General features: G+C 43.2%; 2 protein-coding genes across 3 annotated transcripts; both read right to left on the bottom strand.

Annotated features, from left to right (window-relative positions):
• Positions 1 to 37,038: 37,038 nt before the first annotated feature.
• map2k6 (mitogen-activated protein kinase kinase 6) lies at positions 37,039 to 93,298 on the bottom strand. 2 transcript variants are annotated; one of them, XM_021581080.2, is made up of 12 exons: positions 92,856 to 93,293; positions 61,437 to 61,497; positions 57,886 to 57,934; positions 56,767 to 56,880; positions 56,376 to 56,495; positions 44,581 to 44,697; positions 43,324 to 43,375; positions 42,329 to 42,456; positions 41,393 to 41,470; positions 39,908 to 40,047; positions 38,510 to 38,555; positions 37,039 to 38,195 (listed from the first exon to the last, which is right to left on the bottom strand). In XM_021581080.2, the coding sequence occupies exons 1-12, from the start codon at positions 92,944 to 92,946 to the stop codon at positions 38,118 to 38,120; spliced, it is 1,074 nt and encodes a 357-aa protein (XP_021436755.1). In that variant the 5' UTR covers positions 92,947 to 93,293; the 3' UTR covers positions 37,039 to 38,117. The 2 variants fall into 2 exon arrangements, with proteins under 2 accessions (XP_021436755.1, XP_036816394.1); XM_036960499.1 differs by lacking the exons at positions 37,039 to 38,195; positions 38,510 to 38,555 and adding an exon at positions 38,562 to 38,701 and having other exon boundaries at positions 92,856 to 93,298.
• A 9,315-nt stretch (positions 93,299 to 102,613) lies between these two features.
• Positions 102,614 to 125,168, bottom strand: LOC110502794 (BTB/POZ domain-containing protein 17). The gene is made up of 6 exons (XM_021581079.2): positions 124,829 to 125,168; positions 120,344 to 120,471; positions 119,971 to 120,128; positions 106,783 to 106,941; positions 106,267 to 106,426; positions 102,614 to 104,192 (listed from the first exon to the last, which is right to left on the bottom strand). The coding sequence occupies exons 1-6, from the start codon at positions 124,929 to 124,931 to the stop codon at positions 103,437 to 103,439; spliced, it is 1,464 nt and encodes a 487-aa protein (XP_021436754.1). The 5' UTR covers positions 124,932 to 125,168; the 3' UTR covers positions 102,614 to 103,436.
• Positions 125,169 to 144,179: the final 19,011 nt, after the last annotated feature.

The raw sequence follows: 144,179 nt of genomic DNA, 5'->3' as shown, positions 1-144,179 counted from the left end.
TCCAACTCCACCTCCACCCTCAACCAATTTGCCCACCCCCACCCCAAAAAGAGAGAGAGAGAGAGCCTGCGTTTCATTACAAATTATTATTTTTAAGTGCACTCAGAAAGAATAGTTTCCATGACATCATCAACTGTCAGTATGGGAAGTCAGTCGCTTATATTGTGAAATTCAAACCAGTGCACAGAGAAAGCAAGCTAGTACTCATGCAACCCAGGACCCTGCTGGGCCATACAGAAGCATTAATACTGGGACATTACCTAGAGTGAGTGGACATACAATATGCACGTGACAAACATAATTTTTTTCTTCAATAGAATGAGTCATCTAATTTTTACATTTAGGTTGGCGCAGATCTCAGAGTTATCATTCACCCAGATCTGATTATTGCATCAACAGGTGAGGCTGTTATTGTATTAAACCAAAGGTCAGGGGTCAAATATTGGGCAAAACAAGTATTGTACGAGACAATAACAAAGCGTTAAACCAACCCTCATGCCCAAAGCTAAAAGAAAGGCATCATTCCTAGATTGTCTATGAGTATATTGACCAAACTCTGAGGTGACAGAGGAAGCAAATGACGTCTGACTATGCCAAGGAGGAAAAACAGCTTTGTTGGCACACAGAAAATGTAAGGGCTGTTAAAAATACATTTCGGTTAGCTACTGTATATTCTCATTCCAATGAAAGTGGATATCCAAAAGGTTGGAGCTGGACATTGGGGACACGGTTAGACCTCAGCCTTCCAAGGTGGTGTGTCAATGACAGACTATTAGGGTCAGGTCAGAGGACACAGACTGACAGTCAGTCACTGCCTATGGGGTGCCATCAATAATGTCCTACCTCATTCTTCTCTTGTTCAAAACAATGAGCAAATCCATTTTTCTGAGCAGAAAACTGTAATTTATGTGGTAATTGTCGGTATCATCAATAGTAAAATACTCTGAAACATTTTACTGCATCAAACTGTAAATTATGGTGCATAGTGGGAAAATGTTGTGGATGGGGAAAGAGCTCCTGTATTTCCGAAATGATACTCTAATTCAACCCCACAGAATACAGTACCTAACTGTGTCTTTGGAGTGCCAAAACCCTTTTGACCACTAGTGGGTGCATGGTATTGTTGTTTCTGGCTCATTAACACATTTTGCCTTGTAAGAGACTATATTTGTTGCACTTGAGAGTGAGAATGCTGTACCAATTTAACTCCAAGTGGTTATGTGTGCCATCAATTTAAAATATAAAGAGGACAGTTTGGAGTGGCAGCTAGTCTTACACCTTAAATGATTGAGAATTTTGCCATGTCCTTTTGGCCAGTTTTGCCCTGTAGTCGCTGCCAGTTTGGAAGCCTTTGTTTAGGCCTCTAGAAGTTCAAGTGATATAACAAAATATTCATTACTATGCTGAAATGTGTAAACACAATACCTAGCGGCCAACCTCCTTGCAATAATGTGAAATACAAACCACTCCCCTCAATGAATTTCATTCATTCATTCATTCCAATTACGGTAGCGACTTTGACAGTGGTATGATCGTCAGTGCCAGGCGTGCCGGTTCCAGTATCTCAGAAACATCAGGCCTTCTGGGCTTCTCATGCATTAGAGATTACGTGCCCTCAAACGATTGTGTTTTTGTTTGTTTATTTGCATTGTTTGTAACTTTTTTTGAAATCTATTTTGTACATAATGTTGCCGCTCCCGTCTCTTATGACCGAAAAATAACTTCTAGACATCAGGACTGCAATTAATCATCACTGACTGGCAGAATCCTTTTATTCCTTTAACTAGTCCAACGTGAACGATATACTGGTTTCTCGGGAACAGGCCCAGGTCCCCGTGATTTGCGTGAAGAGGCGAAGAAAAAGGGTCCGGCTGCCTTCTGAGAATTTGTAGGCTATTGAATAAGCCCCCACTTCCTTCCATTCTGCTAGCAAACATGCATTCTTTGGACAATATTATAGATCTATATAGGTCTTTGTGGGCTATACTCAGCCTTGTCTCAGGATGGTAAGTTGGTGGTTGAAGATATCCCTCTAGTGGTGTGGGGGCTGTGCTTTGGCAAAGTGGGTGGGGTTATATCCTTCCTGTTTGGCCCTGTCCGGGGGTGTCCTCGGAGTGGGCCACAGTGTCTCCTGACCCCTCCTGTCTCAGCCTCCAGTATTTATGCTGCAGTAGTTTATGTGTCGGGGGGCTAGGGTCAGTTTGTTATATCTGGAGTACTTCTCCTGTCCTATTCGGTGTCCTGTGCGAATCTAAGTGTGCGTTTTCTAATTCTCTCCTTCTCTCTTTCTCTCTCTCGGAGGACCTGAGCCCTAGGACCATGCCCCAGGACTACCTGACATGATGACTCCTTGCTGTCCCCAGTCCACCTGGCTGTGCTGCTGCTCCAGTTTCAACTGTTCTGCCTTATTATTATTCGAGCATGCTGGTCATTTATGAACATTTGAACATCTTGGCCATGTTCTGTTATAATCTCCACCCGGCACAGCCAGAAGAGGACTGGCCATCCCACATATGCTCTCTCTAATTCACTCTTTCTTTCTCTCTCTCAGAGGACCTGAGCCCTAGGACCATGCCCCAGGACTACCTGACATGATGACTCCTTGCTGTCCCCAGTCCACCTGGCTGTGCTGCTGCTCCAGTTTCAACTGTTCTGCCTTATTATTATTCGACCATGCTGGTCATTTATGAACATTTGAACATCTTGACCATGTTTTGTTATAATCTCCACCCGGCACAGCCAGAAGAGGACTGGCCACCCCACATAGCCTGGTTCCTCTCTAGGTTTCTTCCTAGGTTTTGGCCTTTCTAGGGAGTTTTTCCTAGCCACCGTGCTTCTACACCTGCATTGCTTGCTGTTTGAGGTTTTAGGATGGGTTTCTGTACAGCACTATGAGATATCAGCTGATGTACGGAGGGCTATATAAATAAATTTGATTTGATTTGATGACCTACGCGGACACTACGACACTATCAAAATACAGCTGGCTGGTTATACGCTGCACCGGAAGGATAGAACAGCGGCATCTGGTAAGACAAGGGGCGGCAGACTATGTATTTTCGTAAATAACTGCTGGTGCACGATATCTAAGGAAGTCTCCAGCTATTGCTCGCCTGAGGTAGAGGATCTCATGATAAGCTGTAGACCACACTATCTACCTAGAGAGTTTTCATCTGTATTCTTCGTAGCTGTTTACATACCACCACAGGCAGAGGCTGGCACTAAGACAGCACTAAATGATCTGTATTCCGTCATAAGCAAACAGGAAAAACGCTCACCAGAGGCAGCGCTCCTAATAGCAAGGACTTTAATGCAGGGAAACTTAAATGCGTTTACCTCATTTCTATCAGCATGTTAAATGTGCAACCAGAGGCAAAACACCTCTGGACCACCTTTACTGCACACACACAGAGACTCATTCAAAGCTCTCCCTCACTCTCCATTTGTCAAATCTGACCTTAACTCAATCCTCCTGATTCCTGCTTACAAGCAAAAATTAAAGCAGGAAGCACCAGTGACTAGTGGTCAGATGAAGCTGATGCTAAGCTGCAGGACTGTTTTGCTAGCACAGACTGGAATATGTCACAGAGGTTCCTCTGATGGCATTGAGGAGTGCCCCACAACAGTTATAGGCTTTATCAATAACTGCATCGATGACGTCGTCTCCACAGTGACCATACGTACATACCACAACCAGAAGCCATGGATTACAGGCAACATCCGCACTGATGGCTAGAGCTGCCACTTTCAAGGAGTGGGACTCTAACCCGGAAGCTTATAAGAAATCCCACTATGCCCTCCGACAAACTATCAAACAGGCATTAAAGAGTCAAAGACTATCAAAGAGTCAATACAGGACTAAGATCGAATCATACTACACCAGCTCTGACGCTCGTTGGATGTGGCAGGGCTTGCAAACCATTACAGACTACAAAGGGAAGCACAACCAAGAGCTGCCCAGTGACAGGAGCCTACTAGACGAGCTAAACCACTTAGAGGCAAATAACACTGAAACATGCATGAGAGAAACAGCTGCTCCAGAAGACTGTGTGATCACGCTCTCCGAGGCCGATGTGAGTAAGACCTTTAACATTCACAAGGCCGCAGTGCCAGACGGATTACCAGGACGTGTACTGCAAGCATGCGCTGAGCAACTGGCAAGTGTCTTCACTGACATTTTCAACTTCTCCCTGTCCGACTCTGTAATACCAACATGTTTTAAGCAGACCACCATAGTGCCAGTGCCCAAGAACACAAAGGTAACCTGCCTAAATGACTACCGACCCGTAGCACTCACATCTGTAGCCATGAAGTGCTTTGAAAGGCTGGTCATGGCTTACATCAACACCACCCTGGGACTAAACACTTCCCTCTGCAACTGGATGCTGGACTTTCTGATGGGCCGCCCCCAGGTGGTAAGGGTAGGTAACAACATATCCGCCACGCTGATCCTCAACACAGGGGCCTTTCAGGGGTGCGTGCTCAGTCCCCTCATGTACTCCCTGTTCACTCAAGACTGCACAGCCAGGCATGACTCCAACAGCATCATTAAGTTTGTCAATGACACAAAGGTGGTAGGCCTGATCACGAACAACGACGAGAGCCTATAAGGGAGGAGGACAGAGACCTGCCAGGACAACAACCTCTCCCTCAACATGATCAAGACAAAGGAAATGATTGTGGACTACAGGAAAAAGAGAACCGAGCACACCCCCACTTTCATCAAACGGGCTGCAGTGGAGCAGGTTGAGAGCTTCAAGTTCCTTAGTGTCCACATCACCAACAAACTATCATGGTCCAAACACACCAAGACAGTCGTGAAGAGGGCACAACAAAACCTAAAGATTTGGCATGGGTCCTCAGATCCTCAAAAGGTTTTACAGCTGCACCATCGAGATAATCCTGACTGGTTGTATCACTGCCTGGTATGGCAACTGCTCGGCCTCCAACCGCAAGGCACTACAGAGGGTAGTGCGAACATCCCAGTACATCACTGGGGCCAAGCTTCCTGCCATCCAGAACCTCTATGCCAGGTGGTGTCAGAGGAAGGCCCAACACATTTTCAAAGATTCCAGCCACCCAAGCTATAGACTGTTCTCTCTGCTACTGCACGACATGCGGTCCAGTCTGGAACCAACAAGACCCTGAACAGCTTCTACCCCACCAAGCCATAAGACTCCTGAACAAGACTGCTAAAATGCTAATCAAGTGGCTTCCCGGACTATCTGTGTTGACCCTTTTTTGCACTAACTCTCTTGCATCGACTCTATGCACAAACACTGGACTCTACCACACACACATAGGTTTAATGGGATTGATGGCAGCATTCGCGTGAAAATGAAAGCGCGAACCACTGCTTTTAATCAGGGCAAGGTGACCGGAAACATGACCGAATACAAAACAGTGTAGCTATTCCCTCCGCAAGGCAATCAAACGAGCTAAGCGTCAGTATAGAGACAAAGTAGAATCTCAATTCAACGGCTCAGACACAAGAGATATGTGGCAGGGTCTACAGTCAATCACGGATTACAAAAAGAAAACCAGCCCCGTCACGGACCAGGATGTCTTGCTCCCAGGCAGACTAAATAACTTTTTTGCCCGCTTTGAGGACAATACAGTGCCACTGACACAGCCCGCAACCAAAACATGCGGACTCTCCTTCACTGCAGCCGACGTGAGGAAAACATTTAAACGTGTTAACCCTCGCAAGGCTGCAGGCCCAGACGGCATCCCCAGCCGCGCCCTCAGAGCATGCACAGACCAGCTGGCTGGTGTGTTTACGGACATATTCAATCAATCCCTATCCCAGTCTGTTGTTCCCACATGCTTCAAGAGGGCCACCATTGTTCCTGTTCCCAAGAAAGCTAAGGTAACTGAGCTAAACGACTAGCACTCACTTCCGTCATCATGAAGTGCTTTGAGAGACTAGTCAAGGACCATATCACCTCCACCCTACCTGACACCCTAGACCCACTCCAATTTGCTTACCGCCCAAATAGGTCCACAGACGATGCAATCTCAACCACACTGCACACTGCCCTAACCCATCTGGACAAGAGGAATGCCTATGTGAAAATGCTGTTCATCGACTACAGCTCGGCATTTAACACCATAGTGCCCTCCAGCTCGACCCCGCCCTGTGCAACTGGGTACTGGACTTCCTGACGGGCCGCCCCCAGGTGGTGAGTGTAGGCAACAACATCTCCACCCCGCTGATCCTCAACACTGGGGCCCCACAAGGGTGCGTTCTGAGCCCTCTCCTGTACTCCCTGTTCACCCACGACTGTGTGGCCACGCACGCCTCCAACTCAATCATCAAGTTTGCGGACGACACAACAGTGGTAGGCTTGATTACCAACAACGACGAGACGGCCTACAGGGAGGAGGTGAGGGCCCTCGGAGTGTGGTGTCAGGAAAATAACCTCACACTCAACGTCAACAAAATTAAGGAGATGATTGTGGACTTCAGGAAACAGCAGAGGGAACACCCCCCTATCCACATCGATGGAACAGTAGTGGAGAGGGTAGTAAGTTTTAAGTTCCTCGGCATACACATCACAGACAAACTGAATTGTTCCACCCACACAGACAGCATCGTGAAGAAGGCGCAGCAGCGCCTCTTCAACCTCAGGAGGCTGAAGAAATTTGGCTTGTCACCAAAAGCACTCACAAACTTCTACAGATGCACAATCGAGAGCATCCTGTCGGGCTGTATCACCGCCTGGTACGGCAACTGCTCCGCCCACAACCGTAAGGCTCTCCAGAGGGTAGTGAGGTCTGCACAACGCATCACCGGGGGCAAACTACCTACCCTCCAGGACACCTACACCACCCGATGTCACAGGAAGGCCATAAAGATCATCAAGGACAACAACCACCCGAGCCGCTGCCTGTTCACCCCGCTATCATCCAGAAGGCGAGGTCAGTACAGGTGCATCAAAGCTGGGACCGAGAGACTGAAAAACAGCTTCTATCTCAAGGCCATCAGACTGTTAAACAGCCACCACTAACATTGAGTGGCTGCTGCCAACACACTGACTCAACTCCAGCCACTTTAATAATGGGAATTGATGGGAAATGATGTAAAATATATCACTAGCCACTTTAAACAATGCTACTTAATATAATGTTTGCATACCCTACATTATTCATCTCATATGTACTCTATATCATCTACTGCATCTTTATGTAATACATGTATCACTAGCCACTTTAACTATGCCACTTTGTTTACATACTCATCTCATATGTATATACTGTACTCAATACCATCTACTGTATCTTGCCTATGCCGCTCTGTACCATCACTCATTCATATATCTTTCTGTACATATTCTTTATCCCCTTACACTTGTGTCTATAAGGTAGTAGATTTGGAATTGTTAGCTAGATTACTTGTTGGTTATTACTGCATTGTCGGAACTAGAAGCACAAGCATTTCGCTACACTCGCATTAACATCTGCTAACCATGTGTATGTGACAAATAAAGTTTAATTTGATTTGAGTACACTGACACCCCAAAGCATACAGTACAGACACCCACTGATGCCACAGGTAGCCTAGTGGTTAGAGCATTGGGCCAGTAAGTGAAATACATATATATCTTTTTTTACCTTTATTTAACTAGGCATTTCAGTTAATAACAAATTCATATTTACAATGACAGCCTAAAAACAATGGGTTAACTGACTTCTTCAGGGGCAGAACAACAGATTTATACCTTGTCAGCTCAGGGATTTGATCTAGCAACCTTTCAGTTACTGGCTCAATGCTCTAACCACTAGGCTACCTGCCACCACAGATTGCTAGATTGAATCCCCAAGCTGACAATATAAAGATCTGTCGACGTGCAGACTATGTTTATTCCCACACTCGGGACTCTGACTATCTATTGGTTACACAGACTTTTGGCCTCCCATCATATTCTAACCACCTCAAGCCGGCTTTGTATTCATGTTACATGATGAAATTACTGTACAATATGAGATTGTTGCCATGTGATGCACATTCAGATGTCATAAATCAGCACTGCAGAGCTCTCCTTGTACTATGCCGTGCCTTGATTGTATTACTGTTGACGATATCTGGAAATGTGCACGTACATCTACTGTTGCTAGCCCCAAATCTGACTTGTACTCTGATATCTGCTTCACTGATTTCTGCTCTCCTAAAAGCCTGGGTTTTCTGCACGTTAACACTAGAAGCGTATTACCTAAAATGGATCAATTGAAAGTGTTGGTTCACAGCTTCAATCCAGATGTGTTGGTCATTACTGAGACGTGGTTAAGGAATAGTGTTTTGAATATTGCCGTTAACCTTTCTGGTTATAACCTTTTTCAGCAAGACATCTTCCAACGGTTGGGGAGTGGCAATCTTTATCAAGGATCACCTTCAGTGGTTGTCTCCACCAAGTCTGTCCCCAAAATAATTGATTCGCTGGTTTTAAGCATTAAACTTTCAAATAGCTCTTTGTTGACTGTTGCTGGGTGCTATTGTCCTTCATCAGCACTGGCCGTACCCTACCTGCCCTAAGCGCTCTTCTGGCCCCTTACACTAAGTCTGAATTTGTGCCGATAAGTGACCTAAACTAGGACATACTTAAACCACCTGACCAAGTCCTAAAGCAATGGGACTCCCTAAATCTTTCTCAGATTATCACCAATCCCACAAACTATGACTCCAAACACCCAGAAAAGGCCACTCTCCATGATGTTATCCTCACAAATAATCCTAATAGGTATCCGTCTGGTATTTTCTGTAATGACCTTAGTGATCACTGTTTTACAGCCTGTGTTCGTAATGGCTGCTCAGTGAAACAATCTGTCCTGATTCTCCATATACACTTGTTAAAAAAATGAGCCTTCCAAGCCTTCCTTCATCAACTGGCCTCTGTAAAATGGTATAAAATCAGCTTGATCCTATCTGGCGAAGAAGGTTGGACCATCTTTTTTAATATTTTCAGTAGTATCGTTAACAAACATGCCCTATAAAGAAAATGAGAATTAAAAACAGTTTCAGCCCCTGGTTCAACCGTGATCTTGTAGAGTTACTCCACCTCAGGAATTACATTTGGCAAAAGGCTTGGCACAGGCATACTCAAGCTGACTGGTTATTGTTCAGGCAATAAGGAGCAGTTCTCTCTCTGTGGGTCTAACCCCAAGAAGTTCTGGAAAATAGATAAAGACCTGAAGAATAAACCCTCCTCCTCACAGCTGCCGATGTCTCTTAATGTTGATGATGTGGTTTTTACTGACAAGAAGCACATGGCTGAGCTCTTTAATCACCACTTCATTAAGTCAGGATTCCTATTTGTCTCAGCCATGCCTCCTTGCCTGTCCAACATTTCCTCATCTCCCACCCCTTCTAATGCGACTTTCCCCCAATGCATCTCCCTCTTTTTTCCCCCTGACTGCAACAAAGTTTCTCCCTGCAGGCAGTCACTGAGTCCGAGGTGCTAAAGGAGCTCCTTAAACTTGACCCCCAAAAAGTCAGATGGTTTAGACTCTTTTTTCTTTAAGGTTGCTGCTCCTATCATCGCCAAGCCTATCTCCAAACGTTTTATCCTGTCTCTCCTTTCCGGGGAGGTTCCCATTGCTTGGAAGGCAGCCACAGTTCGTCCTTAATTTAAAGGTGGAGATCAAGCTGATCTTAACAGTTATATGCCTATTTTTAATTTTTCCCTGTTTATCAAAAGTGTTGGAAAAACGTATCAATAATCTGACTTTCTTGATGTCTATAACATTCTCTCGGGTATGCAATCTGGTTTCCGTTCAGGTTATGAATGTGTCACTGCAACCTTAATAATTAAAGGTCCTCAATGATGTCACCATTGCCCTTGATTGTAAAGCAATATTGTGCTGCTATTTTTATTGACTTGGCCAAACCTTTTGATACTGTAGATCATTCCATTCTTGTAGGCCGGCTAAGGAGTATTGGTGCCTCTGAGGGGTCTTTGGCCTGGTTTACTAACTACCTCTCTCAGAGTGCAGTGTGTAAAGTCAGAAAATCTGCTGTCTCAGCCACTGCCTGTCACCAAGGGAGTACCCCAAGTCTCAATCATAGGCCCCACGCTATTCTCAATTTACATCAACAACATAGCTCAGGCAGTAGGAAGCTCTATCATCCATTTATATGCAGATGATACATGATACAGTCTTATACTCAGCTGGCTCCTCCCTGGATTTTGTGTTAAATGCTCTACAACAAAGCTTTCTTAGTGTCCAACAAGCTTTCTCTACCCTTAACCTTGTTCTGAACACCTCCAAAACAAAGATCATGTGGTTTGGTAAGAAGAACGCCCCTCTTCCCACAGGTGTTATTACTACCACTGATGGTTTAGAGCTTGAGGTAGTCAACTCATACAAGTACTTGGGAGTATGGCTAGATGGTGCATTGTCCTTTTCTCAACACATATCAAAGCTGCAGTTTAATCTGGACTTGGTTTCCTCGATCGTAATCACTCCTCTTTCACCCCGCTGCCAAACTAACCCTGATTCAGATGACCATCCTACCCATGCTAGGTTATGGAGACATTTACAGATCTGCAGGTAACAGGTGCTCTCGAGCGGCTAGATGTTCTTTCCAATTCGGCCATCAGATTTGCCACCAACGCTCCTTATGGGACACATCACTGCACTCTATACTCTTTTTTAAACTGGTCATCTCTATATACTGTACCTGTCACAAGACCCCCTGGTTGATGCTTATTAATAAAACCCTCTTTGCCCTCACTCCCCCCTATTTGAGATATCTACTGCAGCCCTCATCCTACACATACAACACCCGTTCTGCCAGTCACATTCTGTTAAAGGTCCCCAAAGCATACACATCCCTGGGTCGCTCCTCTTTTCAGTTCGCTGCAGCTAGCGATTGGAATGAGCTGCAACAAACACTCAAACTGGACCGTTTTATCTCAATCTCTTCATTCAAAGACTCAATCATGAACACTCTTACTGACAGTTGTGGCTGCTTTGTGTGATGTCTTGTTGTCACTACCTTCTTGACCTTTGTGCTGTTGACTGTGCCCATGTTTTGTGCTGCCACCATGTTGCTGTTGTTGTTATTTTGAGTTACTACCATGCTGTGTTGTCATGTGTTGCTGCCTTACTATGTTGTTGTATTAGGTCTCGCTTTATGTAGTGTTGTCTCTCTTGTTGTGATGTGTGTTTTGTTCTATGTTTATATTTATATTGTATTTATTTATTTTAATCCCGGGCCCCCGTCCCAACAGGAGGCCTTTTGGTAGGCCGTCATTGTAAATAAGAATGTGTTCTTAACTGACTTGCCTAGTTAAATAAAGGTTAAATAAAATAAAAAATAAATTATAGCCATGTTATTTTTACTCATTATTATTATTGCGTCACTATTTCATGTTTTTTATCTTTCTCTCTGCATTGTCGGAAAATCTAATCAAATTGTATTTGTCACATGCTGTCACGTCCTGACCTTAGTTCCTTTTTTATGTCTCTATTTTAGTTTGGTCAGGGCGTGAGTTGGGGTGGGCATTCTATGTTTTTGTATTTCTGCGTTTGGCCAGGTATGGTTCCCAATCAGAGGCAGCTGTTTTCGTTCGTTCTCTTGTTATTTTGTTTTGTGTTCAGTTTAAATAAATATTAACATGGACACTTACCACGCTGCATATTGGTCAGATCCTTCCTACTCCTCCTCAGAAGAGGAGGAAAACCGTTACACATGCGCTGAATAGTGAAATGCTTACTTACAAACCCTTAACCATCAATGCAATTTTAAGAAAAAAAAGTTACGAAGTATTTACTAAAATAAACTAAAGTAAAAAATAAAAATAATAAAAATAGAAAAATTTGAAATAATTAAGGAGCAACAATAAAATAACAGTAGCGAGGCTATTTACAGGGGGTACCGGTACAGAGTCAACGTGCGGTGGCACCGGTTAGTCAAGGAAATTGAGGTAATATGTACATGTAGGTTGAGGTAAAAGGACTATGCATGGATAATAAACAGAGAGTGGCATCAGCATAAAAATAAGGGGTGGGGTGGGGGCAATGCAAATAGTCCAGGTAGCCATTTGATTAGCTGTTCAGGAGTCTTATGGCTTGGTGGTAGAAGCTGTTAAGAAGCCTTTTGGACCTAGACTTGGCACTCCGGCATCGCTTGCCATGCTGTAGCAGAGAGAACAGTCTATGACTAGGGTGGCAAATTTTTAGGCCTTCCTCTTACACCGCCTGGTATAGAGGTCCTGGATGGCAGGAAGCTTGGCCCGTACGCACTACCCTCTGTAGTACTTTGCGGTCGGAGGCCGAGCAGTGGCCATACCAGGTGATGCAACCAGTCAGGATGCTCTCGATGGTGCAGCTGTAGAACTTTATGCGGATCTGAGGACTCATGCCAAATTTTTTCAGTCTCCTGAGGGGGAATATATGTTGTCGTGCCCTCTTCATGACTGTCTTGGTGTGTTTGGGCCATGATAGTTTGTTGGTGATGTGGACACCAAGGAACTTGAAGCTCTCAACCTCTTCCACTACAGCCCCGTTGTCCACAATCATCTCCTTTGTCTTGATCACTTTGAAGGACAGGTTGTTATCCTGGCACCACACTGCCAGGTATATGACCTCCTCCCTGTTGTGTCATCGGCAAATTTAATGATGGCGTCGTGCTTGGTCATGGGTGAACAGGGAGTACAGGAGGGGGACATAGCCAGCACCCCTAAGGGGCCCCTGTGTTGAGGATCAGCATGGCAGATGTGTTGTTACCTACCCTTACCACCTGGGGGCAGCCCGTCAGGAAGTCCAGGATCCAGTTGCAGAGGGAGGTGTTTAGCCCCAGGATCCTTAGTTTAGTGATGAGCTTTGAGTGCACTATGGTGATGAACGCTGAGCTGTAGTCAATGAATATAATTCTCATGTAGGTGTTCCTTTTGTCCAGGTAGGAAAGGGCAGTGTGGACTGCAATAGCGATTGCATCATATATGGATGTGTTGGGGCGGTATGCAAATTGGAGTGGGTCTAGCATTTCTGGGATAATGCTGTTGATGTGATCCATGACCAGCCTTTCAAAGAGCTTCATGTGTGCAGACGTGAGTGCTACGGGTCGATAGTCATTTAGGAAGGTTATCTTGGTGTTCTTGGGCACAGGGACTATGGTTGTCTGCTTGAAACATGTTGGTATTACAGACTCGGTCAGGGACAGGTTGAAAATGTAAGTGAAGACACTTGCCAGTTGGTCAGCACATGCACATTCCTTGCCTCGAAGCGAGCATAGAAGCTATTTAGCTCGTCAGGTTGGCTAGTTTCACTGGGCAGCTCGCGTCTGATCTTCCCTTTGTAGTCCGTAATAGTTTGCAAGCCCTGCCAAATCCGACGTGCATCAGAGCCGGTGTAGTACGAATCAATCTTAGTCCTGTATTGACGCTTTGCCTGTTGGATGGTTCGTTGGAGGGCATAGCGGGATTTCTTATAAGCATCCTGGTTGGGGTATGTAGGTGCGGTCACTGTGGGCACGATGTGATAGAAGAATTTGTATGTTTAAGATAATAACTAAAGTATTCCACCCTGAAACTGTGTGAAATGTGTTAGAATCATAAGAATATAATCTGATGATGTGTGTAGCTTGGTTAGAATTATAACTAGGGCATTGTATTATTTTGTAGCTATGCAAGCAGGGAGCAACTGTGAGACGAGAACTATGTATAGGGGTAGTGGGCAAAAATTATTGTGCCTGTCTAAGCAGGGAGTAGCCTATGATAAGAAATTGTGTGTGTATGTGTATAAAAAGACCTGCTCTGCATTTGAGGGGCATAGCGCTCTCTGAATAAAGTGTAAATCTATTTCAGATTTACACTTACACTTACACAATTAGACTTTGTCTAATTCTTCATTAACCAGAGTCTTACAACCTCTGGAAATTGGCCAAAGCCTGAGTGATAGTTGAGTTCATCCATTGAGATAACACAATTCTTGTGACACGATGTCATCGATGTACTTATTGATGAAGCCAGTGACTGATGTGGTGTACTCCTCAATGCCATCAGAGGAATCCCGGAACTTATTCCAGTCTGTGCTAGCAGACTGAAACAGTCCTGTAGCTTAGCATCTTCGTCATCTGACCACTTCCTTATTGAGCGAGTCACCTGCTTTCATTTTTGCTTGTAAGCAGGAATCAGGAGGATAGAGTTATGGTCAGATTTGACAAATGGAGGGCGAGGGAGAGCCTTGTACGCATCTCTGTGTGTGGAGTAAATAGTGGTCTAGTTTTTTTCCCCTCTGGTCGCGCATTTAACATGCTGGTAGAAATGAGGTAAAACGTATTTTAGTTTCCCTGCATTAAAGTCCCCGGCCACTAGGAGAGCAGTCTCTGGATGAGCATTTTCTTGTTTGCTTATGGATTTATACAGCTTGTTGATGTAGATGAAAACTCTCTTGGTAAATAGTGTGGTCTACAGCTTATCATGATATACTCTACCTCGAGACTTCCTTAGTATTAGATTTTGTGCACCAGCTGTTATTTACAAATAGACACATGCTGCCACGCCTTGTTTTACCGGAGGCATCTGTTGCCACGTTAACTCCTGCCCATCATGCAACAAAACAATCAAATATATGCCCCCTCCCCACTTCCTTACTTACAGTTGCATTTGCAACCATCTCTGCAAAATATATTTTCTGAGACCAGTCAGCATTGACAATAAGGACCCGTCCACCCACCCTTAGTCTCACTCTCACCAACACAATCTTGTGTCACACCCTGATCTGGTTCACCTGTCCTTGTGATTGTCTCCACCCACTCGAGGTGTCGCTTATTATCCCTGTTGTATATATCCCTGTGTTTCCTGTCCCTCTGTGCCAGTTCGTCTTGTTTGCCAAGTCAACCAGCGTTTTTCCTTGCACCTATTTTTCCCAGTCTCTGATTATTTATAGCCCTCCTGGTTTTGACCCTTGCCCTTCCTGACTCCAAACCCACCTGCCTGACCACTCTGCCTGTTCTAACTACCAGTCTGCCTATTCCCTTGTACTCTTTTGGACTCTGATCTGGTTTCTGACCCCTGCCTGGCCTGAACTCGAGACTACCTATCTTCTGGTACTGTTTGGACTGACCTGGTCAGTGAATCTGATGGCTACACAGCTCACCTTAACGCGGGACATTCAAGCAAAAGTTTTGTGCAATAATGTGTGAAAACAAAAGCATAGTATTCAAGCATCCGTTTCCATGAAATCACACACTTCTCAGACACACACGACCGATTTACACTTGATATAGTCTGGCAAATGCATAACAGAACATTACACCATGATGTTGCTCACGACTGATTTACAGCTTCTAAAGAAAGGGCTTTAAGTGTATAGAGAAGACAACAGCTTCTTCTCCTTGACAGATACATTATTTATTCCATAGAGACCAACATAAACAATGGGGGAAACTACAGACTGACGAAAGCATTTCATTTCCAGTTTGTGAATGGGATGTCATCATGTCACCGGTTTTATGAGGAGGAAGAGGGTGAGGAAGATGATGACAAATACTACTTCCTATGATTCTTAGTTTCTGACCATTCAGAACGACTCATCTCTACCTATCTGACCGGTGACCTCAACCCTTTTTCACTAATAACCAACCCTCCCAATCCCGTAAGGAGAATTCACATTTTACCAAACACAAAGTCCCAAAATATACAGCTGGAAAAAACTCTCAAAGTCAGAAACCAGGAAGAATCATCAGACAGTGGGAAATGATAACGAGGACATATAATCAAATGGACATATTTTCCACTGTGACATCCTGCCACAAGGACAAACACAGGGTGGCAATTTCAACGGCATGTGGGTACTACTAACCAGCACACAAATAGTATCACAGACGTGAACTGAGACACACACACACACACACAGATGTGAACACACACGCACGGACACTCCTGTGTGTGTGTGTGTGTGTGTGCGGGTGCGTGTGCGTGTGTGTGTGTGTGTGTGTCAGACATGTGACTGGTGATATCTTCCAGTAAAATACAGCTCAGTGCAGGAACAGTGGTGATAAAGATAGCACTACCCCTCCCCCCACACATATTCAGTCACAGCATACGTAGAGTACAACGCAATTGTCCGACAACGCAACTGTCCGACAAAAGCCAGAATTGATATAATAGAATCTATACGGTCAGAACAAAACGGAGCACTCTCCTCTCATCTGACAATCCACAAGACATTTAAATATGACAAAAAACTGTCCGCAACCTCTTACGCACATAAATAACATATGTAATTTCAAATCAACTTCAACAGTGCCACTTGAAACTATATAAATAGTAAATTCAAACAGTAACCACACAAACGGCCCCTAACATTGGCTTAGCTGAAACTTCCTTTCACCAAATGCAAGCTATATGATGCTAAAGATATTAAAGTTAAGTTAAGTTAAGTTAAAAGATAAACAGCATCAAGCATAGATTTCTTGACATAGAATGGTATTTGACGAGATATAACAAACAAATGCAACATGAGTGAAGAGTCCCATTTGTTTTCACGTGGTTGTCAACCAATCTCAGAAACCAGAACCAAATTTCAAGTGCACCGGCCAGCTAAAAGTGCAGTGATGACCAATCATTCAGACATAGTTCCACTTGCTTGGAGCCCCACCTGTTTAGCAAACAAAATAAAAAGAATAATTAAAACATAAAATATAAATATATATACCTGCAAAACACCCGTCTCAATGTCAACAGTGAAGAGGCGACTCTGGGAAGCTGGCCTTCTAGGCAGAGTTGCAAAGTTGCAAAGAAAAAGTCATTTTTAATTATTATTATTTTTTTTTTCACCTTTATTTAACCAGGTAGGCATTTACAACTGAGACCTGGCCAAGATAAAACAACACAGAGTTACACATGGGATAAACAAAAGTAAAGTCAATAACACAATAGAAAATCTATATACAGTGAATATCTCAGACTGGCCAATAAAAATAAAATATTAAGATGGGCAAAAGAACACAGAAACTGGACAGAGGAACTCTGCCTAGAAGGCCAGCATCCCGGAGTCGCCTCTTCACTGTTGACGTTGAGACTGGTGTTTTGTGGGTACTATTTAATGAAGCTGCCAGTTGAGGACTTGTGGGGCGTCTGTTTCTCAAACTAGACACTGTTCTCTGTAGGGAGTAGTACACAGCGTTGTACGACATCTTCAGTTTCTTGGCAATTTCTCACATTGGAATAGCCTTCATTTCTCAGAACAAGAATAGACTGATGAGTTTCAGAAGAAAGGTCTTTGTTTCTAGCCATTTTGAGCCTGTAATCGAAACCACAAATGCAGATGCTCCAGATACCCAACTAGTCTAAAGACCAATTTTATTGCTTCTTTAATCAGAACAACAGTTTTCAGATATGCTAACATAATTGCAAAATGGTTTTCTAATGAAATGATAAACTTGGATTAGCTAACACAACGTGCCATTGGAACACAGGAGTGATGGTTGCTGATAATGGGCCTCTGTACACCCATGTAGATATTAAAAAAATAAATAAAGCTACTTCCAGCTACAATAGTCATTTACAACATTAACAATGTCAACACTGTATTTCTGACCAATTTGATGTTATTTTAATGGACAAAAAAAATAGCTTTTCTTTGAAAAACAAGGACATTTCTAAGTGATCCCAAACTTTTGAACTGTAGTGTGTGTGTGTGTGTGTGTGTGTGTGTGTGTGTGTGTGTGTGTGTGTGTGTGTGACAAAACAGTTCACTGTTACAGTCTCAATATGGGGTATAAAGCAGACACTGGCCTCAATAGGTGAAACATCTCTCCACTAGGCACCTGTATTCCTTCTACTGTGTTTTCAGATGAGCGCAGACTGGAAGGAGAGGAGACAGGAAGTAATTTTAAAGTATTATGTAATGTTTATGGTAGTAATTTATTTAACTTTGTCTCCTCGGTAAGAAAAGCACCACTTATTTTTAAAATTAGGAATCCAATGTGCCATTTGTTTATTTCTGTGTTTACGTGACTAATGCTACTACTTTTTGGAAAATGTGTTGTATAATCAAATACTTGTTCTCCCCACTGTACATATATATATATATACATATGGGGAGAACAAGTATTTGATACACTGCCGATTTTGCAGGTTTTCCAACTAAAGAAGACCAGTTTTATTGCTTCTTTAATCAGAATAACAGTTTTCAGATATGCTAACATAATTGCAAAATCTATTGCTTGTACAGATGAACGTGGTACCTTCAGGCATTTGTAAATTGCTCCCAAGGGTGAAGCAGACTTGCGGAGGTCAACAATTGTTTGGGGCTGATATCTTTCGATTTTCCCATGATGTCTAGCAAAGAGACACTGAGTCAAGGTAGGCCTTATACATCCACAGGTAGACCTCCAATTGACTCAAATGATGTCAATTAGCCTATCAGAAGCTTCTAAAGCCATGACATCAACACAAAGTAGACGTCCTAACCGACTTGCCAAAACTATAGTTTGTTAACAATTAATTTGTGGAGTGGTTGAAAAACAAGTTTTAATGACTCCAACCTAAGTGTATGTAAACTTTGACTTGAAGTGTGTGTGTGTGTGTGTGTGTGTGTGTGTGTGTGTGTGTGTGTGTGTGTGTGTGTGTGTGTGTGTGTGTGTGTGTGTGTGTACACATGTACAGTGGGGAGAACAAGTACAGTGCCTTGCGAAAGTATTCGGCCCCCTTGAACCTTTTGCCACATTTCAGGCTTCAAACATAAAGATATAAAACTGTATTTTTTTGTGAAGAATCAAAAACAAGTGGGACACAATCATGAAGTGGAACGACATTTATTGGATATTTCAAACTTTTTTAACAAATCAAAAACTGAAAAATTGGGCGTGCAAAATTATTCAGCCCCTTTACTTTCAGTGCAGCAAACTCTCTCCAGAAGTTCAGTGAGGATCTCTGAATGATCCAATGTTGACCTAAATGACTAATGATGATAAATACAATCCACCTGTGTGTAATCAAGTCTCCGTATAAATGCACCTGCACTGTGATAGTCTCAGAGGTCCGTTAAAAGCGCAGAGAGCATCATGACGAACAAGGAACACACCAGGCAGGTCCGAGATACTGTTGTGAAGAAGTTTAAAGCCGGATTTGGATACAAAAAGATTTCCCAAGCTTTAAACATCCCAAGGAGCACTGTGCAAGCGATAATATTGAAATGGAAGGAGTATCAGACCACTGCAAATCTACCAAGACCTGGCCGTCCCTCTAAACTTTCAGCTCATACAAGGAGAAGACTGATCAGAGATGCAGCCAAGAGGCCCATGATCACTCTGGATGAACTGCAGAGATCTACAGCTGAGGTGGGAGACTCTGTCCATAGGACAACAATCAGTCGTATATTGCACAAATCTGGCCTTTATGGAAGAGTGGCAAGAAGAAAGCCATTTCTTAAAGATATCCATAAAAAGTGTCGTTTAAAGATTGCCATAAGCCACCTGGGAGACACACCAAACATGTGGAAGAAGGTGCTCTGGTCAGATGAAACCAAAATTGAACTTTTTGGCAACAATGCAAAACGTTATGTTTGGCGTAGAAGCAACACAGCTGAACACACCATCCCCACTGTCAAACATGGTGGTGGCAGCATCATGGTTTGGGCCTGCTTTTCTTCAGTAGGGACAGGGAAGATGGTTAAAATTGATGGGAAGATGGATGGAGCCAAATACAGGACCATTCTGGAAGAAAACCTGATGGAGTCTGCAAAAGACCTGAGACTGGGACGGAGATTTGTCTTCCAACAAGACAATGATCCAAAACATAAAGCAAAATCTACAATGGAATGGTTCAAAAATAAACATATCCAGGTGTTAGAATGGCCAAGTCAAAGTCCAGACCTGAATCCAATCGAGAATCTGTGGAAAGAACTGAAAACTGCTGTTCACAAATGCTCTCCATCCAACCTCACTGAGCTCGAGCTGTTTTGCAAGGAGGAATGGGAAAAAATTTGTCTCTCGATAAGCAAAACTGATAGAGACATACCCCAAGCGACTTACAGCTGTAATCGCAGCAAAAGGTGGTGCTACAAAGTATTAACTTAAGGGGGCTGAATAATTTTGCACGCCCAATTTTTCAGTTTTTGATTTGTTAGAAAAGTTTGAAATATCCAATAAATGTCGTTCCACTTCATGATTGTGTCCCACTTGTTGTTGATTCTTCACAAAAAAGACAGTTTTATATCTTTATGTTTGAAGCCTGAAATGTGGCAAAAGGTCGCAAAGTTCAAGGGGGCCGAATACTTTCGCAAGGCACTGTATTTGATACACTGCCGATTTTGCAGCTTTTCCTACTTACAAAGCATGTAGAGGTCTGTCATTTTTATCATAGGTAAACTTCAACTGTGAGAGACGGAATCTAAAACAAAAATCCAGAAAATCACATTGTATGATTTTTAAGTAATTAATTTGCATTTTATTGCATGACATAAGTATTTGATACATCCGAAAAGCAGAACTTAATATTTGGTACAGAAACCTTTGTTTGCAATTACAGAGATCATACGTTTCCTGTAGTTCTTGACCAGGTTTGCACACTCTGCAGCAGGGATTTTTGCCCACTCCTCCATACAGACCTTCTCCAGATCCTTCAGGTTTCAGGGCTGTCGCTGGGCAATACAGACTTTCAGCTCATTCCAAAGATTTTCTATTGGGTTCAGGTCTGGAGACTGGCAAGGCCACTCCAAGACCTTGAGACGCTTCTTACGGAGCCAGTCAGGAAATTAAAGCTTGGTCGCAAATGGGTCTTCCAAATGGACAATGACCCCAAGCATACTTCCAAAGTTGTGGCAAAATGGCTTAAGGACAACACAGTCAATGTATTTTAGTGGCCATCACAAAGCCTTGACCTCAATCCTATAGAAATTGTGTTGGCAGAACTGAAAAGGTGTGTGCAAACAGAGGCCTACAAACCTGACTCAGTTACACTAGCTCTGTCAGGAGGAATGGGCCAAAATTCACCCAAATTATTTTGGGAAGCTTGTGGAGGCCTACCCGAAATGTTTGATCTAAGTTTAAATTGTTTAAGGCAATGCTACCAAATACTAATTGGGTGTATGTACACTTCTGACCCACTGGGAATGTGATGAAAGAAATAAAAGCTGAAATAAATAATTCTCTCTACTATTATTCTGACATTTAACATTCTTAAAACTGACCTAAGACAGGGAGTGGATGGATTAAATGTCAGGAATTATTTGCCTAAGGTGTATTCAAACTTCAGATTTGTTGTTGTTATTGCCTGTTTCAAAATGTGTCAAAGGTAAAACATTTCTGTGGTGGTGGGGTAGCCAGCGGAAAATATGGAGCGTAGGTGTTGGTAGTTTCCGCCGTGATTGCCTGAGTGTTCTGTCACTCACGAGGACACTACATCACTGAAGAATCTATGGTGAGAGCTCAAAAATGTAAGCCCCCAAGGTGCTGCTATAGATGTACATGAGAAGTACCCATCCAAGACGTCTCAATGTCATTCTCCAAAGACAAAATTACATCAAATCACATTATATCTACCATAGCTTTGATTGGACTGATCAAGTCAACATCATACTTTCAAAATCTTAGCTAGCAAGCTTGAAAGCAGTCATCCTCATCGGCCATTGGACATAAACTTTACACAACACGTTGGAAATTGCAAATTCAACAATGAGAAGTTAGGAAGGAATCAGTAGCTTACTGCAAGCTTTGCAAAACATTCACTAGCCTGCTATTCAGTGGAGTGGGTGTGTGCTCCTAGTCTGGGTTTAAGGGTTTCTTTTCCAAGCTTAAAAAAGGATAAACATTTACTCGCAACACACCATGGGTCAGAAAAATGTGAATACATTGCCCACGCTGCCAATCCAGCATGACTTCTGCCCCGTTCAAAACAATTGGAAACTTGGAACTGGGAAATCTCAGACTTCAGTGAGTTCCTCCAGTATTTATGCTGCAGTAGTTTATGTGTCGGGGGGCTAGGGTCAGTTTGTTATATCTGGAGTACTTCTCCTGTCCTATCCGGTGTCCTGTGTGAATTTAAGTATGCTCTCTCTAATTCTCTCTTTCTCTCTTTCTTTCTTTCTCTCTCTCGGAGGACCTGAGCCCTAGGACCATGCCTCAGGACTACCTGACATGATGACTCCTTGCTGTCCCCAGTCCACCTGGCCGTGCTGCTGCTCCAGTTTCAACTGTTCTGCCTGTGATTATTATGATTTGACCATGCTGGTCATTTATGAACATTTGAACATCTTTGATGACAAATTCTGTCCACAAGAAGGACCGTCGCGCCAGGTCCAAACATGTATTGTATACTGCTGCATAAATTATTTAACATGCCAGGGAGATATGTATACTGTAGCTAAGAAAGTAATACGAAGTTTATGTTGTTTAGTAAGCTGTTAGTAGCCCATGTGCCTCACCCTAATTATTTGGTCCCTTTCCCCCTCATAGCTTAGCCTACTGTTCTTACTTGGTGGTGCTCATGGAGCCTATAGCTTGTTTTAGAGAAATGTAATCATAAAATATTTGAAGAGCTTTCATTGTCTGCTTATATGTCACCTTTAATTTATCTTATGGTTTTGACTTGGTGTACAGGGAAAATACTGTAAGAACAGCCCATGTTCTGAATTTTGTTGCTGTACATTTCAAAAGTGCTGAATTTTTTTTATATTGACTACATCCATCCTAGCTTGCTCATGAATGTGTTAATTGAAATTACTGATTGCCTCTTATCCGCTTGTTGTTCCCTTATGCAATAGTTTGTACATCTCAATTGTCAGTATAAACCACATTTGTTTAAGCAAGTCAGCCATATCAGTTCGTTTTTTAAAAAAGGGAGTAAATGAGGCTGAATGAACTGTTTCGCCACCAGACAAGGCTCCGTTGATAGCCAGGTGTAGCAGTGGTAAGGATTCATTCCATTGTCCATCTTCAGTCTAAGAAAGCTCTGCTGTTGGTATAGCTTTATGTAGGCCCTAACCGTTTGTGGGCACCATTTGTCACCGTTATAGTGCAATTAATGTATTCTTTAGTGTTGTGGCTTTGTTTGACTCACCAAGATTTACATGCTAAAATCGCCACTGTAAAAGAGACTAGCAGATGGGACGTAATTACTAACTGCCTGTGTTCTATTACAAGCCCTTAATCACAGAATCAGGACACTAATCTTGGAACAGAACCAAATATTCCCCATCCTGCGTGGGCGCTGGCCAGCTGTTTGATTTGATGTTAAGTGTCTATCCCAAAATAATAGGTGGCCACAGACAAAATGTCCCCGACTTAGATTTCCTGTCCTCAGCCTGAACTCACGTGTTCCCTGGCTTTACAAATCAGCTTTATGACCCACTGGTTAATTTAATCAGAGTGATAAAGAGTGTGTGTGTGATGAATAGAGAGGAGACTGGGCCTATTAAGCTGCGTTTAGACCGGCATCCCAATTCTGATATTTTTTTCCACTAATTGGTCTTTTGACCAATCAGATCAGCTCTAAAAAAGATCTGAAGTGAAAAGATCTGATGTGATTGGTCAAAAGACCAATTAGTGGAAAAAAAGATCAGAATTGGGTTGCCTGTCTAAATGCAACTAAAGGGACCCAGCCAGGACATCAGTGGGTGGTCACAAGACTCACAGTGGTCAGTGTGTGTGTATGAGAGAGATAAAGAGTGTGTGTGTGCATGCGTGCGTGCGTGTAGAGTTAAAAGCTATACTTAAAAAAATAGCAAGCTGGAATGATGGGACTATTTCAGAATTGGAGGAGATGGGTGGAGATTACTGGACACACCTAGGCTGCGTTTAGATCAGCAGCCCAATTCTGATATTTTTAACACTAATTCGTATTTGACCAATCACATCAGATCTTTTCACATCTAATCTTTTTCAGAGCCGATCTGATTGGTCAGAAGAGCAATTAGTGAAAAAATATCAGAATTGGACTGCCTGTCCATTACAAAATAAGTATTTTTGTCTGTGCTATATAAAAATGACATATATTTTGTGGTCCTATAATCCATCTTTAGTCTAATCTAATATAATAAAACATTGTCCGTTTTACAGTAACAGTTATGGAAGAGAATGGGCTTTAAGTTGCTAACAGTGGAACACCATTCAAAAGAGACATTCTTTTGAACAGTGCTGGGATAAAATCAGTGCCACATTGTGGGTGAGCAGACCCTAGCAATCATGTTTGTTGATGGCACAGCACCTGTCATGCCAAGAGGCGAAGGACAACAGGTCCACTACTCTGGGATGCAGGGGGTCTGGTAATGAAAGGTATGGAGTCTGTGATTGTAGTGAGACATTTACATTTTAGTCATTTAGCAGATGCTCTTATCCAGAGCGACCTCAATAAGCCTTAGTTAACACTTTAGTGCATTCATCTTAAAATAGCTAGGCGAGACAACCACATATCACAATCGTAGTAAGTACATTTTCCTCAATGAAGAAGTTATCGGCAAAGTTAGAGAGCTGAAAGAAAGGTGCTGCAACAGATATGAAGGACAGGAAAGGTTTTATAGCCCAGGGCTGACTGCCTCTACAGACAAGCGGAGGACATCAATGCATGGATGTTTGCATAGTTTATAGAAGAGAACATGCTACTTCACAATAAGACAAAGAGAAAAGTGGGACTAAACACCAAGGTGGCACAGAGAACACAGCTGCCCTAACACTTCATTAACACAGCTGCCTTTAACACTAATTTACAACATGCTCAAATCTGGGTCATTGAGACAGGAATACAGGTATGAATGTATGCAGTTGGTAATTCTGTATCTTTGTAATCTCGTTAAGCAATATTTAAATAATATAACTATTTTACTTAAAGGACTGTTGGAAGTTTCAAAAGCAAGGACATACTGCTTTTTTTCACCTAGATCATCACAGCTAGCTAGCTGCTATCCGAGTGGCCACTCCTGGCTAACGTCTCCGTCCCGGAGCAAGAACCAATAAGCCTGGAGCTAGTCTTGCTAGGCCAATCTGCTAGGCCCATCTCCCGGCTAGCCATAGAGGTCCATCAGCCACTCCTTGGGCTTCAATACCTATTTTGCCGACTGGCGTGGACCCCCACCGACCCATCACGACTGCACTACCGACATGATTCGCCCAAGGGGGTCTCTCAACTGGCTCCTCCGTCGCGACGTCCGCCGAATGCCCATCCGCTAGCCTGCTAGCTGCGGCCTGCTAGATGTCTAGAGCACATTGGACTGTTAGCTTATTAAGAGGCCCATCGGACAAATTCTTTGGCAACTATACCTATTTTGCCAATTGGCCTGGTTTACCACACGGAGCCCTGCTGATCCGTAGGGGTTGCCGACGTAACAGCACGAGGGGGCCACAACAGACTTTCTTCCGTCGCAACTTCCCTCAAAGGCCTTTCTGCTACCTTGTTAGCCCCGGCCTGCTAGCTGCCTGAAGCCACTCACTGGACTCCTATGATCACTCAGCTATGCATGCCTCTCCCTAACGTCAATATGCCTTGTCCATTGCTGTTATGGTTAGAAATGACTGCCTTATTTCACTCTTGAGCCTCTAGCCCTGCTCAATAAGCCTTAGTTAACACTTTAGTTCCACCTCCCACACATGTGATGACATCACCTGGTTTAAATTATATTTCTAGAGACAATATTTCTTTCATCGTCACTCTATGCACAGGTTTACCCCCACTGTATTAATATCCTACCATACCCTTATCTGTATATTATGCCTTGAATCTATTCCACCGTGCCCAGAAATCTGCTCCTTTTACTCTCTGTTCTGAACGTACTAGATGACCAGTTCTTTTAGCCTTTAGCCGTACCCTTATCCTACTCTGTTCCTCTGGTGATGTGGAGGTTAATCCAGGCCCTGCAGTGCCTAGCTCCACTCCCGTTCCCCAGGCGCTCTCATTTTGTTGACTTCTGTAACCTTAAAAGCCTTGGTTTCATGCATGTTAACATTAGAAGCCTCCTCCCTAAGTTTGTTTTATTCACTGCCATAGCACACTCTGCCAACCTGGATGTCCTAGCCGTGTCTGAATCCTGGCTTAGGAAAACCACCAAAAATCCTGAAACTTCCATCCCTAACTATAACATTTTCCGACAAGATAGAACTGCCAAAGACGGCAGAGTTGCAATCTACTGCAGGGATAGCTTGCAGAGTTATGTCATACTATCCAGGTCTGTGCCCAAACAATTTGAGCTTATACTCTCCAGAAACAAGTCTCTTACCGTTGCCACTTGCTATAGACCACCTTCCGCCCCCAGCTGTGCCCTAGACACTATATGCAAATTGATTGCCCCCCCAGGGGTTCGTGCTGCTAGGTGAACTAAACTGGGAAATGCTTAACACCCCGGCCATCCTACGATCTAAGATTGATGCTCTAAATCTCACACAAATTATCAATGAACCCACCAGGTACAACCCCAAATCCGTAAACACGTTCACCCTCATAGATATCATCCTAACCAACCTGCCCTCCAAATACATCTCTGCTGTCTTCAACCAGGATCTCAGCGATCACTGCCTCATTGCCTGCATCCGTAATGGGTCTGCGGCCAAGCGACCAGCCCTCATCACTGTCAAACTCTCCCTCAAACACTTCAGCGAGCAGGCCTTTCTAATCGACCTGGCCCGGGTATCCTGGAACGATATTGACCTCATTCTGTCAGTAGAGGACGCCTGGTTGTTCTTTAAAAGTGCTTTCCTCACCACCTTAAATAAGCATGCCCCTTCCAAAAAATGTAGAACCAGGAACAGATAAAGCCCTTGGTTCACTCCAGACGTGATTACCCTTGACCAGCATAAAAACATCCTGTGGCATTCTGCATTAGCATCGAATAGCCCCAGTGATATGCAACTTTTCAGGGAAGTTAGGAACCAATATACACAGGCAGTTAAGAAAGCAAAGGCTAGCTTTTTCAAACAGAAATATGCATCCTGTAGCACTAACTCCAAAATGTTCTGGGACACTAAAGTCCATGGAAAATGAGAACACCTCCTCCCAGCTGCCCACTGCACAGAGGCTAGGAAGCACTGTCACCACCGATAAATCCATGATAATTGAGAATTTCAAGAATCATTTTTCTACGGCTGGCCATGCTTTCCACCTGGCTACCCCGACCCTGGTCAACAGCCCTGCACCCCTCACTGCAACTCGCCCAAGCCTCCCCATTTCTCCTTCACCCAAATCCAGATAGCTGATGTTCTGAAAAAGCTGCAGAATCTGGACCCCTACAAATCAGCAGGGCTAGACAATCTAGACCCTCTCTTCCTAAAATGATCAGCCGAAATTGTTGCAACCCCTATTACTAGCTTGTTCAACCTCTCTTTTGTAACGTCTGAGATCCCCAAAGACTGGAAAGCTGCCGCAGTCATCCCCCTCTTCAAAGGGGGAGACACTCTAGACCCAAACCGCTACAGACCTATATCTATCCTACCCTGCCTTTCTAAAGTCTTCAAAAGCCAAGGTAACAAACAGATCACCGACCATTTCGAATCCCATCGTACCTTCTCCATTATGCAATCTGGTTTCAGAGCTGGTCATGGGTGCATCTCAGCCACGCTCAAGGTCCTAAACAATATCATATCCGCCATCGATAAGAGACAATACTGTGCAGCTGTATTCATCGACCTGGCCAAGGCTTTCGACTCTGTCAATCACCATATTCTTATCGGCAGACTCAACAACCTTGGTTTCTCAAATGACTGCCTCGCCTGGTTCACCAACAACTTCTCTGACAGAGTTCAGTTTGTCAAATCGGAGGGCCTGTTGTCCGGATCGCTGGCAGTCTCTATGGGGGTGCAATAGAGTTCAATCCTCGGGCCGACTCTTTTCTCTGTATACATCAATGATGTCGCTCTTGCTGCTGGTGATTCTCTGATCCACCTCTATGCAGACGACACCATTCTGTATACTTCTGGTCCTTCTTTGGACACTGTTTAACTAACCTCCAGACGAGCTTCAATGCCATACAACTCTCCTTCCATGGCCTCCAACTGCTCTTAAATGCAAGCAAAACTAAATGCATGCTCTTCAACCGATCACTGCCCAAACCTACCCACCCGTCCATCATCACTACTCTGGACAGTTCTGACTTAGAATATGTGGACAGCTGCAAATACCTAGGTATCTGGTTAGACTGTAAACTCTCCTTCCAGACTCACATTAAGCATCTCTAATCCAAAATTAAATGTAGAACCGGCTTCCTATTTTGCAAAGCAACAAAGCATCCTTCACTCATGCTGCCAAACATACCCTAGTAAAACTGACTATCCTACCGATCCTTGACTTCGGTGATGTCATTTACAAAATAGCCTCCAACACTCTACTCAGCAAATTGGATGCAGTCTATCACAGTGCAATCAGTTTTTTCACCAATGCCCCATATACTACCATCACTGCGACCTGTATGCTCTCGTTGGCTGGCCATCGCTTCATATCCGTCGCCAAACCCACTTGCTCCAGGTTATCTATAAGTCATTGCTAGGTAAATCCCCGCCTTATCTCAGCTCACTGGTCACCATAACAGCACTCACCCGCAGCACGCGCTCCAGCAGGTATATTTCACTGATCACCCCCAAAGCCAAATCCTCCTTCGGCCACCTTTCCTTCGAGTTCTCTGCTGCCAATGACTGGAACGAACTGCAAATATCACTGAAGCTGGAGACTCATATCTCCCTCACTAGCTTTAAGCACCAGCTAGCTGTCTGAGCATCTCACTGCACCTGTACATAGCCCATCTGTAAATAGCCCATCCAACTACCTCATCACCATATTGTTATTTACAGTGCCTTGCGAAAGTATTCGGCCCCCTTGAACTTTGCGACCTTTTGTCACATTTCAGGCTTCAAACATAAAGATATAAAACTGTATTTTTTTGTGAAGAATCAACAACAAGTGGGACACAATCATGAAGTGGAACGACATTTATTGGATATTTCAAACTTTTTTAACAAATCAAAAACTGAAGAATTGGGCGTGCAAAATTATTCAGCCCCTTTACTTTCAGTGCAGCAAACTCTCTCCAGAAGTTCAGTGAGGATCTCTAAATGATCCAATGTTGACCTAAATGACTAATGATGATAAATACAATGTGTGTAATCAAGTCTCCGAATAAATGCACCTGCACTGTGATAGTCTCAGAGGTCCGTCAAAAGCGCAGAGAGCATCATGAAGAACAAGGAACACACCAGGCAGGTCCGAGATACTGTTGTGAAGAAGTTTAAAGCCGGATTTGGATACAAAAATATTTCCCAAGCTTTAAACATCCCAAGGAGCACTGTGCAAGCGATAATATTGAAATGGAAGGAGTATCAGACCACTGCAAATCTACCAAGACCTGGCCGTCCCTCTAAACTTTCAGCTCATACAAGGAGAAGACTGATCAGAGATGCAGCCAAGAGGCCCATGATCACTCTGGATGAACTGCAGAGATCTACAGCTGAGGTGGGAGACTCTGTCCATAGGACAACAATCAGTCGTATATTTCACAAATCTGGCCTTTATGGAAGAGTGGCAAGAAGAAAGCCATTTCTTAAAGATATCCATAAAAAGTGTTGTTTAAAGTTTGCCACGAGCCACCTGGGAGACACACCAAACATGTGGAAGAAGGTGCTCTGGTCAGATGAAACCAAAATTGAACTTTTTGGCAACAATGCAAAACGTTATGTTTGGTGTAAAAGCAACACAGCTGAACGCACCATCCTCACTGTCAAACATGGTGGTGGCAGCATCATGGTTTGGGCCTGCTTTTCTTCAGCAGGGACAGGGAAGATGGTTAAAATTGATGGGAAGATGGATGGAGCCAAATACAGGACCATTCTGGAAGAAAACCTGATGGAGTCTGCAAAAGACCTGAGACTGGGACGGAGATTTGTCTTCCAACAAGACAATGATCCAAAACATAAAGCAAAATCTACAATGGAATGGTTCAATAATAAACATATCCAAGTGTTAGAATGGCCAAGTCAAAGTCCAGACCTGAATCCAATCGAGAATCTGTGGAAAGAACTGAAAACTGCTGTTCACAAATGCTCTCCATCCAACCTCACTGAGCTCGAGCTGTTTTGCAAGGAGGAATGGGAAAAAATTTCAGTCTCTCGATGTGCAAAACTGATAGAGACATACCCCAAGCGACTTACAGCTGTAATCGCAGCAAAAGGTGGCGCTACAAAGTATTAACTTAAGGGGGCTGAATAATTTTGCACGCCCAATTTTTCAGTTTTTGATTTGTTAAAAAAGTTTGAAATATCCAATAAATGTTGTTCCACTTCATGATTGTGTCCCACTTGTTGTTGATTCTACACAAAAAAATACAGTTTTATATCTTTATGTTTGAAGCCTGAAATGTGGCAAAAGGTCGCAAAGTTCAAGGGGGCCGAATACTTTCGCAAGGCACTGTATTTTGCTCCTTTGCACCCCAGTGCCACTACTTTCACACTCATCTTTTGCACATCTATCACCCCAGTGTTTAATTTGCCATACTGTAATAATTGTGTATTTCATTATTGAAATGCGATAATACCTAGGGCCGTTGCTGTCATGACAATTTGTCAGCCGATTACTGTCACGCAAATTACTGCCAGTCTCACTGCAATTGATCGTTAATTAACATACACAAGTTTAGTATCTCCAGGCCTCCACACATACAAGTTGCTGATGCACACCCTTGGAACATCTACATTTAAACAAGTCAAATAAATCTATTTCATTTACACCATCGCAATACATCCGTTATTTGTTTTAGGCATGTCGAAAGATGCATTATGTTATGAAGAAAATGTATTTCAGAAGAGTAGATTATGAGTTGGCCTACTGTATGTTATCTGGCTGTGCGCCATGCCATAGACTATAGGATAGTTAATTTAGCAGACAAGATATACTTATAAATCCTGTGCCTTTTTTTTATTCTATGATTTTATATGAGAGTGCGCATATGAAGTTGCTATGTTCAGCGTAATAGTGATCATTTTAAAGAGGTCATCATATGCTAGATTTAGAGTTATTTTGGAAACTTTAGAAATCAAAGTATATGTGGGCTGCATGACGCAACTATAGGCTATTGATGATTTGAGAAAGTCGCAAAAAAAAGCTTGTGCTCTGTTCCTTGCCTCAGGCTGCACACCCTGTTTTATCATCAAGTGATCATATTTTCACTTATCAGACTATCCTCAATTTAATCTTGTCTTTACTAAAATGTCATATTAGTTTAGAATGGCCCATTATCAAATGGGCAGGAACAGGGGCAGGGGAAAAAATACTTTTGCACTTAAGCTAGCTACTCCGGTTTTATAACGGAGTGGGAGGTTTGAATCTTAAAGTACCAGCTACAGTGCCTTGCGAAAGTATTCGGCCCCCTTGAACTTTGCGACCTTTTGCCACATTTCAGGCTTCAAACATAAAGATATAAAACTGTTTTTTTTTGTGAAGAATCAACAACAAGTGGGACACAATCATGAAGTGGAACGACATTTATTGGATATTTCAAACTTTTTTAACAAATCAAAAACTGAAAAATTGGGGGTGCAAAATTATTCAGCCCCTTTACTTTCAGTGCAGCAAACTCTCTCCAGAAGTTCAGTGAGGATCTCTGAATGATCCAATGTTGACCTAAATGACTAATGATGATAAATACAATCCACCTGTGTGTAATCAAGTCTCCGTATAAATGCACCTGCACTTTGATAGTCTCAGAGGTCCGTTAAAAGCGCAGAGAGCATCATGAAGAACAAGGAACACACCAGGCAGGTCCGAGATACTGTTGTGAAGAAGTTTAAAGCCGGATTTGGATACAAAAAGATTTCCCAAGCTTTAAACATCCCAAGGAGCACTGTGCAAGCGATAATATTGAAATGGAAGGAGTATCAGACCACTGCAAATCTACCAAGACCTGGCCGTCTCTCTAAACTTTCAGCTCATACAAGGAGAAGACTGATCAGAGATGCAGCCAAGAGGCCCATGATCACTCTGGATGAACTGCAGAGATCTACAGCTGAGGTGGGAGATTCTGTCCATAGGACAACAATCAGTCGTATATTGTACAAATCTGGCCTTTATGGAAGAGTGGCAAGAAGAAAGACATTTCTTAAAGACATCCATAAAAAGTGTTGTTTAAAGTTTGCCACAAGCCACCTGGGAGACACACCAAACATGTGGAAGATGGTGCTCTGGTCAGATGAAACCAAAATTGAACTTTTTGGCAACAATGCAAAACGTTATGTTTGGCGTAAAAGCAACACAGCTCATCACCCTGAACACACCATCCCCACTGTCAAACATGGTGGTGGCAGCATCATGGTTTGGGCCTGCTTTTCTTCAGCAGGGACAGGGAAGATGGTTAAAATTGATGGGAAGATGGATGGAGCCAAATACAGGACCATTCTGGAAGAAAACCTGATGGAGTCTGCAAAAGACCTGAGACTGGGATGGAGATTTGTCTTCCAACAAGACGATGATCCAAAACATAAAGCAAAATCTACAATGGAATGGTTCAAACATAAACATATCCAGGTGTTAGAATGGCCAAGTCAAAGTCCAGACCTGAATCCAATCGAGAATCTGTGGAAAGAACTGAAAACTGCTGTTCACAAATGCTCTCCATCCAACCTCACTGAGCTCGAGCTGTTTTGCAAGGAGGAATGGGAAAAAATGTCAGTCTCTCGATGTGCAAAACTGATAGAGACATACCCCAAGCGACTTACAGCTGTAATCGCAGCAAAAGGTGGCGCTACAAAGTATTAACTTAAGGGGGCTGAATAATTTTGCACGCCCAATTTGTTAAAAAAGTTTGAAATATCCAATAAATGTCGTTCCACTTCATGATTGTGTCCCACTTGTTGTTGATTCTTCACAAAAAAGACAGTTTTATATCTTTATGTTTGAAGCATGAAATGTGGCAAAAGGTCGCAAAGTTCAAGGGGGCCGAATACTTTCGCAAGGCACTGTATATGCACCAGGTCTCCAGTGCACCTTCACAGCCCAGTATGTCCTGTGCCAGCTCCTCGCACTTGCCGGCTATACGCACCAGGTCTCCAGTGCACCTTCACAGCCCAGTATGTCATGTGCCAGCTCCTCGCACTTGCCGGCTATACGCACCAGGCACCAGGTCTCCAGTACGTCCTGTGCCTGCTCCTCGCACTCTCCCTCAAGTGTGCTTTCCCAGTCAGGTGCGTCCTGTTCCTGCTCCTTGCACTTTCCCTGAAGTGTGTGTCCCCAGTCCAGTACGTCCTGTGCCTCCTCCCCGCACTCGCTCTGAAGTGCGTGTCACTAGTCCGGTGCCATCTCTACCAGCCTCACTCATCAGGCCTCCAGTGCGCCTCCCCAGTCCAGTACATCCTGTGCCTGCTCCTCACGCTCGCCCTGAGGTGCGTGTCACTAGCCCGGTACCACCAGTGCCGGCTCCAAGCACCAGGCTTCCTGCGAAGATCCCCAGTCCAGAGCTTCTGGTGACGGTTCCCGGTCCGGAGCTTCTGGCGACGGTTCCTGGTCCGGAGCCTCTGGCGACGGCCCCCGGTCCGGAACCTCCTGAGAGGTCCCACCGCCCGGAACCTCTTGCGACGGTAAACGGTCCGGAACTTCAAGGTCCATGGCTGGATGAGCGGGTACTTCGTCCCGCACCAGAGCCGCCCCCGATGCTGGCGGATGAGCGTGTACTTCGCCCCGCACCAGAGCCGACACTAGACACTCCCCCTAACCCTCCCTTTTTGTTTCAGGTTTTGCGGTCGGAGTCTGCACCTTTTTGGGGGGGGGATTTGTTTTTTTTTGTTCTAGTTTATATTTTCTATGTGGGGTTCTAGGTTTGATTTTCTATGTTGATGATTTGTATGATTCCCAATTAGAGGCAGCTGGTTATCGTTGTCTCTAATTGGGGATCATACTTAAGTAGCATTTTTTCCACCTGTGGGTTATGGGATATTGTTTAAGTTTAGTTGCCTGTTCGCACTGCATTGTCATCACGGTTAGTTTATTCTTTATTTTGTTTTGTATTAGCTTAAGTTTCACTTTCATTAAAATATGTGGAACTCGAAGTACTCTGCGCCTTGATCCGACCATCATTATTATAAACAACGTGACAGCTCGAGAGTAATGAAGACGAGAAAGGAGATGGAAACATACAGTAGGGAGATATTCTGCAGCTAAAGCAATGTATCAGCCTATTTATTATGAAAAGGCCACTCAAAATCAAATTCACTATAATTGTAGGCTAAATGTTAGCCGCCCTGCACAATCAATCAGTCCAATGAACCATTTTTTTTCTCACGGACTTCATATATAGGCCTATGCGTGTGCATAAGCTCCAATAATAGGGGTGTTTTCAATTAATCATCACCTTAGAAAGCGTTCTTCATTTCGTTGTGTTAGGTTTTGAAACAACATCCACAACGACCATGTTTTCCACTCAGTTTCAACCTGTTGTTGAACTTCTTTCTTCAAATGTATCGATCACAGTGAGGTGAGTTTTAAAAGCATGAAACTATTTTGATGTGTTTGATCTACCTACATGTACATAATTACATCAATTACCTCGACACCGGTGCCCCAGCACATACCAGTTCCCCTGTATATAGCCCCACTATTGTCATTTACTGCTGCTCTTTAATTATGTTATTCTTATCTCATACTTAAGAAAATAACTATACATTTTTTTGAAACTGCATTGTTGGTTAAAAGGGTTTGTAAGTAAGCATTTCACTGTTGTATTCGGCACATGACAAATAAGATGATTAGAACATTTGATTTGTTGAGATTTGATTGAATTTGCATTGATGTCAATGGTTAGAGCACCTGTCAAACTCATTCCATGGAGGGCCGAGTGACTGTCGGTTTTCACTCCTCCCTTGTACTTGATTGTTGAATTAAGGTCACTAATTAGTAAGGAATTCCCCTCATGTGGTTGTCTAGGTCTTAATTGAAAGGCCAAAAACCAGCAGATATTAGGCCCTCCATGGAATGAGTTTTACACCACTGGGTTAGAGGGACAACAGAGCGCTGAGTACCAGGCCATTAGCGTGGTTAGCGAATTGTGTACTACCAACGCATGTCCACAGATTACTGTGGCTCAATGGTGACATACAATTTCACTGCGGTCATGACTCATGACTGCCGGTGTGGCAGTAATACGGTTACCACAACAGCCATAGTAAGATCCTGCCTTCACATTCTGCTGGATCATAACAATTCAAGTTTTCATATTGATGACATGAGTACTTGCGTAATGGCAAAGAGACTCAAAAGCATCATCCATCCTGCCAGTCACTCTACGAAAGCAGCACAATAGTAATTGACAATGACCTACTTACTATACAATATCAGCCACAATAAACAAAATGCAACAACCAAGGATTCCATCAAACTAGTCTAGAGTTTCAGAAATGCTGTTGTTTTTGAAAACTCACGTAAATTAGTTGTATGGTTTTTGCCACAGCATCAAGCCACTAGTGAACGCCAGACTTAACTGCCTTGCTCAGAACAGATTTTTAACTCACTGTCCCCTGGGTGCTGTGGATGTTGATTATGGCAGACACATTTCAGTTGCATGCATTCAATTGACTAGGTATCCCCCTTTCCCAATCTAGTAGACTGGGCTTGAGAGGGTAAGTGCATTAACAGCTACATAAGCAATTTATGCAAGCAAGTGGCGAGTTAATGATACTGCAGTCCAAGTAGGTACAGTGCCTTCAGAAACTATTCATACCCCTTGACTTATTCCACAGTTTGTTGAACTTCTTTCTTCAAACTGATCAATCACAGTGAGGCGAGTTTTACTACTTGATGTGATTTTCGATTGCATTTGCATTGATGTAGGCTATTGATGTTACAGCCTGAATTAAAAATGGATTATTGCATTTTGTTCACATATACACAGTACCCCATAATGTACCTCACTATACACAGTACCCCATAATGTACCTCACTATACACAGTACCCCATAATGTACCTCACTATACACAGTACCCCATAATGTACCTCACTATACACAGTACCCCATAATGTACCTCATTATACACAGTACCCCATAATGTACCTCACTATACACAGTACCCCATAATGTACCTCACTATACACAGTACCCCATAATGTACCTCACTATACACAGTACCCCATAATGTACCTCACTATACACAGTACCCCATAATGTACCTCACTATACACAGTACCCCAAAATGACAAAGTGAAAACACATGTATACATTTTAGCAAATGTTTTGAAAATAAAATAAATATCTAATTTACATAGGGGTGTGAATACTTGAGTCAGCTGGAAGTCTTTCTGGGTAAGTCTAAGAGTTTTCAACACCTGGATTATGCAACATTTGCCCATTATTCTATTTAAAATGTTCTGTCAAATTGGTTGTTGATCATTGCTAGACAACCATTTTCAAGTCTTGCCATAAAATGTTCAAGTAGATTTCAGTCAAAACTGTAACTCAGCCACTCAGGAACATTCACTGTCTTCTTAGTAAGCAACTCCAGTGTAGATTTGGCTTTGTGTTTTAGGTCATTGTCGTGCTGAAAGCAGTGGAGGCTGCTGACTGACCTTACAGATAATTGTATGTGTGGGGTACAGAGATGAGTCATTAAAAAATGTTAAAAGCTACTATTGCACACAGAATGAGTAAAAACTAAATTAAGCACATTTTTACTCCTGAATTTATGCAGGCTTGCCATAACAAAGGTGTTGAAAACTTACCTCAAGACATTTTAGTTTTGAATTTGTATTAATTTGTACAAATTTGGGAAAACACAATTCGGTGGACCATTCTTGATACACACGGGAAACTGCTGCGCTTGATAAACCCAGCAGCATTGTAGTTGACACAAACCGGTGCGCCCCCGGGCACCTACTACCATAACCCGTTCAAAGGCACTTAACTTTTGTCTTGCCCATTCACCCTATGACAATCCATGTCTCAATTGTCTCATCTACACTGATTGAAGTGGATTTAACAAGTGGCATCAATAAGGGATCATAGCTTTCACCTGGTCAGTCTATGTAATGGAAAGAGCAGTTGTCCTTAATGTATAGTCAGTGTATAAGGCTTGCGTTATGAGTAACTGTTTCAGTACAGCATTACCTGTCAAGTGCGACACACAATAAATACACACACAGTAAAATAAGAAAGTTATCTATTGTTAATGTAGAGTTTTCAAAGGGAAAAAAACAGCAGTTAATAAATAAGCGCACTGGAATATACTGTCAGTATCTCATCAGTATAAATAAAAGCTAAATATCTTTAAAATAATAACTGTATAACTTATCTCCAGTTCTATTCGAGTTGAACAGAATAATATTCAGGAAGTGACTAGGAAGGATTAGATGCACCCCTCCCACAACAATGACATCGCCCACATATATCTCACAACACATGCATGGAAGGCTTCCACCCACCCACCCAAACACACAGCCCACAACATTAGAGAGCAGTTGAGAGCAAACTGCAGTAACATACTTTGAAGAACCCATTGCAGTTCTGACTGAGGCCTCCAGCCTGTCTAGCGGTCTACAGCTCAACCATTGGACAGTCATAGAATTTGAATCTCTCTGTTTATCTAAGGGGACTGAAACCCACTCATTATATAGTAGATATGTTCTGTACATGTGCAGTCTATTAGTAAACCAATGCAACTTTCTTTGAGTATAATACAAACATTTAGATTATACATATGTATATTTATCACTTTTAGTTGTTTTTAAAACTCTGTTTTATGTTTTCACACCAGGTTTAAAAATATATTAGAGATTGACCAATAGCACAGGGCATAATCCACACGTTCCTAAATTCACTAACATCCAAATCACTGTTTGAGCAGTGGGTCTAGTACAGTAACAAGGGTGGGACAAAATTAGAGTCGGCGGGAGTCGCATTTCATACAGTTAAATTAATCCAGATTACACATGGCCCGGCCCACCAATCATCAAAACAACAGTAAATTACACGTTGCCCCACTGCCTATATCTAATATGTGAGGGCCTTGAGGCTTTAAGGCTAACTCCTCATTCCTCCAACATGGTTGGGCATCATTCATCTCCTCGGAGTTCCTTTACTGTCCATTTGTATCTGTGCCAGAGGGAGGGGTCGGGAACTGGGGAGGCGTTGTGGAGTTCCGCAGGTAACAGGGTTTGCAATTGGTGCTTTTTTTTAAAGGCCCGCCTCCCCTTGTGGAAATTGGTCAGAGCGTTGTCTTAGATCAGTCCCCGAGGATGACCTTGACAAAGCAAGCCACGTCAGTCTTTTTGGATTCGTGGGAGATGAAAAAAGGATGTTGCTGGGATGAAGAGAAGAAAAGATAAATTGTCTCATTTATTTTCTTAAGTGATTCATGTAAAATCAAATAAAGTAGAAAAATAATATACTCAACAAAAGTTTGATATATAATCAATAGCATTGATTGGATATAAATTAAGTGGGGAGATTATTTCAAAACAAATTATTACTGGACTAAGTCTGCCATCTAGTGGTCAACTGTTAGTAATGGAAGAGGACATACTCACATTCACTTTGTATTGAACATTTCTTAGAGTTGAAAATAAAGTGTGTAACTAAATAATAAGACATCTCCAAAGTTCAAAACACACTCACCATGAGTTCTGGGTAGTTTGGCCGCTCTTTGGAATTTTTCTTTAAGCTGGGAATGAAAAGGGCAATGAGAGAAAGGATTACAACTGCAATGTCTATGATTCATATAGAGATACTGTTAGATGACTCATATCTGGTAATGTGTCTCCCACTCCACTCTACTCCAGATTGAATCAGCTGCAAGCGGACATGGACCTGTCAACGGAGTAAAAACCCAAAGATTGGTAAATTCATCTAGCCAGCTAACTAAACTTCTAGTAATCATGGTCAAATTACTGATCGGGGGGGGGTTGATTTTGTTAATCATTCTCACCCAGATTTCATATTCAAAACTGCAAACATTTATAGCAGTATGGCAAAATGAGTAGAATTGCAGGAAATTAGCTGTAAAACTGAAACAAATTATCATTGCCCCATTGCACGATGTGTAGAAACATATGAAATTAGTTATAAAAATCCAAAATCTTCTTTGCCCCTTGGCAAAAAGTGCAGAATTGCAGCAAACTTTCTTTAAAATGGCAACATTTTCTCTACGCCCCATGTCTAAATGCAGGAACTTAACTTTAAAGCTTACATTTTTTTTCTCTCCGCTGTCAAGAGGGAGGCTGCTAAAATCTTTTGCTCGCAAGGTGGGGGCTCCCAAAGGGCTAGTGTCGGCCCCTCATGATTAGTTCAGATTGTGTGGCCACCCAGAACAAAGTTGCTCATCCCTGCTGTAGGTAATACGTTCCCATTTCGGACAGCCATAAAACTGAAAAATTAGGGCCTACATTGAACAACACAACATACCAAGATGACCATTAGCAAGGTTTTATGGTGGGAAAAAATGTAATTTATCTTCTGTACTGTAGGCCTACATGTAAAACAAATGTAAAACCTTTTAGGGTTGTGTGAAGGGAAAAACGGCATGAGTAGATATTAAATAATTGGTGTGGAGGCCTAACAGTGCGCGGTAGACATAACAGGCTGGTGAGAATGCACATTTAGACACATTCCACAGAGGGTAGCCTAGTCTCTGGAACCCAGGCACATGCATCACATTCTGTCCTGGTCATAAAGTACTTGTGGCTATTACAACAACAACTGGAAAAATTGTCAAGAGAAATTCACTTGTGAGTCTCAATCCAGCAAGCGCTCAAGTAGGACTCATACAATAGCCAAAGACCTTGAGTGGAATTAGACGAGGCAAAGTACAGAAAGAAAATACTGACATAACTGACATTGACAACACTTTTGTAGGGCCTAAATTATGTACAGGTAAGCCTGGTCCCAGATCTGCTTCTGATGTCTTGCCAAATCCAATGGTCGCCGTCATGACAAATATAACAACGACCATAGACTTGGAAAGACAGCCCAAACAGATATGGGACCAGGCTAGCTTTACAGGAGAGGAGAACGTACCACAGGGAGGTGAAGTCAACAAACTCAGGGGAGAACTGGTCAGCAGGAAGATGGGGGGATGGTTCCTCCACCACCTGCTTCAGCTGCTGGAAAGGGGTGCCCCACGAGTCATAGGGAAAACGCAAGATGGCCAGCTCAATCTGAAGAGGGGGGCACAGGATATTACAGGGAATGAGATGACAGGGAACAGGATATCACAGGGCACTGCTAGAGAGCAGGCTAATCATGGGTTGCATGTTTCGTCACAATATTATTTTGAACATTTGTTTTATACTGATGAGCAACTGAGCATTCTACTCAATGCATCGTCAATGAGCGCTGATGAGCATTTCATCAAAAGTGCATTAGTGGCTTGGAAATACAATGCCATTCAAAGAGAGGCAAATCATTTGTGGTAAAACCTTTTGATGTCGCCAGATTGACTTTCGATGCAGTATAACGGTAGCTAGTTAGCTAAGATCGAGAGGTCACCTGATTTAAAATAGCTAACGTTAGCATTGCTAGCTATTTTTGAGGAACTTTGCTGGCTAATGACAATATTGCCGTATGTCGAAAGTAAATTTGACAACATGATAATGCTGGCAAAGTTGTTTCCTACTAAACATTTGACTACTTTAGCAATATAATCGTATTTCCAGGCACTGTAATGTAATTTACACTAAACAGTCGTTAGCCTCCGCCCAGAATGACTGGGATTATCACGACTTTAGGGCACCAGTATTGCGCCACCGGTAGAGGGTGGCTTTAGAACATTCAAAACAATGGCATGAAGCGACCTAGTAATGGAGGTGCAATGCAGGAATGCAGCATTGTATTGTTGTACATAAAATGCACTAAGCTAAAGATTCTGTCGTTAAACGCCAGAAATTGGGTGATTTGTGACATTAGACCCCTCAAATTCAACTCTGGACCTTGAATACAGTTCCACTGTGTTTTTTCATTGTTCTCCTCTAATCGGCACCGGTTTAGACCTTGGACACCAGGCGGGTGCAATTAATTATCAGGTAGAAGAGAAAACCAGCAGTCTCCGGAGGTTAGGAGTTGAATACCCCTGCCCTAGACAGTTACATTTCTGAAAACTACCATTGGCAGCTGGAGGATCATCACGTTCTTTTGACACCAAACTGATATTGGGTGTGATAGAATTTAGGATGTGCAAATGAGAGAGAGGAATATGTAACAGCTCTCCTGGAGCAGAGCAGTAGAGGGTCATCATGTCTCACTGAAAGACAAAAGCTTTTCTTGAACATGAAAAACATGTTCTATTAGCACAATAATTATTTTAAATTCAATAACTTTTTTTTCTCCACTTTTGACTATTACTAGCAATGTACAAAATGTCACCCAGGAAAACTAAAATAAAACATTTAATCTGTGGTTACTGTAGCATTAATAAAATAAAATAGGCCTACTAGTGTAATAATCACTTTTTTTATAATTATAAATGAATAATCTGCATAAGTACAAATTTGAATAGAGACTCACCATAGTGATTCCTAAACTCCAAATGTCAGACTTGACGTTGTAGCCTTTCTGATTAATCTCTGGGTTGATCCTCTCTGGCTGGGGGACAGAACAGAACCGCACACACACACACACACACACACGAGACCCGGATAATATCACTTTAGTATTGCAAACTAACATTAGTTGTCCTAGACGACCCAAACTCCCCCCATCATCTGTACCTCAAACACACACAACCCATTCTGTTCTCGGAGTGCTACCAGGCCTTAAATTGCTCAGCCAATCAAAGGCTCTGTGGACACACAGCAGTTAAAAGCTAACCGTGGTTATTAAAGGGCATGGCTAATGACATAACATAGAGACCTGTAGCACTGAAACATTCAGGCAGCAAGCAGTCAGCTCAGTCAAACTTGTACAATAATTAATTAACATCATGTATCATATCTATGTTCTGTAAACAGTTATTCACTGAGCCAGCATTTGGGCTCCCGAGTGACGCAGTGGTCTAAGGCATCACTAGACACCCTGGATCGATTCCAGGCTGTATCACAACCGTCCGTGATTGAGAGTCCCATAGGGTGGTGCACAATTGGCCCAGCGTCGTCCGGGTTTGACCGTGTAGGCCGTCATTGTAAATATTAATAATAAATAACTGACTTGCCTAGTTAAATAAAGGTTAAATGTATTAAAAAACATTTTTTTTTAAGTAACATTGTATGAATTGGAATTCGTAATAGGTCATGTGAATTGTAGGAAATGTAATTATTTTCATACTATTTTTGCAGGACATAACATAATTGGATGACGTACACAGCTGTCCAACAGTTTTGGGGACCCGCTTTGGCTCATGAGCATCTTTAAGCCTAAATCTTTATAGTTTGATTTTACTGAGTAGACATATATTTTGTATATCTTTTAAAACCCCTATACCTCTCCTACCACACACCCACTTACCGCCATGTAGGGCTTGCAGCCGGCGTCTATGGTCTTGGCCACGGAGTCCACCAGGTAACCACTGATCCCAAAGTCACACATCTTCACCTGGCCCTGTGTGTTGATCAATACATTTGATGGCTTCACATCTGAGGGAGACAGAGGGGAGAAAAAGAGGAGATGGATTGATAGAGAGAGAGAGAAAGAGAGAGGAGGAAAGAGATATGGAAGAGACAGAGGAGTGTGACGGAAGTGAAAGAGAAACAGGGTCATCACTGATTTAATCTGCCGAGTCAGTTAGCCACAGTGACAGAACTGGGAAGCAGATAACAGTCTCAAACACACAGCCCTCAAAACACATTTGCAGCAGGACTGTGGTTGCTGGCTAGGCACAGTTTTCACTTTATTTTAGTAACCTGCAATCATCTTAAATTACTACATGCAATGTTAATACAGAAACAGATGCATGGAACACAGGTTTTAGACACAAGAAATAGAGTCTTTGACCTTTGGTGAGACATGGTTTTAAAGGATGGACACTAGTCCAACTGTTTTAAGGTGTACCCCATAGATAAGCATAATACAGGTAACTGCCAAAATAAAGGAAACACCAACTTTGTGTCTTATTCGGGCATTGGGTCACCACAAGCCGCCAGAACAGCTTCAATGCACCTTGGCATAGATTCTGCAAGTGTCTGAAACTCTATTGGAGGGATGCGACACAATTTCTCCACGAGAAGTTCCATCATTTAGTGTTTTGATGATGGTGGAAAACATTTTCAAGCGCCGCTCCAGAATCTCCCATATGTGTTCAATTGGGTTGAGATCTGGGGACTGAGACGCATATACACATACCCTTTAACCGTGACCCTAAGCATGATGGGATGTTAATTGCTTAATTAACTCAGGAACCACAACATACTGTGTATCCATCATTTACTCAAGTCTTTCCTTTATTTCTGGCAGTAACATATACATATTTGAATATAAAACGTTTTATTTAACTCTGATGTTACCTCGGTGGATCACTGACAGGTTACTGTGCAGATGTTCCAGAGCCTTCACTACCTGTAACCAGGGAGATTAGAACATAAGAACAGAACACCAGCAGATAGAGGAGATTGGGGAATCCATATGGTTGCATCTATTATTTATTCATTCTTATTATATTAAGCACCTAGCATGAATTAACACATTTAGTCAACTACATGTATACCCACGTACAGTAATAGGCTATTCCTCTTTGTCTAGAGACTGACTGATCTGACAACAATACGTTCATAATATACTGTATATTCCTACACATAACCAACCCATGTATTATCCATCTTGGTCTCTAGGCTGACTGATAACTTTAGTCCTACTCATATGAATTAACCTCTACGGGACTGGTGTCCCTAAACCGGGACAGTTGTTGCTCAATATGCAATAATGTGACATTGTAAAAAACTGCCAACTTTCAGGGACATAGACATGTCTTATATGGGCAGAAAGCTTAAATTCTTGTTAATCTAACTGCAGTATCCAATTTACAGTAGCTATTACAGCAAACAAAATATTGTTTGAGGATAGAACACAACAAAACACTTCTCGCGGAAAATGGTTTGATACATTCAACTCTGAAGGTAAATAATGTACTTAAATTCAGTAATCTTGCTCTGATTTGTCATCCTGAGGATCCCAGAGATAACATGTAGCATAGTTTTGTATATTAAAATGTAGGAACTGGGTTCTACAGTTTGACCCCACTGTTGTCTCTGGCTCCACACCCACCCCGAGCAACCATCTAGATGTGTGAAGGTTAGTGTGTATTCTGTAGGGATACTAATGATCCATCATGTATGACATTCCTGGGAGTGTGTAATCTTCAATTGTTTATTACCATAGGATTTTTGTATGTTCTCTATAGTTATGTATTGTTGAACATTCATAAATTCACCGAATTTATATTGAAACAAAATATTGTGTAGGGATGTAATTCTTCACTGGATCAGTCTGAAACTTTGCACACACTGTTGCCATCTTGTGGACAACATCTAAATTACACAGAATCCTCTCTCAATGTATGGCCTCTCTTGCATTTCAAATATGGAACATACAGAAAACGCATGCTTTTACCAAATAATCCCAAATCATCACCTACACTCTATGCCCTATGCATTTGTGGAGATCTGAGAGGATTTGATTGGTATAAGCAATATGGTGAAACTTCTACCAGTATGATTGTACATGGGCCCAATCCAAATGGTCCCCTGCGCCCTAGTCCTACTCACCGAGACAGCCATCTTTCCCAGTATGTCCTCGGGGATGGTCATGCCTTTATCTATCACCTGCTTGTAGAATTTATCCAGAGAAGTGTCCATCAGCTCCATACAGATCCACACATCACCCTGATTACATAACAAGGGGCAATCTTTCATATAGTGGAGGATACAGTATGATGTACAGATGGAGAGATGGAGGGAGTCGAAAGGGGGAGATTGATAGAGGGGTAGAGAGATTGGCGATAGAGAGAAAAATAAATGGAAAGAGGGGAAGACAGAAAGATTGAGAAAGCGGTTGAGGGAGGGATTGGAAAAACACAACAGAGTCAGACCACATTCCTGACACACGGTTCAACTAACAGGAAAGAGCTTTTTCTAATGTGCTCTGCTGTGGAGGGATATCCTGTGGAATGCTCTTCTCTTCAGGAGGAAGGCAACTACATCCAGAAAAATCTGGAATTCTTATTTGTTTATGTTGACTACAACATAAAAAGCTATGCCCTCCCATATCTCTATGGTACCGGTCTGAATGGCAGCACATCATTGTACTCTGTCATTGTATAAATCAAGGCTGTAATGGCAGTGTAGGAAGCCTTATGTTCCATATAGTTAGGAAGAGGACTAAGATAGTAACTCGGTACCTGCCTCTATGCACATACAGATGGGGCCAAATATGTTGGCACCGATGCACGATTCACTGTTTCTCCTCAAATAAGTTTAAATAAAAAAATAAATACAAATTGTTTACACTTGTATTTGTTTAATTAACAACTGGCCACAAAGTCAAAAATGTTCTGGACAATTGTAATTTATCCTACTTGTGCTAAGTTGCAGGTGCCTACACACTAACAAAAAATGCTTCTACAGTATATAGTGACAAAACCATAGCAGATCCCTTTTTGGTGCTATATACAGTGACTTCAGAAAGCATTTACACGCCTTTACTTTTTCTATATATTTCTGTGTTACAGCCTGAATATCAAATGTATTAAATTGAGTTTGTCACTGATATACACACACATGGAATTGTGTTTGTAGAACATGTTAGAAATTAAAAATGAAAAGCTGAAATGTCTTGAGTCGATAAGTATGCAACCCCTTTGTTATGGCAAGCCTAAATAAGTTCAGGAGTAAAAATGTGCTTAACAAACCGCATAATAAGTTGCATGGACTCAATCCGTGTTCAATAATAGTGGTAAACAGGATTTTTGAATTATTACCCCATCTCTGTACCCCACACATGTAATAATCTGTAAGGTCCCTCAATCGAGCAGTGAATTTCAAGCAGAGATTCAACTTCAAAGACCGGCGAGGTTTTTCTGTCATGTATTGTCATGTTGTGTCTTTCTGTCCTTTCCTTTCACCCTGTCTCCCTCTGCTGGTCGTACTAGGTTACCGTTTCTGTCCCTCTTTCCCCCAGCTGTTCCTTGTCTTCTCTGACTACCTCATTCACCCCTTTTCCCACCTGTTCCCTTTTTCCCTCTGATTAGGTCCCTATATCTCTCTCTGTTTCTGCTCCTGTCTTTGTCGGATTCTTGTTTGTGTGTCTCATGCCTGAACCAGACTATCATCGTGTTTGCTGCAACCTTGTCCTGTCCTGTCGGAATCTACCTGTCCATCTGAGCCCACGTGTGTTCATCATTAAAGAAACTCTGTTTGTTAATTCGCTTTTGGGTCCTCATTCACGCACCTGACAGAAGAATCCGACCAAGAATGGACCCAGCGACTTCGGATCCTCTCCACTCAGCCGTCGAGATCCAGGGAGCGATGCTAGGCAGACACGAGCAGGAATTGTCTGCTGCTCGACATGCCGTTGAGACCCTGGCCACCCAAGTCTCCAACCTCACAGAACAGGTTCACCATCTCCGCCTCGATCCACCGGCCACTTCCAGGGCTTTCGAATCTCCGGAGCCCAGAATCAATAACCCGCCGTGTTACTCTGGGGAGCCCACTGAATGCCGCTCGTTCCTCACCCAGTGTGATATTGTGTTTTCTCTCCAGCCCAACACTTACGCCAGGAGCACTGCTCGTGTCGCCTACGTCATATCTCTCCTTACTGGACGGGCTCGTGAGTGGGGCACGGCAATCTGGGAGGCAAGGGCTGAGTGTACTAACCAGTATCAGGACTTTAAGGAGGAGATGATACGGGTTTTTGATCGATCTGTTTTTGGGGAGGAGGCTTCCAGGGCCCTGTCTTCCCTATGTCAAGGCAATCGATCCATAACAGACTACTCTATTGAGTTTCGCACTCTTGCTGCCTCCAGTGGCTGGAACGAGCCGGCTTTGCTCGCTCGTCTTCTGGAGGGTCTCCGCGCAGAGGTAAAGGATGAGATTCTCTCCCGGGAGGTTCCTTCCAGCGTGGATTCCTTGATTGAACTCGCTATTCGCATTGAGCGACGGGTTGATCTTCGTCACCGAGCTCGTGGAAAGGAGCTCGCGTTCTCCGTTGCCCCCCTCTCCGCATCACTACCATCTTCCTCTGCCGGCTCGGGAGCTGAGCCTATGCAGCTGGGAGGTATCCGCATCTCGACTAAGGAGAGGGAACGGAGAATCACCAACCGCCTCTGTCTCTATTGCGGTTCTGCTGGTCATTTTGTCACTTCATGTCCAGTAAAAGCCAGAGCTCATCAGTAAGCGGAGGGCTACTGGTGAGCGCTACTACTCCTGTCTCTCCTTCAAGATCCTGCACTACCTTGTCGGTCCATCTACGCTGGACCGGTTCGTCAGCTTCCTGCAGTGCCTTAATAGACTCTGGGGCGGAGGGCTGTTTTATGGACGAGACCTGGGCTCGGGAACATGACATTCCTCTCAGACAGTTAAGGGAGTCCACGGCCTTGTTCGCCCTGGATGGTAGTCCTCTCCCCAGGATTCAGCGTGAGACGCTACCTTTAACCCTCACTGTTTCTGGTAATCATAGCGAAACCATTTCTTTTTTAATTTTTCGTTCACCTTTTACACCTGTTGTTTTGGGCCATCCCTGGCTAGTTTGTCATAATCCTTCCATTAATTGGTCTAGTAATTCTATCCTCTCCTGGAACGTCTCTTGTCATGTGAAATGTTTAATGTCTGCTATCCCTCCTGTTTCCTCTGTCTCTTCTTCACAGGAGGAGCCTGGTGATTTGACAGGGGTGCCGGAGGAATATCACGATCTGCGCACGGTGTTCAGTCGGTCCAGGGCCACCTCTCTTCCTCCACACCGGTCGTATGATTGTAGTATTGATCTCCTTCCGGGAACCACTCCCCCCCGGGGTAGACTATACTCTCTGTCGGCTCCCGAACGTAAGGCTCTCGAGGATTATTTGTCTGTAGCTCTTGACGCCGGTACCATAGTCCCCTCCTCCTCTCCCGCCGGAGCGGGGTTTTTTTTTGTCAAGAAGAAGGACGGGTCTCTGCGCCCCTGCATAGATTATCGAGGGCTGAATGACATAACAGTGAAGAATCGTTATCCGCTTCCTCTTATGTCTTCAGCCTTCGAGATCCTGCAGGGAGCCAGGTTTTTCACTAAGTTGGACCTTCGTAACGCTTACCATCTCGTGCGCATCAGGGAGGGGGACGAGTGGAAGACGGCGTTTAACACTCCGTTAGGGCACTTTGAATACCGGGTTTTTCCTTTCGGCCTCGCTAACGCTCCAGCTGTCTTTCAGGCATTAGTCAATGATGTCCTGAGAGACATGCTGAACATCTTTGTTTTCGTTTACCTTGACGATATCCTGATTTTTTCACCGTCACTCCAGATTCATGTTCAGCACGTTCGACGTGTCCTCCAGCGCCTTTTAGAGAATTGTCTTTTTGTGAAGGCTGAGAAGTGCACTTTTCATGCCTCCTCCGTCACATTTCTCGGTTCTGTTATTTCCGCTGAAGGCATTAAGATGGATCCCGCTAAGGTCCAAGCTGTCATTGATTGGCCCGCCCCTAAGTCACGCGTCGAGCTGCAGCGCTTTCTCGGCTTCGCGAACTTCTATCGTCGTTTCATCCGTAATTTCGGTCAGGTGGCAGCTCCTCTCACAGCCCTTACTTCTGTCAAGACGTGCTTTAAGTGGTCCGTTTCCGCCCAGGGAGCTTTTGATCTCCTCAAGAATCGTTTTACATCCGCTCCTATCCTTGTTACACCTGACGTCTCTAGACAGTTCGTTGTCGAGGTTGACGCGTCAGAGGTGGGCGTGGGAGCCATTCTTTCTCAGCGCTCCCTCTCTGACGACAAGGTCCACCCATGCGCGTATTTTTCTCATCGCCTGTCGCCGTCGGAACGTAACTATGATGTGGGAAACCGCGAACTGCTCGCCATCCGGTTAGCCCTAGGCGAATGGCGACAGTGGTTGGAGGGGGCGACCGTTCCTTTTGTCGTTTGGACTGACCATAGGAACCTTGAGTACATCCGTTCTGCCAAACGACTTAATGCGCGTCAGGCGCGTTGGGCGCTGTTTTTCGCTCGTTTCGAGTTCGTGATTTCTTATCGTCCGGGCTCTAAGAACACCAAGCCTGATGCTTTATCTCGTCTCTTCAGTTCTTCAGTAGCCTCCACTGACCCCGAGGGGATTCTCCCTGAGGGGCGTGTTGTCGGGTTGACTGTCTGGGGAATTGAGAGGCAGGTAAAGCAAGCGCTCACTCACACTCCGTCGCCGCGCGCTTGTCCTAGGAACCTTCTTTTCGTTCCCGTTCCTACTCGTCTGGCCGTTCTTCAGTGGGCTCACTCTGCCAAGTTAGCCGGCCACCCTGGCGTTCGGGGTACGCTTGCTTCCATTCGCCAGCGTTTTTGGTGGCCCACCCGGGAGCATGACACGCGTCGTTTCGTGGCTGCTTGTTCGGTCTGCGCGCAGACTAAGTCCGGTAACTCCCCTCCTGCCGGCCGTCTCAGGCCGCTTCCCATTCCCTCTCGACCGTGGTCTCACATCGCCTTAGATTTTGTCACCGGACTGCCTTCGTCAGCGGGGAAGACTGTTATTCTTACGGTTGTCGATAGGTTCTCTAAGGCGGCTCATTTCATTCCCCTTGCTAAGCTTCCTTCTGCTAAAGAGACGGCACAAATCATCACCGAGAATGTTTTCAGAATTCATGGCCTTCCGTCAGACGTCGTTTCGGACAGAGGTCCGCAATTCACGTCTCAATTTTGGAGGGAGTTTTGCCGTTTGATTGGGGCTTCCGTCAGTCTCTCTTCCGGCTTTCACCCCCAGTCTAACGGTCAAGCAGAACGGGCCAATCAGACTATTGGTCGCATCTTACGCAGTCTTTCTTTTCGCAACCCTGCGTCTTGGTCAGAACAGCTCCCCTGGGCAGAATACGCCCACAACTCGCTTCCTTCGTCTGCGACCGGGCTATCTCCTTTTCAGAGTAGCCTCGGGTACCAGCCTCCGCTGTTCTCATCTCAGTTCGCCGAGTCCAGCGTCCCCTCCGCTCAGGCTTTTGTCCAACGTTGCGAGCGCACCTGGAAGAGGGTCAGGTCTGCACTTTGCCGTTATAGGACGCAGACTGTGAGGGCTGCTAATAAGCGTAGAACTAAGAGTCCTAGATATTGTCGCGGTCAGAGAGTTTGGCTCTCCACTCAGAACCTTCCCCTTAAGACGGCTTCTCGCAAGTTGACCCCGCGGTTCATTGGTCCGTTCCGTATTTCTCGGGTCATTAATCCTGTCGCAGTTCGACTTCTTCTTCCGCGATACCTTCGTCGCGTCCACCCGGTCTTCCATGTCTCCTGTATCAAGCCCGTTCTTCGCGCCCCCGCTCGTCTTCCCCCCCCCCCCCCCATCCTTGTCGAGGGCGCACCCATCTACAGGGTCCGTAGGATTTTGGACATGCGTCCTCGGGGCCGTGGTCACCAGTACCTCGTAGATTGGGAGGGGTACGGTCCTGAGGAGAGGAGTTGGGTTCCCTCTCGGGACGTGCTGGACCGTGCGCTGATCGAGGATTTCCTCCGTTGCCGCCAGGTTTCCTCCTCGAGTGCGCCAGGAGGCGCTCGGTGAGTGGGGGGGTACTGTCATGTATTGTCATGTTGTGTCTTTCTGTCCTTTCCTTTCACCCTGTCTCCCTCTGCTGGTCGTACTAGGTTACCGTTTCTGTCCCTCTTTCCCCCAGCTGTTCCTTGTCTTCTCTGACTACCTCATTCACCCCTTTTCCCACCTGTTCCCTTTTTCCCTCTGATTAGGTCCCTATATCTCTCTCTGTTTCTGCTCCTGTCTTTGTCGGATTCTTGTTTGTGTGTCTCATGCCTGAACCAGACTATCATCGTGTTTGCTGCAACCTTGTCCTGTCCTGTCGGAATCTACCTGTCCATCTGAGCCCACGTGTGTTCATCATTAAAGAAACTCTGTTTGTTAATTCGCTTTTGGGTCCTCATTCACGCACCTGACAGAAGAATCCGACCAAGAATGGACCCAGCGACTTCGGATCCTCTCCACTCAGCCGTCGAGATCCAGGGAGCGATGCTAGGCAGACACGAGCAGGAATTGTCTGCTGCTCGACATGCCGTTGAGACCCTGGCCACCCAAGTCTCCAACCTCACAGAACAGGTTCACCATCTCCGCCTCGATCCACCGGCCACTTCCAGGGCTTTCGAATCTCCGGAGCCCAGAATCAATAACCCGCCGTGTTACTCTGGGGAGCCCACTGAATGCCGCTCGTTCCTCACCCAGTGTGATATTGTGTTTTCTCTCCAGCCCAACACTTACGCCAGGAGCACTGCTCGTGTCGCCTACGTCATATCTCTCCTTACTGGACGGGCTCGTGAGTGGGGCACGGCAATCTGGGAGGCAAGGGCTGAGTGTACTAACCAGTATCAGGACTTTAAGGAGGAGATGATACGGGTTTTTGATCGATCTGTTTTTGGGGAGGAGGCTTCCAGGGCCCTGTCTTCCCTATGTCAAGGCAATCGATCCATAACAGACTACTCTATTGAGTTTCGCACTCTTGCTGCCTCCAGTGGCTGGAACGAGCCGGCTTTGCTCGCTCGTCTTCTGGAGGGTCTCCGCGCAGAGGTAAAGGATGAGATTCTCTCCCGGGAGGTTCCTTCCAGCGTGGATTCCTTGATTGAACTCGCTATTCGCATTGAGCGACGGGTTGATCTTCGTCACCGAGCTCGTGGAAAGGAGCTCGCGTTCTCCGTTGCCCCCCTCTCCGCATCACTACCATCTTCCTCTGCCGGCTCGGGAGCTGAGCCTATGCAGCTGGGAGGTATCCGCATCTCGACTAAGGAGAGGGAACGGAGAATCACCAACCGCCTCTGTCTCTATTGCGGTTCTGCTGGTCATTTTGTCACTTCATGTCCAGTAAAAGCCAGAGCTCATCAGTAAGCGGAGGGCTACTGGTGAGCGCTACTACTCCTGTCTCTCCTTCAAGATCCTGCACTACCTTGTCGGTCCATCTACGCTGGACCGGTTCGTCAGCTTCCTGCAGTGCCTTAATAGACTCTGGGGCGGAGGGCTGTTTTATGGACGAGACCTGGGCTCGGGAACATGACATTCCTCTCAGACAGTTAAGGGAGTCCACGGCCTTGTTCGCCCTGGATGGTAGTCCTCTCCCCAGGATTCAGCGTGAGACGCTACCTTTAACCCTCACTGTTTCTGGTAATCATAGCGAAACCATTTCTTTTTTAATTTTTCGTTCACCTTTTACACCTGTTGTTTTGGGCCATCCCTGGCTAGTTTGTCATAATCCTTCCATTAATTGGTCTAGTAATTCTATCCTCTCCTGGAACGTCTCTTGTCATGTGAAATGTTTAATGTCTGCTATCCCTCCTGTTTCCTCTGTCTCTTCTTCACAGGAGGAGCCTGGTGATTTGACAGGGGTGCCGGAGGAATATCACGATCTGCGCACGGTGTTCAGTCGGTCCAGGGCCACCTCTCTTCCTCCACACCGGTCGTATGATTGTAGTATTGATCTCCTTCCGGGAACCACTCCCCCCCGGGGTAGACTATACTCTCTGTCGGCTCCCGAACGTAAGGCTCTCGAGGATTATTTGTCTGTAGCTCTTGACGCCGGTACCATAGTCCCCTCCTCCTCTCCCGCCGGAGCGGGGTTTTTTTTTGTCAAGAAGAAGGACGGGTCTCTGCGCCCCTGCATAGATTATCGAGGGCTGAATGACATAACAGTGAAGAATCGTTATCCGCTTCCTCTTATGTCTTCAGCCTTCGAGATCCTGCAGGGAGCCAGGTTTTTCACTAAGTTGGACCTTCGTAACGCTTACCATCTCGTGCGCATCAGGGAGGGGGACGAGTGGAAGACGGCGTTTAACACTCCGTTAGGGCACTTTGAATACCGGGTTCTTCCTTTCGGCCTCGCTAACGCTCCAGCTGTCTTTCAGGCATTAGTCAATGATGTCCTGAGAGACATGCTGAACATCTTTGTTTTCGTTTACCTTGACGATATCCTGATTTTTTCACCGTCACTCCAGATTCATGTTCAGCACGTTCGACGTGTCCTCCAGCGCCTTTTAGAGAATTGTCTTTTTGTGAAGGCTGAGAAGTGCACTTTTCATGCCTCCTCCGTCACATTTCTCGGTTCTGTTATTTCCGCTGAAGGCATTAAGATGGATCCCGCTAAGGTCCAAGCTGTCATTGATTGGCCCGCCCCTAAGTCACGCGTCGAGCTGCAGCGCTTTCTCGGCTTCGCGAACTTCTATCGTCGTTTCATCCGTAATTTCGGTCAGGTGGCAGCTCCTCTCACAGCCCTTACTTCTGTCAAGACGTGCTTTAAGTGGTCCGTTTCCGCCCAGGGAGCTTTTGATCTCCTCAAGAATCGTTTTACATCCGCTCCTATCCTTGTTACACCTGACGTCTCTAGACAGTTCGTTGTCGAGGTTGACGCGTCAGAGGTGGGCGTGGGAGCCATTCTTTCTCAGCGCTCCCTCTCTGACGACAAGGTCCACCCATGCGCGTATTTTTCTCATCGCCTGTCGCCGTCGGAACGTAACTATGATGTGGGAAACCGCGAACTGCTCGCCATCCGGTTAGCCCTAGGCGAATGGCGACAGTGGTTGGAGGGGGCGACCGTTCCTTTTGTCGTTTGGACTGACCATAGGAACCTTGAGTACATCCGTTCTGCCAAACGACTTAATGCGCGTCAGGCGCGTTGGGCGCTGTTTTTCGCTCGTTTCGAGTTCGTGATTTCTTATCGTCCGGGCTCTAAGAACACCAAGCCTGATGCTTTATCTCGTCTCTTCAGTTCTTCAGTAGCCTCCACTGACCCCGAGGGGATTCTCCCTGAGGGGCGTGTTGTCGGGTTGACTGTCTGGGGAATTGAGAGGCAGGTAAAGCAAGCGCTCACTCACACTCCGTCGCCGCGCGCTTGTCCTAGGAACCTTCTTTTCGTTCCCGTTCCTACTCGTCTGGCCGTTCTTCAGTGGGCTCACTCTGCCAAGTTAGCCGGCCACCCTGGCGTTCGGGGTACGCTTGCTTCCATTCGCCAGCGTTTTTGGTGGCCCACCCGGGAGCATGACACGCGTCGTTTCGTGGCTGCTTGTTCGGTCTGCGCGCAGACTAAGTCCGGTAACTCCCCTCCTGCCGGCCGTCTCAGGCCGCTTCCCATTCCCTCTCGACCGTGGTCTCACATCGCCTTAGATTTTGTCACCGGACTGCCTTCGTCAGCGGGGAAGACTGTTATTCTTACGGTTGTCGATAGGTTCTCTAAGGCGGCTCATTTCATTCCCCTTGCTAAGCTTCCTTCTGCTAAAGAGACGGCACAAATCATCACCGAGAATGTTTTCAGAATTCATGGCCTTCCGTCAGACGTCGTTTCGGACAGAGGTCCGCAATTCACGTCTCAATTTTGGAGGGAGTTTTGCCGTTTGATTGGGGCTTCCGTCAGTCTCTCTTCCGGCTTTCACCCCCAGTCTAACGGTCAAGCAGAACGGGCCAATCAGACTATTGGTCGCATCTTACGCAGTCTTTCTTTTCGCAACCCTGCGTCTTGGTCAGAACAGCTCCCCTGGGCAGAATACGCCCACAACTCGCTTCCTTCGTCTGCGACCGGGCTATCTCCTTTTCAGAGTAGCCTCGGGTACCAGCCTCCGCTGTTCTCATCTCAGTTCGCCGAGTCCAGCGTCCCCTCCGCTCAGGCTTTTGTCCAACGTTGCGAGCGCACCTGGAAGAGGGTCAGGTCTGCACTTTGCCGTTATAGGACGCAGACTGTGAGGGCTGCTAATAAGCGTAGAACTAAGAGTCCTAGATATTGTCGCGGTCAGAGAGTTTGGCTCTCCACTCAGAACCTTCCCCTTAAGACGGCTTCTCGCAAGTTGACCCCGCGGTTCATTGGTCCGTTCCGTATTTCTCGGGTCATTAATCCTGTCGCAGTTCGACTTCTTCTTCCGCGATACCTTCGTCGCGTCCACCCGGTCTTCCATGTCTCCTGTATCAAGCCCGTTCTTCGCGCCCCCGCTCGTCTTCCCCCCCCCCCCCCATCCTTGTCGAGGGCGCACCCATCTACAGGGTCCGTAGGATTTTGGACATGCGTCCTCGGGGCCGTGGTCACCAGTACCTCGTAGATTGGGAGGGGTACGGTCCTGAGGAGAGGAGTTGGGTTCCCTCTCGGGACGTGCTGGACCGTGCGCTGATCGAGGATTTCCTCCGTTGCCGCCAGGTTTCCTCCTCGAGTGCGCCAGGAGGCGCTCGGTGAGTGGGGGGGTACTGTCATGTATTGTCATGTTGTGTCTTTCTGTCCTTTCCTTTCACCCTGTCTCCCTCTGCTGGTCGTACTAGGTTACCGTTTCTGTCCCTCTTTCCCCCAGCTGTTCCTTGTCTTCTCTGACTACCTCATTCACCCCTTTTCCCACCTGTTCCCTTTTTCCCTCTGATTAGGTCCCTATATCTCTCTCTGTTTCTGCTCCTGTCTTTGTCGGATTCTTGTTTGTGTGTCTCATGCCTGAACCAGACTATCATCGTGTTTGCTGCAACCTTGTCCTGTCCTGTCGGAATCTACCTGTCCATCTGAGCCCACGTGTGTTCATCATTAAAGAAACTCTGTTTGTTAATTCGCTTTTGGGTCCTCATTCACGCACCTGACATTTTCAATGCGTCACACAAAGAGCACGGATTGGTAGATGTGTAAAAAATATCAAAATCAGATGTTGAATATCCCTTTGAGCATGTTGAAGTTATTAATTAGGCTTTGGATGGTGTATCAATATACTCAGTTACTACAAAGATATAACTCGGTTGCCGGAGAGGAAGGAAACTGCTCAGGGATTTCACCATGATGCCAATGGTGATTTTAAAACATTTGAGTTTAATAGTTGTGATATGAAAAAACTGAGGACGGATCAACAACATTGTAGTTATTCCACAATATTAACCTAAATTACAGATTCATTTTTTTTGTAGCCTCAAAATACTCTAAATGAGCCACATTTGAATTATAACTCAAAGATGAAACAACACTTTTCTGAATTGCAAAGAACCATTAAAGAGTTCAAAGGGTTATTTTAGTCATTATTGCAACACATAGAACAATCCCCCTTACCATAGAACCCTTGAGGAATCCTCATTTTATGTGTTTACAGGATAAAAATAGCCTGTTTTTAAAAAGAGAAAAACAGAACATTCTGATTGATTGCACTCCGTTTGAAATTGCAAGGGTGCCAATATACTTAACAGCATATCTACAAGGCTCTGTCCTCTATTTTGGTAATTACATTGTAGGAAGCCTATGTTCCTTATAGGAATAAACTAGGTCAGTAGGAGAACCCCATAGAGTAACTTTTGCAATTGTAAAAACGTATGGCAACAAAATAAACAAATAGGCTGTTTAGTGTAAAGTGTATTTGGGTTTAAGAAAAACACCCTATAATGTCTAAGTATTATTGTAATAAAGTAGGTAGTTACCTCTCTGAAGAGTGCGCCGTAGAAGGTGACTGTGTAGAAGCAGTCTACTGTCCTCATTGAGATGTCCAGGTCCATCAGCAGTCTCTTTTGTTCCTGGGTGTTCACTGTGGCACGGATCCTCTAGGGTGGGAGCGAAAGGACATCAAAAATCAATCAAGTCTATCCATCCATCCATCTATCCATCCAACAAAATTATTACATCAACAGCTGTCACTATGGCTGCATTAACAAAGGCAGCCCAATTCTGATCTTTTACCCAATTATTGGCAAAATAACTGACCTGATTGTTCAAAATACCAGAATTAGGCTGCTATAAGTGCTTTTGCTATATAGTAACCTGACCTAGATCTCCTGAAAGTGAACATCAATTACATCATCAAATCTCACATACCTTCACTGCCATGATCAAGCCACTGGGCATGTGCCTCATCTTGTCCACCACACCATACGCCCCTCTTCCCAGCTCGTCGATCTGCTCCAGGTCATCGGCCTTCACCACAAAGTTCTGCATAGGACAGACAGGGGAGAGAGCCATGTCAGGCTGGATTAAAACACAGTGATGTAATGAGAGAGAGCAAGACTGGGTAAAATCTCCCTTCCTTCCCTTACTTCTCCCATACTTGAAGTAATCATTGAATACAAAAAGAGGGATAAAAATATTAAGTCACAAGAGGTCATTGGGGTTTTTGGTACCCAATCCTCATCTTGTGCAAACAAACAGAAACAGAGAGCGACAAACACGAAAAGAAAGACTAAATCCTAATCTACCAACATACGGGGGGGTCATTTTAAGTGGGAGTATCTCTTATTCTCTTTATTTGAGAGTGCTGCTTTGCTCTGAGCTACGTCTTTGTTTAAACATCTACTCCAACCAGTTTTTTATCAACATGGAAAGCTTTGAACATTAACACTAAATACTGTATATAGTCTCTTCTAAGGGGTTGATGGGTTGAGTCCAAAGACACCACAAATGCCCCTTTTCATCTGAAAGAAAAGTTTACGTAAATCATGGGACCATTTGTTTTCTTACACTTTATACAAGAACCAAAAAATAAATTGCAGCCCTGACTTTGACTTCAGGCTATATTGTAAGACAAAAAAACCTTGCATCTTTGCCAATGGAAAATTCCACTTATTTGATGAGTTTAAAATAAATATTTTTACTGCCCGTCAGGCAGTAAAGCACATTCCAGTCTGCCTACAATCAGAAGTGTTCAATCTGGGTCATAATGTTTGTTAGGCCGTTCTTTACGGCTCACAGACCCTTAATTGAGCCAAGCTTTCAGCTTTCTGCATCCAGACCACAGACAGAGGACCTAACTCAACCTAAAGTATACAGAGGTTTGAACAACTATACACAGATGTAAAAACATATGTTTATGTAAGTTCTTCAGTTTTATATAAAGGTTTTGTCAAAGGAACATGTGTGGGAAAGAACAGTGGTAGACGAAAGGTAAGAATGTGAGAGACAGTAAGAGATAGCATACTGATCATTAACTAGATGAGGTACCTTCTCTCCGATGGTCACACAAGCTTTCGAATCCAAATCTCTTGGGGGTCTGTAAGGTAGACAGTTGTTAGGATTAACTGTTTTTTTTTATGTACATCATGTACATCATGTTCTGTATTCATCAGGGTTGGGGTACATTTGGAATTTCTGAATATATTTATATTAATTTAATTCAGACAATGAATTGGCCACACCCCACAAGATGCAGAAAATTTGAATTGAAGTCAAATGTAAATAATTTAAACCAATTCAACTGAGAGGTGAACCATGAAAGTCTCATTCACTTGACAAATAGTTTATCGAAAGGATATGCCACTTAATGCAAAAAATACACATACCATTTCAAATATTAATTTGATTGTAATTCAGATGTCACTGTATTTTTCTTCTTTGTCAAGAGACGTTAGATTGTTCCCTTGTATACTGCAGTGTTCGATCTAATGCATTCTGGGATTTTTTTCATCTTCTGATATTTAAAAACGTTAAGGGAATTATTCATTATTATGGACAACACAAGACATGATCCTGGAATGTTTCCAGACCTCAAATTTTAAATGGTTTAAATTGAGTTTTAAAAATGAAACGTTTCAACCTTATGCTGCATGGCATTGCTGACCATATGTCAAAATAAACATTCACTTGGTGGGGTGTAGAATAAATAAGCCATTTGGATTTCATTGAAATAAATTCTACTTTCTTTAAAACAAATTCCAATGATATTCTAATTCAACCATTTAATTGAAATTAGAGCAATTTTCAACTCAATTCAGAATGGACCCCATACCCGGGTATGCATTAATTCATTATGATTTACACATTTCATGTGAATAACTGGATGTAGCCTAAATGTTAATATAACTGAGCATTAGTCCAGAGTTATCTTCTCTTTGACAGTGAAAATGTGCTCCATCAACAATATTCACTGGGGCATTGCGCCAAATGTAACAGTATGTGAACGCATCCAAAAGGTCATCTCTAACTAGCCTCCTCTATCCTCATTAGTCATGGGAGGAAACAGTCGCCAGTGACATCTTTAGGATCATTAAGTTGATTTAGCAGCATTGTATCCTGTAATATTCATGTGAAACATACTTAAATCAAAAAAAAATCGGTTGCATTCTGCTGTCATATCATACTGTGCTATGATTGGTTAACACCAACCAGGTCGTGAGGTTATTGCAGTTCATCATGGCCAGAGACACGAACATACCAGCGTAAAGTGGTTAGTTATGGTTCAACTTGCCACTGCAAAAATGTGTATTTAATGTTTATATATTTCACTTGGTAGGTTCAAGTCAGACGTCAATAAGGTGTAATGTCATTGGCTGCGCTTACTGATAGGGGGAGATCTCAAAAAAATTATTTCCAGCCCGATAATTCTGTGCAGGCAGTAGGTCATGTTCTGAAGTGCTGTGTTCTGTTTGCATATTTACGATGTTTACGAGTTCAACACGTGCATAATATACAGTTTGATGTATTCCAGCCATGCATTTTGACACGATTGCTGTATGAGCGATTAGCTAGCATGCTCCGAAGTCATGGTGGTAGTATTTAGCTCATGATTCATACATGGTGGTTTCTTCTTGCTGCAGATCCATGCTACAGCAACCGTCTTGGTGCATGTCAGATCCATGTTACTGCAGCAGATCCATGTTACTGCAGCAATCTTGGTGCATGTCAGATCCATGCTACAGCGGCCATCTTGGTGCATGTCAGATTCATGCTACAGCAGCCATCTTGGTGCATGTCACATCTTATGTGCTCTTTCAGGTATTTATACAGTGTTTTTTATAGTTACACTCCTGGTCAAAAGTTTTAGAACACCTTTTGGTTATATTTTTTGTAGAATAGTGAACACATCAAAACTATGCATATCATGTAGTAACCAAGAACGTGTTAAATCAAAATATATTTTACATTCGAGAATCTTCAAATAACCCCCCTTTGCCTTGATGACAGATTTGCACACTCTTGCCATTCTCTCAACCAGCTTCAACTGGAATGCTTTTCCAACAGTCTTGAAGGAGTTCCCTTCAAAAAAAAAAAAAAAGATAGCCCAAACCAGATGGTGTATCGCTGCAGAATGCTGTGGTAGCCATGTTGGTTAAGTGTGCCTTGAATTGTAAATAAAATCAGTGTCACCAGCAAAGCACCCCCACACCATATTACCACCATGCTTTACGGTGGGAAAGACACATGCAGAGGTCATTCGTTCACAGACACGGCGGTTGGAACCAAAAATCTCCAATTTGAACTCCAGACCAAAGGACAAATTTCGTTTTTCTTGGTCCAAGCAAATCTCTTCTTACTGGTGTCCTTTAGAAGTGGTTTCTTTGCAGCATTTCGACCCTGAAGGCCTGGTTCACACAGTCTCCTCTGAACAGTTGATGTTGAGATGTGTTTGTTACTTGAACTCTGTGAATCGTTTATTTAGGCTGCAATTTCTGACACTGGTAACTCTTATGAACTTATCCTATGCAGCAGAGGTAACTCTGGGCCTTCCATTCCTGTGGTGGTCCTCATGAGAGCCAGTTTCATCATAGCGCTTGGTTTTTGCGACTGCACTTGAAGAAACATAAAAAGTTCTTAAAATGTTCCGGATTAACTGACCTTCATGTCTTAAAGTAATGGACTGTTTCAGTTTGCTTATTTGAGCTGTTCTTGCCATAATATGGACTTGGTCTTTTACCAAAGAGGGCTCTCTTCTGTATACCCCCCTACCTTGTCACAACACAACTGATTTGCAAGAAAATTCCATAAATTAACTTTTAAAAAGGCACACCTGTTAATTGAAATGCATTCCAGGTGACTACCTCATGAAGCTGGTTGAGAGAATGCCAAGAGTGTGCAAAGCTGTCATTAAGGCAAAGGGTGGCTATTTGAATAATCTCAAATATAAAACATATTTACTACATGATTCCATGTGTTATTTCATAGTTTTTATGTCTTCACATTCTACAATGTAGAAAATAGTAAAAATAAAGAATAACCCTTCAATGAGTAGGTGTTCTAAAACTTTTGACCGGTAGAGTATATTAGTGATTTTTCCCCAGTCTGATAATTCTGTGCAGGCGATCTATGCTACAGCAGTCATCTTGGTGCATGTCACACATCTTGTGCTCATTCTATGTCAGAGCAACTGGGACCAATACATGACATTTTAGGTATTACACAACGCAAAAGAGAATACAGTCACATCTGTTACACCAGAGTTAAGTTAATAAAGTATAGCTACGTTTTATAAAGATCCTGTCGTCCTGCATTTGATTATTTTGTACAAAGTGTGCAAAACAAGACATTCATATTATCATGTATCATAAAAAACAGGGGAACACGTTATATTAATATATTAAGTTGCTCTTGTACCTTTGTACTCAAGTAACATTGTAATTACACTAGTAACGACATGGTAATACAATTTTGGTACTAATAGGCTACTTTAGTAACCGCATTTTAATTGCATAGTGAGTTTTTTTGTAATTACACAAGGGGAATAACAGTGTTGGAATACACAGAGTTGTCATAAAGCAGATAAAGACTGAAAGTCTTACGCGGCAGCAGCAGGCTGCTCAAACACATCCTTGGAGAGCGAGAGCACCGGCTTCCTCTTACCTGGAGGGAGACAGAAAGGACAGCAATAAACAATTTGTAGAACAATACAATTATACACACCTGAAGACAGCATATCACATTCAACAAAGTTAGAACAGCAGTTTGGATGACCACAATCAATTGTAAACTGGAGTTTCTAAAAATGTTCCTTTTAGTCATCTCAGATGTCCCATCTTTGTGTATTTTCCCTTCCAGAGCCCAAGCCCAACACGCGACAGCCAGTCAGACACTTACGGTTGGATGCAGTGAGTGACTCCAGATCCTAATTGAACACAACAAGCCCTGTGACAGCGAGAGGAGATATGTCTGCAGTGGTGGAGCCAGGTGGGTTAGACTGCGAGCAGCGAGAGGAGAGGAGATATGTCTGCAGTGGTGGAGCCAGGTGGGTTAGACTGCGAGCAGCGAGAGGAGAGGAGATATGTCTGCAGTGGTGGAGCCAGGTGGGTTAGACTGCGAGCAGCGAGAGGAGAGGAGATATGTCTGCAGTGGTGGAGCCAGGTGGGTTAGACTGCGAGCAGCGAGAGGAGATATGTCTGCAGTGGTGGAGCCAGGTGTGTTAGAGCTCTTGCCATCTGGAGGTACTGCACTGAGCGGGCAGAGGGTTTAAATGGCACAATGCCACAGTAACAGGGCATTACTGACACTCCTGATGGTGTGACTGGGGCATGAGTGACAGTTGCCATCGCCGACAAAGTGTGTGTATGTGTGAGCGTGCACGCGAGCATCTGGTTCACACCTCCCCTGACTGGATGAGGAAGCTAGTGCTTCCACACACAGACCTGGGTTTAACTACCATTTGAAATAATTGCATGTCATTTAGCTTGCCTGTTGCAACAGAACCAATATTAAAAGTCCCAAAATTGGAAACCCCGCCCACCTGGCAGTCCAGGCAGACTAAAGCAAACGCTGAAAATATTTGAACGATTTAAAATAATATTTAAATCCAGGTCTGCTCACACAGCAGGGCTGGGCCACACATCCACATCACACACTGTAAACAGGTGATGCCACCACCTGGCTTTGAGCGCAGTGATTTGACTTGCACCAGGAGGCATAGTTTTCAAACCTGAGAACATTTAAAAGTAACTGAAGACAAGTACTTGGGAGAATCCCACAGCGGTATTTTGCATTGTCAGGTAAACCCACCTGACAATGCAAAGTCTGTGCTATGATGTTGTAGGCTAATGCTCACTGTTAACAGTGCCTACTCAGTCAATTTTTTTGGTTGAAAAAGTTTCACTAAAGTATTGTGAGGAAAACGATCATACAATCAACGATACCATCCATACTAACTGAAACCTCACAAATATAAATAAAACACCCACACACAGGGTGTCCTGGTTTGTTGAAACCACAGCCCATGGTGTACCACCCCCACCACCTCTCTGTGCTGCCTCTCACTGCATACCTCATGGCTTCCACTTTCCAAAGCAGCTTTGTTGCACCAAAATGTCACTTTGGGTCCCTCCCACACGCATTTACACAGACAACAATAGTAGCCTAAATGAAAACCGACACTATAGTGTTCTAATAAGTCTACATTTGAACCAACAGTTTTTGTTCTATCTGCAGGTTTCAGATTGTCAAAATATTCCCTGCTCTATTCAACACCTGGCATGTGTGTTCAGTGAAACTTGGGCGGCTGAGGTCCGAACAGAGAGCCTTCCTATAACATACCCTGCCAGCCTGAAATGTTCTGAACATTGCAGATAGAAATAGAATGAATCTGACAATCATATCTGTTCTACACGATACATTTCTAACAGTATGTTATGCAACGTTACACATCCTTTGGACAAGCTGCTGGCAACTCTCACTGCTCTCTGTGCCAAAACAATGAATTTGTGAGTGGTTATTATGGCTAAGTACCAGGCACCAGCTTCCCCAAGCTTTCTCAACGACTATGCATGCCAGGCTGGTAAAGTATACTTCTGGCATTCTCTCTTTGTTCCTCTGCCTCCTCACTACTTCAAAAAATGCATTTTCATAACCCAAACTTCGGCCAAAAATAATATCTGGTTAGTGGTTTTGGTTGAGCACCGGCACCAACTTTACCAGGCTTTCACAATGATTGTGCATGGCATGCCATGCTGCTAGGTGATTCAGCAAAACTACACAGAAATAAGCATCAGCCTCACAGTCTCAGGCTCAATGGGATAGGACAAGACGCGGCACGCTCTGATCCATCGAGAAGAGCTTTCAAAGCTTTCATCTCAAGTCCAGAGGCCAAACATGCAAATCATCACAACGTAGCCAGACACCACTCCCTGCTGAATGCACAACGATTTAATATGGGCTTGCTTTACATTCATTCACAGATTTGCATGCATGGGAGATACATACATGTGCGCAAACGGAAGTAACTCGTAACGATACAAAAAGACAGTGCACGCACTGACATACATGCCAAAGAATTACATGAGTAGAGAAACATTTGAATATAGCTCAATCAGGCACGCATAGTCAAGATGTCGCTAAGTGATTGGAGCAGACCTAGTGTACTTCCCAAATGGCACCCTATTCCCTATATAGTGCACTATGGACCCTGGTCAAAAGTAGTCCACTACAGGTGCCATTTGGGACGCAGACCTATGGTAGGCCTGTTTAAACATTAGGATTCTATCAGATCTCTCCAGAGTGGAAAATCACAACAAATGGAACATGCAGTTGAGCTAGAACAAATGTCCAGTGATCGTTACTCAGAACAAAAGAGAGAAAGGTATAGGATCAATAGATTATATAATTTACAGTGTACAGGGAAAGAATAAGCTAATATGCTGCATTGTCTGTCCTGAGCTAATCAAATATGGTTAGTTTCAAAAACAGGCCTTCAAAAAACGCTCTTCCTAAGACTACAATTCTGCTCATATATTTTCACATCTGTGAGAATTTTGGCATAATAACCACTCGCCTGCTAAATAAGTTATGTTATACTCTGATATGATTCAAACAGTTTTAGAAACTTCAGAGTGTTTTCTATCCAAATCTACTAATAACATCATATCATATCTTAGCATAATTGGGAACTCTTTCAAGACTGTTGGAAAAGCATTCCAGGTGACAACCTCATGAAGCTGTTTGACAGAATGCCAAGAGCGTGCAAAGCTGTCAAGGCAAAGAAAGGGTGGCTACTTTGAATAATCTTAAACATTATCTTTTTTTGTTTAACACTTTGATTACATGATTCCATTTGTGTTATTTCATAGTTTTGATATCTTCACTATTATCCTACAATGTAGAACATAGTACAAATAAAGAAAAACCCTTGAATAAGTAGGTGTCCAAACTTTTGACTGGTACTCTGTTAATTAATAATTTCATCCAAACTGCTTGCATGCATCTGACTAGCCAGGCGCTAAAATAGCCTCTCCCATATCCTCATTGGTTTTAGGAGAATGTACCCACGCCACTCCAGTTGGTTGCAGTAATGCACCTTAGTTGATTGCCAACGCCATATAAAAACCACAGAAGACAACTAGGAGAGATTACTGGAAACTAACAAGGTTTCCCCTTTTATCTGTGGATATATTCTGAGTAGAGAACACACGATTGTGTGACTCAAAATGGGTCGATATACTACAAAGATACAGCAAAAAGAAAAAAAAGACCTTGTACATTTCAGGTAAAACATCAACTTAATGTTTATATTCAATGACAAATTAGCTAGTAACAGCAAGCTAGCTAAATGTCCATGAATGTTTCATGTGTTTCGACCTGTCCCCAAATGAATATAGTTGGTTCAGAGTTATTTTTTTATTTAAACTTGCATGTTCTGATCGCATCTGGTGTGGATAGACAAAATCAGCATGCACACAATAGCGCACACACGTGCATGCCCGGTGTAGTCAGCATGTAATTAAAAGCAGTAGTACTGAAGCCAAAGAAATGGCGAAGAAAACAGCCAGTGACCTCTGCCAGAGCGATCTTTGCTGAAACCAAGGCTGCCAGAGACAGTGCTTCGAGCACTGTGAATTTAGAGCAAAATCTTTGAGCAGCCAGACAGGCCCATGCCTCACACTGCAGATAATAAACCCAGAGTGGCATTCATAGCAGGCAGAACCAATCAGCCCGCTTATTCTTCCTCTTCCAAACCCACACGGCCCGGAATCCCAACAATCTCAAGAGGTCCTCAATTAAATTCCAGAGACCCAGAGGAAGATATGAATAAGACATCGGCATGAGGGATGGACGGAGGGAAATAGAAACGGGAGGGGGGGCAGGCCAGAGCAGAGACCGACAGAGAGAGCGGGATGAAAATAACATATATTGAGCCTGCGGCTGTTACGCCCCTACTGGCCACCCAGGCAGTCTGAGAGATACCCTACACTTCCAAAGTGTTGGTCCCATGTTTCATGAGCTGAAATAAAAGATCCCAGAAATGTTCCATACGCACAAAAAGCTAATTTCTCAAAAATGTTTTGTTTAGAACCCCTGTTAGTGAGCATTTCTCCTTTGCCAAGATAATCAATCCACCTGACAGGTGTGGCATATCAAGAAGCTGATTAAACAGCTTGGCCCCTAAAATGTACGGTTTTGTAACACAATGCCACAGATGTCTCAAGTTCAGGGATAACTGTTCCTGCATACTGCTGTGTAAACTCACCTCGGTCTCTAGAGCAAATACAAGTCATGTCTACTTATTTTCTATATTGACAGACTAATCTACCGTTTAATTAAAACATGTTTACTTGGCAACAAATTAAAGTTTAAATGATAAACCAACTACCTGCATCATTTGTTTTAGCAGTAAGACTGAAGCTAGTTTATTGAAATACATTTACTGAATATCACAATGAATTGATCAACCAGTTGAAGTCAACACTTTAATGGTTTGATGCAGCTGAAATCATTTAGTCATTTGTCAGTACAGTCATAAAAGATAAATAATACAATTACATATATACACACACAACAGCTAGCAATATCTATACCGCAACACAGTTGTGAGCATACTAGGCATTCTACACTGAACAAAAATATAAGACGCAACATGTTAAGCGTTGGTCCCATGTTTTTTGTGCAGAAAGAAATGAGCCCAGAAATGTGCCATATGCACAAAAAGCATATTTCTCTAAAATGTTGTGCACAAATTTGTTTACATCCCTGTTAGTAAGCATTTCTCCTTTGCCAAGATAATCAATCCACCTGACAAGTGTGGCATATCAATAAGCTTATTTAACAGCATGATCATTACACAGGTGCAGCTTGTGCTGGGGACAATAAATGTCCACTGTAAAATGTGCAGTTTTGTCACAACACAATGCCACTGGTGTCTCAAGTTTTGGGGGAGCGTGCAATTGGCAGGCCGACTGCAGGAATGTCCACCAGAGCTGTTGCCAGAGAATTTAATATTAATTTCTCAACCATATAAGCCGCTTCCAACATCGTTTTATAGAATTTGGCAGTGCGTCCAACCGGCAGGGCCCAATTTATTTATTTCAATTTCCTGATACGAATTGTAACTAAGTCATTTTTGAATTTATATTTTTGTTCAGTATATATCCTTTGGGTTACAGCTGTCATGCTGTGAAGCTCCACTGGGAACCATTTCGTCAGCACAAGGCTTCTTAGACGGTTGAGGTTTACCTAACGATACTCTCGGCGGTGTTGTCTGTGCATAAGTGTATCAGCTTCAGGTCACTGCAGTGCACAGTCCTGCTTAAGTAGTGGTTAACTTCACCACGATGACTACAACAGAAGATCACTGTTCAACTATAGGGGGACCGACCAATACATGTGATCTTCATGTTGTATTTAGTACACCTGTTTTTAGCCCTTATCACGTTTAAAACAAGATGGCATAGCAGTCAGACGTCCTTTGTCCTTGTCTTGTCGTGTCCTGTGTATAGTTACATTTTTTCATATTTTATTTTCTAAAAACTCAACTTCAAAACTCTCCTGCAACCCGCCTCACCAATTTAAAATAAAAATACAAGTATTATTCACCTCAAATCTGAAATCCACAATAGAAGCTAGCCAGTTTACTGGCTAACGTTAGTATTCAGCTAACCATGGTTGGTGGTCATCAGCTATCCTTTAGCTCGAAAAGCTATCGCCAGTTTTGTACAACGCGACTCAGACCAGAGCATACCGGACCTATTTTCTCACCATATCCCCAGATTACTACCACAAGCTCTGGACATTTACACCTGGATCTTGCAGCTAGCTAGCTGCTATCCGAGTGACTATTTGCTTACGTCAGTCCCGGAGCAAACATCAATTATTCCGGAGCTAGCCAGCTGAAGAGTTCCATCAGCCACTCCTGGGCTACAATCACCTATCTGGACCCGTTTTACTGCCGATGCGGAGCCCCACCGGGCCTTCACGACTGGACTACCGACGTTATCTGCCCGAGGGAGTTATCCAACTGGCCCCTCCGTTGCGACGTTACCTGAACGCCAAATCTGCGGCCCGCTAATCGTTGGCTGTCTTATCGGCTGCTATCTGAATAGGTCTATCGGACAATTTTCTTGGATCACTATAACTATTTTGCCAATTGGATTGGTCCCCCTCTACCAGACGGAACCCCACTAATATACCGAAGGAAACGCACGAGAAGGCTAAAAACAGACCTCCATCCTCTGCCAGCTTGCTACCGATGGCCCGGCTAGCTGTCTGAATCACAGTAACCCCAACCAACCTCACTACTCACTGGACCCTTATGATCACTCGGCTATGCATGCCTCTCCTTAATGTCAATATGTCTTGTCCATTGCGGTTCTGGTTAGTGTTTATTGGCTTATTTCACTGTAGAGCCTCTAGCCCTGCTCATTATACCTTATCCAACCTTTTAGTTCCACCACCCACACCTGTGATGACATCACCTGGTTTCAATTATGTTTCTAGAGACAATATCTCTCTCATCACTCAATGCCTAGGTTTACCTCCACATCCTACCATACCCTTGTCTGTACATTATGCAGTCTAGGAGGGGATGGTAACGAGACCCGTAACATAACTCATGCCAAGTATAATAGCGAAAAACAGTGAGAACGAAAAACCACAGACAACTAAATTACCGTCAAACACTCATGGTTTATTTCTAAACACACGGTAACGGGGGGCGGGAAAAGGGGCTGAGCTGGACCCAAGGAAATAAACAAATATCCAAAAACACCCCTAAGCTAGACTAGCCTACTTCAATACAGCTAACTATAACCAACCAAAAATACAGTGGGTGGTCCGCCCAGTTCTAACTATGGTATTTAGACAAAGTTTCCCTACGGGTAGTGTATGCCCATGGGTGACTTGTCTTGATACCCCCTTCCCCCACCAACAAACAAATAGCCATGAAGCACAACAATACATATTCACATAATTCCGGGCAAATGTGACATGTAGGAACAAAAACCAAAAAATAACTCAATAACGAGTGAGAGCAATATTGCGAGAGATTGATCTCTTTGTGTTTTAATCTCTCTGTGTCTCAATCTCCAGAGAATACAACTGACTGGGGTTTTTTTTAAACCAAGGGAAAGGGGATGTGAGGGTAAGAGAAAAGGAGCAGGTGTCTTCTGATTAGCGACTGATTGGGGAATGATTGTCACCTGTGAGGGGAGAAGGATAGAAAAGAAATACACACAGGATACACACTCTGGATACTTGTATTCGTAACAAGCAGCCATTACAGTTGCTGGTTTGGTAGCAGCCTAACATGAGCTAGCATTATTTACGAGTCCAAGCGTGGCAGCCTGCTAACTCTCTCATAGCAGATTTTCACAGGATGTAGGCCTACCGGGCTGTTTGATTTGGCCAGGCTTCGGCCTGGAGATTTGGCTGGAGGTGAGAGGCTGTTACAGAACAGAAAGGAGGAAAAAAGAAAATTGGCCCCCGAGATTAGATTAAATATTATTGACTGCTGGGACCAGGTGACCTGCTACGTTTTATTCAACCCACACACACACACACACACACACACACACACACACACACACACACACACACACACACACACACACACACACACACACACACACACACACACACACACACACACACACACACACACACACACACACACACACACACACACACACACACACACACACACACACACACACACACACACACACACACACACACAGGAGAGAGATCTGTTTACAAAACCCTAACAGGTGTGTTGCTAAAATAAAATCCACAATTCATCTGGGTTTCACATAATTCAAGCACTTTTCATTCAAAATTTAGGAAAAAAATTGCAAGAGTAGCTAAACTAACTTTCCTAATAATCAGTACTTAAATATGGAACAAAATGTCTACCTGGAATTAATTCAAGTGTATTTACCTCCAGACAGTCTGTCTGTCGCACATCCAGAGGACTGTCACTGTGTGTCCCAAATGGCACCATATTCCCTATATAGTGCACTACTTTTGAAAAGGACCTATAGGGTTCTAGTCAAAAGTAATGCACTATGTAGGAAATAGGGTGCCATTTGGGATGTAACCACTGTCGAATAGCATGCCATGCAATGCGATGCACTCTCTCGGTGGGAACCAGAGTGCAGTAATTTGCAAGAGGAGCGGCATGACATGTTTTCCTTTCCTCCGTGTGCTAGCTGGAGGTTTTATGTAACTGGTAATCAGACAGGGGACAGCTAAGTGCACATTTAATCCAGCCATGATGACAAGTGCTGTTTTGCCTCCAGCTGAGCCGGGCAGCCAAAGTTCACCCTCTATCCTGACAGGCTGCGTTTACACAGGCAGGCCAATCTTTTTCCACTAAATGTTATTTTGTTCGATCAGATCTTTTTCCAATAATTGGGCAAAAGACTAGAATTGGTCGGCCTGTAATTTCATTAGATACATGACATGGATTTACTAAAAACGGTCCTCCTGTCAAATAAACACTGAATAAAAAAGAATTTACACAAATTGGATGGTTGCAGGGAGGGAGGGAGCTTATACAAAGAGAAAAGCATTGCAAAAGGTGTCAGCCCCGTCAATGATGTGTTTTGAAAACATTGATTGCTTACTCAGGAAACTTCAAGATCATCGTTAAGAGTCAGCTGTGATCCATTGATTTTATTATTTTGGCGTGCTTGACATGCACTAGGAGGACTGAGCTACTGAGCAGAGGCCCGTTGCATCCCAAATGGCAGCCTATTCTCTATGGGCCCTGGTCAAAAGTAGTGCACTATTATAGGGAATAGGGTGGCATTTAAGATGCCCTCCTTCCCTTGCCCTTTGAGAGCAGGGAAGGAGAAAACGGTGTACGAGACCTGCTGTGATGGCATGCATCGTGAGGCGGTTACTCCTCGGAGGGTGAAAGAAGACAAGCCTGGATTTATGCTCCTCTCATTTTCAGCTGCACGGCACACACTCCACTTCACACAGAGCTCCAGCACACAGAGACCTCAAAGCTTGTTCAGATGAATGTGTCATGTTAGGCCTAACTGTCGTGATGCTTACTGTCCTGATGTATGAAGCTCAATGCACAGAAAGGTTACTAATGATGGGTGGGAATCAATAGTAACTAATCACAATATTATTTTGGCCAATATCATATCGATACTTTGACTCCAAGTATCGATTTTTAGATTTAAAAATAACTCGTATTATTCATCCTATAGCTTGTTCCCCGTCTTCTTTTTAATTAGTGAGCCAACGTCTTTTCAGCACTTTTATTTCCATGTCTGATCTAAATTCATGCTCCCTTGCTCTCTCTCATCTCTCTACAGAATACATAGTGAGCAATATGTTTTGAACATCAAATAGCAATAAAATCACAGTTTAGAATTGCAATCGATATCGTATCTGCACCTAAGTATCGTGATAATATTGTATTGTGATGTCCCTGGCAATTCAAATCAAATCAAATCAAATGTTTTACATTGCTTCAAAGCAGCCTAGGCAAAATCCGACAATATCCCTGGAGGCAATTATTTTATAAAGACAACCATATGCCATTGAAACCAGTAGCCTATTTCTCTCATGTTTGATTGGTTTTCAACTTTCTTTCATTGTCCGGTAGCCAAATGAACATTCGTGGGTAGCCTACTGCCTTGTGCGCTGATAATGTTAAGAAATAATTGTTTATCAACATTTTAAGCAAAACGTTCTGATCTGTTGCATCAGATTAATACTTTAAAAAATATATTTTATTTAGCCTAGGCCTACTGGTTGTATGAATTTGGGATCTATCGTCCAACAACAGTTTGGGCTAGAGTCTGTTTGGGCTATTTCTTTCTCGACAAGCTGACCAATAGAAATAGTTCACTTTTCTACCATGTAGTAGATTGACTTGGGTGCATAGGGGGGCGTGTTCATTAGGCTAGGGGACGCTTTCCCTAAGTAAATAAATAAAACGATTCAAAATAGGCTACTAAAGCATGATTTGACCACAGAGGATCATTAGTTCCCCTTAGTCTTCAAATATTGTGGATTGTTTTAAATTGCATTGCCTACAGTCGGAAGGAAAGGCAAAATTTGCAATTTGGGCAGCGCACGCTGCAAATACTAAATACATGATTGTTGAGTTGTGACTGTCAGTGAAAAGTAGAGGCCCAGCCAGGAATATCGCAAAATTTGTAAATATAATCACAGGAAAACCTAGTTTGGAAAGCAAATTTGCTGTAAAGAGAAGACACTGAAAATACTCTTAATCTGTCTTTTAGTTATAAAAATTCTCAACTTAATTTAGACAACAACAGTAGGCATATAGACAATCTTATTGGTACCAGTGGAGAGCATAGGCCATTTCCACAGTGAGTGCGCACTGCGCATATTCACTCTTTTATCATTGTTGGGTCAGTGCCACAAGTTTGTTTTTGGATAATAATTTCCTTCTCCAGTTTAGATTCAATGTGTGTTTCCCCTTCTCAGAGGCTTATTATAAACGTAATTTTTACTGATCTGTTTGTCAGTGTCAGCAGAGTAGGCTACCCTGTAATTTGTCTTATTAAAAAAGATTGTGCTAATGTCACCAGTCATGTCAAGTTTAGCAAAACTGCATGAAATGTCTTTTTCCCGTGAAAAGAATGAAGAAACGTATGTGATATAGCCTATAGCCCAGGTCTCTACACTATAGGCGTTCAGTTATGCATTGAACAGTCTTTTTTGCAAACAGTGATTGAGTTATATTGCTAGCCTAAATTATGACTATTCAATCTACTCATCACATTATGAATAGTAGGCTATCTTACATAAGTCTGCAAATGATGATGCATGAAATGCTTTATTATATAGGTGAATTTTTATGCTGAAAATGTTCTTCCCCAAACTTGAAACTCGTCTTGTCGTCTGAGGAAAGGTAAATATTATGCTAACATCTACAAAGTGTGCGGTAAGGACACAGGTCATTGCATCCTCGACTTACATGTTAGGTTAGGATTAATTACACTAATCGAAAAGTGATTTCTGTCATTCTGAGCACCGTGGGTGGACGCCCTAATCAGGATGCACACCCAATGGACATGGGTCCAGTAAATTCAAATGCTGCCGGTCAAATGTTCGGCGCAACATTTTCATAAAGGAAACCCTGGCTGGCACAATTACCATATAAATTACAGTTATGGATGTAGTCATCCGTTTATTTAACTTGGGGAGGGGCGAACAGCTGACTGAAGACGGGATGGCCGGGCATTCATGCGCTTGAGTATGTTTCTGCGGCAATATTGACTCTTAACAATGTGATGAAACTTTGTTGCTCCTTGCTGAAACAAGCAAGCTGCTGTAGCAAACAAGTCTTAAGTTGCCTGAGCAACGCCACCCGGAATGCAGTAGCAGCAAACAACGTTCGTGGCAAACTGTTTGTTTTAAACAGTTTGTTGAACGTTTGTATCAAACATGTTCCATTTGTTAGTTTTTGGCAAAACAAAAAATGGATGCAACAAGAATAGTAGATATGCTTGCTGCAGCTGAAGCAATTGTGGATGATTATTTTTATTTTATTTTCAGAGGAGAAACCAAACTGCCAGGAATGACTTATCATCGAATAGATATGTGAAAAACACCTTGAGGATTGATTCTAAACAACTTTTGCCATGTTTGTCGATATTATGGAGTTAATTTGGAAAAAAGTTTGCCGTTGTAATGACTGCATTTTCAGGTTTTTTTCTTACCCAAACGTGATGAACAAAACGGAGCGATTTCTCCTACACAAATAATATTTTGGGAAAAACTGAACATTTGCTATCTAACAGTGTCTCCTCATTGAAAACATCCGAAGTTCTTCAAAGGTAAATGATTTTATTTGAATGCTTTTCTTGTTTTTGTGAAAATGTTGCCTGCTGAATGCTAGGCTTAATGCTATGCTAGCTATCAATACTCTTACACAAATGATTGTGTAGCTATGGTTGAAAAGCATTTTTTGAAAATCTGAGATGACAGTGTTAACAAAAGGCTAAGCTTGTGAGCCAATATATTTATTTCATTTCATTTGTGATTTTCATGAATAGTTAACATTGCGTTATGGTAATGAGCTTGAGGCTATAATTACGCTCCCGGATTCGGGATTGCTCGTCGCAACAGGTTAAAGAAGAAGTTACAGGTCTGTGAGAGCCAGAAATCTTGCTTGTTTGTAGGTGACCAAATACTTATTTTCCACCATTATTTGCAAATCAATTCATTAAAAAATCCTACAATGTGATTTTCTGGAAATTTTTTTCTCATTTTGTCTGTCATAGTTGAAATGTACCTATGATGAAAATTACAGGCCTCATCTTTTTAAGTGGGAGAACTTGCACAATTGGTGGCTGACTAAATACTTTTTTGCCCCACTGTATAAAAACTATACACTACCGTTCAAAAGTTTGGGGTCACTTAGAAATGTTCTTGTTTTTCAAAGAAAAGCACTTTTTTGTCCATTAAAATAACATCAAATTGATCAGAAATACAGTGTAGACATTGTTATAAATGACTATTGTAGCTGGAAACTGCAGATTTTTTTATGGAATATCCACATAGGGGTAGCGAGGCCCAGCCAACCATCACTCCTGTGTTCCAATGGCACGTTGTGTTAGCTAATCCAAGTTTATCATTTGAATTTTAATCATTTTAAGGCTAATTGATCATTAGAAAGGACTTTTGCAATTATGTTAGCAAAACGCCGGTCTCAACGTGAACAGTGAAGAGGCGACTCCGGGATGCTGGCCTTCCAGGCAGAGTTCCTCTGTCCAGTGTCTTTGCTCCTTTGCACATCTTAATCTTGTATTTTTATTGGCCAGTCTGAGATATGGCTCTCTCTTTGCAACTCTGCCTAGAAGGCCAGCATCCCGGAGTCACCTCTTCACTGTTGATGTTGAGACTGGTGTTTTGCAGGTACTATTTAATGAAGCTGCCAGTTGAGGACTTGTGGGGCGTCTGTTTCTCAAACTAGACGCTCTAATGTACTTGTCCTCTTGCTCAGTTTTGCACCGGGGCCTCCCACTCCTCTTTCTATTCTGGTTAGCGCCAGTTTGCACTTTTCTATGAAGGGAGTAGTACACAGCATTGTATGACATCTTCAGTTTCTTGTCAATTTCAAGCATGGAATAACCTTCATTTCTCAAAACAAGAATAGACTGACAAGTTTCCTTAGTTGCCCCGGCTGTGTGTTTTGGGTCGTTGTCATGCTGGAAGACCCATCCACGACCCAATGCTCTTACTGAGGGAAGGAGGTTGTTGGCCAAGATCTCGCAATACATGGCCCCATCCATCCTCCCTTCAATACGGTGCAGTCGTCCTGTCCCCTTTGCAGAAAAGCATCCCCAAAGAATTGTTTCCATCTCCATGCTTCACGGTTGGGATGGTGTTCTTGGGGTTGTATTCTTCTTCCAAACAAACACGGCGAGTGGAGTTTAGACCAAAAAGCTCTATTTTTGTCTCATCAGACCACATGACCTTCACTAATTCCTCCTCTGGATCATCCAGATGGTCATTGGCAAACTTCAGACGGGCCTGGACATGCGCTGGCATGAGCAGGGGGACCTTGCGTGCGCTGCAGGATTTTAATCCATGACGTCGTAGTGTGTTACTAATGGTTTTCTTTGAGACTGTGGTCCCAGCTCTCTTCAGGTCATTGACCAGGTCCTGCCGTGTAGTTCTGGGCTGATCCCTCACCTTCCTCATGATGCCCCACGAGGTAAGATCTTGCATGGAGCCCCAGACCGAGGGTGTTTGACCGTCATCTTGAACTTCTTCCATTTTCTAATAATTGCTCCAACAGTTGTTGCCTTCTCACCAAGCTGCTTGTCTATGGTCCTGTAGCCCATCCCAGCCTTGTGCAGGTCTACAATTTTAGCCCTGATGTCCTTACACAGCTCTCTGGTCTTGGCCATTGTGGAGAGGTTGGAGTCTGTTTGATTGAGTGTGTGGACAGGTGTCTTTTATACAGGTAACGAGTTCAAACAGGTGCAGTTAATACAGGTAATGAGTAGAAAACAGGGGGGCTTCTTAAAGAAAAAACTAACAGGTCTGTGAGAGCTGGAATTCTTACTGGTTGGTAGGTGATCAAATACTTATGTCATGCAATAAAATGCAAATTAATTACTTAAAAATCATACAATGTGATTTTCTGGATTTTTGTTTTAGATTCCGTCTCTCACAGTTGAAGTGTACGTATGATTAAAAAAAATGAAGAACTCTACATGCTTTGTAAGTAGGAAAACCTGCAAAATCTGCAGTGTATCAAATACCTGTTCTCCCCACTGTATGTAAAAGGTAGGCTAATGATTTACCAATAATTTAATAGGCCTAATTAATTAATTTAGTAACACCATCCTCATAAGTTATACTATTAAAGTACTCTGCACAGTAAACCTATGTAAGCTGCCTATCAATAGGCTACTGGCAGACTTTGCAGTAATGCAACCAATGAGTAACAGATTACTCAACATTGAGTGTTTTTTGCTCAAAGACAGAGCTAACAGATTGTTATTTTGTTTTGTTCCAGATACTGTGCGAGGACCTGGCTCCTATGGTGCCTCACAGAGGTAGACTCATTAAAAATAGGGTGTTGGCCTCCCTGTGGCTGATGGCCAACCAGGAAAGTTTCAGGGGAGTGGCAGACCAGTTCAATCTCAACAAAGGAACATTGCATCACCACCTCGTTCAAGTGGTCACAGGCCTCACACAGCTGGTGCTTGACTGTGAAGTGGTCTTCTGTAGAGCAACTATCAGCAGTGCAGACCGCGTTCGAGAAAAAGACAAGGTTCCCTGGGGTGATTGGGTGTATAGATGCCACCCATATTACCATCAGGGGACCTTTCAACAATAGAGATGACTACACAAACAGAAATGGCCATTCCACCTTTCAACTCCAGGAAGTATGCGATAGCCAGCTCATGTTAACAAACATCTACACAGCGACTGCTGGTTCTGTGCACGATGCCAGAATGTACATGACCAGCGAACTCGAGACCCACCTGGAGACCAACCCACCCACTAATGTGGACATAATTGTCCCATTCAGAAACAGCTGCCACCTTCAAGATGAATAAAAGTGTTTCAAAATCAGGTCCACATTTTGACACATTGAGAGGGCGTTTGGGCTACTCAAGTGGCGGAGACTGCTGCACTTGTAAATGTTCCTTCTCAACAAAGTACTCCATGTGATTGCCAGTGCATGTGTTCTCCACAACTTGGTCCTGATCCATGAAGGATTCACCAAGGAAATACCAGTAGGCCACCATTGACCCCATCCCTGACAGGCAGGAATGCTGAAGAGAGATCCCGAACTAGCCCAGCTGAAGTGAGATCCCGAACTAGCCTAGCTGAAGAGAGAGATCCCGAACTAACCTAGCTGAAGAGAGAGATCCCGAACTAGCCTAGCTGAAGAGAGAGATCCCGAACTAGCCTAGCTGAAGAGAGAGATCCCGAACTAGCCTAGCTGAAGAGAGAGATCCCGAACTAGCCTAGTTGAAGAGGGAGAACCTGAACTGGCCTAGCTGAAGAGAGATCCCGAACTAGCCTAGCTGAAGAGGGAGAACCTGAACTAGCCTAGCTGAAGGAGAACTAAGCTCCAAAACACATTTACACTCACACCAGTTTATTTTGATACTATATTCCTCTTATTCGATTGAATGACAGGTTGTTGTAGTCCCAGCAGCAATTTTCCAACATCTAGTGGAAAGCCTTCCCAGAAGAGTGGAGGCTGTTTTTAGCAGCCAAAGGTGGACCAACTCCATATTAATGCACATGATTTTGGAATTAAATGTTCGACGAACAGATTTCCAAAATGTTAATTACTTGGAGCTGATTTGCTGGTGTTGTAACAGTATTTTGGTCCACGGACCGCCAGTTGGGAACCCCAGGTATAGTACATAACCATATTTGATCAATAAATTATTATTGGATTTCATGAGAATTTTTTGTGTGTGTTTGTGTGCAAGCACAAGTTAATTAACAAAGCCAGTTATTTATGTTTCCATTTTAATAAAACATGTTCCAAAACAATTAGTTATTAACAATTTCAGTTAAACATACAATCAAGGAAAATCTCAGGAGAATGTTATTAGTTGACAAATAAACAATAAATAAATCTATTTAGGCTACTGTTCTTTGAAATTCTGGAGAGCAGCGGTAAATTGTTTAAGAAAATAGTTTCTCTCACTCTGTGCTTGAAGTGTTTGTTTTGTTTCTTGAAGTGCAATGATACTGTCCAGTTTTGCCCTCGAGCATCTCTTCTGGTATTATTTTTGGATTGTTTGTAGGGAGTGGTGTTGGTATGAGGATTATAAGGTGTTGTATTAGAGAGAGAGGGTGACAGGGTGTCAGTGCTACTGTAGGTGTGGGTGACCGTAGGTGTGCTTCTGTGGGTGACCGTGTGAGAAAAGATGATATAATGACTGCAGGGGGTCACAGCATCCTCCATGAACTAGAACTCCCACTTTCTTCTCCCCTGACCAGTCTTCTGATGTCCATCAATGATGGCCTTGTACCTGTGTGACACAATATTTTGGCATCATGAGTGAACATTAACAACATTTCCATTTCAGTCAAAAGGGAGCATGCATTTTTATACTGGTCCCCCGTGGGAATGTGTTGCAACGCTACCAACTGAGCCACACTAAGGCAGTCTCTCTCTCTCTCTGGAAGTGAGAGAACAAGCTAGCAAAAGGAAAGAAAGAAGAGAAAGACAAAGAGGAGGTAGCTACATAACAACACACACACTTCGCATCGCACGTCTCCCATGTCACAGTATAACTTTTTCTCTTGAAGCATTAGAGCTACAATTTTCCCAGGCCTCATTCTTCTTGGTAACGGGGCTCTCATGTATTGATCAGAAGCATTACAGATGAGTAGGTCTAGTTAAATCCTGAAATAGAACAAAACAAACTTCAACAGTTTGCCTAGCTAAAGGTTAGTGAGTAAGCTAGCTAATGTTAGCCAGCTAAGCTTGCTAAGACGAGGCTGCTTGAGTTTCTAGTTAGCTAAGTAACCAAGCTAGTTACACTGCTAAAAACAAAAAACGTAAATTAACAAAGTTCAACATTTGTTCAATTGCAAGTTAATTGACAAAGTGCCTTTACTCACCCGTAGTGCTTCCGCTGTTCTTCATCTTCTACATTTTAATTTGCCACACAATACCTTTTCAAACTTTTTTATATGTTAGCTAGGGTTCGCAAACTTTTTCCCTTGTTGAACGCATCTCAGATGTGGCTCATGCAGTGGAATGTTTTTGTTGTTATTGATCAGTTGAATCAACAAATCACAGCACATGTTGATGGGTACACTTCCTGCTTTTACTACCTGGTTTTATTTCATGCTTTGCACCTATGGGTACACTTGCAATGGCTGAAAGTCCACCCATGGCTGTACATTCACAGGAGCGGAGAAAATGACACCGCAATCATTTAGCTGGCCAATTACATCATCCGAAATACCATTATGTCACAGCCCTACCCCCAACAGCACACATTTTGTTGGACCCCCGGGCAAAAACACCCGATTCAACTTGTCAAGGGCTTGATGATTAGTTGACAAGTGTGTGCTTGTCCGGGTCCACAAAAAAAAAAATATGCTGGGGGTATGGTTGCAAAGGGTCGGAAACTTTCCAGTAAATTTCCAGGATTTTTCCCGAAATTTTCCATGGGAAGTTAAGACCGGCAATTTTGCTTAAATTCATCAAAAAAGTTAAGCTAACAGTGAACCTTTTTTTGTGGGATACACATAAGGCAATTCTAGGTCTTGTGGCATATTTTGGTTAAACAATTCCCAATTCAATGGAATTGCAACCCTCTGCATGCACAGTGCATTCTTCCATCACATGTGCAGTACACTCTTCCATCACATGTACAGCTGATTCTGAAGATCTTGCACACTAATGAGATGCTATTGAGCCCACACTACTACACTGTCTGAGCCAAGGACTTCATGCTTCGACAAAAGTCCCTGTACTTCTATTCGAGGTGAAAATTATGAATCAGACACCTTATCAATAGCAACAACTTATGGTCCTCCTGGAATCAGAAGTTTTTTTTTTCAATGGAGGAACGTAGTCAGAGAAATGCTGATGAATGTCTTGCTCGAGCTGTGTATGCAACTGGTTCACCTCTGATGCTCACAGGCAATGTGTATTGGAAGAGATTTCTGAATGTTCTTCGCCCAGCATACACCCCTCCAACCAGACATGCTTCACCTACTTTTTTGCTGGATGCAGAGTTTAACAGCTTTCAAGTGAACGTCAAGCATATCATAGAGAATGCAGACTGTATTGCAATCATCTCTGATGGGTGGTCGAATGTTCGTGGGCAAGGAATAATTAACTACATCATCTCCACCCCTCAACCAGTACTCTACAAGAGCACAGACACAAGGGACAAAAGACACACCGGTCTCCACATTGCAGATGAACTGAAGGTAGTCATCAATGACCTTGGACCCCAGAAGGTATTTGCACTTATGACAGACAATGCTGCGAACATGAAGGCTGCTTGGTCTAAAGTGGAGGAGTCCGACCCTCACATCACACCCATTGGCTGTGCTGCTCATGCATTGAATCTGCTCCTCAATGACATCATGGCACTGAAAACAATGGATACACTCTACAAGAGAGCCAAGGAAATGGTTAGGTATGTGAAGGGTCATCAAGTTCTCACCAATTAAAGTAAGAAGAATAAGAGCACCACATTGAAGCTGCCCAGCAACACCCGTTGGGGTGGTGTTGTCATCATGTTTGACAGTCTCCTGGAGGGGAAGGAGTCTCTCCAAGAAATGGCCATATCACAGTCTGCCGATATGGACAGCCCCATCAAGAGGATCCTCCTGAATTATGTATTTTGGGAGAGTGGTAAGCAGCCTGAAACCTATAACAGTAGCCATTGCATGCACGGATTTAGGGAGACAATGTCATCCTGTCTGATTTTCAGACTCTGCTTGCAGATGTAAGAGAAGAAATCCGTACTGCCCTGCCCACTTCACTGTTTCTCCAAGCAGAGGAAACTGCAGTTCTGAAATACATCAAAAAGCGTGAAGACTTCTTTCTGAAGCCCATACACACCGCAGCGTGCATGTTGGACCCCAAGTATGCTGGCAAGAGCATCCTGTCTGGTGCAGAGATCAACAAGGCCTATGGTGTCATCACTACTGTGTCTCGCTACCTTCGCCTGGATGAGGGCAAGGTTCTTGGCAGTCTGGCGAAGTACACTTCCAAGCAAGGGCTTTGGGATGGAGATGCAATATGGCAATCTGCCACCTGGTGGAAGGGACTTTGTGGATCTGAGGCTCTTTCCCTTGTTGCATCCATCATCCTCCAAATCCCACCAACATCAGCCGCCTCAGAGCCAACTGGTTCCTGTTTGGGAAAACAAACACACACCAAAGCACAAAACAGGCTGACCAATACAAGGGTTGAAATATTGGTGGCCATCTGGGCAAATCTGAGGCTTTTTGAGCCTGACAACAAGCCATCCTCAACAAGGTTGGAAAGTGACAGTGAAGATGAGGCCTCCGTCTGATGTTCAAGAAGTGGATATTGAGGAGGTCCAGGGAGAAGACATGGAAGCCAACCAAAGCTTTAGTTTCTAGACTATACTTTTACAGATGTATGTTGAAAACATTTTTGGGAGATGCGATGGATCATTGGGGATCATATTCCCTTTTGTTGTTCAGTGAAATCATCCCATGTGAAAGGTCAACTCATTTAATTCAAGTTAAATTCGGAACTAAATTTTTTTTTTTTTTTTTTTCTATTGGAAGGATTGAATCATTTGCAGTTATGTCTATTTATGATAAGGTAAAATGTTTCTGTCTTCATATATGGTAAATATATCCAATTAAAAAACATCTACATTTAAACGCTATCAATATTAATTTGCATATATTCCTGATAATTCCCACAGAAAGTTTCCACTTCTGAATTTTCCCCAAAATGTGCAACCCTAGCTCTGATATAGGAACAATATCTTTAAGTTTGAAATGATTCCGTTTGATTAGAGAATGAATCTATGCGATTCTGTGCAATGCGATATGATACACTAACATTCGATGCATAAACACATTCATTTTCCATTCTAAATTCAAATCAAATCTGCTGCCGATGAAGTTCATGAGCTGGGCCTCTTTTTTTTTTTGCAATGAATATATAGCAGAAGTTTGGATTCCACCCCCATCGCAAAATCAAATGGTTTTTTTAACGTTTAGAAGTTTAGTGAGCTTATTTTCTCCTCCAGCTTTGGCCATCCATGCGCCTCGCAAAAGTGATTCCTCATTATCAAATTATCAACATTATCCTGTATATCATTAAAATGGCGCAAGAGATGAAGGCTGACGTTTTACGTGTCCCCAACCGGTTGTGTTTTTTTGTTCGTTAATTTGCGTTGTTTGTAACTTATTTTGTACATAATGTTGTGCTTACTGTCTTTTATGACCAAAAAATAACTTCTAGCCATCACGACCGCGATTACTCACTACGGACTAGCAGAATCCTCTTTTTCCTTTCATGACTTTGACGAGCCCGACATGAAGGATACACTGCTCCCTCGGGAACAGGCCCCGATCCCCATGATCTGCGTGAAGAGGCAGAGAAAGAAGGGCGAAGGTCGGGCTTCTGAGAATTCGTAGGCGATCGAATAAATCCCCACTTCCCTCCATTCTGCTAGCAAACCTGCAATCTTTGGACAATAAAATCGACAAGTTACACGGAAGATTAAACTACCAACAGGACATTAAAACTGATGGACGACGACAACATCAACATACAGTTGGCTGGTTATACGATGTACCGGCAAGATAGAACAGCGACATCTGGTAAGACAAGGGGTGGCGGTCTATGTATTTTTGTAAACAACAGCTGGTGCACGATATCTAAGGAAGTCTCGAGCTATTGCTCACCAGAGGTAGAGTATCTCATGATAAGCTGTAGACCACACTATCTACCTAGAGAGTTTTCATCTGTGTTCTTCGTAGCTGTTTACATACCACCATAGTCAGAGGCTGGCACTAAGACAGCATTGAATGAGCTGTATTCTGCCATAAGCAAGCAAGAAAACACTCACCCAGAGGCGGCGCTCCTAGTAGCAGGGGACTTTAAATGTAGGGAAACATAAATCCGTTTTACCAAATTTCTATCAGCGTGTTAAATGTGCAATCAGAGGGAAAAAAACTCCACCTTTACTGCACACACACAGAGACGCAAACATACCTCACCCTCGCCCTCCATTTGCTAAATCTGACCATAATTCTATCCTCCTGATTCCTGCTTACAAGCAAAAAATAGAGCAGGAAGCATCAGTGAGTAGATCAATAAAAAAGTGGTCAGATGAAGCAGATGCTAAGCTACAGGACTGTTTCACTATCACAGACTCCAATATGTTCCAGGTTTCCTCCGATGGCATTGAGGAGTACACCACATCAGCTATTGGCTTCCTCAACAACTGCATCGTTGACGTCATCCCCACAGTGACCGTACGTACAGTGCCTTGCGAAAGTATTCGGCCCCCTTGAACTTTGCGACCTTTTGCCACATTTCAGGCTTCAAACATAAAGATATAAAACTGTATTTTTATGTGAAGAATCAACAACAAGTGGGACACAATCATGAAGTGGAACGACATTTATTGGATATTTCAAACTTTTTTAACAAATCAAAAACTGAAAAATTGGGCGTGCAAAATTATTCAGCCCCCTTAAGTTAATACTTTGTAGCGCCACCTTTTGCTGCGATTACAGCTGTAAGTCGCTTGGGGTATGTCTCTATCAGTTTTGCACATCGAGAGACTGAATTCCTCCTCCCATTCCTCCTTGCAAAACAGCTCGAGCTCAGTGAGGTTGGATGGAGAGCATTTTTGAACAGCAGTTTTCAGTTCTTTCCGCAGATTCTCGATTGGATTCAGGTCTGGACTTTGACTTGGCCATTCTAACACCTGGATATGTTTATTTTTGAACCATTCTATTGTAGATTTTGCTTTATGTTTTGGATCATTGTCTTGTTGGAAGACAAATCTCCGTCCCAGTCTCAGGTCTTTTGCAGACTCCATCAGGTTTTCTTCCAGAATGGTCCTGTATTTGGCTCCATCCATCTTCCCATCAATTTTAACCATCTTCCCTGTCCCTGCTGAAGAAAATCAGGCCCAAACCATGATGCTGCCACCACCATGTTTGACAGTGGGGATGGTGTGTTCAGCTGTGTTGCTTTTACGCCAAACATAACGTTTTGCATTGTTGCCAAAAAGTTCAATTTTGGTTTCATCTGACCAGAGCACCTTCTTCCACATGTTTGGTGTGTCTCCCAGGTGGCTTGTGGCAAACTTTAAACGACACTTTTTATGGATATCTTTAAGAAATGGCTTTCTTCTTGCCACTCTTCCATAAAGGCCAGATTTGTGCAATATACGACTGATTGTTGTCCTATGGACAGAGTCTCCCACCTCAGCTGTAGATCTCTGCAGTTCATCCAGAGTGATCATGGGCCTCTTGGCTGCATCTCTGATCAGTCTTCTCCTTGTATGAGCTGAAAGTTTAGAGGGACGGCCAGGTCTTGGTAGATTTGCAGTGGTCTGATACTCCTTCCATTTCAATATTATCGCTTGCACAGTGCTCCTTAGGATGTTTAAAGCTTGGGAAATCTTTTTGTATCCAAATCCGGCTTTAAACTTCTTCACAACAGTATCTCTGACCTGCCTGGTGTGTTCCTTGTTCTTCATGATGCTCTCTGCGCTTTTAACGGACCTCTGAAACTATCACAGTGCAGGTGCATTTATACGGAGACTTGATTACACACAGGTGGATTGTATTTATCATCATTAGTCATTTAGGTCAACATTGGATCATTCAGAGATCCTCACTGAACTTCTGGAGAGAGTTTGCTGCACTGAAAGTAAAGGGGTTGAATAATTTTGCACGCCCAATTTTTCAGTTTTTGATTTGTTAAAAAAGTTTGAAATATCCAATAAATGTCGTTCCACTTCATGATTGTGTCCCACTTGTTGTTGATTCTTCACAAAAAAATACAGTTTTATATATTTATGTTTGAAGCCTGAAATGTGGCAAAAGGTCGCAAAGTTCAAGGGGGCCGAATACTTTCGCAAGGCACTGTACATACCCCAACCAGAAGTCATCGATTACAGGCAACATTCGCACTGAGCTAAAGGCTAGAGCTGCTGCTTTCAAGGAGCGGAAAGCTTATAAGAAAACCAGCTATGCCCTCCGATGAACCATCAAACAGGCAAAGCGTCAATACAGGACTATGATTGAACCGTACTACACCGGCTCTGGCGCTCGTCGGATGTGGCAGGGCTTGCAAACCATTACAGACTACAACTGGCAAGTGTCTTCACTGGCATTTTCAACCTCTCCCTGTCCGAGTCTGTAATACCAACATGTTTCAAGCAGACCACCATAGTGCCTGTGCCTAAGAACACTAAGGTAACCTGCCTAAATGACTACCGACCTGTAACACTCACATCTGTAGCAATGAAGTGCTTTGAAAGGCTGGTCATGGCTCACATCAACACCATTATCTCAGAAACCCTAGACCCACGCCAATTTGCAACCCGCCCCAGCAGACGATGCAACCTCCATTGCACTCCACACTGCCCTTTCCACCTGGACAAAAGTAACACCTATTTGAGAATGCTATTTATTGACTACAGCTCACCGTTCAACACCATAGTGACCTCAAAGCTCATCAATAAGCTAAGGACCCTAGTACTAAACACCTCCCTCTGCAACTGGATCCTGGACTTCCTGACGGTCCGTTCCCAGGTGGTAAGGGTAGGTAACAACACATCCGCCATGCTGATCCTCAACACAGGGGCCCCTCAGGGATGCGTGCTCAGTACCCTCCTGTACTCCCTGTTCACTCAGGCCTGCATGGCCAGGCACAATTCCAACACCATCATTAAGATTGCCGATGACAGTGGTAGGCCTGATTACCGACAAAGACGAGACAGCCTATAGGGAGGAGGTCAGAGACCTGGCCATGTGGTGCCAGGACAACAACCTCTCCCTCAACATGATCAAGACAAAGGAGATGATTGTGGACGACAGGAAAAATAATACAGAACATGCCCCCATTCTCATCGAAGGGGCTGCAGTGGAGCAGGTTGAGATCTTTAAGTTTCTTGGTGTCCACATCACCAACAAACTAAGACGGTCCAAGCACACCAAGACAATTGTGAAGAGGGCACGACAAAACCTATTCCCCATCAGGAGACTGAAAATATTTTGCATAGGTCTTCAGATCCTCAAAAGATTCTACAGCTGCACCATCGAGAGCATCCTGAACTAGAGGTTGACCGATTAATCGGCATGCCCGATTAGTTAGGGCCGATTTCAAGTCTTCATAACAATCAGTAATCTGCATTTTTGGACACAGATATTGCATTCCACAAGGAAACTGCGTGGCAGGCTGACTACCTGTTACGCGAGTGCAGCAAGGAGCCAAGGTAAGTTGCTAGCTAGCATTAAATGTATCTTACAAAAAACAATCAATCTTCTCATAATCCCTAGTTAACTACACATGGTTGATGATATTACTAGGTTTTTATTTATTTCACCTTTATTTAACCAGGTAGGCAAGTTGAGAACAAGTTCGCATTTACAACTGGCCAAGATAAAGCAAAGCAGTTCGACATGTATAACAACACAGAGTTACACATTGAGTAAAACAAACATACAGTCAATAATACAGTAGAAAAATAAGTCTATATACAATGTGAGCAAATGAGGTGAGATAAGGGAGGTAAAGGCAATAAATAGGCCATGGTGGCGAAGTAAATACAATATAGCAATTAAAACACTGGAATGGTAGATTTGACAGTAGATGAGTGTGCAAAGTAGAAGTAATGGGGTGCAAAGGAGCAAAATTAAAAAATGTTAAAAATACAGTAGGGGAAGAGGTAGTTGTTTGGGCTATTTATAGATGGGTTATGTCCAGGTGTGAGCTGCTCTGACAGCTGGTGCTTAAAGCTAGTGAGGGAGATAACCGTTTCTAGTTTCAGAGATTTTTGTAGTTCGTTCCAGTCATTGGCAGCAGAGAACTGGAAGGAGAGGCGGTCAAAGGAGGAATTGGCTTTGGGGGTGACAAATGAGATATACCTGCTGGAACGCGTTCTACGGGTGGGTACTGCTATGGTGACCAGCGAGCAGAGATAAAGCGGGACTTTACCTACCAGGGTCTTGTAGATGACCTGGAGCCAGTGGGTTTGTCGACGAGTATGAAGCGAGAGCATACAGGTCGCAGTGGTGGGAAGTATATGGTGTTTTGGTGACAAAACGGATGGCACTGTGATAGACCGCATCCAATTTGTTGAGTAGGGTGTTGGAGGCTATTTTGTAAATGACATCGACGAAGTCGAGGATCGGTAAGATGGTCAGTTTTACGAGGGTATGTTTGGCAGCATGGGTGAAGGATGCTTTGTTGCAAAATAGGAAGCCAATTCTAGATTTAACTTTGGATTGGAGATGTTTTATGTGAGTCTGGAAGGAGAGTTTACAGTCTAACCAGACACCTAGGTAATTGTAGTTAGGTTAACTAGCTTGCCCTGTGTTGCATATAATCAATGCGGTGCCTGTTAATTTATCATCGAATCACAGCCTACAAACGGGGATGATTTAAAAGCGCATTTGCGAAAAAAGCACAATCGTTTCACGAATGTACCTAACCATAAACATTAATGCTTTTCTTAAAATCAATACACAGAAGTATATTCTTTTAAACCTGCATATTTAGTTAAAAGTAATTAATGTTAGCAGGCAATAATAACTAGGGAAATTGTGTCACTTCTCTTGCGTTCATTGCACGCAGAGTCAGGGTATATGCAACAGTTTGGGCCGCCTTTGCGAACTAATATGCCAGAATTGTACATAATTATGACGTAACATTGAAGGTTGTGCAATGTAACAGCAATATTTAGACTTAGGGTTGCCACCCGTTCGATAAAATACGGAACGGTTCCGTATTTCACTGAAATAAACGTTTTGTTTTCAGAATTATAGTTTCCTGATTTTACCATATTAATGACCAATGGCTCGTATTTCTGTGTTTATTATATTATTATTAAGTCTATGATTTGATAGAGCAGTCTGACTGAGCGGTGGTAGGCGGCGGAAGGCTCATAAACATTCATTCAAACTTTACTGAGTTTGCCGGAAGCTCTTAGCAATGCTTGCATCAAAGCGCTGTTTATGACTTCAAGCCTATAAACTCATGAGATTAGGCTGGGATTAGGCTGGCAATACTAGTGTGCCTATTAGAACATCTAATAGTCAAAGGTATATGAAATCCAAATGGTATAGAGAGAATAGTCGACACGTCATAATTCCTATAATAACTACAAACTAAAACGTCTTAACTGGGAATATTGAAGAACTGGGAATATTGAACCACCAGCTTTCATATGTTCTCATGTTCTGAGCAAGGAACTTAAACATTAGCTTTTTTACATGGCACATATTGCACTTTTACTTTCTTCTCCAACACTGTGTTTTTGCATTATTTAAACCAAATTGAGCATGTTTCATTATTTATTTGAGACTAAATAGATTGTATGTATTATATTTAGTTATAAAAGTGTTCAAGTGTTCATTGTTCATTCAGTATTGTTGTAACTGTCATTATTACACTTATATATATATATATACATACATACATACATACATACATACATACACACATATATTACACACACACGTGTAAAAAAAAATAATAATAATAATAATTGTCCAATTAATTGGTATCTGCTTTTTTTGGTCCTCTAATAATCGGTATCTGCGTTGAAAAATCATAATCGGTCGACCTCTAATCCTGACTGGTTGCATCACTGCCTGGTATGGCAATTGCTCGGCCTCTGACCGCAAGGCACTATAGAGTGTGAACGGCCCAGTACATCACTGGGGCCAAGGATCCTGCCATCCAGGACCTCTATACCAGGCGGTGTTAGAGGAAGGCTCTAAAAATCGCCAGACTCTAGTCACCCTAGTCATAGACTTTTCTCTCTGCTACCGCACGGCAAGCAGTACCGGAGCTCCAAGTCTAGGTCCGAGAGGCTTCAGCTTCTATCCTCAAGCCATAGGACTCCTGAACATTGCCCCCCCCCCCCCTTTTACATCGCTGCTACTACTGTTATCATCTATGCATAGTCCCTTTAATATGTACATGTAGGTTGGCAAATTAGTTCGCAATGAGCCAGGCTGCCCAAACTGTTGCATATACCCTGACTCTGCTTGCAATGAACGCAAGAGAAGTGACACAATTACACCTGGTTAATATTGCCTGCTAACCTGGATTTCTTTTAGCTAAATATGCAGGTTTAAAAATATATACTTCTGTGTATTGATTTTAAGAAAGGCATTGGTGTTTATGGTTAGGTACAGTCGTCCAACGATTGTGCTTTTTTCACAAATGCGCTTTTGTTAAATCATTCCACAGCGTTGCATCGATTATATGCAAAGCAGGACACGCTAGATAAACGAGTAATATCATCAACCATGTGCAGTTATAACTATTGATTATGATTGATTGTTTTTTATAAGATAAGTTTAATGCTAGCTAGCAACTTACCTTGGCTTCTACTGCATTCGCGTAACAGGCAGGCTCCTTGTGGAGTGCAATGAGAGGCAGGTGGTTAGAGCGTTGGACTAGTTAACTGTAAGGTTGCAAGTTTGGGTCCCCCGAACTGACAAGGTGAAAATCTGTCGTTCTGCCCCTGAACGAGGCATAGACTATTGAAAATAAGAATGTGTTCTTAACTGACTTGCCTAGTTAAATAAAGGTGTAAAAAAAATAAAAATCGGCAAAATCGGCACCTAAAAACACCCATTTCCGATTGTTATGAAAACTTGAAATCGTCCCTAATTAATCGGCCATTCCGATTAATCGGTCGACCTCTAATATATATATTAGGAATGATGCATTTCGGAGAATCATTACATCACTAGTCAACAGTACTACTCCTAGTAGGAGTGGGAACTATGGACGGGATTCTTCAATTAAGTGTTTGTTGTCATTCAACGAGAGATGTCCAATTTAAATGCAAATGTTGAGAAATACTGCATCAAACATTCTTGTTAGATGTAAAATTGCACAACTAAGTCCTCCTCTGCAATTTTTTGAAATAAATTAATAACAGATCTTGATTTATCTTAAATTAATTCCAAATATTTGGAGGAAGTGTATACTGGCCATGTTGTTGCTACGGCATCGCAACAGTAATACTGCCGCATTTTTCATTTTTTTCCAGCGAAGGTCTTTTAAAGGGAGTATGCGAAGCACAGACGTTCACTTCACCTGGCGGTGTTCTGCTAGTAGCAAACCGAACCTATTACACGGTCGCTTTTAGGCAATCCCCCAACCAAACACTCACGCACAACCAGATATTGATTGTAGACAGCCTATGTCAATTAACCTCTCTGGGATATGTGGGACAGTAGCATCCCACCTGGCCAACATCCAGTGAACATGCAGAGCGCCAAATTCAAATAAACTACTATAAAAATTCATCTTTGATGAAATCACACATTCAATATACCAAATTAAAGCTACACTTGTGATTCCAGCCAACGTGTCAGATTTCAAAAATGCTTTACGGCGAAAGCAAACGATGCTATTATCTGAGGATAGCACCCCAGTAAACAAAGAGAGAAAAGCATATTTCAACCCTGCAGGCGCGATACAAAACGCAGAAATAAAAATATAATTCATGCCTTACCTTTGACAAGCTTCTTCTGTTGGCACTCCAATATGTCCCGTATTTCATCACAAATGGTCCTTTTGTTCAATTAATTATGTCGATATATATCCAAAATGTACATTTATTTGGCGCGTTTGATCCAACTTGTGCAACGTGACTACAAAATATCTCAAAAGTTACCTGTAAGCATTGTCCAAACATTTCAAACTACTTTTGTAATACAACTTTAGGTATTTTTTTACGTAAATAATCGATAAAATTGAAGACAGGATAAACAGAGTTCAATACAGGATGATAACAAAGTGTAGCGAGCATTTCTGGTCACGCGCCTCTATCTAACAGTACACTTCAAGTTACCCTCGTTCTGGATGGCCGTACTTCGTCATTACACAAAGGAAAAACCTCAACCAATTTCTAAAGACTGTTGACATCCAGTGGAAGCGATGGGAACTGCAAGCCCTTGCCTTAGAATTCTAGATTCCCAATGAAACCCCATTGAAAAGAGTGCCAAATAAGTTTTGTTATACTCACAGACATCATTCAAACAGTTTTAGAAACTTGAGAGTGTTTTCGATCCAAATCGACTAATAATATGCATATCCTGGCTTCTGAGCAGCAGGCCATTTACTTTGGACACGCTTTTCATCCGGAAGTGAAAATACTGCCCCCTGTCCCAAAGAAGTTAAATAACATCTCCCAGGATTTTCTACCTGCAGCAAACCTAGTGAATAATGCTGGAAATACTGGTCCCCCCAGAAAAATGTAATGGCCCTAACTAGAAGGAATATGGTGCCCTTTGTGACACATCCGATAATTGTACTCCTGGCTATGCTAATCTTATTTGAATCATATACTGTACATTTTTTCTCCTTGATGATCTGTCAAAATTCATGTTCACCCCAGCAGTGAAGGCTAATGAGGGAAGGCCGACTCATAAAAACTTCTGGATTTATAGAAGTAATAAAACAATTAGGCATGTGGTGTGAAAACACTCCAAGACTTTCAAAGATGCAAATGCTGTCTGAGAAGATTAGATCAGGGGTGTAAAACTAATTCCATGGAGTGCCCAGAGTCTGCTGGTTTCTCTTTTAATGTGTGTCCAATGGAAACCAAGACCACCAGGTGAGGGGAACTCCTAATTAATCAGTGACCAGTATTCATTAAATCAGTAATCATTCATTAACCAAGTACAAGGGAGCAGCGCACACCTGCAGACACTCATCCCTCCATAGAATACATTTGACACCTGTGGATTCATTAGGTCAGTAGAAATGCATTCCAGAGGGTTATAGAAGTTGGTTCTGATTATTGTCTCTAGGCATACTCTTGTGCAGTGGTCTTGAGAGAATTCCCTTACAAAAAAAGATGGCTGTTTTGAAACTTTAGTAAAAGTGCAGTAACTGCAGTCAACTGATATTTTGGACACAGTAATTTTTGCTATGGCGTAACACTGCAATAACAAAAAACGTATTTTGGAAGCAGTATTTGCAGCATACTGCAATCTGTTTTCGTAAGGGAAAGCTGTTAGAGCTGACATAAAATATTCTACTAGCTACTTACTGACTGTGAAAAGGACATTTTTGCTTGGAGACTCGTATTTTAATAGCATATTGCCCTGTTCCTTTGGCTGTTTGCATCAGTAGACGTTCACACAGCAGATCTAAATTTAGCTTTTTATTTGTTGAAATGTCTAAATTATTTATTACTGCAGGAACAAAGCTCAGTCACAAGGACGAGGCGTCCCAATAATTTTCCATTGCGCACCACTGACAGTGAAAACAAAACCGTAACAAGAAGAAAATGGTTAGAGTAACTTGTGTGATTTTCAAAAATCCGTTTGAACTGAACTTGACCTGGCTACAACGCATGCACAATACTGTACGCACAGTTCGCAGTTAATGGATGCACCTTGTGTGAAAGTGCAAATGCAGTGCAATACATGTATTTGATGCATTACCTTGCACATGCAACATCTCGTCGAAATGTGTATGGATAGTGCATGCTTTAAAGGCGTTGCAATGTTATGTCTGCAGTGTGTTGCTGACTATGACATGTTGCTGACTGTATGACAGTTATATCTACGCTATAACATCTCTGGTACAAGAGGACTGCAAATACCGTAAAAATGAGCAATGATTGTTAGACAGCATCGTCTTACCAGGAACTCTGCAAAAGAAAATATCTAAACAGGAAATGCTGACCCTTTTAACGAATCAAACTTTAAAATGCCTTGACTATATCCAACCTGCAGACAATGCAGAGCTGATTGCATATCACTATTTTTGCACAGATCGCATGTAATATTCTTACCTCCCTTTGGCTGAGACATTTCCCCAGTACTTTGATCGGGGGGAGGGGAAGCACAAAAGACTTTGCCTTCTTTCTCACTCCCTCCCTCCATCGCCTTCGCACGGGAGCTTGCTTCAGCGGCTTGCTTTGCAATAAAGATGCAAAATACAAGCAGCGATCTTTATGCACTTGGAGCCTTTTTGCGTTTGAACCGTGTGTGTCGTGCAAAGAGCAATATTACAATTGCACACCTTGCAAAACGGTCTGGAAATTGGTAATTTTGCAATTGTATCGCAAAGAATTCTCAGCGGCACTTAAATAATGGGCTACGGCTGGCAGCTGAAAGATACTCATTTCGATCAGACAGTGCGAGCCAGCGACGGAAGAGGAAGCGAGACATGCCACTCTCTGTTTTTTTGTTTTTTTAGTTCAATGAAAGTCGATGAACTAAGTAGACCAGACCCAGCTGAGACGCACCATGTTATGTAGACCGGCACTGACAGTTTTTTTTTTATGGTAAAATGCCTGAGTGAACTGTCTTCATTTATCCACCATCTTTGGTGTGAGCCATTGGCCTATGGTTTGTGCTATGGGGGATCATTGGGACGTCCCTACCCTAACCATTTTTTTACCTGAATCCTTACCTTAACCATTTAAATGTCAACTTCAATGGGGGGTAGGGACGTCCCAAGGATTCCAGATATCAAGAACCATTGGCGTGCTTTACAAACGTTCTAACTGCTTGGGCAAAAGGATTGTGGGAACTGTAGTCAATTATGTAGTTATGCATACTGTATTACAGCATTATATTACTTTACTGCAGTATCTGAGTATGGCTATGTGTGATAAATGATCAGCATGTTTTCTCTGGCTGCTATATTAAACTTTATATAGCTATAGTGCTGTGAAAAAGTATTTTCCCCCTTTCTAATTTTCTCTACTTTAGCATATTTTTTATACTGAATTTGACCAGATCCTCAACCAAAACCTAATATTAGATAACGGGAACCTGAGTGAACAAATAATACAACAGTTACGTACTTATTTCATTTATTTCCTAAACAAAGTTATGCAATACCTAATGGCCCTATGTGTAACAGTAATTGCTCCCTTACACTCAACTGGTTGTGCCACCTTTAGCAACAATGACTCCAACCAAACACTTCCTATAGTTGTTGATCAGTCTCTCACGTCGCTGTGGAGGAATTTTGACCCACTCTTCCATGAAGAACTGCTTCATGTTTGAAGGCTATGTAGCATCTCTTATTTCCGGTATTTTATTATATATAAATATATATAATGAACAAAAATATAAACGCAACATGCAACAATTTCAAAGATATTACTGAGTTACAGTTCACATGAGGAAATTGAAATAAATTAATTTGGCCACATGACTGGGAATATAGATATGCATCTGTTGGTCACAGATACCGTAGAATTTTTTTTATTTTTGTGCATTCAAATTGCCATCGATAAAATACATGCCTGCCCATACCATAACCCTACCGCCACCATGGAGCACTCTGTTCACAACGTTGACATCAGCAAGTCGCTCGACCACACGACATGATACACATGGTTTGTGGTTGTGAGGCCAATTGGATGTACTGCCAAACTTTCTACAATGATGATGGAGGGGGCTTATGGTAGAGAAATTAACATTAAATTATCTAGTAACAGCTCTGGTGGACATTCCTGCAGTCAGCATGCCAATTTCACACTCCCTCAACTTGAGACATCCGTGGCATTGTGTTGTGTGACAGTACTGCACATTTTAGAGGGGCCTCTTATTGTCCCCAGCACAAGGTGCACCTGTGTAATGTTCATGCTGTTTAATCAGCTTCTTGATATGGCACACCTGTCAGGTGGATGGATTATCTTGGCAAATAAGAAATGCTCACTAACAGGGATGTAAACAAACCCAGACGATGGCAATTTGAATACACAAAAATACAACCGCAACATGTGTGATAGGTGGGTGTGTGCGTGCGTGGTGATGAGTTTGTGTATCTATTAAGGATGTAACGATTCACCAATATGCATCTGTCACCGATTCAATATTTTAAGATATGAGTGGATTGGTCCAACAACCCCAAACCAATCCAAATATAGCATAAAAAATGTAAGTATTTTTTCAAACATTAAGAATCACCGGTTCACAAAATGATTTTGCTCATAGGACATTCAGTAAATAAAGGATAAGCGTTTTCAACTGGATTCACCTGGTCAGTCTGTCATGGAAAGAACAGGTGTTTCTAATGTTTTGTACACTTGGTGTATACTGCATGGTCATCTTTAGGTATACAGGGTAAAGTTGATAATTTCATAACGAGGACAGTAATCACTTTTGCAAGGCACACGGGATTTAACAAGTGTAATCAATAAGGGATCATAGCTTTTACCTGGATTCACCTGGTCAGTCTATGTCATGGAAAAAACGGAAATATATAAATACTTATGGTAATATACTAGTGGTAATGTCATGTACTTCTGGAAGAAGTGGGTGGAGGAGTCCCTTTTGTTCCCAAAACAACAGTGTCGGTCAACGCCACACACACGGGCGCAATAAGACCCAGTCCAAAACAACAGGACGAAACGGTTCGAGAACAAAATACTTCCACAGAAATCACACACATCAAATAACAGAAAACAAGCCCGCACAAAAGCCAGCAGGCCTACCGGGATTAAATAGCCCAAAACCAAAACAAGAAACAGGTGCAACTAATCAGAAAAAAACTAAATGAAACAGGAAAGGGAATTGGTGGCAGTTAGTAGGCCGGCGACGACGACCGCCGCCCGAACAGGAAGAGGCACCATCTTCGGCGGGATTCGTGACAGGTAATATATACATGTTACAGTTTTCTGGTGAAAGAGAGGACCAAAATGCAGCGTGGTTATCTTTATACATCTTTAATGAAAGATGAAAAATATACAAAAACAAGAACCGTGAAAAACCGAAACAGCCCTGGTGCAACAAACACAGAGACAGTAACAATCACCCACGAAATACTCAAAGAATATGGCTGCCTAAATATGGTTCCCAATCAGAGACAACGATAAACACCTGCCTCTGATTGAGAACCACTCTAGGCAACCATAGACTTACCTAGACTACTCTACTAAACACAACCCCATTAATCTACAAAACCCCTAGACATGACAAACACATAATCACCCATGTCACACCCTGGCCTGACCAAAATAATAAAGAAAACATAAAATACTAAGGCCAGGGCGTGACACATGTGAACAGGAGTAATAGTGACCAGTAGCAGGATAAAATGGATAGATACAAATGGTAATGGCAAACAATAATTTAACAGTGGCCAGGGGATAGAAGCTGTTTAGGAATCTGCTGGTCTGATCCTTGATGTACCGGTACCGTCTGCCAGACAGGAGCATGGAGAATAGTCTGGCTGGATGGTCTCGATGGAGCAGTTGTAGAAGTTACTGAGGGCATCTGAGAGGCCATGACAACTCTTTTCAGCCTCCTGAGGGAGAAGATGCACTGCCGTGCATTCTTCACAACTGTGCTGGTGTGAGAGGACCATGATAAGTCCTCAGCGATGTGGACACAGAGGAACTTGAAGATCTTGACCCTCTTTACTGCGGCCTCGTGGATATAGGGTGTGCACCCACCCCTGTTTCCTGAAGTCCACGATCAGCTCCTTGATCTTGCTGATGTTGTGAGAGAGGTTGTTGTCCTGGCACCACACTGCCAGGTCTCTGACTTCCTCCCTGTATGCTGTCTCATCGGCATTGGTGATCAGGTTGACCACGGTTGTGTCGTCAGCAAACTTGATGATGGAGTTGGTGTTGTGGGTGAAAATATAATACAATTGTATTTGTCATGTGCTTCGTGAACAACAATTAAAACATGTAATAATAAAAGTATACTAGATACACAATTAGCAATAATAACCTGGCTATAGACAAGTGGTACCAGTACTGAGCCGATGTGCAGTGGTATGAGGTAATTGAGGTAGATATAACTAGAAATAAAGTGACAGACAGTAAACAGTAGCAGCAGCATGTTATGTGTAAAAAATGTTAGTGCAAAAAGGGGTGTTGTGGAAATTCTAATCAATAATGAGGAGAGACAATGTCACTCACCAATCAGAATATTACTTTATTCAAAACATACAGTGCCTTGCAAAAGTATTCACCCCCTTGGCGTTTTTCCTATTTTGTTGCATTACAACCTGTAATTTAAATTGATTTTTATTTGCATTTCATGTAATGGACACATAAAATAGTCCAAATTGGTGAAGTGAAATGAAAAAAATTTATTGTTTCAAAAAATTCTTAAAAAAAAAAAAACGGAAAAGTGGTGCGTGCTATGATGCTAAATAATATCTGGTGCAGCCTATTACCTTCAGAAGTCTCATAATTAGTTAAATAAAGTCCACCTGTATGCAATTTAAGTGTCACATGATCTGTCACATGATCTCAGTATATGTTCTGAAAGGCCCCAGAGTCTGCAACACCACTAAGCAAGGGGCACCACCAAGCAAGCGGCACCACCAAGCAAGCGGCACTATGAAGACCAAGGATCTCTCCAAACAGGTCAGGGACAAATTTATGGAGAAGTACAGATCAGGGTTGAGTTATAAAAAATATCTGAAACTTTGAACATCTCACGGAGCACCATTAAATCCATTATTAAAAAATTGAAAGAATATGGCACCACAACAAACCTGCCAAGAGAGTGCCGCCCACCAAAACTCATGGACCTGGCAAGGAGGGCATTAATAAGAGAGGCAACAAAGAGACCAAATATAACCCTGAAGGAAATGCAAAGATCCACAGTGGAGATTGGAGTATCTGTCCATAGGACCACTTTAAGTCATACACTCCACAGAGCTGGGCTTTACGGAAGAGTGGCCAGAAAAAAAGCAATTTCTTAAAGAAAAAAATAAGCAAACATGTTTGGTGTTCGCCAAAAGGCATGTGGGAGTCTCACCAAAAATATGGAAGAAGGTACTCTGGTCAGATAAGACTAAAATTGAGCTTTTTGGCCATCAAGGAAAACGCTATGTCTGGCGCAAACCCAACACCTCTCATCACCCTGAGAACACCATCCCCACAGTGAAGCATGGTGGTGGCAGCATCATGCTGTGGGGATGTTTTTCATCGGGGACTGAGAAACTGGTCAGAATTAAGGGAATGATGGATGGTGCTAAATACAGGAAAATTCTTGAGGGAAACCTGTTTCAGTCTTCCAGAGATTTGAGATTGGGATGGAGGTACACCTTCCAGCAGGTCAATGACCCTAAGCATACTGCTAAAGCAACACTTGAGTGGTTTAAGGGGAAATATGTACATTTCTTGGAATGGCGTAGTCAAAGCCCAGGCCTATATCTAATTGACAATCTGTGGTATGACTTAAAAATTGTTGTACACCAGCAGAACCCATCCAACTGGAAGGAGCTGGAGCGGTTTTGCCTTGAAGAATGGGCAAATATCCCAATGACTAGATGTGCCAAGCTCATAGAGACATACCCCAAGAGACTTGCAGCTGTAATTGCTGCATAAGGTGGCTCTACAAAGTATTGAATTTGGGGGGTGTGAATATTTATGTACACTCAAGTCTTCTGTTTTTTTGTCTTGTTTGTTTCACAAAAAAAAAAATTGCATCTTCAAAGTGGTAGGTATGTTGTGTAAATCAAATGATACAAACCCCCCAAAAATACATTTTAATTCCAGGTTGTAAGGCAACAAAATAGGAAAAATCCCAAGGGGGTGAATACTTTCGCAAGCCACTGTATTAATAACATCTATTAATTATTGCAATAATGAAGCTGGTAGATGCATCACCCCTAGATGATTTGTTTAGAGCCCAAGGAGCGGATTTGAGACACAGCAAATTATAGCTAAGTACATCCTCCTGCATGTTCATGACAAACAACATATACAGTGCCTTGCGAAACTATTTGGCCCCCTTGAACTTTGCGACCTTTTGCCACATTTCAGGCTTCAAACATAAAGATATAAAACTGTATTTTTTTGTGAAGAATCAACAACAAGTGGGACACAATCATGAAGTGGAACGACATTTATTGGATATTTCAAACTTTTTTAACAAATCAAAAACTGGAAAAATGGGCGTGCAAAATTATTCAGCCCCCTTTACTTTCAGTGCAGCAAACTCTCTCCAGAAGTTCAGTGAGGATCTCTGAATGATCCAATGTTGACCTAAATGACTAATGATGATAAATACAATCCACCTGTGTGTAATCAAGTCTCCGTATAAATGCACCTGCACTGTGATAGTCTCAGAGGTCTGTTAAAAGCGCAGAGAGCATCATGAAGAACAAGGAACACACCAGGCAGGTCCGAGATACTGTTGTGAAGAAGTTTAAAGCCGGATTTGGATACAAAAAGATTTCCCAAGCTTTAAACATCCCAAGGAGCACTGTGCAAGCGATAATATTGATTTCAATATTGGAAGGAGTATCAGACCACTGCAAATCTACCAAGACCTGGCCGTCCCTCTAAACTTTCAGCTCATACAAGGAGAAGACTGATCAGAGATGCAGCCAAGAGGCCCATGATCACTCTGGATGAACTGCAGAGATCTACAGCTGAGGTGGGAGACTCTGTCCATAGGACAACAATCAGTCGTATATTGCACAAATCTGGCCTTTATGGAAGAGTGGCAAGAAGAAAGACATTTCTTAAAGATATCCATAAAAAGTGTCGTTTAAAGTTTGCCACAAGCCACCTGGGAGACACACCAAACATGTGGAAGAAGGTGCTCTGGTCAGATGAAACCAAAATTGAACTTTTTGGCAACAATGCAAAACGTTATGTTTGGCGTAAAAGCAACACAACGCATCACCCTGAACACACCATCCCCACTGTCAAACATGGTGGTGGCAGCATCATGATTTGGGCCTGCTTTTCTTCAGCAGGGACAGGGAAGATGGTTAAAATTGATGGGAAGATGGATGGAGCCAAATACAGGACCATTCTGGAAGAAAACCTGATGGAGTCTGCAAAAGACCTGAGACTGGGACGGAGATTTGTCTTCCAACAAGACAATGATCCAAAACATAAAGCAAAATCTACAATGGAATGGTTCAAAAATAAACATATCCAGGTGTTAGAATGGCCAAGTCTAAGTCCAGACCTGAATCCAATCGAGAATCTGTGGAAAGAACTGAAAACTGCTGTTCACAAATGCTCTCCATCCAACCTCACTGAGCTCGAGCTGTTTTGCAAGGAGGAATGGGAAAAAATTTCAGCCTCTCGATGTGCAAAACTGATAGAGACATACCCCAAGCGACTTACAGCTGTAATCGCAGCAAAAGGTGGCGCTACAAAGTATTAACTTAAGGGGGCTGAATAATTTTGCACGCCCAATTTTTCAGTTTTTGATTTGTTAAAAAAGTTTGAAATATCCAATAAATGTCGTTCCACTTCATGATTGTGTCCCACTTGTTGTTGATTCTTCACAAAAAAATACAGTTTGTTATCTTTATGTTTGAAGCCTGAAATGTGGCAAAAGGTCGCAAAGTTCAAGGGGGCCAAATAGTTTCGCAAGGCACTGTATATGTTGTTTGTCATGAACATGCAGGAGGATGTACTTAGCTATAATTTGCTGTGTCTCAAATCCGCTCCTTGGGCTCTAAACAAATCATCTAGGGGTGATGCATCTACCAGCTTCATTATTGCAATAATTAATAGATGTTATTAATACAGTGGCTTGCGAAAGTATTCACCCCCTTGGGATTTTTCCTATTTTGTTGCCTTACAACCTGGAATTAAAATGTATTTTTGGGGGGTTTGTATCATTTGATTTACACAACATACCTACCACTTTGAAGATGCAATTTTTTTGGATTGTGTCCCACTTGTTGTTGATTCTTCACAAAAAAATACAGTTTTATATCTTTAAGTTTGAAGGCTGAAATGTGGCAAAAGGTCGCAAAGTTCAAGGGGGCCGAATACTTTCGCAAGGCACTGTACCTGTATATGGAATGGGTCACAAGGTTAGGATTTGTATGAAAGATGACAATAATTCACATTAGACAGTATCTGCTGTAAAGACAGTTCTCATTGTGTAGAAACCAGGGTCTGGCCCCCAAAACAAAGTTCCTCTCATCATTATCCATACCCGAGCCATCTTCACCTTGGTACCTCCTGGCACACAAACACCAACTCCTTCTATGGAATGCGGGCTCTGAGAGAGGACAAGACCATCTTAAATCAGTTGCTAGAGTTAAATCTCAGAAGCTCCTCTCAGTTCACACAGACACAATAGAGTTCTAAGAACCCTAACAGTATAATTAACATAATCTTTTAATTTCTCCACGATATGGGTCAATGCATATAGTCCGGGTAGCTATTTGGATAAACTATTTAACAAACAATTTAAGAAATCGTATGGCTTGAAACAGGGAAAAGGGAGTACAGAAGGTGGCTAAGCACACACCCCTGATGCCACCGTGTTGAGGGTCAGTGTGGCGGAGGTGTTGTTGCCGACTCTTACCACCACACACCAGAAAACACACGCACTCTGCACACACGTACACATGGGTTTTGTGTTGTAGATATGTGGTAGTAGAGTAGTGGCCTGAGGGCACACGTTTAATGTGGTGTGAAATCTGTTGTGAAATGTATTTATGTGTTTTTATGTTTTTATGTGTTGTAATGCTCTTATCCAGAGCGACTTACAGTAGTCAGTGCATACATTTTCATACTTTTTTCTTCTTGATACTGATTCCCGGTGGGAAAATATACAATTTAAAATTGTATATAACTACCTTAATTTTGCTGGACCCCAGGAAGAGTAGCTACTGCTTTGGCAGCAGATAATGGGGATTCATAATAAATACAAATACCTGGTGTCAACCCGTCAGGAAGTCCAGGATCAAGTTGCAGAGGTGGGTGTTCAGTCCCAGCCTGGTGATGACTTTAGAGCGCACTATGGTGTTGAACGCTGAGCAGTAGTCAATGAACAGCATCCTCACATAGGCACTGCTCTTTTCAAGGTGGGAGAGGGCAGAGTGGGTTGGGGTAGTATGCAAGTTGGAGTGGGTCCAGGGTGTCTGGCATGATAGACTTGATGTGTGCAATGACCAGCCTTTCAATGCCCTTCATTATTACAGATGTGAGTGCTTGAGGGTGGAAGTTACTGTGGCAGGATGGCTTGGAGTTTTTTGGGGGATAGGAATGATGGTAGTTAGATTGAAATGTGGGGATTACAGACTGGGACATTGAGAGGTTGAACATATCTGAATACGCCTACCAGCTGGTCTGCACATGCCCTGAGGACATGCCCTGGAATATCGTCTTGCCCTGTGGCCTTACAAGTGTTGACCTGTTTAAAAACCTTACTCATGTTAGCCTCGGAGAGAGAGATCACCGAGTCCTACAGATTAGCGTGGAGCCTTACGCAGGGCTCCTCGTTGTTCTTTGTCGAAGTGTGAATAAAAGGCATTAAGTTTGTCTGGTAGAGAGGTATCGTTGGGCAAGTCACGGCTAGGGCTTCATTTGTAGTCCGTAATGCACTGTAGCCCCTGCCACGTGTGTCGAGCGTCGGAGCAGGTATAATAGGATTCCGATATTGTCCTTTTGCCTGTTTGATGGCTAGGCGGAGGTCATAGCGATACGTCACAATATTCATTTAAAGTGTATTATGATTTACATTAAATGAAACTTGGAAGTTCCCCATTTGAATGCACTCATATGCTGGCATAATCAATAAACAAAGACATAAGCTATATTTGTAATACATCACTCTAAAATATTGGAAACACAGAAAATGCCCTGGAAGAACTTCGCTTTATTGGATGGTACCACAAGCAACATATATCTTCAACAGTAATGTCAATGAAGAGGAAACACTCTGTTTCTGAACCTTGGTGAACAGCTTGAGAATAATAAAAGCTCCTAAAAAACTTTGTATGATTTTTAAAATTTTCTAAGATAACTAATATTTACTATTATTAATAAAAATAAGTGACAATTAATCTAATCTAAAAATGTTTTTGATAAACTTAGTGTTATTTATTATACAAACTGGCTATATGGATTCAATCCATTTCACTATCAATTTCTAGTACTGTGGTTTGTAGGCCTTGGTATGCTACATGAGAAACAGAATGGCTATAAGCACCTGGACAGGGTGACCATGTCAGATGTGATGAATGGCAAAGACCCCTTTGAGGTAAATGCCTGGCGTATAATATCACCAAGAGACATAGTATTTAAAACATAGCTAAGTTTGAAAGACATATTGATCTTGAATAAATACTGTTCAAAATGTTTCTAAAAGCTATCAAACAGATATCGTCTACTATCCATGTATCCCATACACTGCAGACATGATGGGGTGGGTTGGTTCTCCCTTGACATTGCGTATTATGCGATATGAGTGTGATGCTTTAAGAGGGCATGTACGGAGAGGGATTTCTCCCAAAGTGTGCACTCATGCACTCCTCCACATGCATGAAGGGAAGTGAACAAGTGACCTGAAGGGAAGTGAACAAGTGACCTGAAGGGAAGTGAACAAGTGACCTGAAGGGAAGTGAACAAGTGCACACTCAGAGCAGAAGGATAGAGAATTGGGACGCATAGAAAGAGTGGAGGTGGTCATTTCTTTGTAGCTATGAGGGTCTGGTAGAGTGGCTTCACCACGATGTGTAGATGGAGGGAACCATCGACCAGGTACTCAGATGTCTTACGGTGCAGATCGGCTTCCACCAGGAAGTCACCAGTCTCCTCGGTGCTCTGGTGGAAATTATAAACATGTCTCACCACCATCTTTCCCTGCTTCCTCGTCATCACCACCACCGTCTTCTGGAAGCTCACCCCGGCAAACTCTGCACTCGATGTAGCGGGAGTAATAATGATGCGCAGGCGGCCTCCATCAACACGTGTCGGCTGTGTGGAACCTTGTTCGGAGTACATTGGCCTCATGCTGAGGGGCAACCAACGGGGCGAGAACAGGGAGTTCCAGGTCACCCTCTTGTTGGCATCATGGCCGCTGGGGCCCAGCTGCGTCTGGAAGCTGGTGCTGCGGTCGTCCCTCATGGGGTTGTTAATGACCCAAGGACTCCCCCAGGCAGGGGAGAGGTAGTTCCTGGGCATGAAGAGACTGCAGTTCACGTCAAAGTACTTGGCCATGTGGAGGGGAGAGGAGGAGTGGAACTGGTAGGACTGATAGAGGAGGTCCCGGACCGACTCCTGGTAGCGGGCCAGAACAGGAGACTGGGTCTGCAGGCGAAAGAGCTCCAGAGGGGGCATCATGGCATAACGGACGGCTCTCAGAGCGTTCTCGGCCGTTAGAGCATCCGGTTCGTTCTGGTTGATCCAGGCCTCCAGTGCCGCGAAGAGCTCCATTTCACTCTGCAATTCAAAGTCACATTTTTAAAACATTATTGTTCCCACAGGCCTGGGAAATTAATTTTGCAGACAGTATTATAGTAGACACAAATATAATCGGAAAGTATTCAGACCCTTTGCTATGAGACTCAAAATTGAGCTCAGGTGCATCCTGTTTCCATTGATCATCCTTGATATGTTTCTACAACTAGATTGGAGTCCACCTGTGGTAAATTCAATTGATTGGACACGATTTAGAAAGGCACACACCTCTCTATATAAGGTCACACAGTGGACAGTGCATGTCAGAGCAAAAATCAAGCCATAAGGTCGAAGGAATTGTCCGTAGAGCTCCGAGACAGGATTGTCTCGAGGAACAGATCTGAGGAAGAGTACCAAAAAATGTCTGCAGCATTGAAGGTCCCCAAGAACACAGTGGCCTCCATCATTCTTAAATGGAAGAAGTTTGGAACCACCAAGACTCCTCCTAGAGCTGGCCGCCCGGCCAAACTGAGCAATCAGGGGAGAAGGGCCTTGGTCAGGGAGGTGACCAAGAACCTGATTGTCACTCTGACAGAGCTCCAGAGTTCCTCTGTGGAGATGGGAGAATCTTCCAGAAGGACAACCATCTCTGCAGCACTCCACCAATCGGGCCTTTATGGTAGAGTGGCCAGACGGAAACCACTCCTCAGTAAAAGGCACATGACAGCCCGCTTGGACCTAAAGACTCTCAGACCATGAGAAACAAGATGAAACCAAGATTGACCTCTTTGGCCTGAATGCCAAGCGTCACATCTGGAGGAAACCTTCCACCATCCCTACGGTGAAGCATGGTGGTGGCAGCATCATGCTGTGGGGATGTTTTTCAGCAGCAAGGACTAGGAGTCTAGTCAGGATTAAGAGAAAGTTGAATGGAGCAAAGAACAGAGAGATCCTTGGTGAAAACCTGCTCCAACAGGACAAGAACCCTAAGCATAAAGCCAAGACAACGCAGGAGTTTCTTTGGGACAAGTCTCTGAATGTCATTGAGTGTCCCAGCCAGAGCCCAGACTTGAACCCAATTGAACATCTCCGGAGAGACTTGAAAATAGCCGCACTCCCCATCCAACCTGACAGTGCTTCAGAGGATCTGCAGAGAAGAATGGGAGAAACTGCCCAAATACAGGTGTGCCAAGCTTGTAGCATCATACTCAAGAAGACTTGAGCCTGTAATCACTGCCAAAGGTGCTTCAACAAAGTACAGAATACTTATTTATCTCAGTTTTTTTTTTTATATAAATTTGCCAACATTTCTAAAAACCTTTTTTGTTGTTGTAATTATTGGGTAGATTAATGAGGAAAACAACAATTTAATACATTTTAGAATAAGGCTGTAATGAAACAAAATGCGGAAAAAGTCAAGGGGTCTGAATACATTCTGAATGTACTGTAGACCATTCTCAAGACCAATTCTTGTTAGTCTACATCAACTCATTGCCTAAAGCTTGCAGATATATTTTCATTATTTTTATGGAGTCAGATAAACATTTTAATAGGTTAATTGCTTATTCTTATTACGAGTCGTGTGATGTGAGATATTTATAATATCATATAAACTTTATATGCACATGTAAAAAATTACTGCCCACTACATAAGCTAATTTAGCTTTGCACTTATGTTGTCATCTGATGAAAATGAATCTATTTTCTGCCGAATGTGTTGCACTAATGTATTTTGTGTAAAGGAAAACTACAGTTGCACATCCTTGATCACTCTATTGAAGAAAAATAACACTGTTGACTTTCAATGGTTAAAACGCAGATTTTTTTATTGGCCTGCGTTTTGAAAATGCGACCCCGTTTTGCTATTACGGCCCCTGCTCATAACAGAGCAAGCAGTAAAGCTTCATATGACAGTAATTTTTGCTTTGCTTTCATCTACAGATGAAATGCCAAAATGTCATAAATATGCAGACTTTCATTAATTATTTCTCAAATATGCATTAAGAAAGGACTATTCAATGGATTACATTTTGTGAAAATCGCCCAAATTATGGTATTTGTTGTTGTCTGAGTTTTGTGAGGAATGACTCTCAAACAGATCTGGGATCAGGCGTACCTGCAGGATGAGGTCTGAGCGCTGCAGCAGGGTCATGAGCAGGTCGTTGCTGACATGCGTCCACTCCCCACTTTGCAGCACAGAGGACAGGTTCCAGGACAGGTACTGCAGACAGCTGTCCCGCAGGGCCACGTCTCCAGTCTGCAGGGCGTACTGGTACCTGCAATGTTGTCAACAAAAAGTCCAGACCATATTTCCATGATACCAACCGATGCACTTAGGTAATAGTACCTGCAATGGTTTCAACAAATAGTCCAGTCCATGCTTTCATGTTACCAACTGATGCATTTACGTACTTGTACCTGGAATAGTGATAACAATTATTTAAGTCAAGTATATGTTTTACAAGTTGAACTAGTTGTTAATAAATGCAATCTTTATTGTAAAGACTAATGTATGGATGTCATAATGAAAATACAGGTCTCTCTTGTGAAAGATGTCTTCTGACCTCAATGGGACTTGGTAAAATAATGGGACCTGGTTAAATAAACATTAAATAAATAAACGGTACAGTACCATTCCACCACGTGTCCAGAAGGGGAGTTGCTGGCCAGGTTCTGGGTCATGTACTGGGTGACCCCCTGCTGAAGGCCCTGGACGCGGTATTTAGTGGCCAGCTTGTGTAGAGAGGTGGCCTGCTCCAGACACAGGGAGATCTCTCCACAATACAGGTACCTGGATAGAGAGAGTGAGAAGGGGGAGATTAATAGATATTCAACATCTCTTAGTTGGACAATGGAACAACAAATATACTGTATACTGAACAAAAATGTAAACATGTAAAGTGTTGGTCTCATGTTTCATGAGCTGAAATAAAAGATCCCAGAAATGTTCCATACGCACAAAAAGCTTATTTCTCTCAAATGCTCTGCACCCATTTGTTTACATCCCAGTTAGTGAGCATTTCTCCTTTGCCAAGATAACCCATCCACCTGACAGGTGTGGCATATCAAGAAGCTGATTAAACAGCATTAGCATTACACAGCTGCACTTTATTCTGGGGACAATAAAAGGCTACTCTAAAATGTGCCGTTTTGTCACACAACACAATGTCACAGATATCTCAAGTTTTTAGGGAGCATGCATTTGGCATGTTGATTGTAGCTATGTCCACCAGAGCTGTTGCAACGTCTGCAACGTCGTTGTAGAGAATTTGGCAGTATGTCCAACCGGCCTCAGAACAGCAGATCACGTTTAACCACGCCAGCCCAGGACCTCCACATCCGGAGACCAGCCACCCGGACAGCTAATGAAACTGATGAGTATTTCTGTCTCTAATAAAGCCCTTTTGTGAGGAAATACAAATTCTGAGTGAGTGGGCCTATACCCACCCAGGCCCATCCATGGCTGCGACCCTGCCCAGTCATTTGAAATGCACAGATTAGGGCCTAATGAATGTATTTCAATTGACTGCTTTCCGTTATATATGAAGTGTAACTTAGTAAATCTGTTGAAATTGTTGCATGTTGCGTTTTTAATTTTTTTTTAATTTAACTTTTATTTAACCAGGAAAGGCTCATTTAGATTTAAAATCTCTTTTTCAAGAGCGTCCTGGCCAAGATAGGCAGCACCAAGTCATTACAAAAATTACAGACAAACAACATGAAAAACTACAAGTAATCTAGTAAAAACCATAGAATTCACAAGAGTATAACAAAATCAAAAACAGCAAATTAAAAACATTGACAGGTCAGGGAATCAGTCTCAAAATCATTCATCAATGATTTAAAAATACCAATCGGGACAAGTTCTTCCAGTTGAAATTTTTGTTCAGTATATTATGTTAAACCCAAGGAGAGGAAAACAGCCATAGGGATACACAGGAAGATCCTTCCATAATACTAGGAGAGAAGGATAGAGAGAAAGAAGAGCAGGGGGTCAGAGGTCAGTCTCTCAGAAACTAGGTAACTTGGTTAGGGATAAATACTGTTTACGTTTGCACTTGATGCAGTCTATATCATAACTGAACTGAACTGACAACTGAAACAGTACCTCTAACACACACACACAGGTAACATACACAGTCTTTGATCATCTAACATACATGTAAAGTTTTACTTGTGTTTGAAGCCAGCACTTTCAGCCTGAGGATTTTGAAAAGGAACTGAAGTCTCAACTCATGGTCACGTCATAGCTAGCGAACTACATTTGTTTATTTATCTAAACTAAAATCTATCTAGCTAACTTTCATAATACGCTGGCTAGACATTCCGAAGCATATCAATGTAATTAGCAAGCTGCTATCTGGCGATGTGATTTGTAACTTTGCAAGCTAACATTAGCTTCGTTAGGTTACGTTAACTAAGCGCTAGCTTGTTAAATAACTACTGTAGAGGCTAATGTGAGTATATGTGTTATATTTAGAGTCTGATCCCAAGAATATCTGCAGCGGCCTCAACATCAAGCTCAGCACCAGGAAATAGTGTGTCACCTTATAAAATCTTACTAAAATCTACTAAATCTTTCAATGACTCCATGATGAGCAAATAAATATACTGGAGCTAGACATAAACATGGTCCATGTCTTGTTGTCATAGTTGCTGTGTTTACAAGTAGGCTACAACTTCTACTGTAGTTTTCTCTGTATTATGGAGGCTTAGTTGATTGTTCAGGCGAAGTCTACATTTGAGAAAATTAGGTATTAGTAAGGAGGGGATGGTGTCTGTTGGGTGGTGGGTATTGTGTGTGAAGGTTAATATGCATGATCTATTGACACAAAGAAGAAAAAAATCACCAATACACTAAACTGTCTACCAGACAAGTATTTCTCAACCTTTTCACACCTTTGCAGTCAGTTCGTTGGCATGGGGGAGAGTGGTTGTTAGTATACTCTTCTAGCCTATTCACTATATTGTTGGCAGTGCTTGTCTACTCAACAGCACAACTGTAGGTGCTCATATACAATAATACACAACTAGACTCTACAAGTCAATCCCCCCTCAAACTTTTCACATCTTTGCTAAAAGCCGATCTCAATGCTCCATCATTGACTCATTGAGTGTAACAAAACGCATACCAGTCTACTGTACCCTTTTTTGTTTACAGACTAACATGGTTTATTGTATCCTCATGATCAGTCTTCATGACTTTCCAGGAGACTTGCAGTACAAACAAATATTTTGCAAGCGGTTGAAGCAGAAGATGGTGAAGAATGTGGACAACAGGCTTGTCCACCTGGCTGTGGAGTGCAGAAAGGACCAGACGGTTGTCTACAAGGAGCCAGAGTCACAGCCCCCGAAACTCAACATCCCTGCCAACATCGCCACAGCGCCAAAGCCGGCTAAACCAGCTGCAATTACCGAACACAAGAAGAGGTTCACCAGTTGAAGAACATTCTGGAACCTGCCTGGAACATTCAACCAACATAACATCCATATTCGGTTAGACTGGCGTTATAGTATAATATCCACTGAACAAAAATATAAATGCAACATGCAACAATTTCTAAGATTTCAGTCAATTGAAATAAATTCATAATCTATGGATTTCACATGACTGGGAATACAGATATGCATTTGTTGGTCACAGATACTGTAAAAAGAGGTAGGGGTGTGGATCAGAAAACCAGTCAGTATCTGGTGTGATCACCATTTGCCTCATGCAGCGCAACACATCTCCTTTGCATAGAGTTGATCAGGCTGTTGATTGTGGCCTGTGGCATGTTGTCCCAGTCCTCTTCAATGTCGGTGCGAAGTTGTTGGATATTGGCAGAAACTGGAACACGCTGTCGATCCACAGCATCCTAAACATGCACAATGAGTGACATGTCTGTTGAGTATGCAGGCATGGAAGAACTGGGGCATTTTCAGCTTCAGGGAATTGTGTACAGATCCTTGGGACATGGGGCTGTGCATTATCATGCTGAAACATGAGGTGATGGCGGTGGATGAATGGCACGACAATGGGCCTCAGGTTCTCTTCACGGTATCTCTGTGCATTCAAATTGCAATCGATAAAATGCATTTGTGTTAATTGTCCGTAGCTTATGCCTACCAATACTATAACCCCTCTGCCTCCATTGGGCACTGTTTATAACGTTGACATCAGCAAACCTCTTGCCCCCATGATGCCATACACGCTGTCAGTCATCTGCCTGGTACAGATGAGCACATTTCTCCAACAGTGGCAATTGAAGGTGAGCATTTGCCACTGAAGTCGGTTATGACACCGAACTGCAGTCAGGTCAAGACCCTGTTGAGGACGACGAGCACACAGATGAGCTTCCCTGAGACGGTTTCTGACCGTTTGTGCAGAAATTCTTCATTGTGCAAACCCACAGTTTCATCAGCTGTCTGGGTGGCTGTTCTCAGATGATCCCTTAGGTGAAGAAGTTGGATGTGTAGGTACTGGGCTGGCGTGGTTGGAGGCAGGTTATGGTAGAGAAATGAACAAAGTCCTTTGGGTGACTTTTGGAAATCTCCAAGTGGGCTGTCATGTGCCTTTTACTATAAGAGTGGCTTCCGTCTGCCACTCCACCATAAAGGCCTGATTGATTGAGTGCTGCAGAGAAGGTTGTCCTTCTGGAAGGTTCTTCCATCCCCCCATTTTCAACCTGAGTTTCTGGGATCTTGTTTTTGCACAGTAGCTGTATAGCCCTGCAGAACTTTACGTTTGTTTATCTTTTGTTGTTTTTTAGTGTTTATTTTAAATAAAGAAGATGTACACTTTCCACACTGCGCTTTGGTCTCATTCCGACAATGGACGTAACAGCCACTATGTTCTTGGGGACCTTCAATGCTGCAGAAATGTTTTAAGGTGGACTCCAATCAAGTTGTCGAACCTTTTCAAGAATAATCAATGGGAACAGGAAGCACCCGAGCTCAATTTCGAGTCTCATAGCAAAGGGTCTGAATACTTATGTAAACAAGGTATTTTAGTTTTTATTACTTAGAAATGCAAACATTTCTAGAAACCTGTTTTCGATTTGTCATTATGGCGTAGAGTGTGTAAATTGATGAGTAAAATGTTTTAATTTTAACGTAATAAAATGTGGAAAAAGTATACTTTTCGAATGCAGTGTATATAATGGTGTTTTCTATAAAAAAAAATACAAGTGTACTGACAAGTGACTAAATACAGTCAACATGTTTTAATAAAACAGTCCATTAGTGTGTCACTATAGGAAATAAGTTTTTGCTCTGACCAGGTAATCAAATGGATATCCGGACTATTTGCACTGAGCCTGAGTAACCGGTTCCCCAGCACATTGACTCTGTACCAGTACCACCTGTATATAGCCTCGCTACTGTTATTTTCACTGTAATTTTACAGTTTTTTTTATTTCTTTACTTATCTATTGTTTACCTAATACTTATTTTTTCTTAAAAATTGCACAGTTGGTTAGGGCTTGTAAGTAAGCATTTCACTGTAACGTCTACACTTGTTGTATTCGGCACACGTGACAAATAAGCTTTGATTTCATTAGAAATAAATAGGGCTGTATGTTCCTATTTAAAAATAACATTTAACTGTCACGTTCTGACCTTAGTTCCTTTGTTTTGTCTTTGTTTTAGTATGGTCAGGGCGTGAGTTGGGGTGGGCAGTCTGTTTGTTTTTCTAGGTTGGTTTTTGAGTTTGGCCTGGTATGGTTCTCAATCAGAGGCAGGTGTCGTTAGTTGTCTCTGATTGAGAATCATACTTAGGTAGCCTTTTTCCACCTGTGTTTCGTGGGTGTTTATTTTCTGTTTTGTGTGTCATCACTAGACAGGACTGTTTCGTTTGTTCGTTCTTCCTAGTTGTTATTTTGTTTAGTGTTCAGTTTTGATTATATTAAAAATCATGAACACTTACCACGCTGCACCTTGGTCCTCACCTTCTTCCACCGACGGCGGCCATTACATTAACATTTCGACGTCCAGCTCTTCTTGGAAGGAGGAATCATCAGATTCATAATAATTATTTAGCCATCTTTGAGGATAGTCAGTGACATCGCAGTAACATCGCACCTGTAAACTAGTTCCGCCCCAATTTTCAAAAGACTGCCTTCAAGGGTGGGAACAAGGAAGTTTGGCTCCTGTCAGGTTGTAGTCTTTACAAAGCCGGGGAAAATGAGTCAACCAAGATATCCTGCAATGGCCTGGCAGCAGTGGCAACCGGTCATTCAAGGAAGGTTTTGAGCCTCAACTGTTTAGCTAAAAACCTATCAAAAGATTGGACACACCTACTAATTAATGGGTTTTTCTTTCTTTTTTTAAATGTTCTACATTGTTGAATGATAACGTGAACATCACAACTATGAAATAACACATATGGAATCATGTAGTAACCAAAAAAGTGTAAAACAAATCAAAATATATTTTATACAGTTGAAGTCGGAAGTTTACATACACTTAGGTTGGAGTCATTAAAACTTGTTTTTCAACCACTCCACAAATTTCTTGTTAGCAAACTATAGTTTTGGAAAGTCGGTTAGAACATCTACTTTGTGCATGACACAAGTCATTTTTCCAACACTTGTTTACAGACAGATTATTTCACTGTATCACAATTCCAGTGGGTCAGAAGTTGACATACACTAAGTTGACTGTGCCTTTAAACAGCTTGCAGAAAATGATGTCATGGCTTTAGAAGCTTCTGATAGGCTAATTGACATCATTTGAGTTAATTGGAGGTGTACCTGTGGATGTACTTCAAGGGCTGCCTTTGCTTGACATCATGGGAAAATCAAAAGAAATCAGCCAAGACCTCAGAAAACAATTGTAGATCTCCACAAGTCTGGTTCATCCTTGGGAGCAATTTCCAAATGCCTGAAGGTACCACGTTCATCTGTACAAACAATAGTAGCAAGTATAAACACCATGGGACCACACAGCCATCATACTGCTCAGGAAGGAGATGCGTTCTGTCTCCTAGAGATTAACGTACTTTGGTGCGAAAAGTGCAAATCAATCCCAGAACAACAGCAAAGGACCTTGTGAAGATGCTGGAGGAAACAGGTACAAAAGTATCTATATCCACAGTAAAACGAGTCCTATATCAACTTAACCTCAAAGGCCGCTCAGTAGGGAAGAAGCCACTGCTCCAAAACCACCATAAAAAAGCCACACTACAGTTTGCAACTGCACATGGGGACAAAGATCATACTTTTTGGAGAAATGTCCTCTGGTCTGATGAAACAAAAATAGAACATTCAAGCCGAGAACACCATCCCAACCGTGAAGCATGGGGCAGGCAGCATCATGTTGTGGGGGTGCTTTGCTGCAGGAGGGACTGGTGCACTTCACAAAATAGATGGCATCATGAGGCAGGAAAATTATGTGGATAAATTGAAGCAACATCTCGGGAAGTTAAATCTTGGTCTCAAATGGCTCTTCCAAATGGACAATGACCCCAAGCATACTCCTAAAGTTTGGAATTGAACCAGGGTCTGTAGTGACGCCTCTAGCACTGATATGCAGTGCCTTAGACCGCCGTCCCACTCAGTTGCCACTTCATGAAGTAGTCACATGGAAAGAATTTCAATTAACAGGCGTGCCTTTTAAAAGTTAATTTGTGGAATTTCTTTCCTCTTAATGCGTTTGAGCCAATCAGTTGTGTTGTGACAAGGTAGGGGTGGTATACAGACGATAGCCCTATTTTCTAAAAAGAACAAGTCCATATTATGGCAAGAACAGCTCAAATAAGCAAAGAGAAACGACAGTCCATCATTACTTTAAGACATGAAGATCAGTCAATCCAGATGATTTGAAGAACTTTGAAAGTTTCTTCAAGTGCAGTCGCAAAAACCATCAAGCGCTATGATGAAACTGGCTCTCATGAGGACTGCCACAGGAAAGGACGACCCAATATAACCTCTGCTGCAGAGGATAAGTTCATTAGTTACCAGCCTCAGAAGTGGCAGCCTAAATAAATGCTTCACATTGTTCAAGTAACAAACATATCTCAACATCAACTGTTCAAAGGAGATTGTGTGAATCAGGCCTTCAAGGTCTAATTGCTGCAAAGAAATCCCTACTAAAGGACACCAATAAGAAGAAGAGACTTGCTTGGGCCAAGAAACACGAGCAATGGACATTGGACCAGTGGAAATCGGTGGACTCTGAGTCCAAATTTGAGATTTTTGGTCTTTGTGAGGTCTTTGTGAGACGCAGAGTAGGTGAAAGGATTATCTCCGCATTATTTAGAATTCAAGGCATACTTAACCAGAATGGCAACCACATCATTCTGCAGTGATACGCCATCAAATCTGGTTTGCACTTAGTGGGACTATCATTTGTTTTTCAACAAGACAATGATGCAACACATCTCCAGGCTGTGTAAGGGATATTTGACCAAGAAGGAGAGTGATGGAGAGCTGCATCAGATAACCTGGCCTTCACAATCACCCGACCTCAACCCAATTGAGATGGTTTGGGATGAGTTGGACCGCAGAGTGAAGTAAAAGCATCCAACAAGCGCTCAGCATATGTGGGAACTCCTTCAAGACTGTTGGAAAAGCATTCCAGGTGAATCTGGTTGAGGGAATGCAAAGTGTGTGCAAAGCTGTCATCAAGGCAAAGGGTGTTTAATTTTAAGAATCCCAAATATAAAATGTATTTTGATTCATTTAACACTTTTTTTGCTTACTACATGATTCAATATGTGTTATTTCATAGTTGTGATGTCTTCACTATTATTCTACAATGTAGAAAATAGTAAAAATAGACAAAGACCCTTGAACGACTATGTGTGCCCAAACTTTTGACTTGTACTGTTTATTATGTAAATATATAATTTTTCCTTGTTTTGCATGTTATTTTGGTATTATTAATACATACATGTCACATATCAGTTTGAGAATGTAAAAATATAAATAATCATTGAGTTAATGTACATGTACAAATTTGGTCTCTTTTTTGCATTCTTGAGTATGGCAGCTCCAAAATGCAGGTGTTTCAGCCTAGCCCAGTGCTTTGTCTGGTGGTGGGGCAGCCAGCGGATAATACGGAGCGTAGGGGTTGGTAATGTTTTCTAGTTTGGGTATCATTTTGGTAATGAGTATTGTGATGGTATTAAGTATTGAGATACTAAACCTAGTATCGGTATCGAAGCCAAAAATGATGGTATCGTGACAACACTACTATGATCAATGATTGATGTGCTGACTCCTCCATTGACCATTAGGTTTTACTACTCATTGATGTACTGTATTCTCACACCAACCAACCATGCTGAATTAGTCAAGAGGCTGCAGTTACTTAGTACACCCACAAGATGTCACACAAGCTATATGAAAATACAGAACTGTTGTACACTTTCATAAATACTGTAAAGCATTTGTGACATATACAGAAAAACTCCCTCTCCTCCAATTTTTTTTCAATTAACCCTAAACCTTGGTGTGTAATGCTTGTCAGGAGGGGAATTCCTCATTGTATAATTCCCTCTGACTTATTACCTACTTCCTCTAGTGGGGAGGGCAGCGGTCCACATGGTTAACCAGGCTACTTCCTCTAGTCTCCCTCAACTGAAGAACTTGATATGGCAACACACACTGTGTATGTATGTGTGTGTGTGTGTGTGTGCGCGCGCATGCAAGTGTCTCCCTTTTCACCCAAACTTAGAAGGCAGCACACTCAATGCTCTCCCTCACTTTAGCACCTTTGATGTGAGAAATATGCTTTATAAATCAAATGAATCATTGTGGGGCTTGCAAAGCAAAGCCCCAGCTTCAATCGCACTTGAGTTGCTTCTTTACAACTTTTGATCACTTTTATGCTTTTTAAAATATTACACATTTTGTCCTCCATTTCCTTGTTTGGGATTTCCTCAAGATTCTAAAAAGCCCCATCGTGACATCATCACTTCCATCTTCCATTCACTGTAAATGCAATAATGCAACTTTTGACACCAATCAGCTACTTTGACCATGTTGCAACAACTTAGGGAAGAAGTTAAAGCGTTTACATCTTGGTCTACTTCTCTATTACTCAAATATGGGTTTTGAACCCCAAAAATGATTCTACACGTACGCAGGCCTCCTAATTGTCCCTAGAATTTCAAAGCAAACAGCTGGAGGCAGGGCTTTCTCCTATAGAGCTCCATTTTTATGGAATGGTCTGCCTACCCATGTGAGAGACGCAAACTCGGTCTCAACCTTTAAGTCCTTACTGAAGACTCATCTCTTCAGTGGGTCATATGATTGAGTGTAGTCTGGCCCAGGAGTGTGAAGGTGAACGGAAAGGCTCTGGAGCAACTAACCGCCCTTGCTGTCTCTGCCTGGCCGGTTCCCCTCTTTCCACTGGGATTCTCTGCCTCTAACCCTATTACAGGGGCTGAGTCACTGGCTTACTAGGGCTCTTTCATACCGTCCCTAGGAGGGTGGTGTGGGGGCTGTGCTTTGGCAAAGTGGGTGGGGTTATATCCTTCCTGTTTGGCCCTGTCCGGGGGTGTCCTCTGATGGAGCCACAGTGTCTCCTGACCCCTCCTGTCTCAGCCTCCAGTATTTATGCTGCAGTAGTTTATGTGTCGGGGGGCTAGGGTCAGTTTGTTATATCTGGAGTACTTCTCCTGTCCTATCCGGTGTCCTGTGTGAATTTAAGTATGCTCTCTCTAATTCTCTCTTTCTTTCTCTCGGAGGACCTGAGCCCTAGGACCATGCCTCAGGACTACCTGACATAATGACTCCTTGCTGTCCCCAGTCCACCTGGCCGTGCTGCTGCTCCAGTTTCAACTGTTCTGCCTGTGATTATTATTATTTGACCATGCTGGTCATTTATGAACATTTGAACATCTTGGCCATGTTCTGTTACAATCTCCACCCGGCACAGCCAGAAGACAACTGGCCACCCCACATAGCCTGGTTCCTCTCTAGGTTTCTTCCTAGGTTTGGGCCTTTCTAGGGAGTTTTTCCTAGCCACCGTGCTTCTACACCTGCATTGCTTGCTGTTTGGGGTTTTAGGCTGGGTTTCTGTACAGCACTTTGAGATATCAGCTGATGTACGAAGGGCTATATAAATAAATTTTATTTGATAAAAAATTACAGCTGATTTAGTAACCACATCAACATTTTCTGATTTTTTTTTTTGCAGACATCTGCCACTTTGACCACTGCCCCAACAAGTTAGACAAAAAGTTAGAGGGTATGACATCTTCGTCTACTTCTCTGCTATTCATATCTGTTTACGGAACAAAAATATTCACTACGGAACTAACGGTACAGCTGTTTTAGTAACTGCATTTACCACACTTTTTCCAAACAACTGCCGCTATGACCACTCCCCCAGCAAGTCAGACAAAAACAAATAAATTATAAAATGTTCATCTACTTATCCGATTTTCAAAACAAAAGAAATATTAGGAATAGCTTGTATCAATCTGTAGATATAGCTTTTTATTTAAGTTACCCATCAACTGCTTTCTTTCTAGATGCAGCAAGTCATGTCAGAAGCTAGCGGAATAATTATTTACCAATAACATCTCCAAATTCCAATAAACTACATCGCGTTGAAGTTCACTTTTCTTGCTTTGTCTATAAACACTGTCACGAATCTAGCAAATACGTTTTGTGGGTCTATGTGCAGTATTTATTTAGTTTTAGCACAAACAAACTGCATTTTAGCATGGGCGGCAGGGTAGCCTAGAGGTTATTGCGTTGGACTAGTAACCGGAAGGTACAAACCTGTCGTTCTGCCCCTGAACAGGCAGCTAACCAGTGGTTCCTAGGCCGTCATTGAAAATAAGAATTTGTTCTTAACTGACTTGCCTAGTTAAATAAAGGTAAAATAAAAATGAATTAGCTACAGTATAAGGGAGAAGTGTTGACAAGGCTACAGTTGCCTAGCAACTGAACCATACAGATACTGACCACAACTACTAACCATAACTAGTCTACTGACCATAACTATGACTGTATTGTATGTATCAAAATAGGCTCACTCGGTGAAAAAAAATTGTTATGTCCACAACTAAGAATGGGCGGACAAGCGCTTTCATTTTCTGCTGCCGAATAAAATAGCCAAAATGTCGGAAAAACCAAACTAAAGGAATGAAAGGACAGGCAATGAAAGACATTGAGGCCTTCGGGGAAACCCTATATTAATCATAAGGGGCAAAAAAAAACTGGGAAAACTTGTCCAAAAGAGGCATGTGAAAGAACCATATATCAACCAAGCTAGCTTGCTAGCTGGTTAACGACGTTATTTAGTTCTGTTTAACTAGCTGCAGCGAAACATATCAGTTAATAGGCAATACATTAAGAAAGTGGTTGCTAGATTAGTCCGGAGAACGTATCATTTACATCTATCTATCCACCTGATGATTCGGTAACATTACACTGATTCCTGCATAAGGGCGAGTGTGTGGCTATAATGTTTCGTGCAGAATTGATTGTGTAAAGTTGACGGAGGAGCGCAGGTTGCAGCTTTGCAGCGGATTCTACACAGTCCCATACGAGAAGGAGCAAGCTTGGATTCTCTCAGGCTTGGAGTGACTGAATAGGTATATTATTGTACACTCAATGAACGTGAAGCAGATGATACAGCAACAGAAGTTGCAATCCTGCAGCTGCTGGTCTAAAGAGAGAGTGTATGACCATTACTCAAGTAGTGTAAGCTAGACAAGGATATTCAAGCAGATTGTCTATCATCATTGTTACTGTTCGTTTTGGGTTAATGGACCTGTATAGACGCTACTTTGTTTTAGCTTATTTTTCGTTCACATTATTATAATATTATTTATGCTAGGCTTGTTAGGGACATGTAGAATTATACAGGCATCAGTTTATTTTTGTACCTTAATGAGATATTAGTGCCTGACATGAACGCAGGTCTTTGCGACTGTCAAGAGTGGGATGGCGCCCTAATGAGACCATCATCAAAACTGTCAAGGCTCTTGGTGTAATGTGTTGATTGACAGACACAGGGACTGAGGTCCTGGTCAGTCAGTAATGATACAATGTTGCAAACCTGGAGAATGTGTGTGTTGTGTAACTAAAACATACCAATACTAGTAGGAATAGTTAGGTGTGCTTCATATACATTTTAGCTGCAAAACTCCAGATGTGGTTCACAAACAAAAACAATTAGAAATGATTGATTATCTGAAAATGGGGAATGATGCAAATATATGGTTCTTTGTCTGCAGGGCTAGATTAAGCTATAAAATCAACTTTAAAACATTCAGGCTATCCTAACTTCAAGTGTTTGAAAGATATTTATCAACTATAACTATATACAGTTGCATAAATAACCCACCAAGAGTAAACTCGAGACACTAAAACAACTTTTACATGTTCAGGCTATCCTAACTTCAAATTCTTAAATTGTTCATTGTCTAAAACAATGGAAATTAGCATAATACAACTCACCAACAGTAACTCTTGAACCTTTCAATCTAGATACAGCAAACCAACTTTTACATGTTCAGGAAATCCTAACTTCAAATTCTTTAATTGTTTGTTGTCTAAAACGATAGAAATTAGCATAAATTAGCACAATATAACTCACCAACAGTAACTCTTAAACCTTTCAAGCTATTCTAACTTATCATCTACTTACCTTTTCAACTATAACCAGTCACTACAATTACTACTGCAAACACTATCACTACTATAACGTTTTTCAAAACCATACATACTTTAGAACTGCTTTGCTTTAAATAGTAAAGTATAACTTTTTAAGCTTCTACCACTACTACAAAAATATGTTTAAAGTGTTAAAGCAAGTCCCATCAATTGTACTTCATGTACAATTACCATCTAGTTGTTGTTATTATTATTATTATTACCTGATGAACTTGTCGAAGACGGCAGCACACTCAGCGGTCTCCAGGAGGACCAGGGTGGTGCCGTTACGGCTGAGCAGCAGTTCCTCAAACACAGGGCTCTGCAGGGACAGCATCAGGGAGTGGGCCTGGATCACCTTTACCTGCTCTGCTCCCACTGTCTGGAAGAAGAGGAGGAGGAGGAAGAGAAGATTACTTTTTTAAAAGTCACAAACACTGTGATTTGTCTCTTTCCTTTATCCTCCCAAGACACATACATAAATACACAGAGAGGTTCAAGAACAGTGTCAGCCACCAGATTTTTCCCAGTAAGACCTAGGATTTAAACCGGTAACCCTCCGGCCCGCCTCTTTAACTCTCTAGGCTAGTTTCCTACCTGCACCCTGAGGGCCACATCACTGCCATTCCCCTGAGCCAGCAGGGCCTCCAGATGCTGCACCAGGGCCAGGGAGTGGCTGATGGTGTCCCCGCCACCATTCTGGGTCTCATCAGCCTTCATTATGCCTAGAATAGGAAGTTTTAGGTTTTAAAGGGCAATGACATTCTATGGTTTAACTTTTTGTTTCTACAAAACCAAAACATTTACCGTATTCACATGCAGACACTGGTATGATGCTGGAGATAATTAATATGAGGTTGAAAAGTGGTGTATTTGCCCTTTAGCAAGGGCATAGACGCAGGAGATGGCCTGGGCACCCTCACCAATGGATAGAGAAGGATGGGGAAAGGATGGTCGTTAAATAAAGAAACGGGACAAAGCCCAATCTATGCCCCCTCAACCTTCACCATGACTATTGGGAGTAGGGGGGTAGAGTCCCAATCCATGGGATCAATCATCACAGCTGTGCACACTGGGTGATCGTAGGTCAGTTTTAATTCAACTTTGATTAATGTGCTGCTAATGTAGGCTGTGATACATGCCCTGACCAGATTCAAATGGGACTCAGAGACTGTATATTATTTGAATTGAAGATCTATTTTAGCTTTTATTAATTTGTCAGAGGCAGTTCCTCTTTTTCTGTTGGTCAAACTTCCTTTTCCGGAAGAAAGGGGAACAAGAAACATCAGTTACCTTTGTGTAAATTTACACTTTAACTTAATGTTTCCAGAAATCTCAACCAGTACTGATTCACACAGGCATGAGGATGACAGTGTAAATTACTATAAGACTGCACTAATTGTTGAAAACAATTAGTAGGCCTGCGGATCAACTTCCCAAAACTCAGTCGGGGTCTCAACTTATTGTTGATAGTTAGAATGGTACAATCCACAAGGTGCAATTTTGAAATTTGGTTGTGCATCAGCAGTTTTTCTCTTGTTATGTCAGTCACTGACATTCAAGTTTTATTACTGGTATGTACAGGATACACATGGTATACACCGCCCACCGAAATGCTTACTTGCAGGTTCCTTCTGGACAATGCAACAACAATAAGAAATAACATAAGATAAGAATACAAACATAAAGTAAATGGCTCAGTAGAATAGATTAAACATTTTATAGTACAATATTTACACTTGTTTCGGGGAAGGGGGAATTGGAAAATTGGGGGCAAGTGTTGAAATGGTGCATTATTTAGCAATCGTAATAAGAGCCTGGTAGCTGCAGTTGTGATATGTGTGTAGCATGAATGTATGTGTGTGTGTGTGGATGAGTGTATATCTGTGTGTGCTTGAGTTAGTGCATGTGTGCTAAGGTGCAGAGAGTCAGTGCAGGTGGTCAGTCCAATTCAAGTGTTAAGCACGCTGATGGCTTGTAAATACCAACAGGCTCAGAGACAGTTTCAATCAGACCTCATGAAGTAGTTGTTTCCCTTGCTCTGCTTTTGTGGAACGATAGGCAACGATGCTTCGTGGGAGGCAGTTGTTGATGTGTGCAGAGGGTCCCTGGTTTGAGCCCAGGTAGGGGCGAAGAGAGGGACGGAAGCAAAACTGTTACATTGATGCTGTTGACGTGGATTACTGGTTGCTGCAGAAAAGGAGGAGGTCAAAAGGGTGGTGAGTGTAACTGGTGGGAAATGGCTAGCTAGATAGCGGGGTGTGCGCTAATAGCCTTTCAATTGGTGACGTCACTCGCTCTGAGACCTTGAAGTAGTTGTTTCCCTTGCTCTGCAAGGGCTGCAGCTTTTGTGGAGCGATGGGTAACAATGCTTTGTGGGTGTCAGTTGTTGATGTGTGCAGAGGCCTCCTGGTTCAAGCCCAGGTAGGGGCGAGGAGAGGGATGGAAACAATACTGTTACACTGGCACCACAATGCCAGTTCACTTACCTCCTCCCTATAGGCTGACTATAGGTTATCAGGCCAACAAGCATGATGTCAGCAGCAAACGTGATGATAGAGTTGGTGTCATGCAAACAATGCAGTCGTGGGTGAATTGGGAGTACAGCAGAGGGCTGAGGACACACCCCTGGGGTGCCCCTGTGTTAAGAGTCAGTGTGGAGGAGGGGTTGTTGTGGTCTGCCCATCAGGAAGTCCAGAATCCGGTTGCAGATGGTGGTCTCCAGAACCAGGGCTCTGAGCTTTGTGTCAAGCTTGGAGGGAACAATAGTGTTGAATGCTGAACTGTATTCAATGAACAGCATTCTCACATAGATGTGTTATGGCTGTGTGAATAGTGATGGAAATGGCATCTTCTGTGGATCTGTTGGAGCGGTAGGATAATTGGAGTAGGTCAAGTGTGTATAGCATAGCATATGTTTCTTAGAACTTGGTGAGTGCGTGGTGGTCCTATGGTTATTTTGCATACAACTTTCCCATAACTTTCTGGGAATTGTGCAGGATACCCAGCTAGCGCCTAAGAAACAACGTTCTTCCGTGGGTATTTCAGTACTTCGGCATAACATTTTCTGCAGGTTTCCTCATGGTTCTATTTAAAGTCATGTACTCAGAACTTCAAGAAGACGTTACATAAAAACCACAAGAAAACATTAGTAATGTTCAAAGAACGTTTTAAGAATATTATTCTGGTGGCACAGTGGACTAAATCCATGGATAGGGAACAGAAGATTATTGGTCTTTATCAATAAAACATCACAATACGGTACGGAGTGTTTGATTTGGCTGCTGGGGGGAAGCTTCGCTAAAACATTGACAACTAGCTACATGCAGTTTTCAAGGGATTGTTAAATAAATGTTAGCTATACCTATTTGGTTTTAATATCATCACCTCATGAAGAGCATAGTTACACATTTCCAATTATTCCACATTTAGCTCTATCATCCGAGTTATAAAGCAAGTAACTGTTTATCTATATCATCAGAGTTATACAGCAAGTAACTGTTTATCTCTATCATCAGAGTTATACAGCAAGTAACTGTTTATCTCTATCATCAGAGTTATACAACAAGTAACTGTTTATCTCTATCATCAGAGTTATACAGCAAGTAACTGTTTATCTCTGTCATCAGAATTATACAGAAAGTAACTGTTTAGCTCTATCATCAGAGTTATACAGAAAGTAACTGTTTATATCTATCATCAGAGTTATACGGAAAGTAACTGCATGCTTTTAATGACCAGTAAACATCAGTTGATCATGTAATTTCAGATACGTGAGGGTAGCCTATTCATTTGGCATGTTATTTAACTTGCTTCATCAGAAATTGGGCTTTTGGAAAGAGCTTGACATTGGCAAGCCCTGGTAAAGTTGTCTGTCGGACTACTGTCATCATCACTATAGACGGCAAGCAAATCAAACAATATTTGTTAGCTAGCCAGTTTGACGTGGTCAATCAATCAATGTAGCCAATCATGTCTGTCAGCAGCAGTCTTGAAAAACTCTTAAAAACAATGTTGAAAAAGGGATGTTAGCTAATGCCGCTAGGTAGGCCTAAATTGGTCAGTGAAAAAAGTACATTAGGTCTACTTAATATATGTTTAGCCAACTGTACAAAGTTTCTACTGGTAGCTTGCAAAGTAAACATTATTGGCAAATGTGCCCTTCTGATGCTTGACAGGCAGAGCCCACAAAGGATGGAAAATGACCTAAACCACTCATTCTTGTCAGGTATAGTTAAACTTTATTTTATATCACTCAAATATCCAATTAATGGTGGCCAATATTGAGAGATATTGTGTGGCTACCCTCACGTATCTGAAATTACATGATCAATTGATGTTTACTGATCATTAAACACATGGAGTTACTTTCTGTATAACTCGGACGATGGAGCTAAATGTGCACAATTGTTTTACATGGAATAGTCAGACATTTGTAGTTCTGACTACGCTCTTTAAGATGTGACGATACTAAAGTAAATAGTTAACATGTATTTAACAATCCCTTGAAAACTGCACCATCAATGGTTTTAGCGGAGCTTAGCGTTTCCCTGCCCCCCAGCAGGCAAATCGAACGCTCTGCACCTTATTTTATTGATAACAACCTATAGTATTGCATCTCACTGATGCTGTGCCACAATAAAAAAATACATCTGTTTTTTGATGATTAATGCCCAAGGAAATGTATTTCCATGTGTCCTGTCTGTACTTGGAGTTCAAAAAAGTTAACCCAAAATAAGCCAGCAGTGGTATTAAAAGTCTTATTGAAACATTCAGTGAAAGTTTTAAGAAAGTAATAGCGCACTGGAAAACTCAAAATCAGAGTAAAACTTTCCGGCAACCTAAAAATACGTTCCCAAAACTTCCAAGGAACCAAATGTGCTAGCTTGGTACGGATCAAACACTCCCACTGTTACATTTACTATGCCCCCAAGGTTTATATGCACCTACAATGACCATCTACAATACATTGCTCTGAAATGTTTTGTTATCTCAATTCAACCCTGTGTTGCTGTCATCCTACCCAGCAAGGTGAGTTGTCACTGGGGTCAGACAGACAGTGGTGGTGTTGGGTGGCCTTACCTCCAGTGACGGAGCCGGTGTGGAGACAGAGAGACAACAGCAGCGTGCTGATCAGGTTGGTCTGGGCCAGGGGCACTCTGGGTCTGAGATGGGCAGCAGGCATCTCTCCTTCTTTTCCTCTACTCTTACAGAAAGTACTTTTCTTCTGTCTCACTCGTCTCCCTTTCTCCTCTCAATCTCTCTACCTCCCTCTCTTTGTCTATTTTCCTCTTCTTCTTTTTCTCCTCTATATCCCCTTCTCTGTCTCTCTCTTCTCCCCTTCTTAGCTGGGCATGTGGTATCCTATGGCTGTCCTGCTCTGTCGGTCGGTCTGGCCTGATGCTGAAAGTGGAAAGAGGGGTCTGTATGTGGGACACTGGCTCTTCTAGGTCTATAGACATTGGCACACATCCGCTAGTTCCAGACCGCAGGATTCTGCACATGCACAGATACAATAGAACCATCCATCGATTGGTGGAATGAATCTGTCTCCAGCCCGCCCGGGTAGGCCATTGTCATGACGACCGCTTTGATTTTTGTAGTACTTTCTCTTATTTGGGTGAATTGCTGCTCAGTGCATGTCATAGATCTGGATCTGTATATCAGGCCTTGGGCGGACATAGCTGCGATGTGAAGGATATAGAGTATTAGGAAGGTGCTAGGATAGAGCTTCTTCACTGGCAAAGGAACTACTGCATCAATTGATGGTAACATGTCATGCTGTGGTGTACAAAACAAATCTATGTGCCTGAGTGTGTTAGTGCGTGTTTGATTGTGCGTGTTTGTTAGTTTGTGTGTGTTAGTACATGTGCGTGTGGTCTGCTCTGAGCCAACCAAAATATCATAATTTTCTAAATAATATACAGTATATCTCATTCAATTATTTAATCATAGCTAGTATGCTGGCATCATCAGGTTACTATACAAATGGGACAATTGAGGCCATAGAACGTATTGACTAGGTTTGGTAGTGTTAGTCTGCACATTACATTGTATATGTGTTTGTGTGTCAGTGTTACCAGCGAGCTCAGTCCCTATGCGTGACACAGTGACCCAAGCCAATAATGTATCTAAGGCTTCAGGCGAGATCACGTTTAATTAATTAGAGAGACAATAAATGAGGCAATCAATGTTCAATCGTTCCATCTGTTTGTGTAGAGCAAACATCTTTTGGAATGTGACCTATACACAGACAAAACACAGATCTTATGACCCCACTAAAGAATGATAATTTAAGTTTAGGCACAGGGGAGAGTGGGGTACATTAAGCCAAAGGGGTAAGTTTGTTTCTAGGAATACATACACCAAATTAATAATTTGACAAAATATTTAAGAAGATGTTATCATTTCATGGAGTTTGTAAAGGAACCAACCAAATGGAAAAAGTGTTAAACAAGTTAGGTACAAAAAACAGATTTTCAACAAGTCAAATAATTTTTTAGTGTTAGTGGTGATGATGCTTGCATCTAAACCAAATTAGATCATTTAAAATAAATATCGATACATAAATTGGGGTCTCCATAAGCTTCAATATGAGGTCCTAAACATAGTATGAAAGTGCATCCTGAGCTAATATAGTTAAAATGTTGGCCATGGGGTAAGTTGAGCAAATAGATGTTTTTTGTTCCAAGGCACTATCACTGGAATATTAATTTTTTGACCTTTATTTAACTATGCAGGTCAGTTAAGAACAAATTCTTATTTTCAATGACGGCCTAGGAACAGTGGGTTAACTGCCTTGTTCAGGGGCAGAACAACACATTTTTACCTTGTCAGCTCAGGGATTCAATCTTGCAACCTTTTGGTTACAAATCCAATGCTCTAACCACTAAGCTACCTACCACCCCAATATGAGATAACAACAGGGCTTGGCCTATATCCGTTTTCTGCGGGAGACACCATGTGACCACTTGCTAAATATGGTCCCTTACGGCTATTCTTCAACGGAAATGCGTAAAAAGACGTCACACTGCTGTAGACACCTTGGGGAATACGTAGAAAACATAAGCTCATTCGTAGCTCATTCACAGCCATATAAGGAGTCATTGGCATGAGGCGGTTTAAGAAAATGCGGCACTTCCAGGTTGGATTTTTATCTGGGTTTCGCCTGTAACATCACTTCTTTTGTACTCACAGACAATATCTTTACAGTTTTGGAAACATCAGAGTGTTTTCTATCCAAAGCTGTCAATTATATGCATAGTCGAGCATCTTTTTTCGTGACAAAATATCTTGTTTAAAATGGGAACGTTTTTCATCCAAAAATGAAAATACTGCCCCCTAACACCAAGAGGTTGCCTGTGTTAAAAGATGCTGAACATGATTACAAGACAAAATTAAATTGTGAATGTGTTGAATTAAGTGTTTGGGAAGTAAAGATAGACATTGTAGTCGTAATATTTAATTCTGTACAGAAATTTGTAGGCAGGCAGGTTAACTTAGCTTGTCTCGCGGCTCAACTTACCGCATACGCAGGTTGTGCCACGAGACCACTTTTTATGGACAAGCTATGTTTTCAAAACGGTTATGTTTACATGAATGCTGATTATTTCCAGGGATACACAACATGCTGAATGTAGATATCTTTGTTAGAAAGAATACTATATTCTTTACTGAATTTAAAAAATGGCTCAACTTACCCCATTCTCCCCTAAGAAATCAAATGTATTAATGTTAGGTTTAGGAAAGAGTAAGGTTAAGGTAAGGGTTAGATAAGATAATGACTTTATTTTCCCCATTAACATTTTGGTTGTGGCTCTGCATAGATAACACATAATCGAAGATAGACAAAGGAAATATACAGACAATATATAGGGTTAGGGAAAGGCATAAAAATGTACATTGCCCCCATTCATTTTCTGCCGGTTATTAAACATGCACTGGCTTTAATTTACCCCAAGATCCCACAAAGACCCAAACTTTAACATGATAGTCCAGGCAGAATATAATCAATGGCTGGCTGCGGAAGCAGCAGCAGTAGCAGTCAGTGGTCCAGTATCATATCAATGTTGACCTTAGTCTATTCTGGCTGTCCTGGGGTGATTATTGATTACGTATGATGAACCTGTCAAAGTCAATAACCATCCAAGCAGGAAGTCACATTGTCTTTTGGGTTTTTAATTAGGCTTTTAGGAGAGGAGAGGGGTCAACATTGTCTGGCTGGGATCCCAAAGAACAAATTCCTGGTCAGCAGAGAGTGCACGGACTTTAACCATGTGGGCAAGAAGTACTCTGGGATGGGTCTCAGAGAAAGCTCTCCTCTTTTTTCCCTCTCCTCTATTTTTTCCCTCTCTTTCCTAATGTGTGTTCAGATATACATTTTTGTGCCAGAACTCAGAAAATACACAATAAACCCATTGGTTTTGATTATACATTTTGCACAGGAGTCCTAAATCTGGCCAATCATCAATACTAGCATCCTATTGCCACAAGAGGGTAGGCTCACTTCACGTCAAACACAAACCGTCTGCTTGTCTGTATGATCGAAAGGAGTCACAGCCTTATAGCCTCTGTGCTATCTAACTCTTGGCATCAACATTAGTCCTTGCATTCGTCATGGAAACAGTCTGAAGATAATGATGTCCATCTGTGAGTCCTCACCAGATAAAGAGATCCCTTCCCTTCGCCCTGATGATAAAGTCATTCTCTGTATCTTGTTTTGACTGTTTGAGTTTGTGGGTGTGTGTCTGATTGCTTGTTTTGTCATTTTTAACCCCCTGTTAACTAAATCTGTGTTAATGAACTAACTACTAAATTAATTCTGTGTACTGTAAGATGTTGTTATGTAACCAATTACATTAGTGTATGTACACATTGTAGGTTAACAGATGAATTCATTCGCATAGCAAATCAGCTCATTCCATCTAATGGCTCCCTATCAGCCAGAGAAAGCACTTCTGTGACAATTAATTATTTACACAAAACACACCGAAGACAAGAAATCCCTCCCAAAAGTAGGGTTTTGATAATACCAGTATCGCGATATTTGATTTTCCATGTCAAATATTATGTGATATATATAAAAAATAATAAAAGCCAACAAAAAATTATAAGGATGTTTGTTTCCAACATTAGGGCAGTTTTCCTAAAGAATTTAAAACTACTTCATGTTTTGTTTCCTTGCCATTATACCACTGTGTATTGTGATACTGATGTCGTCACAACCCTGCCCAAAAGGAAACACATTTTAGCAGACACTCTTACCAGTGCAATTAGATTTAAGTGCCTTGCTCAAGGGAACATAGAAAGATTTTCCACCTAGTTGGCTCTGGGAATCAAACCAGCGACGTTTCAGTTACTGGCCCAAATCTCTTAACTACTAGGCTACCTTATCCCTATATAGAGCCCTGGTCAAAAGTAGTGCACTATATAGGTAAGGCATTTGGGACACCATCAAGGTATCTGTGAGTACATTTTTATGGGACGTGTCAGCCAAGAGGAGTGTCATTGCAGTGGTATGAGTCTGATAACATGCAGGAACCAGCACTGTAAGCTCTAAGGCTGCATCTCAATTGGCACCCTATTCCTTGGACAAGGTATGACAGCAGGCCTCTGGTCAAAAGTAGTGCACTATATAGGGGATCGGGTGCCATTTGGGATGTCGCCTTACTGCATTATCACTCAGATAGGCCTTAACTAGGAACAAACAGAAAATAACTCCAGTATTTGGAGATCAAGCTCGTCTTAAAGGGATAGTTCCCACAAATTACAAAAAATTGCACATTAGTTTACTTACCCTGTAAGCAGTCTATGGATAAGATATGACAGCATTCCATGCTTTGGTTAAGTTTCCCTGGCAGTGGTTGGCACTGTTCCCAAACACGTAAGCATTTGTAAGTAGTGCCAGGGGAACTAAACCAAAGCATGTATTGCTGGCATACCTTGTCCATAGACTGCTTACAGGGTAAGGAAACTAATATGTAATTTTGTAATTTGGGTGAACTATCCATTTAACCTTTTCCAGCAGGACATCAAGTTTACATATTCATGTCCTCCCATACTGTCACGACTCCCGCAGAAGTCGGCTCCTCTCCTTGTTCGGGTGGCGCTCGGCGGTCGACGTCAACGGTCTTCTAGCCATCGCCGCTCCTTCTCATTGTAGCAAACAATCTCCACTTATTTAGTTTGGCCTAAACTATAACACGAGAGCTGTAATGTTTTGTACATTTTGACATTGGAGGACCAAAACATCTTACCCTCAGAAGAGTATACGTATATATATATAAATCTAGACCATAGACCGCTGGGAGAGACAGAGAGTCCTTCCAGCGCCTCCACCAGCACAACAAGGGTTACCACTACTCGTCCCTCCTGTACCCGGTCCCAGTGGGATGCGTCTCGCCCTTCCCAGGGAATATGATGGGACGGCGGCACGCTGCCAAAGTTTCCTACTACAGCTGGACCTATATCTGACCACTGTTTACCCGGCTCCCTCGGGAAGGGAGAGGGTGTCCGCCCTCGTCTTGTGCCTCTCAGGGAGAGCTCTGGAGTGGGCTAACGCTTTGTGGGGAGAAGGAGATGCGGCGTTGGAAGACTTCAAGGAGTTCACCCTCAGGTGAACGCCTCTTCCACCTGAGGCAGGGGACAAGGAGCGCCCAGGAGTTCGCCCTGGAATTTCGGACCCTGGCCGCCGGAGAAGGATGGAAAGACAGGGCCCTTATCGACCACTACCGCTGCAGCTTGCACGAGAATGTCCGTCGGGATTTGGCCTGCAGGGATACCACCCTCACTTTCGACCAGCTGGTGGACCTGTCCATTCGGTTGGACAACCTGCTGGTCACCCGCGGACATCCAGAGAGGGCTCTGTCGGTTCCCTCTCCCAGCACCACCGCTCTGGTGCCTATGGAGCTGGGAGGTGCTGCGCTCAGGGAGGCCGGAGGAGGGGCCTTCACGTGCACCATCTGTGGCCGCAGAGGTCACGATGCCGGTCGGTGCCAGGTTGGTTCATCTAGGGGTCGAGACAGCAGGCAGGGCACTCTGGCGTCACTCCAGGTGAGATTGCACCACTCTCATCCAGAGCTCTTTGTTGTACACCTGTTTGTGCATGTAAAATTTCCTGAGTTTTCCCTGCATTCCCAGCATAAGGCGCTTGTCGATTCAGGCATGGCTAGGAATTTTATTGACAGAGCATTCGCCCATAGTTTAGGGATCCCATTGTTCCAGTGGTTAGGCTTTTCCCAGTTCACGCTTTGGATAGTCGACCATTGCGGTCCGGGTTGATTAGGGAGGCCACCACTCCCCTGGGCATGGTGACGCAGGGGGGTCACGAGGAGAGAATCAGTCTCTTCCTCATTGAGTCTCCTGCATTTCCCGTGGTACTTGGCCTTCCCTGGTTAACTCGTCATGGCCCCACCATTTCATGGCAACAGAGGGCTCTCACTGGGTGGTCCCGGGAGTGCTCGGGGAGGTGTTTAGGGGTTTCCGTTGGTGCTACTACGGTGGAAAGTCCAGACCAGGTCTTCACCATTGCGCATTCCCCCTGAATATGCCGATTTGGCTCTCGCCTTCTCCAAAAAGAAGGTGACTCAATTACCACCCCATTGACAGGGGGATTGTGTGATATATCACCTGGTAGACGCCACACTTTCCAGGAGTCACGTGTATCCCCTGTCACAGGTGGAGACTGCGGCGATGGAAACATATGTCTCCGAATCCCTGCGTCAGGGATACATTCGGTCCTCCACTTTACCCGCCTCCTCGAGTTTATTTTTTTTGAAGAAGGAGGGAGGTCTGCGCCTGTGTATTGTCTTTTGAGGTCTAAACCAGATGACTGTGAGGTACAGTTACCCACTACCTCTCATAGCCACAGCGAATGAGTCAATACACGGGGCGTTCTTCTTCACCAAGCTAGATCTCAAGAGCGCTTACAACCTGGTGCGTATCCGGGAGGGAGACGAGTGGAAGACGGCTTTCAGTACTACCTCAGGCCGTTATGAGCACCTCGTCATTCCGTACGGGTTGATGAATGCTCCATCAGTCTTCCAAGCCTTTGTAGACGATATTTTCAGGGACCTGCACGGGCAGGGTGTAGTGGTGTATATTGATGACATTCTGATATACTCCGCTACACGCGCCGAGCATGTGTCCCTGGTGTGCAGTGTGCTTGGTCGTCTGTTGGAGCATGACCTGTACGTCAAGGCTGAGAAATGCCTGTTCTTCCAACAGTCCGTCTCCTTCCTAGGGTACCACATTTCCACCTCAGGGGTGGAGATGGAGAGTGACTGCATTTCAGCTGTGCGTAATTGGCCGACTCCCACCACGGTAAAGGAGGTGCAGCGGTTTCTAGCTTTTGCCAATTACTACCTGAGTTTTATCCAGGGTTTTAATCAGGTAGCGGCTCCCATTATCTCACTGCTGAAGGGGGGACTGGTACATTTGTGGTTGGCTGAGGCGGACAGGGCTATGGTCACCTAAGAGCTCTGTTTGCCTCGGCTCCCATGCTGGCCCATCCGGATCCCTCTTTGGCGTTCATAGTGGAGGTGGACGCGTCCGAGGCTGTGATAGGAGCCGTGCTCTCGCAGGCTTGGGCACGCCACCGAGGCCAAAACTATGATGTGGGGGACCGGGAGCTGTTGGTTGTGGTCAAGGCTTTGTGGTCAAGGTGTGGAGACATTGGCTTGAGGGGGCTAAACACCCTTTTCTCATCTGGACTGACCACCGCAACCTGGACTACATCCGGGAAATGAGGAGACTGAATCCATGTTTTTTTTACCCGTTTTGTTTTCACCCTGTCCTACAGACCAGGTTCCCAAAATGCGAAGGCAGACGCACTGTCCCGGCTGTATGACACTGAGGAGTGGCCCATGGATCAGACTCCCATACTCCCGGCCTCCTGCCTGGTAGCGCCGGTGGTGTGGGAGCTGGATGCAGACATTGAGCGGGCGTTACGTGCAGAGCCCGCTCCCCTCCAGTGTCCCGCTGGGCGTCTGTATGTTCCGTCTGCAGTCCGTGACCGGTTGATCTATTGGGCCCACACGTCACCCTCCTCTGGTCATCCTGGTATCAGTCGGACGGTGCGCTGTTTGAGTGGGAAGTACTGGTGGCCTACCTTGGCCAAGGACGTGAGGGTTTATGTCTCCTCCTGCTCAGTGTGCGCCCAATGTAAGGCTCCTAGGCACCTGCCCAGAGGGAAGCTACACCCCTTACCCGTTCCACAACAGCCTTGGTCACACCTGTCGGTGGATTTTCTAACCGATCTTCCTCCCTCACAGGGAAACACCACGCTCCTGGTCGTTGTGGATTGGTTCTCTAAGTCCAGCCATCTCCTCCCTCTGCCCAGTCTCCCTATGGCCCTACAGACTGCGGAGGCCTTGTTTACGCACGTCTTCCGGCACTACGGGGTACCTGAGGATATAGTGTCTGATCGAGGTCCGCAGTTCACTTCAAGGGTCTGGAAGGCGTTCATGGAACGTCTGGGGGTCTCGATTAGCCTTACTTCAGGGTTTCATCTCGAGAGTAATGGGCAGGTGGAGAAACCAGGATGTGGGCAGGTTTCTGCGACCGGCCGGGGGAAGTTCGTGCCCTTGGCCGAGATGGCTCAGAACTAGCTCCGCCACTCCTCCACTAACCTCTCCCCTTTCCAGTGTGTACTGGGGTACCAGCCGGTTCTGGCGCCTTGGCATCAGAGTCAGACTGAGGCTCCTGTGGTAGACGACTTGTTCAGGCGCGCTGAGGAGACATGGTACCGCCCATGTTCACCTCCAGCGGGCCGTGCTGCGCCAGAAAACCAGCGCAGACCGCCACCACAGTGAGCCTCCGGTGTTCGCACTGGGGGACCGGGTCTGGCTCTCGACCCGAAGCCTGCCCCCCCGCCTGCCCTGCTGGAAGCTGGGTTCGCGGTTTGTGGGCCGATTTAAAGTCCTAACCCCTGAACGGGGTTAGTTACAGGTTACAGCTTCCCCCCGATTACTGTATTAACCCCTTGTTCCATGTGTCTCTCCTCAGGCCGGTGATGGCTGGCACACTCCAGTAGTCTGAGGTGTGGGAGTTTCCTCCACCCCCTCTGAACATTGAGGCGTCGGGCGAGGGGCCTTCACTACCTCATGGAGTGGGAGGGGTACGGTCCGGAGGAGAGGTGCTGGGTTCTGTTGGAGGACGTGTTGGATCCTTCAATGCTGCGGGAGTTCCACCATCTCCGGGCCGGATCGCCCTGCGCCTCGCCCTCCGGGACGTCCCCGAGGCCGGTGTCGGTGCGCTGCTGGGGCCGCGCGTAGGGGGGGGGGGGGGTACTGTCACGACTCCCGCCGAAGTCGGTTCCTCTTCTTGTTCGGGCGGTGCTCGGCGGTCGACGTCACCGGTCTTCTAGTCATCACCGCTCCACTTTTCATTTTCTATTTGTTTTGTCTTGTTTTTCAGCACACCTGTTTTGCATCCCCTCGTCACTCTACGTGTATATATTCCTCTGTTCCTCCCATGTCTGTGTGTGTAATTGTTCGTTACGTGTCATGTGTGACGCCTCATGCTGGTTTTTCGCCGGGTCTTGTTTGGAACCCGTGGTATTGTATGCTGTACATTATTTGTGTGACGAGTGCACTATTCGCTTTTGCCTTTGGCGGGAGTGTCATTACGCAGTTGCGTCTGACTGTTTTCCTTCTGCCAAATAAAGTGTGCCTGTTCACTCATCTCTGCTTTCCTGCACCTGACTTCAGTTTACCAGTTGCGCACACTGTTGACACATACTACTTATTGCCCTGTTTCTCTCGACAGATGTACACATCTCTACAACTAGCAGAGCTAAGTCTACTTATTCCCCAACTTCTACGATTATGTAATAACTTGTCACCAATCAACAAAGGCTCAACAAACAGGCCCTGATTTTTAAACATTTTTAACATTTATTTAACCTTTATTTATTTAGGCAAGTCAGTTAAGAACAAATTCTTATTCATTACTCTAATTATGAAGGCATCCTACACCAAAACCTATGCCTAGATGTATTGTGTCCGCTATATTTGGCTTGGATTGACTAACCTAATACAGCAGACACAGAAATGCAGTTTCAGAGAAGATGTAATGTCACGTGTCAACCTCAAGGCCCGGCCCGCGAAATGATTTAAAATGGCCCCTATGTTGTATATATATAATATATAAAAATATATTTAAAAAACATTTTGGTGGGGTTGAAAAAAATACTCCTTGGGTTATTAAAACCAGATATAAACTACGTAGAAATGACAATGGTAACAGCATTCATTAGCTTGCTAACAATCACTTAAATGAAAGCTAGACAATGAATGAACATACAACATTTAAAAAAAACAAAAACATTTGATGGCTAAACAAAGGCTTCGGTATTAGAAACCATCAGTCATTGCAAAAATGACCCCCATGTTTTATATAATGTACTCTCTTATAGTTTTTACTTGCCATTTTCCTTAAAGCTACACTAAAGACACTTGTTTTGGTAAACATCTGATGGATGGGGCTGTAGAGACGTAAACATACACATTTATAGACAGAGCTATGGACTGAATATCCATGAGATTGAAATAATACTTTTAACCAGAGCCATAAACAGTGCCTAGTGAACAGTGCCTACACAACCATTACACCCATTGTGTTCTCATTATGCTGCCTTAAATTATATCTAAAAAGGGATTAAATCAGATTTTTACCCCTGATCTACACAACCTACTCCACATTTCAAAGTGAAAGAAAATTAAAACCAAGATGTCTATATATTGTATTTTCATGTATTAAATCTTATTCTAAATTATTCACCGCTGTAATAGCTGCCAAAGATGCTTCCACCCAGTGTTAACTCTGGGATGTGAAAACATACAAATTCATTATTTTGTGTTAATTTGGAAAATGTCCTATAATTGTTTGTTCACTTTGAAAATGTGGAGCAGGTTGTGTAGATTTGTAGGGAGAAATTTCAAATGAATCCCTTTCTACATTTAATTTCAAGGCAGCAAAATGTGAAGACTGAGCAAGGTGTATGTAGACTATTTAGATGGCTCTGGTTTGAACCATGTTTTGAGTCTATTCATGGGTTGCACCTCCGTTACACGGTTGTGCCATTGTTGTGAACGTTCTAAAAATGTCTCAACCATAGGGGTACGAGGTAGTTGAGCTAATATGTGCATGTAGGTAGAGGTAGACGTGACTAGGCAATCAGGATAGATAATTAACAGAGTAGCAGCAGCACACATATGAAGAGTGTAAAAGTGTGTGTCTGTGTGTGTGTGCACGTATGTGTCAATATGCATGTGTGTGTGAGCATATGTAGTGTGTGTGTGTGTGTGTGTGTGTGTGTGTGTGTTGGAGTGTAAGTATGTGTGAGTACAGTACAGAGAGTGTGCATATAGTCAGGGCAAGAGAGTAAGTGCAAATAAAGGGTCAATGCAAATAGTCCGGTTGGCGATTTGATGAACTGTTCAGCAGTCTTATGGCTTAGGGGTAGAAACTGTTCAGGAGCCTTGGTCCCAGACATTGCGTTCCAGTACCGCTTGCTGTGCAGTAACAGAGTGAAAGTCTATGACGTGGGTGGCTGGGGTCTTTGATCATCTTCCCGGGCCTCCCTCAGACACTAGCTGGTATAGAGGTCACCAGTTCTCAAGAGAATCTTCATAACATTAAGACGCAACCTGCAACCCATGAATACACTGTTTACAATTCAATTATTTGCAGACATTGGAGTAAAATAAGCTTTATTTTTTTATTTTTTTAAAGTAAGCCTGTCATAACCCCTCAATTCAGTCTTGGTTAAAACTTAACAGCCCTTCACTGACAGGAAGGTAGCCTTAAGAGTGCATGGTGGGTAGAGGAATTGACCGACAAATCTATGGATATAGCAGCATATAGCCTAATTTTGTCTGTCAAACAGGTAGGTCTACCTCTTATTTCTAAACTAGAAAGAATGGGGCTCCAACACAAAGCCCTCTTGCTGTTAGTAAAGTCTAATTAAAGACGGTTGAAATTATGGCTACTCGAATTTGCCTACTTTCAGCACCATGAGTTGTCCATTTCCGATTGATTGTCCCGCAGCTGCTTCTTCAAGTTTCAGCATCACAATGTAAGTTACTTGAATCTGGCTTATTGTGAGGTCAATAAGTGATAAATAGGCATACATCATGGGTAAGAAACATATTTTTATTAATAAATTAAATTATAGTAGAAGCAAGATATCAAAGTTGACCTCGGTCTTCCTTCTCATCTTCGTGCTCTCCTTCTGAAACTGAACAGAACATAGGTTATAGGCTAGTCCGCACGCAATAACGTTTTTTTGGACTAGGCCTAATCAACAACAAATAAATCAGAAGAAGCCTTTGATTCCGTAGGCCTGCCAATGTAGGCCTAAACAGCACAGCCTGTAACGATTTTCTGTATGAGAAGGAGAGTCGGACGACAATGCAGCGTGTCGATTGCGATTCATGTTTAATGAAAAAAACACTCTAAACACAAACACTACAAAAACAATAAACGTAACGAAAACCGAAACAGCCTATACTTGTGTAAACTAACGCATAGACAGGAACAAGGACACTAAGGACAATCACCCACAAAACCCAACAGGCTACCTAAATATGGTTCCCAATCAGAGACAATGACGAACACCTGCCTCTGAGAACTATTTCAGGCCAAACATAGAACTAGACATGAAACATAGAATGCCCACTCAGCTCACATCCTGACCAACCAAAACATAGAAATATACAAAGTAAACTATGGTCAGGGTGTGACAGTACACCACCACCCCCCCCCCCCCCAAGGTGCGGACTCCGGCCGCAAAACCTGAACCTATAGGGGAGGGTCTGGGTGGGCATCTGTCCGAGGTGGCGGCTCTGGTGCTGGACGTGGCCCCCACTTCACCTTAGTCTTCCCCCACCTTATCCTCTTCCGTGGCTTCCTCACCATGGCAACTCTTCTCAATGGACAGAAGGACGGCAGCTCGGGACAGAGGGGCGGAAGCTCTGGACAGAGGGGCGGCAGCTCCTGGCTGACTGGCGACCCCTGGTCGACTGGCAGATCTGGAAGAGTCTGGCCGACTGGCAGATCTGGAAGAGTCTGGCCGACTGGCAGATCTGGAAGAGTCTGGCCGACTGGCAGATCTGGAAGCTCCATGCTGACTGGCTGCTCTGGCTGCTCCATGCTGACTGGCTGCTCCATGCTGACTGGCAGCTCTGGCTGCTCCATGCTGACTGGCAGCTCCATGCTGACTGGCTGCTCCATGCTGACTGGCTGCTCCATGCTGACTGGCTGCTCCATGCAGACTGGCTGCTCCATGCAGACTGGCTGCTCCATGCAGACTGGCTGCTCCATGCAGACTGGCTGCTCCGTGCAGACTGGCGGCCCTGGCTGCTCCGTGCAGACTGGCGGCCCTGGCTGCTCCGTGCAGACTGGCGGCCCTGGCTGCTCCGTGCAGACTGGCGGCCCTGGCTGCTCCGTGCAGACTGGCGGCCCTGGCTGCTCCGTGCAGACTGGCGGCCCTGGCTGCTCCGTGCAGACTGGCGGCCCTGGCTGCTCCGTGCAGACTGGCGGCCCTGGCTGCTCCGTGCAGACTGGCGGCCCTGGCTGCTCCGTGCAGACTGGCGGCCCTGGCTGCTCCGTGCAGACTGGCGGCCCTGGCTGCTCCGTGCAGACTGGCGGCCCTGGCTGCTCCATGCAGACTGGCAGCTCTGGCGGCATCCTGCAGACTGGCAGCTCTGGCGGCATCCTGCAGACTGGCAGCTCTGGCGGCATCCTGCAGACTGGCAGCTCTGGCGGCATCCTGCAGACTGGCAGCTCTGGCGGCATCCTGCAGACTGGCAGCTCTGGCGGCATCCTGCAGACTGGCAGCTCTGGCGGCATCCTGCAGACTGGCAGCTCTGGCGGCATCCTGCAGACTGGCAGCTCTGGCGGCATCCTGCAGACTGGCAGCTCTGGCGGCATCCTGCAGACTGGCAGCTCTGGCGGCATCCTGCAGACTGGCATCCTGCAGACTGGCAGCTCTGGCGGCTCCTTGCAGACTGGCAGCTCCTTGCAGACTGGCAGCTCCTTGCAGACTGGCAGCTCCTTGCAGACTGGCAGCTCCTTGCAGACTGGCAGCTCCTTGCAGACTGGCAGCTCCTTGCAGACTGGCAGTTCTGAACAGGCGGGAGACTCCGGCAGCGCTGTAGAGGAGGAAGGCTCTAACAACGCTAGACAGGCGGAGGCTCCGGCAGCGCTGGACAGGCGAGGAGCATTGTAGGCCTGATGCGTGGTGCTGGCACTGGTGGTATTGGGCCAAGGACACGCACAGGAAGCCTGGTGCGGGGAGCTGCTACCGGAGGGCTGGGGTGTGGAGGTGGTACTGGAAAGACCGGACCGTGCAGGCGCACTGGAGCTCTTGAGCACCGAGCCTGCCCAACCTTACCTGAATGCTCACGGTTGCCCTGCCAATGCAGCGAGGTGGAATAGCCCGCACTGGGCTATGCAGGCGAACCGGAGACACCAAGGGCAAGGCTGGTGCCATGTAAGCCGGCCCAAGGAGACGCACTGGGGACCAGATGCGTAGAGCCGGCTTCATGGCATTAGGCTCGACGCTCAATCTAGCCCGGCCGACGTGGAGCTGGAATATACCGCACTGGGCTATGCACCAGCACTGGAGACACCGTGCGCACCACTGCATAACACGGTGCCTGTCCGGTCTCTCTAGCCCCCCGGTAAGCACAGGGAGTTTGCGCAGGTCTCCTACCTGGCGTAGCCATACTCCCTGTTAGCCCCCCCCAATACATTTTTGGGGCTGACTCCCGGGCTTCCTTGCGCGCCGCCGTGCTCGCTTCGCCAACTCCATTCTCCGATAACCTTCCTCGCACTGCTCCAGCGAATCCCAGGCGGGCTCCGGCACTCTCCCTGGGTCGACCGCCCACCTGTCTATCTCTTCCCAAGAAGTATAGTCCATACTGTACTCCTCTTTGGGCTGCTCCTGTTGCCTCTTCTCCTGCTGCACCTTTGGGCGGCTACACTCCCCTGGTTTAGCCCAGGGTCCTCTCCCGTCGAGGATTTCCTCCCATGTCCAGAAATCCTTATTACGCATCTCCCACTGCTGCTGCTGCTCCTGCCTCTGTTCCTTCTCCTGCTGCTGCTGCCTGTTGACACACCGCTTGGTCCAGTTGTGGTGGATGATTCTGTAACGATTTTCTGTATGAGAAGGAGAGTCGAACCAAAATGCAGCGTGTCGATTGCGATTCATGTTTAATGAAAAAAACATACTAAACACAAACACTACAAAAACAATAAACATAACGAAAACCGAAACAGCCTATACTTGTGTAAACTAACGCATAGCCAGGAACAAGGACACTAAGGACAATCACCCACAAAACCCAACACCAAACAGGCTACCTAAATATGGTTCCCAATCAGAGACAATGACGAACACCTGCCTCTGATTGAGAACCATATCAGGCCAAACATAGAACTAGACAAACTAGACATGAAACATAGAATGCCCACTCAGCTCACACCCTACCAACCAAAACATAGAAATATACAAAGTAAACTATGGTCAGGGTGTGACACAGCCATTGGTTAGACAGCACACAAAACATTATTGATCAGCAAGGGCAGAGCAGGACGGTGCTCAGGGTTGGAATATCCATTGCAGTGTGTAATTCAGCCTAGTTTTCTTTGCACCATCCCAGCAGCTACGTTAGAAATATAACTTTGCTCTGTGCTTCCCCCGAGCATGAACTTTGTAGCCTATAGCCTATAGGCTATGGATAATTTGATTGAAGCCACACAAAGTAACCTATAGGCGCACTTGATATTGTGCGCCCAGTGGAGAATCAGAGATTAGGAGCTGCATTGGGTATACATTGATATAAAGCCTAATAAGTACCTAATTCTAAAACTGAGAAATATAGAATGTAATCAACTACAAATGACATGAGCCTCCCCTGGACTAGGTTTAAAAAATACTAAACCATCCCCTTGACTGAAATTGAAAAAGTGTGACCCTCCTCCATTTTCCTCCAGGTACCCATTATGTACATTTTGATCCATCCCTACATTCTTTTGCGATGATGTGCTATTTGGCCGTTTCACCTTCCTTGGTTGAATGCACTTGTTGTGGCTTTCTCATCCCTCCTCCCTCATGTAGACTGCAAAGCCAGTCGAACATGAACAAGAAACATGTACATACATACAGTATGTATGACAGCTAGTAGTGGGCTAGTAGTAGTCTTGGTCTTGCACAGAGCATCTGCTCTTTTTTTACCCATTTCTTCTGGCTTGATTGGTTGCCGTTGCGGAGGGTGGGAGAAAAGGGAAGTGGGCAGGGCATTCGAAGAGGTGAGGAAAGCTCATTGGTAGTTAATAGTAACAAGTACAAAATATAGTAAGAGAACTGCAACATCCCAAGACAGACTGGAAGTTAAAGCTTGGTCGCAAATGGGTCTTCCAAAGGGACAATGACCCCAAGCATACTTCCAAAGGTGGCAAAATAGCTTAAGGACAACAAAGTCAAGGTGTTGGAGTGGCCATCACAAAGCCCTGACCTCAATCCTATAGAAAATTTGTGGGCAGAACTGAAAAGTGTGTGTGAGCAAGGAGGCCTCCAATCTGACTCCGTTACACCAGCTCTGTCAGGAGGAATGGGCCAAAATTCAACCAACGTATTGTGGGAAGCTTGTGGAAGGCTACCCGATTTGTTTAACTCAAGTGAAACAATTTAAAGGCAATGCTACCAAATACTAATTGAGTGTATGTAAACTTCTGACCCACTGGGAATGTGATGAAATAAATAAAAGCTGAAATTAATCATCCTCTCTACTATTATTCTGACATTTCACATTCTTATAATAAAGTAGTGATCGTAACTGATCTAAGACAGGGAATTTTTACTAGGGTTAAATGTCAGGAATTGTGAAAAACTGAGTTTAAATGTATTTGGCTAAGGTGTATGTAAACCGACTTCAACTGTAGGTCTAACAGTTAACTTTGCACAGATCATCCCCAAAGCCAACACTTCCGTTGGCCGCCTTTCCTTCCAGTTCTCTGCTGCCAATGACTGGAACGAATTGCAAAACATCTCTGAAGCTGGAGTCTTATATCTCTTACACCTCTCTAATTTTAAACATCAGCTCTCAGAGCAGCTTACCGATCACTGTACCTGTACACAGCCAATCTGTAAATAGCACACCCAACTACCTCATCCCCATATTATTACTACCCTCTTGCTCTTTTGCACCCCAGTATCTCTACTTGCACATCATCATCTGCACATCTATCACTACAGTATTAATGCTAAATTGTAATTATTTCGCCTCTATGGCCTGTTTATTTCCTTACCTCCCTACTCTTCTACATTTGCACACAATGTACATAGATTTGTATGTTGTGTTATTGACTGTACGTTTGTTTATGTGTAACTCTGTGTTGTTGTTTTTGCTTTATCTTGGCCAGGTCGCAGTTGTAAATGAGAACTTGTTCTCAACTGGCCTACCTGGTTAAATAAAGGTGAAATAATATATATATATATATAAAAACAAAATGTATCTGAAGTTGGAACCACATTTCAAAATGGCAAAACATTATATTTCATGCTGAGTCAATTCGATCACATGATGAAAGGGACAGGGTTCAGTGATAAAGGTAACTCACTAGACACTGTTCAGACGACACTTCTGCTGCTGCAGAAACAAGAAAACAAATGGGTGCTCTAAAGTATATAGGGACCGGTTAGATTATTTTGTACGCTACATATTTGCCCTAGAGAAGGAAGGCATCTCATCCTGATTGCAGTATCTGGTGAACACTGAAGCCTTACCACTACTGACCAGCAGCAGGTACAACTCAAATATGCAGATGGCTACCAGCCTTATCCAACGACTGACATCTACTCTAAAGGAAAGTGAAGTCATTTGCCTGTGTGTTACACTGCACTCATTATTGGGGCAGGGATTATGGGATGCAAGTCTGAGGGGCGAGCAACAATCTGCACAGCATCCTGCTCAAATGGATGGATCGTTAAAGATGCCACGACCAGTGTGACTTTTAATTGCACAGAGCAGCCTTTTAAGTAATCTACTCTACCCAGCCGTAGTGACGGATGTACACAAGTCACATTGTTTGCAGAGTGTGTAGCAAGGGTGAATGCAGGGATGGTTGCAGTTTTCTTTCCTGTGGAGGCAATGCCAAATGCACCACCACCAATCACGTCTGCTTGGATTGGGGACCGTGGAAATGGCTGGGGTTGCCAGGATAAGCCTCTACGTTAAGAGAGCTCTTCAGGAGTACCATACCGATGTATGTGTGTAGGTGAGTACTTGCTCCTATCCTTTAACATAGTATACCATGTTACAGATACATGTACAGTACCTTCATTTTGTTGTGTTACAGTGTATTTAATATATATAATATATATATATTTGTATTCTCACCTATATACACACAATACCCCATAATTGTGTGTATATGGGCAAGAGCATATATTTTTAAATCCATTTTAAATTCAGGCTGTAACACAACATGCTGACCACACCAGTCGCATCACGTGCATGAGCATTGCAAAATAAATGTACACATGCATTTTATTCAGGCATTGGACCCACATTGCTCGCACGCGCCAACGAGCCTCTGCATTGCCAGGTGCTAAAATATAAGTGTATTATATTTGTGGCGCAGAATGCGCTGCAATTCCTGCCTCTCCCATCTCAGCATTGGCTTTTAGAAGGATATACCCACGTGCCATTACCCACATGGGTGATTGAAAGATGAACTGAGGTCGGTTATGGTAATACGCCTTATTATGAAAGTTAGTTGCCAATCGCCATAAAATGTCCAAAGAAGAAAAAGTCTGTAAGGAGGAAAGATGACTAGAAATGATTCGGTTGACCGTTTTATGTGTGGATTAAATGTCGGAGAAGAGGACCTTGTGCATTTCAGGTAAAATAACAGCTCAATGTGTATATCCCTGTATCCCAGTACAAGTTAGCTAGTAACAGCAAGCTATCTATCTAAATAGGACAAATTAGCTAGCAACAGCAAGCTAGCTCAATTGCCATAAATGTTTAATGCTTTTCGACCTGTCCCCAAATTAATATAATTGATTCAGAGTTTGTTTAGATATTTCAACCTGCGTGTCGTTATCGCTTTTGGTGTAGGAGAACAAAATAAATTTGCGCACGATGGCGCAAGCGGATGCACGCACGCATCCGGTTTGGGCATAGTGTAAGAGCTTTCTACACCTGGTTTGTGCAACATTTGCACATTATTCTTTCCAAAAATGTTTAAGCTCTGTCAAATTGGTTGTTGATCATTGCTATACAACCATTTTTAGGTCTTGCCATAGATTTTCAAGTAGATTTAAGTCAAAACTGGAACTCGGCCAATGATTTTACCTGTGCTTAGCTCCATTCTGTTTCTTTTTTATCCTGAAAAACTTCCCATTCCTGAACAATTACAAGTA

This window comes from Oncorhynchus mykiss, chromosome 23 (assembly GCF_013265735.2).
Source record: "Oncorhynchus mykiss isolate Arlee chromosome 23, USDA_OmykA_1.1, whole genome shotgun sequence".
NCBI lineage: Eukaryota > Metazoa > Chordata > Actinopteri > Salmoniformes > Salmonidae > Oncorhynchus > Oncorhynchus mykiss.
The sequence above is the reverse complement of the archived record's forward strand: the minus strand, read 5'-3'. Positions and strand labels throughout refer to the sequence as shown.

Coding starts and splice junctions, on each gene's coding strand:
- map2k6 (XM_021581080.2), bottom strand. CDS start 92,946: ATGGAGGGAGGGAGTGAGAAAGAAGGCAAAGTCTTTTGTGCTTCCCCT. Junction 56,881..57,885: donor GTGTGACCATCGGAGAGAAG/GTACCTCATCTA, acceptor TGTCCTATGCAG/AACTTTGTGGTGAAGGCCGA. Junction 42,457..43,323: donor CCTGTCAGTGATCCACCGAG/GTAACATCAGAG, acceptor TGTCTCCCTCAG/ATGTGAAGCCATCAAATGTA.
- LOC110502794 (XM_021581079.2), bottom strand. CDS start 124,931: ATGCCTGCTGCCCATCTCAGACCCAGAGTGCCCCTGGCCCAGACCAAC. Junction 106,942..119,970: donor GTCTTCGACAAGTTCATCAG/GTAATAATAATA, acceptor CTCTCTATCCAG/GTACCTGTATTGTGGAGAGA. Junction 104,193..106,266: donor GCTCAGACCTCATCCTGCAG/GTACGCCTGATC, acceptor TTTGAATTGCAG/AGTGAAATGGAGCTCTTCGC.